Raw genomic sequence first — 109,759 nt, 5'->3', positions numbered from 1 at the left:
GGGCTTTTTATAGGCCGCAGTATTGTTCGGAGGGATTCAGTGTGCAATGGAGGGGTTTGTTCTCAATTAGCCTTTAGTCACTTATGCACAAGCATTTCATTTTTTGTATTCTTTTTGACCATCTGGGTTTGTTTGCGAAAGGGCTGTGAGGCTTTACCAGAGAGACAAACACAAACTGGCATGCAGCAGCACAGAGAATCCAGTGCATACTGTACACACGCACACATACTCGCCTGTGCGCAAACGCCTGTATATTTTCAACTCGCACATAAACATAACAAAACGTTAACTGTTAGGACACCTGTCATAACATCGGTTGTAACCATATGTTAACACCAGCACTCTTCTCTTCTCACTCTTTCTAACCTCTCCCCTTACCTCCGTCACCCTCCTTTTTTTGACGTCTGTCTCTTCGGTTTCTCACAAACACCCGCTCGCTCTCTCTCTCTCTCTCTCTCTCTCTCTCTCTTCTCCCCCCCTATCTGCAGATCTTTAACCTGATGAAGTTCGACAGCTACTCCCGGTTCCTCAAGTCCTCCCTGTACCAGGAGTGCATGCTGGCTGAGGTGGAAGGCCTTCCCCTGCCGGACCCCTACCAGATCCCCTGCAGCCCGGCGCCGTCCAAACACAGCGCCAGCTCCGACCGCTCCACCCTCTCCACGCCCAGAAAGGTCCCGCTATTAAGCATTTATGTCTACAAGTTAGTCTGTTGACGCTGCTTCGTCAGTTACAAGTCGGTAGGTTGATTTAGTTCATTCCGATTGTCCTCCAAACCCGCAGGAGGCCAGAAAGCAGAGATCAGGCAGGTCGCTTAACGAGGAGGCCAGAGATGAGAGCGCCGACAAGAAGCGAGGGATCTTCTTCTCCTGGTCGCGCAACAGGAGCTTCGGGAAGGGGCCCAAAAAGAAGGACATTGGAGACATTAACCTTGGTGAGAACTCCTGATTTGCTGATTATCTTTATTTCGCAGATCAAAACCGAGACACTCGTGGATAAGATTCAAAAGGTTCAAACCCTTGACGACAAACATCCAACCTGCTGAAGTTTCCTTGCACAAGACAGCCCTACAGTGATCAAAGTGTCACACGCATGAAAAATTGATATTTGAACACCTTGAGTAGAATATTATCGGCATCGAAGCTGTGAATACATAGCAATTTCTCATGATTCAAGCAAGTGTTCAGCGTCCTCTGTATCTTCTGAAAGGAAACGAAACATGCATTATGGTATTTTAAACACTTCTCGTTGACTAGCTCGAATGTTATTTAATGACACGCACCTGCTACTGAGTCACAAATATGCATTTGATTACAAGCACCTGTTGTCTGTTGACCACCAAGAGGATTGTGCAGCGAACATTTCTTTGACCCAGGTGGTGAGCTAATATTTCATGTGCGTGTGTGAACTCACCTTCTTCTTCTGTGGTGTTTTGTGCAGACTACTGGGGCAGTAACGGCCGCAGGGAGTCTCAAGGCTCCTTGTCCTCTGGTACCAGTCTGGAGATGGCCACTTCCTGCTCTGCTGGCAAGATCGAGGTAAGATTCCTCTGGACATGTCACCATGGCAACGCAGCTTAGTGTCTGCTGAGACCATCACAAGAGGCCATAGTTGTTGTTGTTTTAAGTTGTATTCAGGGTTCCCACAGGTCCTTGACATCCTTGGAAGTTTGTGAAATTGAGAGGGAGAGAATTAAGGCCTTGAAACTGAAAGTGCTTGAATTAATATATTTTGTGGTAGCATAGAAATTTAAGTTATTATTCGTTTTACTTGACGTGTAAGGCAGCACAGTAGAGAAATGTTCTTTTGTCAGCCTACTGATTTTTTTTTGTAGGACCACACATCAGAAAGTAAAGGCAAAAAGTCTGTAATTCAATACAACTGGATCAACTGAGGTTGTAGCCAGAAACTACTGATACAAATACCACATTATTTGTATTGATCAAAAAAAGCGACTTCATGTTAACTTCCCCTCCTGTGAACTCTCCATTAGGGTGATAATCGTCACTCTGTAGCGGTGTGGGAGCGCGTGCGCGAGTGTTCGCCCAAACACAGCAGTGTGACGCTGCCCGACGGCTCGTGCACGTCCATCAGCCTGCGGCCCGGCGCCTCCGTCAGGGAGGTCCTCCTAGACCTCTGTCATAGCATCAGCATCAACATGGCCGCCGTCGACCTCTTCCTGGTGGGAGGGGAGAAGGTGAGCGAGGCGGACACTGCCAACAAATTACTAACAAATGCTAAGAACATCTGCTGCCATTATTTTAACAGCCCAGAACACTGCTGCCAGCACCTTTTTGAAGTGAATTTAAATGATCCACATGGAATCGTTGTTAGAACTGACACTGAAAGGAGCTGAATTGAGAGCTGAACAGAATTGGGGGGGAATTAGATTAAATAGGATTAAACTAGAGATTACATTTAATTTTGAGGAAATGGTGTTGTGTTTTGGTTTTGTGAATGGGATTTGATGTGTTGTTGCGATCATGTTGTTCTTTCTGTCTTTTCCTCACAGCCTCTAGTTTTGGACCAAGACTGCATGACCCTATGCTCACGAGAGTTGAGACTGGAGAAGCGCACCTTGTTTAGGTATGATCAATGATTTTGCTTGCAGGGTTCCTACGCAGGTCTGGAAAAGTATTAAAAATGAAATTTAGAGATTTCCAGGTCTTGAGTTATTTGGGGGATTTGAAAAAAGTATGGAAAATGATGTGGTTCAGGTCGGATACACACATAATTCTAGCTTTTATGTTGTTGTAGACCCTCTTTGAGTCCACAGTTGTTAATGTAAAGAATAATGTTCAGATAGAGGAATGATCTTATACCCAGCCGCTGTCAGCATACAATATATCAAATACCCACCAAAATCACATCCAGTGAAGAACATAGGGTCTGGGAAAAATATGGAACTTTAAAAGGGAAACCGTGTAGGAACCCTTCCAATCATCTCACATATTCTGATATTTGTTGCTGTGAAGTCATACAGTAATAGGACCTTCTAATCTAAACAAATCAAGGTCTGGAAAAAGTATCGCTTTTCTTTTTTTTGGAAAATGTGTAGTAGCACCCTGGCCTGTGCTTGTATCTGTTGAATTCCTGTCATTTTCTAGTTTTCTGTGCATGCTTTTTATACCATTACCGTCATTTATTTTTGCTTTTCCCTGTATTCTTAGATTGGACCTGGTACCCATTAACCGCTCCGTGGGCCTGAAAGCCAAACCCACCAAACCAGTCACTGAGGTCCTGCGTCCTGTGGTCGCCAAATACGGCCTCCACCTCAGCGATCTCGTGGCCAAAATAGTAAGTCGTCCCCGGTGGCTTACAATGGAGTCCAAAGAGCAGCCGATCCCGTTTGTGACAGTGCTGCAGGGTGGAGTATCATGGCCGATCTAGTGTGTGACAGTGCTGCAGGGTGGAGTATCATGGTCGGGGTTAGGGAAGCGACCGCATCCTTTTCCAGCTCTACTCGTGGTTAGCACTCTCTGACTCAACCCAGCCTCTGATGATGGAGCACCAGGGCTATAATTAAGAATGACGACATTCCTCAAACATTCCCGACTCCTCGACTCCTCCCCCCCAAATCCTTGCCAGAAGATTTATTTTTGGTCCTGTGGGTTTTCCAGGCATTATAACTCTTATTATATAGCAGACGCAAAGCTGAAAGCCCTTTTATAATTTGACTGCCATGAATTACAAGGCAGATAAACACACGTGAAGAACCAACATGTCAACAGTTATGCTAATAGGCTAAGTGATGTGAAATAGCGAGCGACGTATTTAGATTTCAGCGTGTTAGCTGAAGATGCTACGGCTAATGCTTTCCCAAACGTGTCGTTTTTAGAGTGGACAAAGTGAGCCTTTGGACCTGGGCGCCCCCATATCGAGCTTGGACGGCCTGCGTGTTGTGTTGGAGCGAGCGGACCCAGCCGCGGGAAAAGGTAAGACACAAACAGCTCACTCTCACACACACACACACACACACACACACACACACTAAAACTGACAACACACCAACAAAACTGTTGACAATCAAGTTCTCATAAAGTAGATGAAATAGATTGAAGGACTCGTCTTCCCCGCTGGCACCTGTCCACCACGGTTGCTCTTTCTGCGCAGAACATCGGTTTCCAGGAATTGAACTTGCCAGTTGTAATCAGTGTCTCTTGTGTGTTCTACCTAATCACCTCTTGTTTGGGATGACATGTTGCTTCCCCAGCTGCCTCTTCTCTCTCAGTTATGTTTCTTAACTCACAATATTCTCTCTTTCTTCCAAACAGACAAGCCCAAGTCTGGCTCCTTGAAAGGCCACCCGCCAACCAGGAGTCTTTCTGCAACAGTAAGTACTATACAGATGGCATCTTTAGTCTCATGTATACTGTAAGTCCAAATATGGTGTTTTGCCCTTCTCCACTGCTATGCTGCTTCTGTAACCTTCGGTCTCCTTCGTTAATGGCACAAAATAAATGCACGCCAGTGACATGCTTTTGATTGGTGTGTACTTCCTGTTTGCTGGATTCTCTGCTCTAACCCTGCCTGTGGCTGACTCGCTGCCTGACATTTTCCTACGCTTAGACAACACAAACTTACTGCGCCATGCTTCGCAGAGGATGTTACTTGGCCTCGATGCTACTCGCAAGGTCAATTAAGACATTGAGATAGCCGAGCAACAGATGGACCAGGATCATCTTTGTATGAAGTCTCCGTAAATGGGGACCGTTTGCTCAGTAGGGTGCCTGGCGAGCACGCGCATGGCCGCATCCCCGTACCCCCCCCCCCCCCCCTCTCCCCTCCCCATCCCTCCCTCCCCCTAACAGAGTGCATTGTTATTGTTGCATCTGCAGGGGGATGAGAGGTCATCAGGAAAGGACTTTTCTGTGAGAGCAAGTGGACCAGACTCAGCGCTCCCAGGGGAAAAGAGAAAACAGAAAAAGATTAATATAGATGAAGCTGAAGGTAAATCCCCCTCTCCTTCCTCCTCTGTCTATCTTCTTTTATAACCTGTGGTGGATTTCTCGGCTTTGCTTTGCCTCGGGGACTACGCGTTATCTCTCTGGAAGCTGTAGAAGTGGGTTATTTCCTCTGATGCGGGGCTGCAGTGCTGCATGCTAAACACAACTAATCCTCCTCTTCCAGGTACTCGCCTGTTTGGGGACGTTTCAGCGCGTTAACTCCCTTTCATCCGTTTTTCTTTCCGCTCTCCAGAATTCTTTGAGCTGCTGAGCCGCGCGCAGAGCAGCCGAGCCAACGACCAGCGCGGACTCCTGAACAAAGACGACCTGGTTCTCCCCGACTTCCTGCGCCTGGGTCCTCCAACCTCCTCCTGCTCCGCCTCTTCCGACCTGGCGCGCTGCTCCACCCCCGAATCCCTAAAACAAGGCCAGGGCGCGGGCCGAGAGAACGGCGTCTCCCAGCGCGGGCCCCTCACTTCCAGCCTTCGCTCGGAGAGCCTGGACTCCTCCCTCAGCTCCAGCGCCAACGGACACTCGGGGGCCAGACGGTGCCTGATGCCCCCTCCGCGCCACGCGCCTTTCGGCACTCACCTGTCCCCGATCCCCCGGCCGGGCCTCCGGACCGTGGAGGAGGACTACCACGCCGACCTGACCCTGGTGGGGGAGGGCGACATCAGCAGCCCCAACAGCACCCTGCTGCCCCCCTCGCCGGGCCCCCCGCTGTCCTTCGAGAGCAGCCTGCCCCAGGCTGACTTCACCCCGCCACCCTCCTGCTCCAAATCTCAAGACGCAAGTGGAGAGGGACAGTCCACTCCAGGTATTTCTACAGTGTGATGATGCAGTGCCCTATGTGTGTGTGCGTGTATGTGTGTGTGTTTGTCGTCTGTCGTGTGTGTGTGTGTCGTGTGTGGCCCCCCACTCCAACGGTCTGACCGGACCTCCTCCATAACTCCCTCTACACTGACTCTGATGCACTTTATTGACGAATTGAAAATGATTCTTCCTCAGATGGCCAATCATTTAAACTCATTCTGATTTGTTTTTGAATAAACATAGCAAAGCATGTGTTTGATCTTAATTACATTCAGATCAATTTGTAAATAGCGATGTGTATATATTGTTAAGTGACTAACGTTTACTTGGATGTCATTTGGTTCACACCACAAATTGTTGGGTTGAACTCGGCCATATACCGTATATATGATTGGGATTAGTTTGTTAAAGTTGAACATTGAGAGTGACACTATTTTGTAGCTCAAGTGCATGAGTGATGTAATTGATTTCAGGACTTATCAATAGTAACATTATGCATAATGCATATGGATTATTGATCAATATTTGACAGTACTGTAGTCAATAAATGTTGTCATGAACACAGTATAATTCAGAACAAATGGGCGAGTATCTGTAGCTGACTACAGAACTGAAAGTGGTCCGATTAGCAGCTGTGTTTACTGGCATTGAGTTATGTATAATTGTAGTTATAACACATCACAGCATACCAGACTTTGGAGACCCATGACATTATTTGTGGAAGCAAATATCACCGTTCTACCTGCCTATACTCAAAAACATGCAAATCAAATGCTGTATTCCTCTCCATCCCACCATCTCTAAGTAAGTGCAATTCAACAATGTCTTTTTTCTTACATAACTGTAAATCTGTGACTCATTATGTGGCCTCCACTGGCTGCACATAGCAATTTCAACAAAAGGTGAATATCATTGTTAGTGCTCCTAGTGGCGACATTGTTGAATTGCCTGTCATTCTTTATCTGGGTCATTCACTCCCTCTCTAGATGCCTGTTGTAGATAATCATTGCCAATAAACTCTGTACCTGTGTTTGATTAGATCTGTGTTTGATTAGATCTGTGTTTGATTAGATCTAATAAATGTTAGAATTTGGAAATCACTCTCGTCTGTCTTTTTACACGTTTCGTCAGCTCAATTTCCCGCTGCCGCTTCTCCGCCTCCGCATGCCTTCTCTCCCGTCCTTCCATAGCTCCTTCTCATTGTGTCTTCTGGCGTCTCTTCGCTCATCAACTCCCACTCTCCCGTCACGTGTGCCCTTCTCTCTGGGTGCATTTGGTTTCATGGTGTGTGTCTGTGCCGGTGGGTGCTTCTGTTCAACCAGACTTCATTCAGTTTGATGTGTTTGCGCACTCCCGACTGTCAAACGCTGTCTTTCGTGCGTTGTGTGTAGCTGTGTGGTGTATGGGTTTTGTGCACAGAAGGTGGCGTGTGTCAGTGTGGCTTGTGCCTGTCAGTGTGGGGCTGTCCAGTCCGGTTGCTTTTGTGTTGTTGGGTTCTGGGTTTTCAAAGCTTGCTGTGATGTGCTGGAGTCAGAGTGTGGGTTCAAGATTATCATCATCCCCTGTGCAGATGGAATTCATGTTTCCATTTCCTCTCCTTACTTGGTTCGTTTTCACTCCTCCGCTCTGTGTGTGTGTGTGTGTGTGTGTGTGTGTGTGTGTGTGTGTGTGTGTTTGTGTGTGCGTGTGTTCCAAGGTAAAGTGTGAAATGCCGAGATTGAATAGTGTCGGTTGTGGTATGATCTAGCAAAATAAATAAATCAAACAGCATTCATTAGAATCATAAAGCACAGGGGACACGGTATTGATGTTGTCACAAATTTACCAATTTTGGCCAAAAGCTTTCTCCAACAGCTTCACTGGTGTTCAAATCTCCAGACGACATGTTTTGATGCTCAACTTGAAAGGAAATCCCACTCAAAAAATGGAGGGGAGAAGGGGGGGGGGGGGGGTTGTAATCAAAAAGACACCTCGATATGTTTCCCAACACCTGTGCTACAAAGCAAGTGCGGCGGAGGTGTGCTGCCCTTCCAACGCGCTTGAAGATCAAGGGTGGACACACAACATGTACACGTCTGACCTTTTCCCTGTTAACAGACAGGCCACATGTACGGTGGTGATATGTGCACACAAGATCAATGATGAAGAAGTAAAGCCTCGCTGCTTCTCTGCAGGCTCGCTCCTCTTTTCTGGTTGCTAAGTGCATCCGCCTGATTCTTCCCACCACCGACGGGCACCATGGTAACCTCATCCACCAGTTGCCGGCGCTACAGATAGAAACCGTCGCCATTGTTTTGAATCCTGGCTACCTATCTCTCGCTCTCGTTAAAACAGAGACGAGGACTCAAAATGTACTATTTTCTCTCCATTTTAATTTGAATCGTCTATATTGCTTTCCACCTTGCTGTGACTGTAGGCACACGTGCAGATCTGCAAACGCTGAGATGCAGCAAGTCACATTAATGAGTACTTTTGACTCGGGTGACAATTATACCAATTTTAATACCAATGACCAGGGTTGGACCAGGGTTACTTGACCCATGTTGTTTCGTCAATTCACACCAAGTCATACCCCTTCCTCACAGAGGTCCGACCAGGGTTATTTCAGGTAGATTTTCTGTCTGAAAGGGTTTACCCATGTTGACTGACTTGGTGTGAATTGACAAAAGAAGGGCTGAACATGGGTCAAGTAACCCTGGGTTGTGCATGGGTTGGGTTGTGGTGTGCATGTGACAAAAGACAAGCATGTCCTGTCCAATAAAGACGAGCATGGCCTTGTCCGGTTTGATTTCATTGGTCCAACACGGGTCGTTGGTCCGAAAGGGGTATCGGTCAACACGGGGTAATCCCTGGTCATAACAATGAATAGGACCTGGGTCACAACCCGGGAGAGATGCATAACAATTAGCGTAGCCTTTTAGCATAACTAATAGCAAACCGGGTAATGCCATTCATAATGAAATGAACAAGGTAAGCCAGCTAACCCGGCTTAACCCTTTCATACCCTAAATCAGTGGTTATCAAACTTTTTGGGCTTCAGTACCCCTTTTCCCTGATTTCTGAATCCAAGTACCCCCTTTACCCAACTACACCATTTTTCTTAGAAAACTGCAAGAGAAAACTATACATATGATGCCATAAATGAGTGATAACCCACCATTTGAAGAATATAACATTACAAAATAAGAAATGAAAGAAAGTGAAAGAATTAGTGCCTCCTGAGCAGATTAATTTTAATGTTTAATTTGTGTTAATGATTTATTCTTACATTTTTCAAGTACCCCCTGTAGTACCTCCACGTACCCCTAGGGGTCCGCGTACCCCAGTTTGGGAACCACTGCCCTAAATCAACCTGGGAATAACCCTGGGTGGATCCTTGGTGTGAAAGAGGAATTACCATAGGGTATTACGCACACTGGCTGTGTGTGTGTGTGTGTGTGTGTGTGTGTGTGTGTGTGTGTGTGTGTGTCTGAAAGATGAGCACCCATTGAATAAGGACAAGTCCAATCAGTCCAAACAAGCAGTTAAATATGCAGTTTTTGATGGCATTCCTGTGCTTTCAAAGTCTGTCTCCTTGACTCAGTCACTCAGAAACTTCACATTGCCACTTGATGAGAGTATTGCTGTCAGACTGGCGCCCTCTGCTGTTCCAGAGGAATTCAAGGAACTGCACTTGGTTGGAACAATAAATCAACTCTCAATACTAATGCTAGTTTGAAGACGCATCAATGTCACAGTACCAGAAGTTAAATTAAAATGTGAAGGAACAGGTTCAGGCTAGGCTGTTTCTTCTTAATATGAGGCATAAAATGAATGAGAAAAGATGTTTTTAGACTGCTATTGTTTACTATGAATCTTTATTCCTACTGCTAAGGAATCAAAGCACACACATTCACAAGTTCATTGGGGAAGCTGAGAAACTGATACATTTATCATCAACACAGATTCATGCAATTCAGGGTATGATTTCACTTGCACTGAAAACAAATCTACACTAATATTAATATTTGCAAAAGAAATCTTGACACATTGGTAATCAAAGACTAGTACTTATTGGTTTTCTATCCTACTTCACTTGACATCCCAGGTGTCAGTCCCTGATTGGATGGCTAGAGTGAAAACAAGTAGGGCTCTGGATCCCAAGGGCCAATGAAAATCACTGCTCTAAGATACAATGATTACAACAGCTCTTGATGTAGTCATTTCTCCCTGTCGTGACAAGTGTTGTGTAGGTTTGGCTGGTAGTGATTGGGATGTCCACTAGGGGGCGATATCACACAGCCCAAGTCTATTCACTCACATGATGCTGATTAATTGAAACACATGGGGCCTTTAGGATGAGTCAACAATAAAGCTGTCCCTCTCATTATTATTTTTAATTATGTGTTTTTGTAGTATGTCTACAGAAGTATTTGGTTAGACAATAAGCATGAAACTGAGCTTCTCGTCAGAGGAAAAGTAAAGCCCATGTGGGGAAAGCTGAAAGGGTCCCTGGAAGTAAATGGGACCTATGAGCTATGGCTGTCTCTGAAATGTGCTCTGCAAACGACTGGGCACGGCCGTGTTTCGGCAGGGCGCACCTGAGGGACCATATGGCTCGGCTTTCCTTCAGCCTCCTTTCACCGTCTTCTCCCTCCAGTCTCCGTGACAAATCGGAGCGCTTTCAGCGGCTGACCCTGGACCAGCCTTATCATCCATCTGGCGGTCAGGGTGGGGCTCGATGCAGATCTTTGGCAGGCGGCCCTCGGCGAAGAATGCTGCTGGGCGAGTTCCAGTCTGGCTATACTCTGTATCTGTCTCAGCTCCCTGGACAAGACTCTCCACAGGAGGCACCATGCCCGTGTCAATGTGCCAGGACATAATTTAACACGGTCACGGCAAGGCAGCAGGCTGCAACACTAAAGATATGCATGAGTAGGCCGCTGTGAAAACAGTCATTTATATTTCAACAGGGTGCCCACAGGCCTTGAAGAGCCAAGAGTGAAAAAAATACAACTTTGGGTTGAAAGTTTATGAAAAGAAATGGATGGCCTTGAAAGTACATAGAATCCTCAGTATGCCTCGGCTCTCTCCTATCTCTCTCTCTCTCTCTCTCTCCTTGCATCGACGCATCACAGAGAAAACCCTGGGTTGGAGATTAGAAGTTCTGTTCCAAACACACGCTCTTCCACATTGACTGTTGGCATGAGTGTTATGCACATTATGCTGGGTTAGTGTTGAAGTTAGTAGTCATCTTTAGGTTTACAAAGAACCTGATGTTTTCAGAACAGAATAATTTCCGTTTGTCAAATATTTCCTGGTGAATTTCAGGAATTTGGGAATGACGCCCTTCATTTCAGGGATGCAAACTAGTCACCTTCTGGTGACAGTCACCTTTTTCATCCCAAAATAGGATGCTTAAATGCATGATTTTTAGTGGTTTTTTGTCTGCCCTGATAGATCTGTCACCTTTTTCACTCTCCATGAGTTTGCATCTCTGCACTTACTTACTCTATTGATAGTAGAAGTATTCTGTTTTTAAAATGAATGATTTCACCATGATTCGGCTCCTTGACTTGACCTGACCATGACTCAGAAAATGACGTCTCAGTGATTTCTAATTTCTTCCAATGTCTTGTTGTCTTGACTCTCAAAACACATCCCAAAGGCAGACTTACCCCAATGTCACATCTCTGAATTTCACCAAACGAGATCTTGAGAGTCATCGAACAGTCTTATAACTTGATGTCCAGGTGATGGATGGAAGCCTGCTTCAAGTAAACCTTGGGTCACCGGAGTTGAACTCCATGACATTTTCCAAGGCCGTCGTGCTGCTGAGGGGTCTGTGTGAGATCAGCTGCGGGAACTCCCAGGCTGTGTTTACATCCGCCCGAACATCAGTGAATCACAGCCAGCGCGCATTCGGAGGCCCTGTGCGTTGGCGACGTGCCGCGGCTTGAGTCACTCTGGACCGCTGCTCTGTTTAGAGTCCAGGGGGCCGTTAGGGCCAGAAGAGAAGTGGACCGTTTATCGCTCATCATAACTGTACTGCCAGCAGCACCCCAGAAACTCTGACTTGCACAAGCGTCTGCTGTCGCTTGGTATTCAGTTTGAATTGAAATACTCTGCAGTGACATAACCATGGTTGTTGTGACAACTCCTTTCCTATAGCCTAATTAGTCAAGGCAATTCATCAAGTTTGTGTGGGGAACCAGTTATCTCATCAACCGACACAAATATAGCATTTTAAACGGATGTGTTCTTTCGAGCAATGCCGACAACTTGAGATGCATGTGTGACGGTTGACGGCATCTCCATTGCTGAGATGATTTGAACTGTAATAAAGACATCTTGGGCATCTGGCCATCATGCGCTATAATCGGCATTTAATGCTCTGTCACACATGGGTCCACATGAGTTAAGGATGCATCGAGGAAGCCATTGAATATAAATAAGATGGGATTTCTCTTGTATCTGTGCTCAGTGTTCAGTCACTGTAACTAGAAAAGACATATTCATTCATAGACACCCCCGACTCCTCGACACTGTCTCATTGTTAAATGTCTTTCCTCTCTTCCATACACAGATGGAAGAACGGACACATTATGCCCCAACGCCAAATCCCCCTCTGCAGCCGAGGCGTCCCAGGCCGGTGAGGTGATGGACGTGGAGGGAGTCCTTCTAGAGGAGGGGACGCCGGCGGGCCCGTCTCAGGGAGAGGACTCGGAGCTCAGCCTGAGCTTCCACGGCTACGTGGCCGAGCTGCGGCAGTGTCAGAGCAAGATGAGGGGCGCCCAGGTGCCCCACAGCGTCCGCAGCCCACCGGAGGGCAAGGACGCCAAGACGGACCTTTACAAGGCCACGATTGTCTGAAGGGAAACCCCACTCCTGCACTTTTTCAGCCCCGAGGCACTGTCTTTCGAAAGAGGATTGGACAAACTGAACCTGTACAAAGCTGTCGATTTCCACTCCAAAAAAAATCAATTTTATGGTGATAGATGTTGTATATTTTGAGAATTCTGCCGTCCTCTTGTTAGGTTTGTTCTGGTTGTAATTATGGGACACTGATCTGTTTTGTTGGTATTATATAGTTTAATAATTACGCACAGAGCTATGAAAACTCAAGAAGACATCATGCCCTGTACGATTGAGTTCCTATCATGAGCCATGTTGTAGCCTATTGAGGACCACCGTGAAGGAAAGGCATGAAATTCATGTTTGTTGGAGCAGATGGTGGTGTAGGACACAGTTTGTAGGATCATAAGGGAAGCAAATCACAATTTCCGTGGGTATTTCACTATCCTTTCTTGTTATCAATTCTTCTTATGTTTTACAGTGAATACATGATGGTACGTTCACTGACTGTAATTTCGGCTTCTGTGGTTTTCAGTGGCATTTTACTCGGTTGTTCAAATGTCAAATGATTAAAAAGCATTGGTGGCTGTAATGCTAACAAACTGACCCTCTTTTTCCTTAGGTAGCCTGTTTATTTGCAATGTTTTCCAATGTGTATGCATAATTTCTACTCCCAGTATTAGAACCTTGAAATACCCCTCTGTTGTAGTACTTTATGACCCAATGCCTTATGTAAGACAGACTGAACTCCTGACTGAATTCTCCCACTTTGCATATTTGGCTAAATGTGTTTGCCAAGTTAATTGGAATCGCCAATAATTAATGGTATAGTTATCATAGTTGAACATTTTCCTCTTCAGGGACCCACTAAATTCATCTGGGGCTACTTCACGCATGGAAAAGTGCTCTCATCCAGTCTCCTCTTTTAGCATCTGAGAGATTATTGCAGCATTTGTTGTAATTCCAACAAACTGACCATCTAAATTACCTTAGTTAGCATATTTATTTGCAATGTGTCCAAAGTGTATGAATAATTTCTAATAGCACCAACTGGCCAAGAAAGAAAGAAAAGCTTGAAATAACCCTCTGTTGTGCTATTTTATGACCCGACGTCTTATGTAACACAGACTGAATTCCTGACTGAATTCTCCCACTTGGCATATTTGGCCAGCTAAATGTGTTTGCCAAGTTAGTTGGAATTGTCAATAATTAACGGTATAGTTATCATATAGTTGAACAATTTCCTCTTCAGGCACCCACTAAATTCACCTGGGGCTACTTCACCCATGGAAAAGTGCTCTTTAGTGGTCCAGCCCCCTCTTTGTATTTCTTAGCACAGCATCTGGAGAGAGATTATTGCAGCTGGTGAAAATGAGGGGGTAGATTATGGGGCCGAGGAGTTTTTCTTGACACAGCATGTCACTGCTGGAATGCTGACAACACAGGGTGCATGGTGGCCCGTATTGTGTTTCTCCTTTCAAAAGTAATGCCATTATTTAATTCTCCCTGGGAAGTGGTCATTCATGTCACTACTTGTCATATATTGTTTTTGTTCCCCAAAGTTAGCAGTTAGGGCCCTCTTCAAATATTGTGATGACTCAATAACATATGGGCTACCTGTAGTATTTATACATTGTTCTTGTCATCATTTTGGTGTGCAAAGATCGATGCAAAAAAGTAGTTGGAGTGCTTCCACCCTGAGAAAGTGGTGTCCACCCGCTATGCCGACCACCCGCAATGCCGACCTTAGGTTTAGGCGTGGGGGGTGGGAGAGGTTAGGTTTTGGGTTAGGGTCTGGGGGAGGTTGGGTTTAGGTGTGGGGGGTGGGAGAGGTTAGGTTTTGGGTTAGGGTCTGGGGGAGGTTAGGTTTGGCATGGGGGCTGGGAGAGGTTAGCTGCAGCCGGTCCACCGACACGCTGCACGCCGCCTCGCTCAGCTGGTTCTGCTTGTGGGCTATCGGCATTGCGGCCTGTCGGCACTGCGGCCTGTCGGCACATAGACGCGGCACCGAGAAAGTAAACTTTTCTGCCACTTCTCATCTAGTAAGACATGTGACACGAGGGACACTTACTTTGAAGGGGGAGCAGGGGGGCTGATAACAATTGCAAGGGCACTACTTTGTTATGTTTACTTTTTTTGTGGTTGTGACCTAAGACCTTTAATTATTATAATAAAAGATCTGACTAATTCATTTTCCTCTCTTAAGAGCAACCAAATGCAGATTTCTAATGGGCTTTGTCATGATTTTGCTTCAAAATAAAATGAATAGTTCCACCCTGTGGAAGTAAACTTTTCTGCCATTTATGTGAACATTTTAGAGCTTTTATTTTGAAGGAGCAGGCTACCATGGTACGCTCGTGTTGTGCATCCGTGCATCTGCCAAAACATGAGTTAACAGATTCGTCAGGTTCCTAGGCTAGAGGACGACTTTTGGATAACTTACTTTAATCTGACATTTTGGTTGGTAACTAATAATATCACTGAATACATATGGTTTAACTTTAATTCGTTACACTAACGCTACTAATTAACGTTACATTACTTTCCGTTACACCACCAAAATTGGTATCAGGACCATGGACAACTCTCCTATAACGCTAAACCAAACTTTAATACACGGATAAGTAGCTATTATATTGTCATAGTTTAGACAAATCTATCGATAAAAACCAAAGTGGTCGCTTCTTCCACCCCGAGAAAGTATTTTTTCCATTGCCAATGTTAGTGAGTGGACTAACACTAACATTAGGCTACCTGCTAGCTATGTATGTTAGCTATTAGCAATTAGCTAATTTTGACAGGGTGCTCTGGGTGTGATAACAAACACAACGCCTTATATTTTTGCTGGTCAACTTAAACTAGCACTCATCTAGTATCACTGAATTGATATAGGCTACACTAAGCTTATGGTACACTTTAGTGTATATGCGTTACATGGTGACCAAGCCTGGAAAGGGATCCTGACCTGCCCCCATCACCCGACCATCACCTCCCTCCTCTGGAAGTTTCCTCACTCTCTCTCTCTCTCACTCTCTCTCTCTCTCTCTCTCTCTCTCTCTCTCTCTCTCTCTCTCTCTCTCTCTCTCTCTCTCTCTCTCTCTCTCTCTCTCTCTCTCGGTCAACGTGCATGTTCGTGGGCGTCTGCAGCGCCTGTGGAGGGACAGCAGCCGGTTATAGGATGTCCTGGAATATTCAAGTCTAATGACGCAACAGGTTTACTCAATACAGCCTGAAATTGTGAGGGACAGGATAATACTTGCAGGATTTCCCACGTTTCCTATGACCAAAAGCGGGCTGAGGACTCTGACACTGACAGATATAACGTGACAGAGGAGCCCCTCTGTCCGACTTGAAGAAATGAGCGCTCATGAGATGTCTCATAATAACAGGGGCCACTCAAGGCTGACTTTCGTGATGGCATACTTTGCGTTGCTTTTTCTACCTTGTGTTTTGAGTGCACGGACGGTGAGTTTTTAAAACATCTTGCTTTGATCAGTCACCATTGCAATTCTTGGACTGGGTCGGTCACAGTTTGCGTGTGTCAAGAACTATGCAGTGAACGCTTGCCGAGGAGGACACTGTGGACTAACTTTTCTTCCTTGATTCCAGCGAACAATACTCCCTGGGTATGAAACTTTTGTAAGCACTAGAGATCCAAACAGGGACAGCCGGAAAGGTACGTTTTGTTTTTTTATTAACTCACCTACCAAAAACACATTAATCCTTTGCTTAGCATAGAGTACCTGTAAAGTGGTCACCTTTAGGTGACAGTCACCTTTTTTGATCCCAAAGTAGAGCACTGAAGTGAATGATTTCTGAGTGGTTTTGTGTCTGCCCCGGTATCTGTCACCTTTTTCACTCTAAAGCTTGCAGGTCTGATTTTAGAAATGGGGAGGGAGGTGGATCCATACGAGTAATTTCATCACATATTTTTCAGATGACAACGACATTTCTGTTGTTGATGCGGCTCAAAACAATAGGAGTGATTTAGTTGCCTGAAGGAAGATTTATTGTCCTCTGCCTAAGGCCTCCTGGATAGAACAATGATCATGTCCAGGATGAGAGGCACAGACAAACTCAAAGGATTCTTTGTCTGTGAGGTATGTTGGGGGGAGAGAGAGAAAACACTCTCCATCATAACATACCTACCCCCCACCACAACTGTCAACAAATGTTTCTGAGACAGCTACTCATAATTAGTTGTGTCGAGTTTTGCATTCAGTAACATACCTGAAAGTAACATACTTCACTTTTGCTCTCTCCGCAGTTCTCACTGTCAGTGGCAAAGAATGTAAATTCCCATTTCGTCAGGCTGGACGGATTCATCATCACTGCATCACCGTCAGATCGTCAATACCTTGGTGAGTCCTTGTTAGCTGTACGTCTGTTTTGGTGGTTGGTACTTCCCCTGCACACGTGCGTACTGCTATACATGACTATCAGACAAAGTTACCACACGTATGCGTTAGGCAAACAGACAGCTTAACACTTAAGGACAATCACGGGCTGCCTAGTCATACTGTGGTTTTGTACAGACACACACAAACCACAAACTTTGCAGAACTGCACTGTACGTCACTCTCACACAGACAGAGGTATTACATCACTACATTGCCCCATCATATGACTTGACCTCAAAATAGGATGACCCTGTTCCTTTAAGGGACACAAATTCACCATCTAATTGGGATGGCTGGTTACACCGAATTACAGCTTTCAGTTGCAGGGCGGTTTATTTTTCTAATCAAGAAAGAGAATGCAATCTTTAACAAGTTAATGAGGTCATTGACTTTAGTCAATTGTTCATTGCTCAACTGCTCATATGCGTTGTAACCATTTTGCTTTTCACAACTGCAATAATGTTACCACTTGATCACATACTGTAGCTAATAGTTTATTTCGAAAGGCTACATTCATTGTTGTATTATAAACAACTGTCACAGCAAAGCCGCAATGGTGCTGTCTTATTACTTCAGATTGTGACACAGCAGCATCATCGTCTTGTTTATCTTAGATTCTTATTGTGGAAAGACAACATACTAATGGCTTTTCCAGATGGCAACGCCAAATGACAGGCATCGCTGGAAGGGTGTGTGCTAACGAGTCGGCGCAATATGGATGCAATTACATTATTATGGCAACATCTCTGGTCCTCCTCCGCACTTATCCAGAGGGTTGCTGTAACACGCCAATATGCTTGGTGTGTTTGTGCGATGTGGCATGATTTCAGTGTCAGATAGCTACCTCGGATGACTGTGCCATAATAACGTCGATCCATTGCTGAGTGCTGTACAACTGTTGTGATGTTATTTAGCGTCGCCTGAATGTGTGGATGATTAACAGAATCAGTCATCTGTGTCAATTGGTGATGGTTGAGAGGATCCCCCCCCCCCCCCAAATCAATCAAGCTGGTAGCAACTTGTGCAGCGCTCACAGAGACAGCGGGCAGAAGCTTGTTGTTACTTGCAGGTTCATTTTGATTTCATTGTAGAACTGAGTCTGTAGTCTGTCATCCAGGTGACAGGCTGGTGACTGTAATCTACTGCGTGAATGCGTAAGTGATTGTACCCGTTTCCACGGCAACAGGTGCTCTCTCACACATAATTTCGATCGGGACCTGCGCTGGGGCTACTGCGCGTCGGAAGCAACTCGGCCAGATGGTGAGTTTACCAAACAGGCCACACACAAAAGTCGTTCAGACATGTTTTTAGGGATGGGAAATAGAGTGATGATAACATGTAAATGTAATTTTGTATTGATGTGTTTCAGTTTTTGTCCACTCATCCAGAAGAATCACAGATCCGTGCCAGGCGAACCCATGCCATAACGGCGGCGTCTGCACGCTGGTCCCGCACAAGCACTCGTTTGAGTGCTCCTGTCCCGAGAGACTCACCGGGAGGCTGTGTGAGGAGAGTAGGTTCCCTTCTAGGTTACAATTATTCTTGTTGTTGTTGTTATTTCTCAATTTAACGATTTATTCTGGTGTTATTTAGGTTTGTGCCAATTGTCTAGGTCACCTCTGTCCTCGATATTATTCCTGATTGAGTTGGTGACATCAGGGCTTGTTTTCCTCCATTCAGAAGGCAATTGCTGCCAACCACTCTTCTACAGTATGATGAACAACTTCCACACACTTGACAATTGCCCAAACTTGCTAATGATTCATAGTAAACAGGAAGCCCTAATTTGGTCTTCCTGTCCCATCTGCCCGAGTTCAGTGTTTTCATATCCTTACGCACATCCCATTACGCTCTGCCTTACTGTCAATCACCTGACGCCCACACTAAGAAGTGAAAGTCTCTGTGAGGAAATAATCCTTCAAAACATGGCCTGCTGTCGCCTTACTGTCACAGCAACGTCTTTTTGTGTTTGAGACATCTTTGTTAGCAGGGACAGCAGTTAATTTAAAGCCAGCTTTGACACCGCAAAGCATTTCAAAACTGACAAAAAAATGAGTCAATGTAAAAAAAAAAAAAGTGTAATTATATATGGCATGCATTACAAAGTGGAGGACGGGGGCAGAATGCTACAAATAATTGGACAATCCAGACGTTCCAAATATGAAAATATAATAACGCTGAGGAAGAAAAGACTTTAAAAAGCCTGTAGTGGTTAAATCATTAAAACACATGAAAACAAACATGTCTTTTTTTTTTTTACGATTTAGCCACTACAGTAATAAAAGCCTTTTAAGTATTTCCTTCCTCTGTTATATTCTATTTGGAGTGCCTGAATTGTCCCTTTGTTTGCAAAACAAAAATCCTTATTTGAAAAGACCTTACAAAGCATCTCCAACACCACAAAGACTAAAACGTTGCTCTCTCGTGCTCCGTTAACTCTGCCACCTCTTCTCACATTTCAACCAATTTGTGTTGTCTTTTCAGAGAAGTGCCGTGAAAGCGTACACCTGCGTTATTATGACATCGGAGAGTCTTGGGGCAGGATTCATCTCCGTAATGTGGAACAGTGCACATGTGCGGCAGGGGAAATCAAGTGTGAGAGAGTCCGCTACACAAGTAAGACGTGCTTTCATCTATTGTTGCTCCGCTCCCACTGTGTCTTGCTATTTCTCTCTTCTCGTCTTTCGTCGGGATGAGAGCGAAACCCGATCCGGTGCCGTTACAATAACTTAAACACAAGCAGTCGAAGGGACTCAACTTTCCCTACGACCGCTTTTGAGGTATGGACAATGAGGTTTTGAGGTATGGACAATGAGCTTTTGAGGTATGGACAATGAGCTCAAATTTCAGTCAGGCACTATGCTTTTTTTTTAATGGCTTACCAGATTTCATTCACACCTTATCCATATCCACCTTATTTTTGAACGCCCCGCTGTAAAATAATTATGGGTGCAAGGTCCGGTTTAGAACGTGGCTGATTGTTGCAGCTTGCGCATTTCCTCGTTAAAACTCCGACGCTGGAAAAAAGTTGCTTGTCACAATAAATGCACTCGTTTGACGACTTATTTGAGGGAATGTAATAATTGTATCTATCACATCCGCTATTTCTGTTGCTCTTTGAACAACTTTGGACATGTATATCGACAAGATTTTGTCGCGTCCAAGCTGGACGCGCTACGGGGGGTTTAGGGTTCAAATCGCTAAACCGGAAGTCAAACTGTGGGAGATCTACGAGCTACAGTATGTTGAGTCTGTGTCAGCAACGTAACGGGGGGGGGGGGGGGCATCATGGCGTCTAGAAATAAGGTGGATACTTAACACACTCCGTCCAAAAATAACTACAGATAAATAAATAAAAAGGCATCCTATGTTTGTTTTTTTCAGGACCCCTTGGCCCACTCTACCGACACGCCCGGTTTCTGTTTGTCAAATTTTCCCATTCTGCCCTTTTGTCACTCATCACACCTTATAGAATGACTAGTATCAGGTCTCCTCCAAACGCTATGACATGTATCCGTTTGTCCATATGTGATCAGGCTTAGGCAGATCGGCCCGTATGTAACGGGTATGAAAGGCAGGCCCTACCCTTCCTTTGATCACTTCTCCATAGTCAACTTGCCATGGAAGAAAAGAGAGATTACATGACTCACTTTGACTCAGGAATGACATTTTGGACACACCCCAAAAGGTCCGCGAGGTGCTTTCATCTCAATGGGGGGATGTTCAAAATCCCTCAAATAAAAACAGCAAAAGGCACTGAGGTGGTTTCATGCTACCTGGACTGAAACTGTTGCCGGGTGTAGGGGGGCTTATCTAAAGTGGTTAAGTAAAGAAACTCCTTCTGTAGCGCAGTACAACTCAATGTGCTTTTACTGTAGGGTTTTCTACTGAGTTTGGGCCTCATTCATAAGAGCGTTTTAGCACTGAGGTCATCTTTGCCCGTTGGCTGATGCTAAAACTAAAATTATGTCAGTGGCTGCTCTGGTCCAAAACTACATGTGTTGGGAAACAGGGGTCCTCCTACTCTCTAGCTTAACCAAATACAGATACGGGTGCCACTAGTCTATATGCAGGGTTTTCTCTGTAATTCTTTTGTAGCAGTGGTGGCAGGGGATAATTTTATAATCGGATCTGCAACACTGATTTATTAGCTGTTGCAATGTATCTTAAAGAGCATGGTGCAGGTTGAATTTTTTATGAATTTACATTTTGGGCTCATGGTTACTACAAAAAGAACCCCAAGGGCATAAATATGGAGAAAAGGTGGCATTCTGAATGGGTGTTGTGACATCTTGTGACATCACTTGTTGCCAGACGTTCTGCTGGGGCTGGCTGACATCACAGGAGGCAGTTCTATTTCAGGAACAGTGCCTGCAGTTTACAAAAACGAGTCCAGATGCAGCTATGTGTGATTTAAAAAACTGCCCCCACCACAAAAAACAACGACAACAACAACAAAAACATTGCTAGATACCCCTCCCACATATTAATCCAATGTGGTCTCCACCCTGCACCATGCTCTTTAAAAGAATACTCAAACCTTTTGACAAATGAGCTCGACCAAACGTACACAGTGTGCTAAAACACTGGGAAGCACTGTAAAGAAACCAGGGACGGACTCGTCACCCACGGCTAATTGTTGGCAAAAAGCCGGTGTGTGTTGGTTTGAAGTGGAGGTTAGTGGATAATATGGTGCCGAGCTGACGTGTTGTGTTGTGCTGCGATGTGTTCAGCGTGCCGTTTGAACCCCTGTGAGAATGAGGGAACCTGCCGACTGATCACAGCCACCGGGGAGGAGGTGTGTCACTGCAGGCCGGGCTACACCGGACCCTACTGCAGCTTCAGTGAGTCCATCTCCATGCTATCAAACTATTCTCTTTAGTCCTTTATGAGTCCATCTACATGCTATCAAACTATTCTCTTTAGTCCTTTACAACTGACTGATTTGTTCTGGCACGCTCAATACTACAGCTGGAACGATTCATCGATTAGTTGATCGTCAGAAAATTCATCGCCAACAATCTTTTTATAATCAATTAATTGTTTCGACTGATTTTAAAGTAATAAATACTCTTGTTCCCGCTTCTTAAATGTGAATATTTTCTGATTTCTTTAGTCTTCTATGACAGTAAACTGATTATCTTTGGGTTGTGGACTCGACTGTTGGTCAGGGCAAAAAAAACATTTGAGGATATCATCTTGGGCTTTGGAGAAAAAGTGATCGACATTTTTCACCATTTTGTGACATTTTATACACCAAACAACTAATCGATTATTAGAAAATAATCAACAGATTAATCGATAATGTGTGTGTGTGTGCGTGTGCATGCATGTGTGTGTGTGTGTGCATGCATGTGTGTGTGTGTGTGTGTGTGTGTGTGTGTGTGTGTGTGTGTGTGTGTGTGATGTCGAGTTGATATACGGCAGCAGGTGAAGACATGAGCTGCCTATAAACCTGTACTCGCACACCCATTGTAACCGCCGTCATTAACATGCGCTGAAAGGTCTTTAAAGACTTGTTCGGACTGATTCTAACGTGAAAGAAAGACCAGTGTGATCACATAGGTATCCAGAAATGTTATGAGGGCACCCATATTGTTTACGTCCCTTGTTTAGTGGGGTACTGAAGTGGACACAGTTCAAATGTCTCTCTTTGTGTGTGTGTGTGTGTGTGTGTGTGTGCAGAGCCTGACACAGAGTGCTATAAGAACAGGGGCAGAGATTACCGCGGGGTGGTGGGCAGCACGGTGTCCGGCGCCCCCTGCCTGCCGTGGAACTCAGACCTGCTGCACGACGAGCTCCATGTGGGCACGGTGGTCGCTGCCCCCCTCAGGGGCCTGGGGGAACACGCCTACTGCAGGTGTGTGCGTGCATCCTGCTAATCAGCCGCTACTATATAGACTACTGCAGGAAGTAGCAAATCACCACCATGCTGGTTCGTAAGGGGAAAAAAGGCTATGAGATTTTAGAATGGGGGTTTCGGTTAAATGCATGAAGTAAGATCTGTGGTCAACAAAAGTTTATGGGAGTGGAAACTTGTGTTCAGCAGGATAATCTTCACAAACGAGGACCACTTTGCAGCAGTGTGCTGCAGGAATGAGTCCTAAAACCCAGAAGATAGCATCGCCTGGTTCCCTCGTCTGGTTTTTTGAATGGGATTTTGGTTAGATGCCTGAAATAAGGTGTATATGTGGTTAACAAAAGTTTATGAAGCTTGAATGTTGTGTTTAGCAAGATAATCTTCACAAAATGAACAGAATTTTTATGATTTTTGTTTTCTGGTGATCGCGATTTTTGTTCATTCGTGAAGATTATCGTGCTGAACACAAAGATCTCAGTACCATAGTTTTGTTAACCACAGACACAGACCTTATTTCAGGCATCTAACCAGAAACCAACCCATTCAAAAATCCCATTGACTTCGAGATGAGTGAACCCAGTGCTTCCCTAACTTCCGGGCTGGCCTACAAAAAGACTGTACGTCACCCCCAGTACTCTATAGGTGTCTGGTAGCATCGTGACAAATTAAAACTATCAGTATTTAGGAACTAGTATCATGAGGCAAGTCTCTTGTGAGCTGCTATAAGAACAAACTACCTGTAAATGCTTTTAAAATGCCAATGTGGTAACCAAAAATACAATCTCTGTTCTAAACGGAACTGATGGGTGCTACTTTCTGGCTTACCTGCAAAGCCAGAACTTGTTAGGATTTTTGCTTAAACTCTACTTTAGCAGCTTCTTGAGTCAGCGAAGGGGTTTGCTAGTCCCGCCCTCCTCCTCCTCCTCCTCAGCTGGTCAAGTTCACGCCCCAACATTTGTCACCATCTTGATGAGCTGTCTATGATCTCCTGAGGCTGAGGTAACCCACATCCGCAAAGCCTCCACAGGCAGTGAAGAAGTAGGTGGTGAACACAGCCAATCTGCAATACGCCTCACCTTGACAGCCACAGCCCATGTGACACGCCCACGGCAAAAGACATAGGCCCCTAACCCATCCCTAACATCGTTGAAAAGCCCATTTCAAACAGACAGGGGGGATTTAGGCATGAATGGAGGCTCTGATCATCCCATTTATTATTTTAATGTTAAAAAGAAAGTTGCATATTGCAGTTTTAATTGAGACCTCACTCCTAACCCTAACAAAAAGCAAAAACTCTATGGTTATTGATTTGTGACGTTTTTTTTTTTTTTTTACTGTGGCTTGGCCAGAGATTGAAAAGCAGCTCTCACCTCCTTTGGCCAATTTCCGTTTTTCAGTATTGCACGATAAACAGGGATGAGCCCCGCTAATCCCTGCAGTAAGGTCTAGTGAGTTCAGCTGAGTAATGGGTGGAGTTCTAAACACTGGTGCCACACCCACTCACCGTGTCCCCTGTGTTTCTCTCTCTTGTGTGCAGGAACCCAGATGGAGACAAGATGCCGTGGTGCTACACGCTAAATCACGGCGCCATCTCCTGGGAGAACTGTGATGTCCCATCCTGTGTGATGCCTCTGTGTGAGTAAAGGGGCACGGGACCGTTGTCGCCAGTAGGGTTTTTTTTTTTAGTGTCGGTGGGTTAACGATTTCTCATGACAACGTTTCGACAACGTACGTATCTTTGGTTGGTAAATTACTTAAAAGTCTCTATTACTCGTTCCTATTGTAATTCCTATCATCACCGAAAAGATGTATTGATATACTTAAACGAGAACTTTATTTTGCACATGATCTCACACATATCTGAAAACTGTAAGCCGTTTTGCAGGCATTCATTTAGTTTGACAGTTATTGAGAGTTGATTTGAGTTACGTTGTGGACCAGTGATGTAATTTGTGCATGAATGACATCACTGGTCCACAACTGAACTAAAAATCAACTCTCAATAACTGTCAAACTAAATGAATGAATGGCTGAATGAAAATGAAAGGAAAATGAATGACAAAACTGTTTACAGTTTTCAGATGTGTGTGAGATCATGTGCAAAAAAAATAATAATTGTGGAGTTTCTCTCATCACTTGCTCTTATATATATATCTATTTAAGCATTAATGAATTGCCTTGATTGACCTTCAGGGAGTTTGTGAGCAATTAACAAAGAGCTTACAAAAAGCCAGAACAGGTGAATGTTCTTTCTTCTTATGTATTTGATGGAGGACAGCATATCTATTTGGCTGTTTTTATCATGCACTCGCCTCTAGACTGCTGAATATCATTTGATCTCTTCATTTGAACTCGAAAGGGAGCCTTGATGACATTTCTGTCATCTGATAAAAATGATTCCAAACACTCAAAACCTCTTTTAAAAACTCCACTTTTAATTAGAAACCCAGAGTTGGTGATAAAGATGAGAGAATCAATCATCTTCTTCTAAGCTATTTACTCTTAAAAGTTTAAATTAGTCCCTTTCTCTTTTTATTTTGGTCGTCTGTTTTTGATACTCTGTCTATACCTCTGTCCCCAATTGTTGCAATGTTTGGAGTCCTGCCAACCGAGTCACCGCTGCCCAAATATGTTTTGGACTTTGTGGCATTTTTAACTCTACCGGTGAGGCTTATGAATTGGAATTGGACATATGCTCCCACTCGTTCTCCTTGGGTTGTGGACGGGCTGTGTTTTATACAGCTGGAGAAAATCAAGCATACCCTACTACAGCCTACAAGGCTCCCTACTCAAGTTCCATCACATTAAGTGTTGTTAATGAATGAGATATGAAAGCATCAAACATGCGTTTTAGACTTAACCGTTTTCTCTTGATCTCATTTGTTCCCTGCCCCGTTTGCGCCGCTTCGTTAAATTGCATGTACGTGACACAGGCGCTGTCTACCGGTCGATATATTGTACTCGACATTGTGATTCGGTCAATTGACCTTGACCTATCTGACCTTTGTATAGGCTACCTACGCTACAACCTCTTTTTAACAGTAATTTTACTTAATACCCCCCACCCCCGTTTTTAAATATATATATTTTCTTTTTTTAATGTATTTTCTTCTCTTGGTTTGTTGTTTCTTTATTTCTTTTTCTCTTGTAATTGTGAAGCTCCATGTGTTGCGTTGAGATGTACATGTGTTTGGTTTGTGATACGCTGTTTCATTTGTACACCTGAAAAACCTATAAATAAATCATAAAAAAAGAAATAAAAAAAGAAATTAAGCAGGTTGGCTAGTTGAGTGGCAGAGCTGAGGGCTAGATGAAGGTTGGCTAGTTGAGGCAGAGCTGAGGGCTAGATGAAGGTTGGCTAGTTGAGTGACAGAGCTGAGGGCTAGATGAAGGTTGGCTAGTTGAGTGACAGAGCTGAGGGCTAGATGAAGGTTGGCTAGTTGAGTGGCAGAGCTGAGGGCTAGATGAAGGTTGGCTAGTTGAGTGGCAGAGCTGAGGGCTAGATGAAGGTTGGCTAGTTGAGTAGCAGAGCTGAGGGGTAGATGAAGGTTGGCTAGTTGAGTGACAGAGCTGAGGGCTAGATGAAGGTTGGCTAGTTGAGTGACAGAGCTGAGGGCTAGATGAAGGTTGGCTAGTTGAGTGACAGAGCTGAGGGCTAGATGAAGGTTGGCTAGTTGAGTGACAGAGCTGAGGGCTAGATGAAGGTTGGCTAGTTGAGTGGCAGAGCTGAGGGCTAGATGAAGGTTGGCTAGTTGAGTGGCAGAGCTGAGGGCTAGATGAAGGTTGGCTAGTTGAGTGGCAGAGCTGAGGGCTAGATGAAGGTTGGCTAGTTGAGTGGCAGAGCTGAGGGCTAGATGAAGGTTGGCTAGTTGAGTGGCAGAGCTGAGGGCTAGATGAAGGTTGGTTAGTTGAGTAGCAGAGCTGAGGGCTAGATGAAGGTTGGTTAGTTGAGTGGTAGAGCTGAGGGCTGGATGAGGTAAGGGAAATAAGGAATGACTCATCCTCCTGAGTCAACGTGCCACGTCAAGCGGAGCCAAATGTTGATGTGTTGAGTGGGACCATTTGGCCCAGTTGTCTTGCTGCATGATGCCAGGGGTATGTACAGAATCCACAAGCTTCCCCCATCTGCTGTGGCTTCACATCAGCGGCCCCAGCATATGATTTGCAGCGAGAAGATGCTTGGTTTACAAGGAGTATTAACCATGTGTCCGACTATTTTCAATGGCTGTTGTGCTTCTCGCAGGGGGAAATCAGCCAGCGCTAAGATCCAAAATGATAAGAAGAGGTACCTCGAGGCTGTGACATCTGTTTAGTTTATTTGTACTTTAGCTGGTGTCGGTGGTAGTTTTTTAGAGTAATTTATAGCAGTGGTTCTCAAAGTGGGGTCTGGGGACCCCCAGGGGTCCTTGAGGGGGTTCCAGGGGGTCCCACCAAAAAGGGGATACTTTATTTTAGCTATAATTCCATCCATAGCCTATGTAACACAATTACAGAATGTATGACTATTTTGGCCACAGGGTTCATTCTGCAATAAAACATCTAAAAGCAACAATCTTATCAGATGGAGGGGCGGGGGGCTGGGACAAAATATTGTCTCAGTTTAGGGGTCCTCGACGTGAACATTTTGAGAAGCATTGATTTATAGAATATAGAAGCAGTGTCATGTCATGTTCATCATAATCCCACTAAGTTTGTTTTTTTTCTATTTGACCTTGTTTCCTCATGCAGATTCTTCTCGTAGGATAATGCCGGCCTTGAATGTCCTTCCGGGCATTACACAAACCATCTTCACCAAGCCAGCCAAAAAAAAGCCTGTGTGTGGGAAGCGGCACAAGAAGAGGGTAGATAGAGCGCGCATCATGGGCGGCAACACCGCTCTACCAGGTACTCACCCCTGGATGGCAGCACTTTACATTGGAAAGACTGACTTCTGTGCCGGCACCCTGGTCGCCTCTTGCTGGGTAGTCTCCGCTGCACACTGCTTCTTCCGCAGGTAGCTTACCTCATGGATTCACTTCACACAAAATGGATAGTGATTATGGATGGGACGATACGATTCGATACACAATATCGGGATCGATGCAATCACACTACGATGTCATAATAAATAGAAGTTCAATGACAACCAAGTCTGACTGTGCAAAATTATGCTCATCTCTGAACCACAAATCTTTCTCGCAATTAAATTGGCCTACTAGAATAAAAACTTAAAATTTAAAAATGTCATTATGAAGTGAAAACAATATAATCTCAATGGAGAGTTTGTGAAATTGTGATGGCAAACCGTCTCATTTGTGGTTACTACAGCAGAAAAAATGTAAGCATTTTTTTTAGCTAATATGATTTACTTTCCTCCTCCACGATATGTATTGTCAGAGCTTTGTATTGCAATGTGTTGAGTTTCGATACATCGTCCCATCCCTAATAGTGATATTTACATGTTGCTGCTTCAGTGCAAATATTTTTGGATGCCTTAAAAGGATTTTGTTGCTCGTAACCTCTTTGACTCAACTCAGAAAAGAAAAATATATATACATATTTTTTTCTTCAGTAAAGGTACAAGCTTTGTGAGTAAAGAGACATAACATAGAAAGTTATTTTCAGCCTGCGTATTTAAGGCAATTCATATCAAGCTCTCAATTGATCAGCGAAATAAAAATAAAAACACTTCATCCTATAGCAAGTATTCACATTTCTCAGGTGAGCATTATTTTGTCATGTGTCCAAGCTGTTGTCGCTGAACAAGAAGTCACAACTCAACTGGCACATGATCTAAAGACTTTGACCCTTTAGCATCACAGTTTTATGAACACACTATATTTAGGCAAGCACGCAGTTGGAGGAACACCTAAAAAACATCTGATCTACAGTCACACACGCAAATGCACACATTTCCTACCGAGGTCAAAAAACAGATAGCCTGCTACTGCTGCTGTGCAAGTCTGAATGGCTTTCATCCAGGAATTCAATCATTCAATCTGAAGTGAGTAGCATTGGATGAAAGAGCACAATACAATAAAAGACATGTACAACAAAAAGGGACAATAACCTCTTCAGAGGATTGCCTTTTGACAACGTTAACGACTGTTTGTATCTGGAAGGCTATTGCTCGTATTGTTGAATTGTGTTTTTTGGGGGATTGAAGGTTGCTTTGTGAAATGATCAAATAATGTTTCAGAAGAGGACAAACACAATTCAGCACCATTCCCTCAAGTATTCCGAGTGCCAGACTGTGATAGAGAATGTTGTTTTCTGTCTTCAGCCCCTTGAAGTCTCAGATTCGAGTGGTGCTCGGTCAGCAGAATTTCAACACCACCGGTCCCAACACCAGGACTTTCGGAGTGGAGAATTACATCTTTCCGAAACAATTCTCAGTGTTTAACCCGACACTACACGACATCGGTAATAATCAGATGCGCTTGCACGCACGCACGCACGCACGCATGCACGCACACACACACGCACACACTCATACCAGTGACTCACATAAACGAATGTACCCCCTCCACATACAGAGCTGCGTGCACAGCTGTGCATCACTGAACAGCTGTGTCCATGCTCCCCGCCCCCCCCCAACACACATACACAAACACACACACACACACACACACACACACACACAGTCGGGTGTGGCCATTTCTTCGCGACCCACGGAGTCTCCAAGTCTAGCACTTGCTTGATTATTTCAACGAGACTTTTGGCTGTTCCTTTGCCTGCATCATAACAGTGCTTTTCTATTTGAACCGTGACAGTTCTGATCAAACTGAAGAAGGAGAACGGGCGATGCGTGAGGAGATCCCAGTTCATACGGCCCATCTGCCTCCCAGACAAGAGCATGACGTTCCCCGATGACTATTGCTGTGCAATTAGCGGCTGGGGACACATGCATGAGAGTAAGTCATCACATCATGTTACGGTGGCAGCTAAGCTAACTGCATTCATTTACTGTTACGGTGACAGCTAAGCTAACTGCATTCATTTACTGTTACGGTGACAGCTAAGGTAGCTGCATTCATTTACTGGGTTACTAAGATTGAACATAACAGATGCCCAACCTATCAAAGTGCTGTAGATCCTTGTGTGACTGCAAAACTGCTCAAATGTTTCTGAATGGGAACTGTAACCTTAATTTGCATTGAGTGATTTCTTTGTTGATGCACTAAGAATATGCAGAGCATTTCTCTGTGTGTGTGTGTGTGTGTGTGTGTGTGTGTGTGTGTGTGTGTGTGTGTGTGTGCGTGCGTGTGTGCGTGCGTGCGTGCGTGCGCGCATGCCGGTTTCACTTTGAAAAAAAGTCTTCTCAAATTTGCAAAGTGTTTGAATCATGTTATTCTCTCCAGTCCTGAGTGTAAACAAGTGGTAAATGAGTTTATACTGTCGTGTAATGTTGCGTTCTGTCAGGTGGGACATTTGCTCTATATATAATGTATAACCTGTGTTTCACAGAGGCAAAGGAGTACTCCAACCTGCAGGAGGCGGGGGTGAGACTGGTTTCCCATGACGCTTGTACAAAACCAGACGTCTACGGCAACCATGTGAGCGCCGACATGATCTGCGCTGGCATCAACCAGAAGCACTGTGTAGTCGATGCATGCCAGGTAAGGATCATTATACACGTGAGGCAGCGAGTGATCTTTTCTTCTCCAGATTTCCCCCATTTTCTCCCCAACTGTACTTGGTCAATTCCCCCTGTTGTCCCGGTCATTGCTCCACCCCCTCTGCTGATCTGGGGAGAGTTGTAGACTAGCGCATGCTTCCTCCGACACATGTGCAGTCGCCAGCCCCTTCTTTTCACCTGCAGGATGTAGCGCATGGGAGGATCATGCTATTGCCCCCAGTTCCCCTCGCCCCCAAAAAGGCTCCCCCCGACCGACCAGAGGAGGCGCTAGTGCAGCGACCAGGACACATCAGCCACGGGCTTCCCACCCGCAGACACGACCAATTGTGCACGGATGCGCACGGGGGCTCGAACCTGCGACCCTCATGTTGGTACGCAGGGAATGTACGGCTGCACTACCCGGACGCCCACAGGGTGATCGTTAAGTCCAAGGATGCCAAGTCGATGTTTGTGTCCTTGTGTTGCCTTGGAGAGAACAACAAACCAGAGAAGCATCTTTACAGTCTGAGAAGAGTTTCTGTGTGCGTGAGGTTGAGTGTGGGTCATTGAAGACTCATGTTAATTTCCCCGGATGATTCAACCGGCTCTCCTCTACAGACTATATAGTATAGCTCTGTTTGGACATGATGCATCGCTCTCGCAATCAATCTTTGTCTGCCAAGTCATCATACAATTTATCATCTGTTGGCAAGTAAACTTCCATGATCTTTACCCGTCCTCATGTTGTTTTGATTTGGACTCGTACTTCGGCTGTTGGATATTCTGTCAAATGCGTCATAGTTGGCCCCGGCTTTTACTCTTTTACTCATTAGGCTCTCCGATCATAAAAGTATGTTTTATGGACTTAAAGGAGATGACTGACTCAGCCGACCTGATTTCCTCAGGCAGATCATTCCAGAGCCTTGGGGGCCTGGCTGCTAACGCCCTGTCCCCTTTAGTTCTCAGCCGGGACTCTGAAACACACAAAAACCTCCTGCCCAAGGATCTCAAAGTACACACCGGCACATACGGCACAGGTCAGCGATATCGCAGGGAGAGAGGCCATGAAGAGCCTTCAAAGTAATCAGTAAAATCTGAAAATCTGTTCTGAAACATACTGGGAGCCACTTTAAAGAGGCTAAAACAGGAGGGCTGTGATCACATCTTGGTTCTGGTTAAAAGCCCGGCACCTGAGTTCTGTAACAGTCTGGAGTCGATCGGTATGATTTTTGGTTCAGGCAAGTAAAAAGGCTGTTGCTGTAATCCAGGTTGAGATGGATCATATTTTTAAAATATTTCTAAGATGATTAAAAACATGATTGCACAAGCTTTGTGGTGTGCTGTACTCAAAACTTAAATACTGTCAATGATTCCTCGCAACAGGCTGGATATGGCCGAGTAAGGGGGCAGCCGAAGGCAGAATTTGTTTTGCTATGTGCTGGTACCCAATGACAAGGATCTGTGTTTTGTTTGAGTTCAGCTGAAGAAAATGTGATGACTTGATGATGCATATCACCTACGTTAAGTGGGTGCTTGCAGATCAGCCTTATTTCATAATAAATAAGATTACATTATCTGGGTATTGTTTTGTTTACTGACACGCTTTGTTCCACCATGTTGGTTTGTGAACAGGAAGTTATTAATGATATGCCTTCTGGGCAGCGTCCTCACATAACTCGCTCCCTCGGCCCTCAGAGCGCCGGCCTGCGTTCACTTGAGTTATCAGACTAATGAAACGGCACTTCAGACGGCGGCGGGGATTTCCCCCGGGGGGAAGTGAGCTATCTGCAGCGTCACACACTCAAATATTCTTAGCGCTTTCCTCTTAAATCAAATGTCACTGTTAACTATCTTTACCGTTTTGCAATGTCATGACACAAATTTGTGAGGGTCGAATGCAATTTTATGTTTGTGATGTATTGGGTTTCAAGTGTGTGACTCAGTCGTTGCTTTCATCTCGGCATGTGTGTGTGTGTGTGTGTGTGTGTGTGTTTCCCCAGGGCGACTCTGGAGGCCCTCTTGCCTGCGCTAAGCATGACATCAGCTTCCTGTATGGGATCATCAGCTGGGGCGAGGGCTGCGGCCGCAGTGGGAAACCTGGCGTCTACACTAAAGTGATTAACTATATGGACTGGATCAATTCAGTGATCAAACGCAAACCCAAGGCTTCATGAATGCACATTACCGTGACTATATGGGACAATTTGCGTGTTTTACTGTAATGACTGTGGAAGTAAATATTTTTTTTAACTGTGAAATATTTTGTGACTGAATAAACCTTTAATGACTTGATACAATGTGTCTTAGTGTCTTATGGAAGTGGGCTGTTGTTGGATTTTTTTAATTCTCCAGATTTTTTTTTAATGGAAACGTAGCCTTTGTGTCAAAATAGAACAATAAAAATCCCTGATTAATTAAACATACTGTACTTTGGCCTGTACCCTACATTAATTATAGTCTGATAAATAAGGCAAGTGAAAAGTAATCCATTTGTAGGCCACACAAAAAATACATACACATACAGAAGAATTTGTGTAGAGATAGATATTCAAGATATACAAACGTTTGGGCAAACATGTCCACAAAATATTGACTGGACAAACAAAACATATTTACTTGCACATATATTCTGCCACACAAAAAAAGTCTCAACATGTTTATATATTCTGAATGCCTATGTGGATATCAACCATTCATGCTTTAGCTTACAGTAACGTTAGCCTACAGGTAGTATGTGATTTATTTCTCCTTTTCTCCTTTTTAAAAGTATTTTGTCATATCATTATTATTAACCTATTAGTAGTAGTAAGTAGTAGTAGTAGTATAGTAGTAGTAGGCTATTAGTATTGTTTATTTATTAGCATTTTTGGCAAATGTTTGCATACTTTGAACCAACCATGCATCTAAACATAAAGTAGCCTATATTTAGATTTGTTTTCTTCGTCTTCTGTTGCTTCTATTGTGGTGAGAAAAGAAAACATTGCCAGGACTAGGCAGGCTAGAGTAGGCCTAGTGCCATTTTGCATGCCTTGCCCGGGGAGAGTGTGCGCCCCTCAACCACACAGCAGCTATTTTGAAAGTGACCCCTCATTCAGGCAGCGACTCTGCAGCTGTCAGGAACCATGACTGAAGAAGATGACGGATTCTGTTGTCGTGGAGGGATATGTCAAATTCAGAGATGGAAAAAAGGTCTTTATCACGAAAACATTTTCTAATGCGCACTGTGGAACTGCTCCAGCGCACCTTTTTAATTTGTGCTAAAAAAGTTTCTCTACTTTGTTTTGTATCTTTCCACAGTGGAAAACTAGATGGATCGTACTTCGCAAGCCGTCGCCTGTAGCAGGTAACATCAGAGACGTTTTGCTGGAAAAGCGTCGGTCACTTTTACACTTTGTTTTATAACTGTTCATTCAGTGCCGTTCAAATGTCAAGAGTTTGTGTTGTCTGACTTTTGCGCGTTGCGTAATCAATGCGCATGCAGGCAGGCTGCGCCACAGTGCGGGGAGATACAGCCTGAGTTGAATAACGTTACTGTTGCTGCCAGTGACTGCCATGAAATAATACATTATTTTCCTGATGTGTTCAAGACTGCCAGCCAGTCCAACACTTATAAAGTGAGGTCCAAGTGAAGTAAACTGCCTTTTAAAAGTTGCAGAAATTGAAGTGATTGGACAGTGCTGCTTGCTATTTTCAATAGCCTACGTCATTCAGTCACAAAAGCTATTTCTCAGCATTAGCTTAATTGCTTAATTGGTTCATTCATTCTTAATGCATTGGTTGGTTTTATGATTTTAAAACACCTCATATTGTGAATATCTAGTGAAGTGAACTCCATTTTGGTGACACATCTGCCATTTCATTCTTAGGACACTGAAGGTTGTCAGTTCCTTGAAATACAGTAGCCTATTATGTCTCTCGAGGCATTGAATTGAGAGGAATGGTTGGTTCTCCTACATTGTGTTTGATGATTACTCGACTGGGGTTGAAAGTGTTGAAGTCCATATAGATAGAGTTACACTTGGTTATACTGGATCACTGTTTGGTCTCTTTGAAGGTCTGGTGGTGGCCGACACTGTAACATGCTCCACAGGTTACACTGAAGTGTGTGCTGCTCTTCTTCAAAACTTTGATGTCGGTGTTATCACAGCTGTCTATGCTACATGCCTCAGTTATGTCTATGAGGTGTGTGTGTGTGTGTGTGTGTGTGTGTGTGTGTGTGTGTGTGTGTGTGTGTCTGTCTGTCTGTCTGTCTGTGAGGGAGGGGGAGAGAGATGCACACACACACACACACAGACAGACACACACACACACACACACACACACACACACACACACACACACACACACACACACACACACACACACACACACACACACACACACACACACCCACCCACACAGTTGTGTTTTGTCAGTTGACACTGATTGTTCGGAGGTGCCAAAAGGAGACTAATGCAGCTACTGTGTGCCAGAATAAATCTTACAAGCAGTCAGACCGTATAACTTGGGAAAGAAATATTGGAATCCTTCTATAATTTTAAGCCAAGGGAATTGTTATGACTACAAACTACACAACTGAATTCTAATGTCTTGATTGTATCAGTGTAGCGACAGATATGAAACTCAGGCAGCATAATGACATGCTGTAATTCTCTGCCAGCGTGTAAATTGATTTTCTCTTACAGTGAGAGAGTAGAATCTGTTTTGCAGTTTCCGTCTTGAAGACATTCGAGTGATTGCCCACTCTTGTTCAAAAGCTCTTAAGCTCTCATCTCTCCACTCTTATTATCAGCAGGACTTTTCATAGTTCCTCCAAAGAGAACAGACACCGACCAGTCCGTCCTTGAAGCTGCGGCGTAGCTCCGTCCTCATCTGCCACTTCACACATTCAGTTTTTATGCAAAGAAAAAATATTGAAAGCATTTGAAAGCTGTATTTTCCTGCCTCTGCTCTTCTATTCTCTCCTCTGTCTGCACCTTGACTGCCGCAGACTGCCTCGTGCTGTTGGTTTTTAAAGACAAGTCGGACAAAGCGCAGGGCCACAGGGAGAGGGCCAGCGTCATCTTGGAGGACATCTGCGGGCTGGAGACGGGACAGTGGTACGAGGGCGCGGGCTACACACTGGCCGTCCTCTGCCTGAACCACCCCACTGTGCTGGGCTTCGACAGCAAGGAGGCCCTGCTGGCGTGGGACATCCGCATTCGATACAGCCTGGGAGAAGGTGAGGAGGAGTTCACTCCTGTTAGTTTGTTTCACTGGGAGAAGGTGAGGAGGAGTTCACTCATGTTAGTTTGTTTCACTGGCACAAAGTTTCACAGTGTTTTTTTGGCCTCATTGCAGTGTTTTGGTACATGTGTTGCACCTGGACTGTTGATCATGTCAGTATTGTGGCATTTCAGCATTATTTAAAGGCCAGCCATGCTGCCCAAGCTCCACACCAACCTTTTAAAGAAACATCACAGATGGCAATTTTCACAAAATAGCAAAAGTTTACCTAAAAAAAACTCTGATTACAGCACTTTTCCAACAAGCAAATGAATATATATATATAATTATATATATTAATTTGCCCAAAAGCTATGAAAGTGTATTTTAGGCACAGCAATCCCAGAAACCGCTGGAACATAATGTGGGGGATATAATATTTTATTAATATTTAATTGAATATTTAATATTTTGTTTTATTAATTATTATTTGATGATGGTGTTATTTTGACTTGGGGGGTGTAGCTTGTTGCTGACATACTTGGAAAGTTTTCATTGGGGTTACAGATGATTCTCTGAAATGTTGTTGGCCTTGTAGGTATTTGCCGTAAACGTAACACTTTGCGCCGGCGGTGTGAGGAGTTCTGCCTTCTAGCATCCAAATGGAATACTGGGCAAAGAAAGACCCTGGGTTCCCATGTGTCCTGGAAAACCTGGAAAACACTTGATCATTTTCCCAGTCATGGAAAACACATGGAAAATTGAGATAAATAGTCAAATGTTGTGTGAAAATGACTGTTTCAACATTCTCCTATTTTCCTTTAGCTGAGAATGAACTACTAGGCTTAGTCTATCTATCAGAGCTCCCCCCAAAAAAGATAATATTGCCATCTGAAAGGGACAAGTTATGTTCAGGATCATATTAACGTTCAAATGGTTGTTTGTGGATGAGAGTATTTTGAATAGGCTCCTCTCAGTTTTGTTGTGGAAACGCTGTGAACGCACCCCAAAAGTCATGTCACATGACAGCAGCACATGGCATAGGGTTCAGACTGCAGATTCTTTTCAACTCAACCTTTCTACCAATAAAGTCGTCGACTAATGGTCACGTGGTAACCTTGCTTGCAAGATGGATAACCTCGCGAGATCAAAAGAGATTCTCTCGACTGGTTTAGTGAAACGTATGTGGAGCTATACCGTCCATCTGGCAGCGTCAGGTTAGTCACGTGGTGCAATGTCGTAAAAGGTAGTAAACAAGTCATCTTGTTTACTGAGCAGCCTTCAACGCAGGAGGAATCTAAACACAATCAATGGGTTGGGAAAACTCTGGGCAAGTAATATGAACAGAGACTAATGGCCCAATTCCACAGCAGCTAGTAGCGCGGTCCCGCTCCGCTCGACTCGACTTTTGGTCTCATCCCACCGTCAAAAACCGGCCCAGCTCGGTTAGATTTGAGGCCGAGTCGTGCTACTTTTGGTCCCTGCCTCGTCGGGGTACTTCGGGCTGGCGAGTAGGTCCCAAATGGTGACGTAAAACTCTGATGGCTACTGATTGGTCAGAGAGAATCGTGTTTACTCTGTCTACTGACTGTCAATGCAATGCTGGCGGCTGCATACCAGTTTAGTGGTCTTACCTTATCTTCTGTTATGTATATTTCCATCAGTATTTTGTGTCGCTGCCTTCACCTCCGGTGAAATAAAATCGTGGCGGGTGTTCAATTGTCTGAGAAAAAAGTCCGCTGCTCGCTCAGGGAGCTCTGTAGCTGAGTGGAGGCTGCAGCGCTCCGCTAGGCCGCAGCGGGTGTCTGGAAGCCCCGGTCTTGCCTGGTGAGAGGCTGCGGGGTAGAGGCTTCACTCTGTTGCGCCTCTCCCATCCCCGCACAGCGCAAGGCATGCCTGTGATATCATTCTCTTGGCCGATTGTCACATTTGCCCATGTACACTGTAGGTCATTTAGAGGCACCAGTATTTCATAAACAGTTTAAAAGTTCTGTGGATGGATTTAATTGTAACGTTATGTTATAGCCGAAGGACAGATATGCGGTCGCTATTTTTAGACGACCAGCTGTGGGCGGGGGTGGGTGGGGGCAGATCGAGCGCTGGTCGAAGCAAAACATCCATCGAGTAGAGACGAGTGGAGCCGAGTGGGGACGAGCTGTGCAGGGCTGTTAAGTGTGGTGGGATTGAGCCATTAATGCTAACAGAGCTATATAGTTCATGTAAATAGTCACTCTGCCCTACCTTTCATCATGCCGTCCGCTCTCACTGCAACTCCTTTCCGTGCACACCAACGGGCTAAACTCTGGATATAAACAGTGTAATATTATATATCTCCTCTTTTAGCCATCGCCTCCTCCTCCTCTGCATTCCCCATATTTCCTCCTCAGGTCTTTGAGTCTCGCACCACGGGTCACACAATGCACTGTCAAGGATAGGGGTCGTGTTCAGTCCCGACACCACGTAGCAAAATGTTTATTTCAATGGAAATGGTGGTGCATTGACGCATGGGAGGAAGGATGACCTTCACGCTGGTAACCGTTAACAAAACGGTGCACACCATTTTCATATACAGCTGATGCCTGTCATGTTAGTAAGCCGCTCGCAACAATAAAAGCACTCCGATAGAAAGAAAAACAACAAAACCCCATATAATGTAGTTATAAGCCAAATGTACTTTGATTACCACATACATTTAGAAAAAGTACGGAAAGAAATGAGTGAAAAAGACACTTGATGAGAGGAAGTCTCAAACCACTTTTCAACATTCTGGATGGCAAAAAGCAAGGCTGAGGCAGGCTTCAGAGTTCAACCACAGTAGTTTTAATGGAGAAGTTGAGAACCAGGTGTGTGGTTTTTTTTAGGTTTGAGAAGTTACAAAACAGAACAGAACAAATGATACAAAAAAGAAATAAAACAGAACTAGGCTCACACCTAAACACAGCATAGACCCAACCCATGAATAATTTGGGTCCTATCCGTCAGGCCAGCAGTCCTGGTGCATCGCCTGTGGAATAAGGCAGTGTCCTCCCACAAGCACAAATCAACAAGCACCAAAATCAATTAGCAATTAGCTTCAACATAACACCACAAAAATCAAGGTTTAATTCTACACAATATTTGTTACATTGGCATCACTGCATAACTGAAGGACCAATCTTAATATATTGATTTCCCATCAGCGTTCTAAGATGCTAAGAAGACAAACAGATATTTAGAGTGTCGTCAATTTGACCCCTTCTCTACTCAACACATCCAATGAGGAGGACTACCAGGTGCAGCAGAGAAGACAAACACAACAATTAAACATCTCAGTGGTGCTAAGAGGAAATCTATAATAAACAAATGAAAAGTTAAAGCGGGTAATAATATTAATTGGCATAGGCTATAGGTCATTCGGCCATCCTCCATGACAGACGTCCTCCGGTAGGCGTCAACACCTGATAGTTACGTTGACGCGTTGACACGTCGACGAGTTCATGCAACCCCTAACGTGGCATGCAGGTTGGATGACACATTACAACTTTACTACATTTACAACATTACTACAAGTGCCTGAATAATGTAAGTTAGGTTACCCTTCCAATGTAAACATCAGTCACTGTTGGCTGTTAACTGCGGTAAGTTTTATTAGGTTTACACAAGAACATTCTATCACCGTACATTTACATCTGCAGGTGTGTTTGCATTATTCTATGATCCATTTGTCATCATTACGAAGCATGTAAGAGATTATTTCATAGATACGTTATAGCCACAGACTGCAGGTATTTTAAATAAAACTTCCACAGAGAGGAACAAAGATTTATGTAAATACATTAATTTAAAACGACTTCCAGACTCCTGGCTCAAGCTTTGATCTCAAGTGCCTCATTATTCATCTTTTGGCTGTTCATTTCCATTCTGCATCAAGTGTGAATCCACATGTAGGTGGAAGTGAAACGTGCGCCGGCCCTCGCACAAAAATGAATAATGTCATGTACGAATATAGCTATCAATATCTTATGCTAAATTAACAAGTCAGAGTCCTTGTCTCTTTTTTATTTTTCTTATTTTTCCCCATTTTCTCCCCAATTATACTTGGCCAATTTATCCCCATGCTGCCCTATTGGCTGCCCCGGTCGTTGCTCCACCCTCTGCTGATCTGGGGAGAGCCCAAGCCTATCACCATACTAGCACCGCCCGACCAAGCCGGAGGTAACACGTGGATACGAACCTGCAACCCTCGTGTTGGTAGGCAGGGAATCTACCGCTACACTACCCGGACACCGCTCGAGTCCTCGTCTCTAACTTCTGAGTCCAAATGCATGAATACTTGAGTCCAAGTCATCAGTGGTCAAGTCCACAATCAATCGAGCCACAAGTCCTGAAAATGAGTCCGAGTCCCACCCGACTCAACTACAACACTGGAGCAGAGCAACCAATAGTCAGTGATGGACTCTTTGGACAACTGGACTTTAAATCCCTAATAACAGGGATGTCCCAGTGGCTCACCTGATAGAGTGCGTACCACAAAGGCTTAGTCCTTCTTGCGGCCGACCTGGGTTTGAATCTGACCTGTGGTCCTTTGTCGTCCCCTCTCCTCCCCATCTTTCCCTTCTGCCCACTGTCCCATCCAATAAAGGCAAAGGAATATATAGAAATAAAATGCGTAAAATAAAATCCCTAATAACACACATCCCACCCTGTACATGCGTTGTGATTTGACCCTCTGTCATGTGCTGTATCTCTTCTGTAAGTGAGTTTAATGAACTCATAGAAAGGCTGTTTGGCTGCTCAGCTGCTGGCACAAGGCCAGAGGAATTTTAAAGCGCCTACTAATCAGCTGCTGGTGTGGAGTGGGACATGGTGTGTGTGTGTGTGCGTGCGAGCGAGCTAGAGTGTGTGTGGGTGGGTGGCACTGGGCACATGCTCGCCTGGTCCAACGTCAAGAAATAGTTTTGATATCAATATTGTATCGACATTGTGATATGAGACTAGATATCGTTGGATCTTGGATATCGTAATATCGTGATATGGGGTGTGTTGTCTTTTCCTGGTTTTAAAGGCTGCATTACAAAGTGATGTCATTTTCGGAACCTCCCAAACTTTTCTAGCTGTTATTATTATTTTGCGGGGAGTTCCTATCTAGAGGAAACCCCAGGGGAGCACGGGGAGAACATGAAAACTCCACACAGAAAGGCCCTTTTGACGAGCCCACCTGGGCCATAGGCACTGAGGACATGGGGATGGGGACACACCCTCAGCGCCCACAGCGTCCCAGGCAGGAATCAAACCCAGGACCTTCTTGCTGCCACTGTGCCACCCTTTACCATATTAACCAGAATACCGTGCCCCTTTACCATATTAACCAGAATTTGGAGTTTAATATTTCTTTAACTTCAGCTAACATTGCTTTTGTTTTGTTCTTCATGATAAAACTAAATAAATACTTTTGCCAAGAAGAAAGGTAAAGAGACAAGTTACATTAGTAGGTACTGGGCTTTTTTTTTTTTTTCACCGACAGGGAGTTTGTCTAATTCTTCTCTCAGTGGAGAGCTCCATTGAAAGAACAAATTAATCTTCAGATGTGCTTAAGACGTGTCTGTTAAGTGTTTTTTCTGTTGTTTCATAATAATAAAAAGTAACATTAGAATGGCTATAACAGACCGGAAAAAAGTCTATGTGTGATTGACAGGAGAGATGATCAGAGGGGTGCCGTTTTCACCTCGACCGAAGTATGGGTAGAGTTTCTCAGTGAAGGTGCAGCCAGTAAAGGAGTAGATAAGAGCTGCAGCATCTACGTCATAAAAGGAGACCAGACCCTCCTCATAATCCACAAACACCCCCACCTTCTGAGGCTTTGATTTCAGAGAGAGGAGGACAGAAGGGACAGCAGCAGCGTGGTACCTATTTCCATCCCTCAACAATACAGTCCAGTAGCCATCCTCTGGGCGCAGTGTGATTTTTCCCTTCCTGTCGATCGACTCTCTGGCTACTCCTAAATCCCACACAGTACTCCCTTTAACCTGAACCTCATAGTAAAACCTTCCTGAAGAGAAGCTCTGCTTTCCTAAGACACAGGCACAATCAGAAAATCTCTCTGGGTTGTCTGGGAGATTCTTCTGTACACCATCAAGTTTTACTTGTTTCCCATCATCAGACAGGATGAATTTGGGATATGCTGTTTCAGGATCCAGAGTCACATCCACTGCATAATGCTGGACCCTCTTCAGCTCAACATCAGCACACAGCTTCTTTATCGCTTTCCTGAGAGTCTCCAGCTTCTCCACAGCTCTCCTCACAGTCCCATCATATGATGAGCGATGGACACTGACCTCTGTCCAGTCCTTGGTGGGTGGAGGAGTGTTCAGGGATGGGAAGCTTTGGAGGAGGTGGAGGTGGTCTTCAGTGTGTGAGAGCTGCTCCACCTCAGCGCTTCTCTTCATCAGCTCAGAGATTTCCTGTTCCAGCTCTTTGATGAAGCCTTCGGCCTGTTTCTCTGTTGTTTTCTGCTTTTCTTCAATCGTCTCAATGACATCAGCCTGGCCTCTCTCCACACACTCCATCAGAGCAGTGAATACCTGCACACTGTCTGCTATCTCTCTGTCTGTATCTTCCTTGCTGATCTTTGCTGAGTGTTTGATCTCCTGAATCTTCAGTTGTCTCTCCTGGATCATCTGCCGAATTTCAGCCTCTGTCTTCCCCAAATCAGCCTTCTTTCCTTCATATTCTTCTTTCAGAGGAACAAAGTGGTGTGACATGTGGTCTGACTCAGTGCAGAGCAGACACACACACATCTGGTCAGTCTTGCAGAACAGCTGGAGCGGTCTATCATGCTCTTTACACCTCCTGCCTTCCAGGTTCTCCACAGGATCGATCAGATTATGTGTTTTGAGGCTTTTGATTCTCTGGTGAGGCTCCAGGTGAGTCTCACAGTAGGAGACCAGACACACCAGGCAGGACTTCAGGGCCTTCAGCGTGGTCCCAGTGCAGATGTCACACAGAACTTCTCCTGGTTTGGCACATGGTTGGTCTGGGCAGCTGCTGGCTTTCATCTGAGCTGACTTTCTGAACTGAGCAGCCATCTCAGATATGAAAGTGTTGACCTGCAGCTTAGGTCTTCTGTCAAAAACCTCTTTACACATGGGACACTGGCACTGGGCATTAACATCCCAGTGCTGAGTGATACAGTTTTTGCAGAAGTTGTGTCCACATGGTGTGGAGACTGGATCAGTGAACACATCCAGACAGATGGAGCACAGAAACTGATCTTCAGATAGGAGACAGCTGGCAGCAGACATATCTAGACACGGAGACCAAAAGTGAAAGTGTGAAATAACAATACTGTAACACATCATTCTTGAATATTCATTGAAACATATCAAAGATAGATTATTGGAATATTATCAAAACTACTTTAGAGTTATGTAGTTAAATTACACTTCGCTGAAAACATAATTTTACAAGTATCATTGCCAGTAGAGCTCCTCCTACACTTTGACGTCAGAGCACTGCCTTCTCCACATCACTCCACCTTACCTGTGCCACGTATGCCTTTTATACAGGTGCGACAGCCGACGCCCAGCTATACAGCCTGACGAAGACCAACGGTTGAAACGCGTTTTTGTGTTTGCCCGTATCAAATTGAAGATGTATTCTGGTTTGTAACTCTTTGCAGTATGCAGATACAATTACTTCTCATTAAATAATATATTATTTTCAAATTCCAAGTACCGGTAGCTCCTTTTTTTGCCTTGTATTCTATTTTGCCTGCTGAACTGCTTTGGTCCACATTTTTTGTGCTTTCCTACAAGTATCATTGCAAAATGAAAACAGGAAAACATCCCATCTACTCTCTGTTTAAAACTGGAAATATTATCTGCTGTCCTCACCTGTGTATGTCTAAGACTGCTGTATTGTTGAGAAGGCCTGATGAACGTAGATTTATTTATCTTTTGAGAGAAAGAAAGAGACTTATCGACCGCAGCAGTGCTCTCACTCTGAGTTTCACTTCAGGAATATGACGTTGAAACACTCCTGTCAAAGAACTTACATTAATAAGAAGTGACAGAAGTGATGACTGATGTTCCATTGGAACATCAACACACAGCAAATCTGCCATTTTGGCCTGGATTGGCCTCTGATTGGCTCTCATGTTTCTCTGCTGTTGTCCCATTGGCCAAGGAGGTGTTGTTTCAGGCCAAAATGGCAGCAGAGCTGTTGTAAAAAAAAGGCATGATGGTGTTGACTCTTGCCTTCAATAGTCTTTGCTCCTGTCTCTCCAGTATTGCTCCGCCTCTACTGCTGTAAAAGGAAGTTAATGTTTTGTAATAAGAGACTTTGGTCTGCTGTATTTATGTCACTCTGTAGCGAATGCATGCCCCCCCCCCCCCCGAAACAAATCATACATAAACCATAAACTCAAAATTGTGAAGTTTGTTTGTGTGTGTGTGTGTGTGTGTGTGAATTGCTGTACTTTCAAGTTTCTGTAGCCATTGGCTTTGTTTCTAACAGCTGACTGCGGCCTGCGCCTCCAGAAATGTCACCTGCCGGGCCGAGGGCCACCGTGTGTAGTGCCTCTCTTGTGATCTGTAGGCTGAGGGCCACCGTGTGTAGTGCCTCTCTTGTGATCTGTGGGCTGAGGGCCACCGTGTGTAGTGCCTCTCTTGTGATCTGTGGGCTGAGGGCCACCGTGTGTATTGCGTCTCTTGTGATCTGTAGGCTGAGGGCCACCGTGTGTAGTGCCTCTCTTGTGATCTGTGGGCTGAGGGCCACCGTGTGTAGTGCCTCTCTTGTGATCTGTGGGCTGAGGGCCACCGTGTGTATTGCGTCTCTTGTGATCTGTAGGCTGAGGGCCACCGTGTGTAGTGCCTCTCTTGTGATCTGTGGGCTGAGGGCCACCGTGTGTAGTGCCTCTCTTGTGATCTGTGGGCTGAGGGCCACCGTGTGTAGTGCCTCTCTTGTGATCTGTGGGCTGAGGGCCACCGTGTGTAGTGCCTCTCTTGTGATCTGTGGGCTGAGGGCCACCGTGTGTAGTGCCTCTCTTGTGATCTGTGGGTTGAGGGCCACCGTGTGTAGTGCCTCTCTTGTGATCTGTGACACCGTATGAATCTTTCTCAAACTGAGTGATGACACCACGCCGTGGGCTGACATCTTCTCATCGTCTGCTCCATCAATCTCACCTGGCAAAGTCCCTCCCCCGATTTCCCCTCTGTTTTCTCCCCAATTGTACTTGGCCAATCCCCCCTGCTGTCCCGGTCACATGCTTCCTTCCTCCGATACATGTGCAGTCGCCAGTTTCTTCTTTTCACCTGACAGCGAGGAGTTTCACCGGCAGGACGTAGCGCGTGGGAGGATAGGCTCTCCTCTTCTGCTGCTTATTAGTAAAAATACTGACTCAATTTCACAGATGTTTATGACAGGCGTTGATTGATTGCTTCGGGCTTTAGATCTGAGGTCGTTACGTTCACTCACTGATCTCATTCTCTGTGTGCAGCTGTTTGTTTTGTTTTTACTGCTAAAATAAATCAAATCCACATTGAAGTAATCATCTCATGATTAAATATTGGTTTTGAATCCCTTTAAAAAAAATAACTGGCCATTTTCTTTCTTTCTTTATTATTATATTTTCTGATTTCCCCCCCATTTTCTCCCCAATTGTACTTGGCCAATTTCCCCCTGCTGCTCCACCCCCTCTGCCGATCTGGGGAGAGCCGTAGACTAGCACCATGCTTCCTCCGACACATGCACAGTTGCCAGCCGTTTCTTTTCACCTGACAGCGGGGAGCTTCACCGGCAGGAGGTAGCACATGGGAGGATACTCTGGCCATTTTTTACATTTACCCTGTTTTCCAATCTTTTTCTATCATACCGATCAATTCTGACCAAAACTATTATTTCACTACAGAGCTACTCGTGTGTTGCTTTCCTGGGTGCATGTGTGTTCAACAAAGTACTAATGGACACTTGAAAAATCATCCACAAAAGCACCCAAAGCATGCCATTTTCAACACATTCATTTCCCACTCTATAATGAGAGAAAAAAAGAGCCTGGTCTTCTACCTGCTCTATTTTGTAAAGTGCCTTGGGATAACTTTGGTTATGATTTGGTGGTATATAAATATAAAATGTATTGATTAAATTGATTGATTGATTGAGTAAAAAGTTAAAGGTACAGTTTGGCTGCTGCCGTGGGCATTCCTTGTTGCTTCTAAAGCTTCATAGAGATGGTGGCTCCGTGGTAAGCGCTGTCGCCTCACACCTAGAAGGTCCTGGGTTCGATTCCCACCTGGGACGCTGTGAGCACTGAAGGAGTGCGTGCCCGTCCGCATGTCCTCGAGTGCCCACCACCCGGGTGGGGTCGTCAAAAGGGCCTTTCTGTGTGGAGGTTGCATGTTCTCCCCGTGCCCCCTGGGGGTTTTCTTCATATAGGAACCCCTCATGGGGGGGTTGATTTACCGTCATTTCCATGAAGTCAGTGATGTAAGTTGCTTTTTGCTGCCTTTCTTCAGTGTTTTTTTCCCTATTTGTTTCCCCCCTCAGTTCACAGATTTAGCGTTGGAGTCTTACCAGGGACCAAGCTGGAGAGTGGACCTGCAACTCTTCATCTGTGCAACAACTTGCTGGCTCTAGCCAGGGACGTCCCCCCTGTTATTATCGGCCATTGGAACCTTCCGGACCTGCGCAGATATGGGCCTGTCCCAAATGGATTTGTGTTCGAGGGGGGAACGCGATGTGGTTACTGTAAGTTATAGCTGCTTCTATCATCATTTTTATGCTAAATACAGATGCTTAGTGATGGTAAAGATAGTAATTTAGCTGTCGTGTGGCTCCGTAAAATGTAATTTTATGCTTAGCAGGTGGTTCCACTGAACATAAAGTTGATTGGTTGTGCAACTGAATAATCACTCGCATAAACGTGAACACTTGCTATTTGTGAAGCATGAAGGAAACCATAAAAATCAATCTCTTATCTCTAAGTGCTCTAAAATTAAGAAGTATTTGACATATAGGCAATTCTGCTTTATTGATGTAGTACTTTAAAAACACCAGTGTGTACCACAATGCTTTAGAGAACAGGTGTAAAAGGAGGCAGCACATGGAAAAGCAACAGCAAAACAAAGACATAAGGGCAATAAGAATGTGGTTAATGTGGTTAAAAGCATGAAATAAGACAAATAGAGCACAAAACAAAACAAGTCAGACAAAAGGTAACAAATAAAAATAGGTTTTGAAAAAGAAGGTAGACTGATTTGGCTGATCCAATGCTTTGGGTTCAGTCTCGTGGAAGCCACAGCAGACAGACTATCACCCACATAGTTTCTAACCACAAATATGCTATCTCAAAAACTTTATTTGGTCGTCTCGGACATTATTTGTGGACACTAGGTAAACAGGGGTCATTTTTTTGAGTGTTGGTTTGGAGTTGTGCAGCAACAGCTGGTGGGGATGTTCTGATATACAGTAGGCGCAGTATTGATTCACTTTGATTACATAATAAGACCATGAAACATCGCTGGAGATCAGGTCTTGTAAACAGATCATAAACATCAAAGGGAGCTGCAGGATTTAACCTCTTGAATTGCCAAAGATTGGTGTCACATGTAGTCTAATTTCTGTAGGCGATGTGGAGTCACTTAAACCCCAGAACTTCTAGTGCAGTGTGATGTTTAGGCCAGCGGTGCTGTTCTGAACAGAACTTCTAGTGCAGTGTGATGTTTAGGCCAGCGGTGCTGTTCTGAACGAGCTCTAGTCTCTCATAGCTCATCACATGTAGAATGCGTCTCAAGTCAATTTGGGTCACACTAATCATGGCTAATAGCTCATTAAATCATACGAGACTATATGAGCCATGCTTTCCTTCTGTCTTTCTCTAACGCAGGGGTTCTCAACCTTTTTCATGTCAAGGACCCCTAAACTGACACAGTTTCACAGACCCCCATTTGGTAACATTTTGTTCCAGGGCCACCATTTCATAAGATTTCTGCTTTTAATTGGTTTATTACAGAAAGTCCTATGAAACCCATGATCAAAATATTCATACATTGTCATTTTGTTACTTATGGATGGAATTATAGTGAAAATACATGATCACCCTTTTTGCTGGGGACCCCTGGGGGTTCCCGGACCCCACTTTGAGAACCACTGCTAACAGACCAACAGTGTGAAAAGCGAACGTGAAAGAGAGGCTCCTTCCCAATACCTCATTAACCAGTACAGTAACATAATGTGCAACTTTCAACTTAATCACTTAATCTTAAACTAATTAGAAGCTATAATCAGTCAGTGCTAATTACCGTATGTTTGTTGTTGGATCAATACAAAACCAGCAGATGGATGCTCCTCCGTTGGCAGCGGCTCAAGTCGTATTATTAGTGTGATTAGGGAGATTTAAAGATATTGAAGTAGTATTTTATGTTTGTATAAATCTAGCCAAACAGACCAAGTTGGAGTTTTTATTGTACTAGGATACCTTAAACTCCCCTATATGGGGTCAGAATCAGAAACAACGAAATAAGATAGACTGGACCTGACCCTCTTTCTAGTTGAAGCAATGACAGGACTATGAAAACAGTCTGCATAAATAATGTTGGTCAATCTGCCTGGAGAACTTGAGAATTTGGTGCAAATCAGCCACAATTCATCGTCCTTCGGGCGGGGTTGGATGATCGACTCATCCATTTTCCATATCATCATATTGTTCTACAATGTCCATATTAGGTGAATGAATAATTGATCATGTATTGACAAGTGAATGTGATTTATAGAAAGACTTAAGCAAGAATACATAAAAAAAACATTCAGCAGTCTGCTTTGATAATTCAGCCATTAAGTACAATAAATATGCTTTCTTCCTTATGATTCATTTGTGGATTTTCTCATGAATACGTGAGGGTGAGTTTGGCGTTTGGTAGATTTAAATCACTATGGATAGACGGATGCACCATCATGGATATATTTTAGTCTTCTCTCGAGCTGATTCCTGTGTGTGAAGCTCCCAGTGCCAACTGGCATCTGAGTACAGAGAACATTAGCGTCAACATTACTGTAGGTTTAAAGGGTTGGCCTGGGTCACTGGATGTCTCCTCTCGTACATCTGCTCTCCCTCAGGCAGACGCATTAAGAAAAGGCTCGACTGAGTTTTATGAAACAATTAATGAGCCTTCAGATGTGTCTGTTTTTTTATCCTTGCCAGAAGTGCGAGCATGAGATGTCCCTAAAGAGACTAGGATCTTCAATGGGTCCTTGTTGAACTGCTTATCTCTGGAAAGCCTGTGGTGGTAACAGACTTTTATATGGCAACTGATGGCCTTAAGTCGCTGCTCCTAGATTGCTTTTCCCCCCACTTCACACACACTAGTCTACAAATAAAATAGTATATGGAAGTGTTTTGGTAGCTAGTAGAAGATGAGTTTTGATTTCCCTTGTTTCCTGATAAGGGTTAGGGTTAGGGTTAGGGTCATGCGTGTAGATTTCAACATTACCGTGTTTTGTTTCAAGTTTCTCATCTTGTTCGTTGCACTTCTCTTTTGTATGTGTGCATAATCCTTTCCTGTGTGGATGTAACAATACATAGTGGATGTAACAGTACATAGTGGTGGATGTAACAGTACATAGTGGATGTAACAGTACATAGTGGATGTAACAATACATAGTGGATGTAACAGTACATAGTGGTGGATGTAACAGTACATAGTGGATGTAACAGTACATAGTGGATGTAACAATACATAGTGGATGTAACAGTACATAGTGGATGTAACAATACATAGTGGATGTAACAGTACATAGTGGTGGATGTAACAGTACATAGTGGATGTAACAGTACATAGTGGATGTAACAGTACATAGTGGATGTAACAGTACATAGTGGATGTAACGATACATAGTGGATGTAACAGTACATATTGGATGTAACAGTACATAGTGGATGTAACAGTACATAGTGGATGTAACGATACATAGTGGATGTAACAGTACATAGTGGATGTAACAGTGCATAGTGGATGTAACAGTACATAGTGGATGTAACAGTACATAGTGGATGTAACAATACATAGTGGATGTAACAGTACATAGTGGATGTAACAGTACATAGTGGATGTAACAGTACATATTGGATGTAACAGTACATAGTGGATGTAACAGTACATAGTGGATGTAACGATACATAGTGGATGTAACAGTACATAGTGGATGTAACAGTACATAGTGGATGTAACGATACATAGTGGATGTAACAGTACATAGTGGATGTAACAGTACATAGTGGATGTAACAATACATAGTGGATGTAACAGTACATAGTGGATGTAACAGTACATAGTGGATGTAACAGTACATAGTGGATGTAACAGTACATAGTGGATGTAACAGTACATAGTGGATGTAACGATACATAGTGGATGTAACAGTACATATTGGATGTAACAGTACATAGTGGATCAAACAGTACATAGTGGATGTAACAGTACATAGTGGATGTAACAGTACATAGTGGATGTAACAGTACATAGTGGATGTAACAGTACATAGTGGATGTAACAATACATAGTGGATGTAACGATACATAGTGGATGTAACAGTACATATTGGATGTAACAGTACATAGTGGATCAAACAGTACATAGTGGATGTAACAGTACATAGTGGATGTAACGATACATAGTGGATGTAACAGTACATAGTGGATGTAACAGTACATAGTGGATGTAACAGTACATAGTGGATGTAACAGTACATAGTGGATGTAACGATACATAGTGGATGTAACAGTACATATTGGATGTAACAGTACATAGTGGATGTAACAGTACATAGTGGATCAAACAGTACATAGTGGATGTAACAGTACATAGTGGATGTAATAATACATAGTGGATGTAACAGTACATAGTGGATGTAACAGTACATAGTGGATGTAACAGTACATAGTGGTGGATGTAACAGTACATAGTGGTGGATGTAACAGTACATAGTGGATGTAACAGTACATAGTGGATGTAACAATACATAGTGGATGTAACAGTACATAGTGGTGGATGTAACAGTACATAGTGGATGTAACAGTACATAGTGGATGTAACAATACATAGTGGATGTAACAGTACATAGTGGATGTAACAATACATAGTGGATGTAACAGTACATAGTGGTGGATGTAACAGTACATAGTGGATGTAACAGTACATAGTGGATGTAACAGTACATAGTGGATGTAACAGTACATAGTGGATGTAACGATACATAGTGGATGTAACAGTACATATTGGATGTAACAGTACATAGTGGATGTAACAGTACATAGTGGATGTAACGATACATAGTGGATGTAACAGTACATAGTGGATGTAACAGTACATAGTGGATGTAACGATACATAGTGGATGTAACAGTACATAGTGGATGTAACAGTACATAGTGGATGTAACAATACATAGTGGATGTAACAGTACATAGTGGATGTAACAGTACATAGTGGATGTAACAGTACATAGTGGATGTAACAGTACATAGTGGATGTAACAGTACATAGTGGATGTAACGATACATAGTGGATGTAACAGTACATATTGGATGTAACAGTACATAGTGGATCAAACAGTACATAGTGGATGTAACAGTACATAGTGGATGTAACAGTACATAGTGGATGTAACAGTACATAGTGGATGTAACAGTACATAGTGGATGTAACAATACATAGTGGATGTAACGATACATAGTGGATGTAACAGTACATATTGGATGTAACAGTACATAGTGGATCAAACAGTACATAGTGGATGTAACAGTACATAGTGGATGTAACGATACATAGTGGATGTAACAGTACATAGTGGATGTAACAGTACATAGTGGATGTAACAATACATAGTGGATGTAACAGTACATAGTGGATGTAACAGTACATAGTGGATGTAACGATACATAGTGGATGTAACAGTACATATTGGATGTAACAGTACATAGTGGATGTAACAGTACATAGTGGATCAAACAGTACATAGTGGATGTAACAGTACATAGTGGATGTAATAATACATAGTGGATGTAACAGTACATAGTGGATGTAACAGTACATAGTGGATGTAACAGTACATAGTGGTGGATGTAACAGTACATAGTGGATGTAACAGTACATAGTGGATGTAACAGTACATAGTGGATGTAACAGTACATAGTGGATGTAACAGTACATAGTGGATGTAACGATACATAGTCAGCCTTACGACAGTTGTAACGTTGGTTGTTAAATTGTGGTATTGAGCAGTTATCAGTGATTGGATTTGTTTTGCCAAGACGCTTACAAATGGCAAGCATGGAACTAGCCCCAAGCTACTTCTCACTTGTTCTCACTGTCTCACTCCCCCCCCCCCCACACACACACATAACAAACACGACAACATTATGACAACAACACAATACATCGTTACACAAACAAAACAAAAGAAAGAAAAGAGAAAATCTGGAAATAAAATGAACAACACACAAAAATCAAATGGAGATACAATGATGAAACACAGTTCAATTCGGTAGGATCCCCTCAACAGCTATCAATGTTTGTCCCCCTGCTCAGTGGAGGAGACCCTCTCCCACTTCTTGTCCTGCTGCACCCCACAACCGCCTGCAGACACAATCCCCTCCAAACCAAATTGGCCTCTCACTACGTTAAAAAGGGAACTAGCTTTAAAAATGAAAAATTTCCCCAGTAAAATAATTGTGTTTACTATCTGGACTGGAGGGTGTTTTCGTCCAGAACGGCCGGCAAAATATTTAAGGGTGTAAAGTCAAAATAAATCCCAACAAATCACTTGTTAATGTTTATAGCGTTTTGTCCTCTCAAGCTTGGCAGATTGGGCCTGTGAACGCATCTGCTTCATGACCGCACCAAAAAAACACCCTATTGGAGCAAATCACTCCCTCTGTGGAGGACTGGGCTCACCACAATTCAACATGATGTGCTACTCCGTGACGTTGTTTTGGAGAGACACTTGAGAGACACACACAGTTAGGACCGTGTGTCTGCCTGCGATAAGGTATATTGAGGTTTACGTTCTTGGAATAGACATGAAACCGTTGAAGGCGAGACGAGTGTGTGTTAACACCTGGAAGGAATTGGAACAGAGTCGGGACAGAGACAGGCACGAGAGGAACGCCGGATAGTCGACGACATCAGAGCATAACGGACACATGAGGACCCCGCTGGAAACACGAGACTTAAGCATGCGACGTGTGATTTATTTAGCTCAATTAAATCTTCAGCAAGAGAGAGCGAGAGAGGTAGACATGATATCAAGACGGGCACATATCACTTTCATTTTCATTATGTAAACAAGTAATGGAAAAGAAAACTCTGAGAGGAATGTGTGTGTAGGTGATATCTATACACGGAGGCACATCTGAATGTTTGTGTGTGTGTTGAAGGGTGTGCATTCCTGGGATACGTAGTCTCATCACAGTTTATCCGCAGCAGATGGAGAACTGAACGTCTCTACTTCTGGCTAATGCAGCTGTAATACAGGCTTTGTTGACTCTTTTTGTCCCTAGCTTTTTGTATGCTTTTAGTTTTTCAATTAGCACAAATAGCTTCCATTGGAAAACCGCTAAAAATGCACAGCATTGAATACAGCAGTGATTCCTAAAAGTTTGGGCTGAGGCCCCCTGGTGGGCCGTGCAGGTACTGCAGGTGGGCTGCGAGGATGGGTGTTAGTCAGCTATGAGGTCACAGCTGTGTCTGATGGTGATGATTATTTCCTATGGCACGGTGCCGTCCGTGTTTGATGAGTTCTCACGAGTGCAATTGTTAAGCCAGAGCGGAGCCTCTGCTATTAGCGGAAACTAGACATCCATATGAATATGGAGGGCCCAGCCATCTTACCCTCGGTTCACACCAGGCGCTATTCAGAAGCAGCGCTTAACAGAAGCTGAGTGCCACGCTAAACCGGTCACACCAGAAGCACTCTCTCTTCCTCAGCGCCTCGCTCGGCACTGCCCTTTCCCCCGCTCACAACTTGCATTGACTTCATGCCTGGCAGCTTGGGTGCAGCGCGCTGCACGCATGAAAAATAGAACAGAAGCTGAAACTATCGCTGCAGCGTGGCGTGCAGTTGGTGTGAACGGTCTCGCTTGTTAACAAGGACGCCGGAATGAAACTGCCATAGCGCTGCGTAGCTTCAGCGTGGGATTGGCGTATGATGTGAATGAGGGCTTATGCTAACTAGCTGGGAAGCAGGCGTAATATAGCTCCAAGGTTGGCAAAGTTTTTGATGAAGGAAAAGTTTTTGACCCACACAAAAGGGAGATAATCCTACAGTGTGTTATTGGTTAGTGCTAATGCTGGTGATTATGTGATAGCTCTTTTTTATTCTGTTTCTGAACTTTGAGATGTGTCTGGGTCAGAGACCAAAGATAAATTTTTTAAATTAAAAGTGAAACAATAATCATTGCTATTATCCTGGATTATTAATTTGCACTACATTGCCCGTATGCCCACCTTCTGTTTATGAAATAAAAATATATAGCTAAATACTTTATCTTAATCTTGTGTGTTGATCAGATTTGTGATGGGGGTTGGGTTTGAGTTGTGTTTCAGTGTTCAAATTGGGCAACGTTATTGTTAAGTTTGGGAATGTCTGGATTACAGTATTTTAAGGAGGAACTATGATCAGACAGTAACCAAGGTGTGATGCAGAAGAGAGAAAATGTCTCGGGGCGTTCTGGAGCATCTAGTTGCGGGAATGTACGTATGATGTATGTTCAAATAACACACTTTGATCTTCCATGATGTAACGATATATCGTCACTCAGTACATCAAACAGGAAGAATTCACAGAGAAATGCACACCGACCTTTTCAGTTGTGATTGTGAATAAAGAAGACGAGGACCAGTCAGAGCGACTTCTGAGCACGCAGCACTTTCAAGTGTTGGTGTCACTTAATGGCTGCTTCAGATGCTACCGATACTGGGTCAAAATGAAAAAGGTCAACCTTGACTGACGTTGCCTCGCCGCAAATCTTCGAGTTAATTTACAGTCCCCACTTAGTGAATCACAAGGTAAAGCTCTGTTACTTTGTATGGGGGTTGTTGTTTTGATTACTGCACTCAGCAGGACAAACCACAGGGGAGCACTTGGGTTGTTTTGTTTCTACATAGCATCTTTATTGTGTCATAAACTGGACTGGAGTGAGCTCTCCCACCTGTTATTTTGACTCTTTTTTTGTATCCTCAAACTTCAGGGCTGATTCTCTCACTATCCAAATCTTGAGATGAGTAAATGTGCTTTGTCATAAGGACAACTGCCAAAGCGAAAAATGTGTGAAAATTCTCATTGAGACTCAAACTCAAATAATGTTTGTGCAGGAGGAGAGGATGATCATGAGATGAGATGAGATGCTTCTTTAGAAGAGGCGAATCATGAGATTGCGAAGTGGGACATATACATCCTCCGACTCGGTTGGTGCGGACGTCCGAGTGGCCTTAGCCGGTGACCTTTGACCCCGCTCACGGCCAGGGGAGCATTTGGAATGTGATTGAGGTCAGCCATGACATGGGTGGTCTTCAGGAACAACACTTCCTTGGTGACACCCTGCTCGGCTTCCCAGTGATGGACAGCAGGTTGGGTGGTTGGAGCGAGGTCAAGAGGCCACTAGGGGGCATGGCCATTGACCCTAGCACCTTTATATCAGCATTTGATGACAGTCTGAAATGAAATGAAATGCGAAAGGGGAGTCGTAAATTATGAATGAGATTTTTGGTTGTAAATATTCAATTGACTCACAATGTGTTAGTCAGGGTTATCCTGAATACAACCATATCAATCATTGTCAGAACTTATGGCAATGTGTTTTTACAACACCCCATAAAGGAAGCCATTTCAAGATACAAATGTGAGACTTTGAAATGCTCTAAAATTATATGGTAAAAATGCTTCATTTTGAGTTAATAAGCAGTCAGGGTTGTCCTAAACTCAAATATATCAGTCATTGTCAGGATTTCTTTTTCTTGCCACCCACAATCAAATAATTAAGTAATGTCCCTCACAATGGCATTAATGGGATGTTTTAATCTATAATTAAATTTATAATAAAGATACGTAGTATTTGTAGTAGTAGTAGTAGTAAATGTAGTATTTATTTTTATTTTATTTATTTCTTGGAGGGGGGGGGGCGCCCAAAAATTCATCTATGCAGCAAATAGCCTGCTCTAGTAATAGGGTCACTATAGTATGTATCTTTCAAATTGTCATTTGAATGCTGGAGAGAATAACCAGTGCGGAGGAGAAGGGACACTCTAATAAAACTCTGTTTCCTACAGGGGCCGGTGTATTTTTCCTCACGTCGACAGAGAGCGAGCAGATCAGCTTTCTATGTGACTGCATCGTTCGAGGCATCTCCCCCACCAGAGGCCCTTTTGGACTGCGGCCAGTTCTGCCGGGTCAGTACCAGAGGTGTTTAATGCTGCTTAGCTAGGAGGGACTGGAAAATCAACTGACCCCCGAGGAGTCTATACAGACCAGGGCGGGAAGGGGGGGGGGGGGGGGGGGGGGGGGGATTAGCTGTAAGGTACAGTGTTGTAGTCAAGTCACTATATCTCGAGTCCAAGTCGAGTCTCGACTCCACAGTGTTAGAGTCCAAGTCAACAAAGAAGAGTCAGAGTCAACTTTCCATTACCTGAGTCTGAGTCCGGAGTTACTGGACATGAGCGCAAATCCACGTGTAGGTGGAACTCGCGTGTCTGCCCCTTGCACCAAATGTAATAATGTCATGGTATTAATATAGTTATCATCAATATCTATGCCAAATTTTTAGGGCCTATTACAAAAAAGAAAAAGAAAAAAAGCTCTTTATCAATTAACAAGTCCGAGTCCTCATCTCCAACTTCCGAGTTTGAATGCAGGAATGCTCGAATCCAAGTCTGAGTCATCAGTGCTCAAGTCCCAAGTCGAGTCACAAGTCTGGAAAATGAGTCCAGGACTCTGGACTCGAGTCGAGACACTGGTCAGGCATACTATGATAAAGGAGGAAAATGGGATGTCCATGTTATCTCCTGGAGTTAATCTGGCTTATTTGGCCTGATTATTAGCTGCACTATTGCCTGATGGCACTTAGCTGAGCACTTGCTCTTAATTGAAGCAAATGTTGCGGTAGTCCCATGCTACCAGGGGATCTCTCATGCTACCAGGGGATCTCTCAAGCTACCAGGGGATCTCTCATGCTACCAGGGGATCTCTCATGCTACCAGGGGATCTCTCATGCTACCAGATCTCTCAAGCTACCAGGGGATCTCTCATGCTACCAGGGGATCTCTCATGCTACCAGGGGATCTCTCATGCTACCAGAGGATCTCTCATGCTACCAGGGGATCTCTGATGCTACCAGAGGATCTCTCATGCTACCAGGGGATCTCTCATGCTACCAGGGGATCTCTCATGCTACCAGGGGATCCATGCTACCAGGGGATCTCTCATGCTACCAGGGGATCTCTCATGCTACAGGGATCTCTCATGCTACCAGGGGATCTCTCATGCTACCAGGGGATCTCTCATGCTACCAGGGGATCTCTCATGCTACCAGAGGATCTCTCATGCTACCAGGGGATCTCTCATGCTACCAGGGGATCTCTCATGGCTGTTAGTCTCATGCTACCAGGGGATCTCTCATGCTACCAGGGGATCTCTCATGCTACCAGGGGATCTCTCATGCTACCAGAGGATCTCTCATGCTACCAGGGGATCTCTCATGCTACCAGGGGATCTCTCATGGCTGTTAGTCTCATGCTACCAGGGGATCTCTCATGCTACCAGGGGTCTCTCATGGCTGTTAGGTGCCTGCCTTCCTGGAATCCAACCATTTTGGGGCGTGATGCAGAATGAGCCAGAGGATTCAGGCATGGGATGGATGTGCTTTGATGCTAATTTGAATGATGACTGACAGCTGTTTTATTTGTAATTGAATTATCCTCTGAAACAAACTTTAATTTGAGTTGATGAAACTTGCCGGCCCCTGACGTAAGTGTGCTATGGTGAATGTGTATGTTAGGGTCACCTTAAACATCATGTAAGAGGATAACCACCACACTAACTTTGATTATAGCAGTAAATCCAATTATCTTCTATGTATAGTCTAGAGCAGTGATACTCAACTTGCGGCCCACGGGCCACATGCGGCCCGCGGGCGCCCCCTTTGTCGCCCGCGATGGAATTGCAAAAAAAAAATGACAGTGCATCTGAACGCAACATGCAAGATACCCGCTGGAGAATAAGCGTCCAAATGTTCATGTCATTCTGGCCAATACTCCACTTCTGTTATAGCATTTCAGTCTGGAATATGGAATACCGGTATCTTTCAATATTTAGCTGCTAAATTGTCCAATACTGCCGTCTGCTCGCTACCCAGGCACTTATGTATGTACTTAACCTAGCTAACTTAACCTAACTATCTATCTATCCAGTGTGCACAACATTGTCAGACTAAACTCCGGCTGACCAAAAACAATCTGCTACAGAAAAATGTATATTGTTTGTTTATTAACTGGACCCTGGCCTTCTATAATTTCACAAAAGTGGCCCCTGGGCAAAGCAAGTTGAGTATCCCTGGTCTAGAGGAGAACACTACTGGTGATAGATGAGCCAGAGTCCCAGCCAAGATTTTTTTTTCCTTTTCTTTTTCTTTTTCTTTTGAAGGTTGTCTGGTAAGCTTGGTTCTACTTGTCATAGAAATTCAGATTTGCAGCCAAAAATGCATGCACACAAAAAAGATTGACTAATGTAAACAACGTAATTACAGTAAAGTTTGGTACTTCTTTTTTTTTTTTACATAAGCATGATAGAAGATGCTTGGAAAGATTCTTAAAATATAATAAAATGATACAGTGTAATATTGCAATATTTTGTGACAGAGAGGTGTGCTTTTACCTTCAGCGACAAGTCCAGCCAGCTATTCCACCACCTCCCATATTGCAAACCTGAAAGTATCTAATTAGTGCATAGTTTGTTTCAGTGATATAAAATTAAATTACATGTCTTTATTTTTAAATTGAAAGTTAAAAGTGCCTTCATCAACTAGAAAAGCACACACAACACTGAAAATGGAATAAGCTGCGACTTATTTGACACATGTAACAATATAACATGCAACAGTCTGTCCTATAGAAACTTACAGGAGAATATGTCCTGGTGACTCATGCTAAAGCGCATACCATGTACTCACGATATTGTCAGTTTGAATCTGGCTCACTCCCTAATTACCTCTTATTTCCCCATCTTCCCTGTCAGTCTCTGCTATATACACTGCCTATTGAAGCAGGAATAATCTAAAAATAATGGGGGGGGGGGGGGGCATACAGGCCTATCTAGCTATGCTGCTTCTTCTATTCCTGCTTTTCTGCCATTTTTGTGTGGCCTTTCTGGATGCAAGGGACCCGGTCAAAACATTAATTTGTTTTTCTGCCGTCCACTTTAGCGCCATCTATTTTCCAGACTTTCAGTATTTCACTTTTTAATCGCCCGGTCGTCGGTCGAGCTAAGAGGAGATGCGGAGCGGGCAGCTGCGGGGCTTGTGGGTGGATATTCTCGTTTTCACACATCTCCCTCTACCCAATCGCAGGTTGAGCTCATCCTCCTATTATTGTTGCTGCTGCGCGTGGTAGAATAAATAGCAGGGAGGATGTGAGGGGGAGAGCGGAGGAGGGGGTCAAAGTCACAGTTCACACAAGCAGAGCGGCCAAGCCCCCCTAATCACTCTGGTCATGTGTGTAACCTCATCCACAGGATTCCACCCGCCTCTTAAGCCCCTCCCCCGCCCGCCCAGCGCTCCCCTCGCCTCTCTCTCATTTCCCCCTCTCTATCTCTCTGTGTCGTCTGCTCTTCTCTTTGACCTTCTCTCTCTCTCTCTCTGTCCTACACTGTGTTCCTGACTCTCTCTCTCTCTCTCTCTCTCTCTCTCTCTGTCCTACACTGTGTTCCTGACTCTCTCTCTCTCTCTCTCTGTCCTACACTGTGTTCCTGACTCTCTCTCTCTCTCTCTCTCTCTCTCTCTGTCCTACACTGTGTTCCTGACTCTCTCTCTCTCTCTCTCTCTCTCTCTCTCTGTCCTACACTGTGTTCCTGACTCTCTCTCTCTCTGTCCTACACTGTGTTCCTGACTCTCTCTCTCTCTCTCTCTCTCTCTCTCTCTCTCTCTCTCTCTCTGTCCTACACTGTGTTCCTGACTCTCTCTCTCTCTCTCTCTCTCTCTCTCTCTGTCCTACACTGTGTTCCTGACTCTCTCTCTCTCTCTCTCTCTCTCTCTCTCTCTCTCTCTCTCTCTCTCTGTCCTACACTGTGTTCCTGACTCTCTCTCTCTCTCTCTCTGTCCTACACTGTGTTCCTGACTCTCTCTCTCTCTCTCTCTCTCTCTCTCTCTCTCTGTCCTACACTGTGTTCCTGACTCTATCTCTCTCTCTCTCTCTCTCTCTCTCTCTCTGTCCTACACTGTGTTCCTGACTCTCTCTCTCTCTCTCTCTCTGTCCTACACTGTGTTCCTGACTCTCTCTCTCTCTCTCTCTCTCTCTGTCCTACACTGTGTTCCTGACTCTCTCTCTCTCTCTCTCTCTCTCTCTCTCTCTGTCCTACACTGTGTTCCTGACTCTCTCTCTCTCTCTCACTCTCTCTCTCTCTCTCTCTCTCTCTCTGTCCTACACTGTGTTCCTGACTCGATCTCTCCATCGCTCTATCTGTCTGTGTTGTGATTAATTGCTTGGCTCCTATGCTCTCTGGCTCACTTATCTGTTTGTCACCCTTGCTTGTTGTGCTGTCACCTCGCTCTCTCTCTCCCTCTCTCTCCCCCCCCCTTCCCCCACTCTTATCTGTTGTCTCTCTCTCTCACACTCTGCCTCTTTCTCAAGTCTCACAGTCTCACATATACCAACTTTATGCTGGATGCTTGAAGCTTAACTGCGTCACTGTAGACTTGCGTGGTTTGGTTCTTAGCGCAACGAGATCTGGTAAACATCTGTAAACATGAATATTTTTAATAATGCACCAGGTTCGAGGGTTCCTTCCTTGTACAGTTTGCAGCATTAGTTCTTTGAGAATCGCTTTCATATCCAAGCAAAATTGGCATTGTAACTGAAATATCGATATCGAATCGGAAATCGAATCGCATCGGGACCTTGTGTATCGGAATTGTATCGCGAATCAGGAAATCAGTGGTGATACCCAGACTTAACAACGATGAATTACTTCCTACTGAACTACCTAGGCTTAGTAGCTACATTGGGCCAACATTATCTTAAATTGTGAAGCTAACCCTGTTAAAATCCATTCCGAGCCATTAGACCAACAGTTAACAAATATAGTTAGCAATCTTGGGAACAACTTCAACGACTGCTTGGAAGTTAGCTAGCTTACTTGCTAATTAGCTAAGATAGGCTAGCAACCTAGGCTCTATTCCAGCAGCAGCTACATTGTTCCAAAATGAAAGAGATCTATTAACAACATAACCGACACTCTGCATTGCGTGCAAGGGGACATTGAGACGTGAGACTCCAAGCAGTCCTCAGATGGTTTGTCCTAATTGATGACTTTAGTCTTTATATTTGAGGAAGCTATTTACCGTAGGTCAATAAGTGTAGGAAGCGATCTTAGTCGTTTGGGACATTTGGCACATTACTTTTGGAGGCCTGGACAGATCAAATATCAATGCAATGTTACAGTTGACCTTGGTGGTCCAAGGTACAGTACATTAGATCCTCACACAGTACCAACAGTCTTTAGCCACCAGCAGCAGTGTGCGTACCACTGTGCCCATGTGGCAGCACTATTAATAACCGCTGTAGTGTTTCACAAACACTGCAAGGTGTTCCCCCTGTGTGACCCCTTCCTCCGCCTCCACCCCCCTCCCCCGCGCGAGGCCTGCGACACACTCCCTCACAACATACCAGCACACACCTCTCCACACGGCCTCAGGATTCGTTGTTTTCTTAATGATCTTTTTCACCTCCGTGTCCATCTGTCTCACGCGGGGGTTGCGCGCCGTTAAGTAGTTTTGCGTGCCACAAAAAAAAAGAGGCGACCCTTGCGGGTTACAGTGTCCCTTCATGTACTGTATCTCTGGCGTAGCTGCATGTGTTTTCACAGCTGCGCCTCGTGTCACCGCAGTACAAAATGCTCAGCTGCCTGCGTCACATTTGATCCCGCGTCTCAGCGACGATAGCGAAGACGCACCAATGCTAACCCGCTCACTAATTAGCTCTATGATTTACCGCCGTGGACCAATAGATTCAAACAGAATGTCAATAGCAGCTGGAAGTGTTGCCAAAGAAGTGTCAGGGGGAGCGTCTAATATAGCTGCCAGTTATGAATCAACGCTGGCTGTTTCTCCATTGATGTTTGAAGTGCCTACAAATTACTGCATCTTCTTGATGTTCACTGCCATTGTGGGTGTGGTTGTGTTATGAATGTTCTATCTGACAGACCCCAATGGCAGCCAGGCGTCTTCAGAGGAGAGGCTGAACCATGACGCCCAGGAGCTGGAGAAGCGACTGAGCATGCTGTCTCACCGGAGCAGCACAGGTATTCAAAGTAGCCCAAGCCCAAGTCTTTACAATGTGGAAAAACTAAAAGTAACTCAAACTAAACTACTATGTGTGTGCATTTCAGAAATCTTCCTGATTCACACACATCCGACTGTATATTGCAGTGGTTCTCAACTGGTCTAAGCCTCGCAACCCACATTTCAGATTTGGACCGCTATGAAAATGGCCATGCCATTTAAAATAAATAATTGTTTTGACCGTGCCAACATTTAGCCAAATTCCCCTTCCTGACAAGCTAGCATGAAATGGTTTGTTATCAATAGATGCCTATAGGTCTTCTAGTTTCATATACCAGAGTCGTCAGTCTAGCTGCAATTTAGCCCGCTACTACAGCCTCTGACAGACAGTAATGTCGGCCGTGGACGCCGGCATCCTCAAGGATTAGAAGAACTTTTTTTTTCCATGCACACATCCGTGACCCACTTTTGGGTCATGACCCGCCAGTTGAGAAACACTGCGTATATAGAGAGCCAAAGTGAAATGTCACTTCCTGCTTCAGCACTGTACCAGAGATTTTCATCCGCTATTTATTTTCCCATAGACATTTTGTAAAATGCTTATAAAAAATAGTTTTACTTGTTCAAACCAAACGGTTCAGATATCTTTAGAAACAGGAGAGATCGCATAACATTTCACTCTGACCAAAACGTAAAGAACGGCGAATTTAAAGAAAATATTTTTTTATGTTGTTGTTTTTAGTTTTGGTCATTTTGAAATGTTCTATGGTCTCTCCCGATTCTAAATATATCTGAACCGTTTGGTTTGAACAAGTAAAACTATTTTTATAGGCATTTTACGAAATGTCTATGGGAAAATAAATGGTGGATGAACATCTCTGGTACAGTGCTGAAGCAGGAAGTAGGCGGTCACTTTGCCTCTCTATTGGATTTGCAAACTCTTAATAAACCTAACCCTTAATAAACCCACAGCACCCATTGGAGCATGTACTGTAGTGATCCTTCTTCCCTCAAATGACTGTTAAAATGATACAGAGCCTTTTAATAATGCTGCAGTTCCATTTAAATTACAGTAAGTTTGCAAAGTTGACATTATGCTGGTGATTGATTGTGCTTAGTCTGTGATGAACTCAGAAACAACAGGCGTAATGATGTTATAGTGCTTTGATATATGCTTTATTGACGAAAGACATGTTTTCATTAAAGTTGTAAGAAATTTGATAAACCCCAAAAAGTTGATTAAATTCATCACAGTTTTATTAACCGTGCCCTCTGCAGCCTCGTCCACCTACTGCCCGTCCGCGGGGGGCGATGACCGCAGCATTTCGGGGTCTTCCGACACCTCCGACACCAGCCAATCAGACTGCAGTATCGGCAGCCGGCTGGCCATTTGGACTGAGCCGGCCATTAGCTCCACCCCCTCTGAGAGCATTGGCCAGTCGGGGGCGAAAGTGTCTCCACAGAGCATAGAGAAGCTCTCAGTCAGCCGCCCCGCTGCCAAGGCCCCTCGGCAGCTCCAGGAGATCGGGCGCCAGAGCTCGTCGGACAGCGGCATCGCCACCGCCAGCCATTCCTCCTATTCTGGAAGTTTCTCCTCCTACACGGGCAGCCTGGACATCGCCCCCGCAGAGGAGTTTGGGTCTGTATTCAGCTTGCCTCCCCACTTGGCTCTAGACCTCAGCCCGTGTACCTGCCCCCCTGTTCCGGGACACGAGTACCAGGTGCCCACCTCGCTTAGGTACCTCTATGACTCTCCCAGGAGCCTAATACAGGTAGGAAGTGGGGCTGCCAAAGACAGTGACCCCTCTGCCCCAACCAAGGACGCGGCCGCCCCTCCGTGCCTCACGGCAGAACCATCAGAGCGCGATGAAAGCAGTGCCACGGTGTGTGGGGGTCACTCGGACACTGCTGAAAGACAGCCACCTGCCGAACACTCGCAAGGCCCCTCAGAGGACAGTAAGAATGTCAAGGTGGCAGGCTCGACTGACAGTCACCATCCAGACTCCTGTCAGATCTGCAGCTCTCCCTCATCTGTATCCAAAACCATCGTGACCATCTGTTCAGCCTGCGGTGGATTTAAGGTACAGGGTAATCGCTTATTAGGGTAGTAGCACTATGCGCCCCCGTCTGGCAGCGGCAGGTTACCACTATGTACCCAACTACATTTCCCAGAGACCACTTCCACTGCCCCCCCCCCATAAAATAGGATTTGCTGATTTAACCATGCAATAGCATCAGAAAGGCTAAATAGTAACATAAGGACACACACGCACACACACACACACATAGTCAGGGAATATTATCAGATATTTGGCCAATCTGGGAATAAATTCCTTACCAAGAAATTTCTTCACCATTGTGTTTGTAAAGGTGTCTAATAACACATATTAAAAGATTTAAATTCAACTCCCGGAGGAAAATCCGTGACAGCTGCTGAAAGTTGGGGTACCCGGAACCTTATCTGTGAAAAATTGAAAATGTTTACTTCTGTCTTAAGTAGCTTGTGAGGGGTCAAATAATGGGTTTTTGATGATTCTGAATTGATTGCATGCATTTGTTTTGCACCAAAACCACTCCTTGGTGGAAAAATGGCTACGCCCACTTTTTATGACATATTGCTGGGTGCATCTAAATAAAAAAAAGTAGCTATATTAGTTTATTTATTTGCCATGGTGACTGCTTATTATTTACTGGTAACTGTTGTTGGTGAGTTTGGAGTGGCAGGTGCCAGATATGCTCAAGCCATTTGCAACCTTCTCCTGTGTGGAGATATTCACCACTCAGCAAAATACTGCAAGATTTTTCATCTGATATGTAAGTATTGTCTTTTACAACTGGACATATTTCATGTCACTACATATGCATATATAAATAATATTTAAGAAGTGTACTATCATAAAATTAGCTTTCTTGCTAGATAGCTAGCTAACATTAGGTAACCTGGTTACCTAGCTAACTCCCACTTGTATATACAGTAACACACCCCTAGTGCATCTGATGACCATTTTACTGTACATCAGTGCTATCTGACTGCCTCACGCTAACGTTAGCTAGCTAGCATACAGTTGTTTGTCTTGGTTTCTAGAGGTTTTTTTGCAGTTACTGTATCTGACCCCCTATTTGTATCCCAAAATACAACAGATATTATGTTTTTGAGTATAACTCATTTTCGACCAAAAATGAAGTTCCTGCCCTTTTCCTTTGTATGGCATTACAGTCTAGCAGTATGGACCCAGATGTTAATCCTGCACCTCTGCTCACTTGCTTCATCTGTGATGGTCCAGAAACGCTAGCTCAGAAGCTTGCACAGGCAACTACTAAAGGCTACCGTACTCTGTTGGCATATGCAGAAGCAGTTGAAAATCCTACAATTTTGGAGCGTATGAAGGAGGCACAGAATGTCAGAAGACTGATATACCACAAAGAGTGTAAACGTCTGTCCAGGTCACCATGAAATCAACTCGTGCAGCAGAGGCAGAGAAAGAGTCACCACAGATGAAGAGACAACGCAGTTGCTCTGGGTTCAGTCTATCTACTGCGTGCACATCTACGAGTTCACATTCAGTTCAGCTTCTGTACAAGAATGTATGCATTCTTTGCAACCAAAAAAGCCAGAGACTGCTAGAAAGAAATACAGAGTTCCGGACAACTTAACTGCGGATGGACTGAAGACCAGCTTGCTGAAGACATGGTCGCAAGGAGGATTGGGGCACTGAAGTCATTGGCCGTCTGGATCGGGATCAACGACTTGGTAGCGGAGGAAACCCTGTATCATTTGCGCAGCAAAGTTATTTTTGAGACGGGTGGTCATTACTCCAAGACATGTAGGAAGGAAAACGGATGAGGAGTGAGAGGCTGTTTTCTATGAGCTCTGTGAATGGTTAGACTGGGAACTCGAGCATGGGTGATGATGACACTTGACCAGGTCCACGAAAAGATGCAGCAGTTTGATCAGTCACCAGATAAGAGCCTCTCATATTCAAAGAAGTGGCTAAAGAAGAAGCTCCTAGAAAAGTACCATGACACTCTGTATTTCACATCACAGAACAGAAGGGCAGATGTGCTCAGTTTTAAAGATAAGACCAGCAAAATCCTTAGAGAGCATCATGCTAATGTTGAGTTTGGAGATGAGAAGACTCAGATGATCAAGACTGCACTAAAGTTGATTTGCAATGACATCGCCACTATTGATCTAGATCCAAAGTCATGCCCCACTGCACACAGTATGACTGATATCTCTAGTCAGCTGGCACTTGTTCCTGAGAGCATTCAGGTGTTCTTGAGACCAATAGTGAAGACAAATGAAAGAGTAGCCATTTGGGGGCAGAACTTTATAAAGGCCTATCGGCCTTGGTCAGGGGTATTGCCATAACAGATGGGGCTTGCCATACAACTGGATCATAGATTTGGGTCAAAGTGGATGCTCAACAAGTTACACAGGTTGGGGTACACCGAGTCTTACGCAGAGACACAAAGTTACAAATATTGCTTCCTCAATGACTGGAATGGAGTTGGCATCTCTGATGCTTCTGGCGCTCTTGGTACCATTGTTGAAGAAACTGACGATCAGATAGATGATGAGGCTGAGGTTGACATTGAACTTGAGGATCTCTCAGTTACGATAGCTGGTGAAAGAGAAATGCAGAGTGATGATCAGGTTGTCTCCATGGAGGTTGGGGATACAAGCTCAGTCTGTGCAGTCACTCAGTTTGTTGGAGACAATATAGATTTAAACATTGTTTCTATTTACGGGAACACTCCCTTTCATGCAATGGGTTTGATTAAAGTCACCTCTCTGGTGCCACCTTTGGCAGATGATCAGAACAGGTGTCAACAGGGTGAAGTTGAAAGCACTCGACAAGGCTAAGATCCTGAAAGCAGCTGAAGTGAAGATTCTTCCATTCACCAACAGGAAACTGACAGGGATTAACACCATCACGTTTCTTCCCATCGCTGAGCTCTCTTCCTCCGTGACACAAGACAAACCAGAAACCTCCGGGAGACACACTCTGGACAGCAGGGTGGCTGATCAAAGCCCAAGATCCAGAATTCCAGCACTCCAACTGGAATGACTGGATGAAGAGAATCCATGCAGATGATGCCAAGCGGAGCACACAGGTTGACTTCCTCCCAGTCATCAAGGTGACCCTAATGACCTCGGGATTCTCTTCACCACTCTCAAAGAGTGCATGCGGCTCTCCAGGGACACAGTCACCATAGTGACCTTCGTTATCCCCATCTGGCTCAAGGCAGTATTTTTCTAACAAGCATTTGAGCGAGATATTGAAATAAATAAAGGTACTTTTTAATTTACATGTAAAAGTGGGCGTGGCCATTTTTCCACCAAGGAGTGGTTTTGGTGCAAAACAAATGCTTGCAATTGATTCAGAATCATGAAAAACCCCTAGTTTGACCCCTCACAAGCTACTTAAGGCAGAATTAAACATTTTACATTTTTCACGTATAAGGTTCCGGGTACCCCAACTTTCAGCAGCTGTCACAGGTTTTCCTCCGGGAGTTGAATTTAAATCTTTTTATATGTGTTATTAGACACCTTTACAAAGACATTGGTGAAGAAATTTCTTGGTAAGGAATTTATTCCCAGATTTTCACAATATTACCTGACTAACACACACGCACACAAAAGAGAACCCCCTTGAAAAAGTTTTTTCCCCTCTCCAAAATTTTGCCTAAATTTGGAGCGTTATTTAGCCACCTTCCTGACAAGCTAGCATGACATGGTTGATATGCCTTAGGTCTTGTAGTTTCATATGATAGCAGAGACTTCACTCTGGCTTTAAAAATCAGTCCGCTACAACCTCTGAAAGTAAATTGTCAAAATCGTGATATTTCCTGAATATCGCAATATTTTCGAAAAAATCGACCCAAGCCTACTCCTCAGGGTTAATGTGTATGTAAAAACTGTTGTCTGGATTTTTATTTTTTTTGCAATGCTCTGGCGGACCACCAGGCGAGTGGTCCGCGGACGACAGTTTGGGAACCACTGGTCTAAGTGTTCATTGTTTTCAGGCTGTTGCTTAGGCTGACTGAATTCTGAGTGGTTTTCTGTTTTCTTTCAACAAACCCTGTTAGCAGAAACTGTTTCGCTGTGAGAAATGAGAGGAATGAACACAGTACTTTTCACAACGTCGGTTCCATTATTGCCGGCTTTCTCTCTGCCACTTAAATCCGTTTAAAAAAGGAAGGACGTCCGTCTCTTTGAACAGCGCTCTGTGCTGAAGTGCTCTTGTAGAACTCGTTGGTCATACTGTCTGTAGCAGCTTGTGTGAGCAGAGGCCTTATCGTCAGTGTGTCATTCTGTTCTTCCTGTGCGCTGCCAAGATGACCTTTGTGGTATCGTGCAGGCGATCTCGATGGCGCGCCGCGTTTTGTGTCCGAACATCGAACAATCCCACAACCCATCTGTCCAGCCAGTTGGACATTCAGCAGCCAATTGAGGTCACTGTCATTTCACCCAGAGAAAGTAGACCTTGAGAAAGTAGACCTTGAGAAAGTAGACCTTGAGAGTTGTGACTTGCAGCTTTTCTCTCCTTTTTATTACACCTCCACCTTTTGTTTATTGCGGTGTTGTTCTTGAATATCCACTGGCTTACAAGCATGTAGCTTCCTTTTGATGAGAAATACTCAAACACAACAAGGCATCTAGTTCTGGCACAACACAAATAATGTTGATTTATTGTCGTGTAAAGCTCACAGTGCAGGCCATCCAAGTGTACAGGTATTATAAACTGTAATGTAATGTAATGTAATGTAATGTATTGCTATTATAAACACAACATATTTTTTTCTTTTTTCTTTCTTGTAAAAAAAATGTACTCGTTAAAAAAATGGACATAAAAAATGACATAAAAACATAAAATGAGATTAGCGAGGTAAAAATTCCTCTTCTAGTACCAGTTTCTCCATCTGAGCTCCTAGTATGTAGTACTGTAGCTGTCTTGGTTTTTCTGAAACGTTGGTGCTTCTCTCCTTTTGCTGGTGATCATGGAGTCTTAATGCATGGATGGATGTTAAATGTCTTCTTTGTTCAGACTTTGATTGTTATTGTCTGGCATGTTGCCACAGCTCAAGAGAGGCTTGTTTGATTTTGGAATGCATCGATTTCAGCTGTTTGATTTTGAGATCAATCCAATTTGGCGGCGATATGCAGCATTTGATCAGTCTCACACTGACACATTTTGCCTGAGATCTTCATGTAATTTATGATGACTTCGATCAAAGTAGCCTACACTGTTTGAATACTTTTCTTGTGATTTAAGTCACAAGAAGTCTCTGAAAATGCCGGGCTTGATCTATAATTTCTATAAAAGTTGGAGAAAGTTGGAGAATCTCATTATTTCAACATTCAGATGAAAAGTTTATTGGAGCTCTTTGTCAGTCACTTCAATGAATATTCTAAACATAGAGCTCCACCTACTGGCAGTGCATTTATGAATGAACGAATGAATGCAAGTTTAATTAATGCAAGTGTATTGCTCTTAGATACAATATTTATTCTCTGTCTCACTCCTCTTCTTAGAATATTAAATATGAGTATTATTATTGGCCAGAACAGAAGCTGGTGGAGCAGGCATGAAGCGTATAGCATGGCAGTTAGCCTCAACAGCAGAATGATTATTGTTCACATTTAAGGGTGACTTCAGTCAAAAACATGATGTCCTTTGGAATCTCTTAATGTTATATATAAATACATAAAATACGGTATGTGTTTTTATCATAGATTACCCCATAAATGCAGTATGTGGCAGTGACGTCATCGGTCCCAAACGGTCTAGCTGGTTTGACACAGGGTGTGTAACATATGTTATGGGGGATAAATCTATGTGAAAAAGCAAAGTGGAACAGAGCGATATCTCTTGTGTGATGCAAGCAAGCTCCCAGTCAATTTGACCTCACACCATTAAAAAATAAATTAAGGAAATTTGAAAATGTATAAAGAAACTTACCGTAATTGAGAATGAAGTGTGGGGAGAGTTTAAAGAGTCTGGCCTTGAGGCTGTTTATTTACTGTTATTTATAGTTCAAATCATCCAATTAAGTCTGTTTGCCTAAATAATCTAATTGTTGCATTTGTTTTGTTTATCACCCCACAGGGAGCGCCATACAGCCCTGCTAGCTGCCCAGTGATACCTGCCATACCAGGTAAGTGTGATCAACAGAAATGTGGATTATGCACACTGCACACATTTATTGTTGCAAGACGATTCGCTACAGCAGACACATTTTGCAGATTTGATAGTGTGTAATATCCCAGAGAGAGATGTGCAGTTAGACCGTCGGCCAGAAACCAACGTATGATTGAGAGTTTTGCCTCCAGAACATCACATTTTCAATCCAGCAGATCAAAGTGTTGCAAAATCGCCATGCAGACCCATCACCGCCAGTGAACACAATAAGATGTTTGCAGTGGAGAAAAGTCTGGAGAGAGATGCCTCTCCTGGCCCGGAAAACAGCCATAGCTCAGAGAAGCTGCCGGTGAAGAAGAACGAGGAGACGCCCCTGCCGAAGAAAGGACGAGAAAAATTAGCCAGCCTCTTAGCCGATCTCTTAGGCTATTCCAGCGCAGGTAGGGCGGCGAAGGCAAACCGACTGAACCTGTACGAGTCGATGAGCTCCGCATTCGGACGCGAACTCAGATCCGCACCGGCTGGTACGTGCGCTCCGTCACGCGATCCAAACCCACGGCGGGACGACGGTTCTGTCCTATACGAAAACTGTTTGAAGTGCAGGGGCGAGCGCTGCCACCCGCCCCCGCGGGTCACGCCCGCACAAACCCACCGCAGCACAAGAGGAGTAGAAGAAGAAGAAGAAGAAGCAGCAGCTGCTAAGGAGGAGACGCCACACTGTCAAGTTCACGGGGCGCGGGCTGCGGAGGAGGAGGAGTGTGACTACGAAGACATGAACGGTCACATGGTGGCCGCCGGTGAAGGTAAGAGGCCTCTTCGCCAAAACATCCTCTTCAACCGAACTCACTGACAGCAAAGCAAGCCTCTGCATGGCCTTTTGGTGTTTCCCTCTGATCTCAACTCTGCACCTTTGAAATGGATCATCTCTCTCTTTCTGTTCTCTTTGACTTCCATCAAAAAGGACATACAGTACCTACTTAATGGAGTCTTGAGCTATCTTTTCCATTTTTCACTATTTCACCATTTTCCCCTCTGCAATCTTGATGTTTCCTCTTTGTTTCCCTGTTTCTTGTATTGTTTGTGCAATTGAGCTTTTTAGGGTTGGGAAGAGTACAGGGACTTGTTAAAATCTACTGCAGAATATAAATGATATCCACTACAATATTTAACTGTATCAGTGAAACAGAGAAACACATACCCCCCCACACACCAACCAACCCACCCCCCCCCCCCCCCCCCCCCACACACACACACACACACACACATTTTGTGTGTCTAGATTGGCTTTTGCACCTACACCGAAACATGACATGATGGCTACTAAACTTTCTGCTGTGTCTTCTATTTTTTCACCAAAACACAATGAGTGCTGTAACAACTCCCTGTAGCAGTATCTGTGATTAATACAGCAGCTTATCCACACCAAGCACCAGACAGCAAAGTCACACTATTTCCAATTCGCTAATATCTTGTGGTGTTGGGATGAATGTGTCCCCGGCCCGTCATTTACACCAGGCCACTCGGTTGTTCCCGTCCTTGGATCTGCAGTGAATCATGTGTTTATACGGAGGGACACTTTGACTGCGTTGCTTCACAGAATGGATTAAAATACTGTCACAGAGATAAGACGAGATTTACTTCCTGTATCTAAAGCACACCATATTCTGCTTTACCACCAGACAAAAGGCCAAACAGTAAAGAGGAAAGACACAAAGTTGATCCTGCTTATGCGATCATGGACAGCCGGGCAGCGGAGAAGAACTCTGAGGTAGGCAAAAAAATAAAAACATCTAATCCGCTTTACACTATCAAGTGCTCACACATTTCGGCTGTACAACACATTTTGATCTGTACAACACTGTCACTTTGGGGTCTCGGTTGAGCTGAAACAATTATGGGAAACCTGTCAAGCTTGGGAATGATCTATTATGAAGTCATAATAATAACAGCTCATGTAGTTTTTGCAAACAGCTCACATGTAACAACAGCGTAATGTCTGTATTGGAACAATGTAAAATAAGTTGTTCGCCAAGCATTTCTTACTTCTGATAAGTTCTTGTTCAGTGACTCGAGCGGATTTGGAATAAGCAGTTGTGAATGTCAATGTCATCGTGTGGGTGTGATGTTCACATGCGATCAGAGACTAATTCTGCTCCCAGGCAGCCGGTCACAGTGTACTGTGTAACAGCTTATATTTTCCAATCACATGGAAAGGGGATAAAAAATAGATAAGACAATTTGTCAGTTCAGTTGATATTCATTCGTTGCAGATATCTGATTTTGTGCTGTGTTCATAGTTCTGGTTCACGGTTCTGGTCCCATGTTGTAGAGGAATCCCCCTGTTTGACATGCATACCAATGCACACATCTTATGTAATGAACTTCTGCATTGGGTACGGTCACTCGCTGCTGATTGTAATCAACAGTACTTACTGTATATCTTGGCAGACAGAAGAGAGAGGCAAGTGCGAGCTAATGGGCAGCTGTGGTCACCAGAGGCTCCTCCATGAGACCGAAGGTGAGTGAAGTGCATTCACACACAGAGTTTGAAGGGAGCCGAGCAATCGAGGCGTGCGTCCACGCAGAAAGTCGGCCTCTAGGTCAACTTGAACTATTTGATATTTCGTTGATATTTTGTCGAGTGCTTTGAACAACTTACAACAGCCAGGATCCACGCTCTCTGGAAAGTGAATTATTTTTGATGAGTCAGAAGCATCAATTATTGTTTCAACTTTTACATTGGCATATGACTCCTCGCGTTTGTTACTTCCTTGAGGCTGTGTTGGAACGTATGAGGGGAGTCATACGCCAAAGTAAAAGTTGAAACAATTTATGAACTAAAACGATGGGAAAATAACATAATATAATAATAAACATAATAATATAATAAACACAAAACTACATTTAACAAACGAACAAAACAAAAGGCACGGTGAGGAAGGGAGAGAGATTGAATGGTCTGCATGTCTTCTTACGCCCCGAACGCACTGAAAGCGTCTGATGATTGTGTTTTGAAGTCCACCTGTTGTTTTCAAATGACCGAATGCGCACTAGAAGTGTTATGAGGCGCGTCAAACTGCCTTGACGCCCCCGACTCCGAACTTGTTTCGATTTTGGAGCGTCAAATGAGGAGCCTCTCTCTCTGCGTGTGTCCCTCGCTGTACAGCCACTTTCATCCCCGCCTGTCTCTCACACTCAAATGTCAAGTCAAGTCAAGTCAAGTCAAGTTTATTTGTATAGTCCTAATTCACAAGCATGTCCCAGAGGGCTTTACAGAAAATATGTCTAGCTAATTCTAGCTGACACAACAGTGGCAAATTACAGAATAATGATAACACATTGAACAATTGACAGAGAAATATAGAAAATATAGAAATTTAGGATAGAGCAGAGGAGAGAGCAGGAGAAGGGAGGAGAGCAGGGGGAATGTGAGAGAGTGATGGTCTCCCCAAACAAATCTCACAGTAGTTTAAAATATAGCAAGCATGTAAAATATCATGCAACACTCTGCTACGTGCTAATGTATATGGGCATATACTGACACGCGTCAAATGAGGTGCGTCGATTAACGCTTTCGGTGCGTTCAGAGCTTTAGATATTTTATTACAGAAACTGTATGAAACCCATGACCAAAATAGTCATACATATTGTCATTGTGTTAATTCTAGGAAATCTTGGAATTTTGGAATTCTAGTGAAAATAAATTATTCCTCGTTTTGCTGGGGGGACCCCCTGGAACCCCCTCAAGGACCCCACTTTGAGAACCACTGATATATAGGTCTTAGGTCATGGAGCAAGGGATCCACTCTTGCAGCAGCTTACTTGTACACACTTTTCAAACACGCATTTCTCAAATCTCAACCAATTGCCCTGCGGAGCGCGTCATCATTCAGAAACCACGGCCAAAACGGGGGGAAACAACCCCCCCCCCCAATCCTGGCGTTCTCCTATGTCGCGTGCATGGTCGCGTATGGAAGATGAACAATCCAACTTACTTCCTTGACAGCTAGATCTGCATTTTTCTTCTCTCCAATTCTCAATGGCTTCCTTGTTTTGCTCGGGAGTACAAAACAACTTTAATTGCCGATTTTTTACATTTGTTGTCTGCACAGCCCACCACACAACAGCTTTTAGCTATGTTTAATTCAAGGAAAATGACGCTGGTGTATGGGAGTGAATGGATCGCTTTCCCCCGTGATGGGCGTGACCTATTTCATGCAGTGTCTCTATTAGATGTGTTTCACTCCAGCACAGTGATTGCTCCCTCGGGGCTCAATCTGACATGTTTTCACCTCCATATTACAGCTTCATGTCGGTCTACTGAAATAATAACTGGGAGGTAGAAATCCGACTTGAACACGGCGTTCCCGGGAGACGCCGCTGCCTTCGGACTTGTGTTTTCCTGCCAAACCAGTCGACATTCCCGAGTTCAGGTCACCTCAAACATCTCCCCTTGAGGTCCCCCCCACCCACCCAGCCAGCCAGGCTCACAGCTAACATCTAGATTATCTCTTGTCAGTCGTTTGCATGCCGTGGGGGTAAATAAGAAGAAGAGGGGGTAAAAAGCTTTGTAGTTACTACAAAGCTATGATTCCTTTCATACTGAGTTTGACTCTGTCTCCATCTCACTGATGAGGAGGTTTCAGCACAGGCATCGATAGCTACATCGACGTTGTCACCCCTAGTCTATTTAACATTATATAGCCGAGTAGTAAGCAAACACACAATCAAATGACTGGCACAAACACCTTTCCCATACGAGCTTTCCGTTGTTGTCTTCCCTTATCTTTTTTAAGACAGCAGCAGAGGAACAAATCGGACATCCAACTTTTTGTATTTATTAGTGAAACCAACGACACAGCAACTCTTCGGCATATATCGATATTCATTTAAACCCTTTTTAAAATAGTTTGTTTAAAGTGTTTACGGCTGCTTGTACAGTCTCTTACTATTGACGTATTGATGTATAGCGAGGACTACTGTAAAACGCTCGGCGGGCCTCTAGAGATGCGGGCAGACGCACTGCTACAATAGCAGCCATTATACAAAACACCACAGTACTGCAAGGCCTGGTTGGTGTCTGATGATCAATGAGGTATGGAGCCTCTCAGACGCTGCCAGAGGCTGTGCCCGCTGAGTCTGCCGGAGTCTAATGGCTTCTCAGTGATCGTTTGAGCCTCCCTTGGGCTTGTCCTTCTGAGCAGCGGGTAATGGCTACTGGTGCCATTTAGGAAGAATGAGTCAATACCAGGCGAAAATATTTTGTCCCCAAATGTTATGTATCTCCCATGTTCTACAACATATTATTTACATTGGATATTGTAACATATCTGTAGCAATATGGAGATATATGAAACCATGCCAGGGTTTAGAAATGCATAGTTATTCAAAAATGTCACTATGAAATCCCATAGTCGTGCCCTCTTCCGAGTTCAGCATTTTCCATAGTTTCGTTTTACTTGCTCAAACCAAGCGAGTCAGCTGCTGTGTATTCGGAATCGGACCAAAACTACAAAAGAAAAAGGTGAAAGACGAAAACGTTTCAAACTTTTAGTCAAATGTGTTGTTGTTGGTCAGAGTGAAATGTGTTTGTTTCTAGTTGAGGCAGCCCTCAGCTGTGCAGAGTGAAATGTGTTTGTTTCTAGTTGAGGCAGCCCTCAGCTGTGCAGAGTGAAATGTGTTTGTTTCTAGTTGAGGCAGCCCTCAGCTGTGTGAATGTGTTGTTGTTGGTCAGGGTGAAATGTGTTTGTTTCTAGTTGAGGCAGCCCTCAGCTGTGTGAATGTGTTGTTGTTGGTCAGAGTGAAATGTGTTTGTTTCTAGTTGAGGCAGCCCTCAGCTGTGTGAATGTGTTGTTGTTGGTCAGAGTGAAATGTGTTTGTTTCTAGTTGAGGCAGCCCTCAGCTGTGTGAATGTGTTGTTGTTGGTCAGAGTGAAATGTGTTTGTTTCTAGTTGAGGCAGCCCTCAGCTGTGTGAGTGATGTGTTTGTTTCTAGTTGAGGCAGCCCTCAGCTGTGTGCGATAAGCTGACCTCGAAAGATGAGCGGCGTATGGAAACGCTTCTTGTTGTCTTTATTTTTTTTACTCCCCCTCGGCAAAGTCTGAAGCATGACAGCTGATCCAGGTTTAAAATCGAGATATTCTGTTTAATCTTCAAACAGCAGTTGTTAAAGCAGATATTGACAGACACAAAATACATCATGTTATTTTGGTGTTGTTCGTTTGTTGGTTTGTTTTCCGCTTTTTGCAAGGTGCTGTGCTTAGGGGAATTTCACCATGTGCCCTTTAACCTTCAGTAAAAACAGCACCAGAACACAATTTTTTACAGTGCAAACACTAAGGGGTTATTAAACCAAGCACCAAATTCCAGTCAAATCTGGATAAATCAATAAGGGTCACCCGCCATGCTGCAGGCAACTTTTATTAAGCAAATTGCTCAGACATCCAAAGTGTATTTTGCCTCTGTGTTTTTTGAAGGTCTTAGCTATCTTTGCTGCCATTGCAGATAAAGGTTTTAAAAGAAACAGTTGAAGGTTACATATCATGCCGCTGAGATATGCGCATATTTTATGCAGGTTTTGCCACACTGTATAAATAAGACATGGGGGTCAATGGCACTCACGCAGGTAGCAATGAGTTTGACTCTGCGTCTTTACCCACAGTAGCTTTTAGGTTTATGACAGGTAAAGCTCTCTGGGGCCTTCCTGGTGTCACTGGACACCATCTATGGACGAGGATAAATCACCTGGTCAAAGCACTTTAGGCGTCATTTGCGTGTTTGACAGGAAAGGCTGTTCTGATAAAAACGGCTTGAGCTGATGTTTCTTTCTAGTTTCAGTTCACAGCCATTCTCCGCTGTCTGCACCAGTTGATCAGTTGCCTAGTACGTTTTGTATTGTGCCTGATGTAATACCTCCCACCATCTGTCCTTACACAAATGTATATATATATATATATATATATATTTATATATATATATATACAGTATATATGTATATACTGTATATATGTATATGTATATATATATATATATATATATATATATATATATATATATATATATATATATATATACGGTACATATACGCTGAATTGTCCTATATGACTGTACATGGCTAAATTGTCTTAAAATCTGAATGTCAACATAAATTTGAAATAAAAACAATTGAACGATTCATCTGTCAACGATTCGATTCGATTCCACATCCCGCTGCATCGAGATGCATCTTAAAAATGATTGTGACACCCCTAATTTTGTTGCAATCTTTGTTGCAAATGTTGAAAAAAATGCATCAGCTTATTTGGCATTTGTTTGCTAGGTCTTTCCTGATTTTTCATTTCAACATTTTGTTTCAGTGAATCAGATTTACAGTAAAACCAGGTCGAAACCTGGCATAGCCCCGGTGCATGGTATCGTCACGCATTTTTTCCAAAGGTGGGTTGTATCATTTTAGATAGTTATTGTCATGCTAATGCCTGTGCAAGTGGTCATTTTTCTGATCAGTTTGTTTTTAAGTACTTATTTGACATATAAAAAGGGATGATTGACAGCTGTGGCAGCCAGTCTCAAGCCGTCATCTACAGGCTACAGGCTCTTCACCTTATAGATCTGTTTTAGATAGAGAAGACACTGCTTGGTAAAACAAAAGGAAGACACTGTTGATCTGTCTACCAGACTGTATATCGATGGACCGCAATAAAAAGGACATTGTTTTGAGAAAGCTGCGCGAAGTGGGTTGGGGACTTAAGTAAGTTCAGAAAATAATGTGTTTTATTAGTTACTCCAGCTACGTTATCGTTTATTTTAATACACAATGGTTTTAATGGAAGCAGACTAGCATTAACCGCTTGTCTGTTTTGCCGGTTTTTTGTCGGCTTCATATTACTCTAACCTAACAACCGATAACGATAGCTGGAATAACACAATAATAGACACATATTTTCAGAACTTCCCAGGTTTTCCAACTACCTGCATATGCCAGGAAATGTGTTTTATAATGTTAACTCCCGGGTCTAACCATAACATGGGGCCTACACAAGTGTACACAACAACCAGCCAATAGCTAATCGCTAACGCGTTAGCGTTAGCTTACAGACACTGGAGGTTTTATTTTTGGTATTAAAGCAATAAACGTTTTTATATAGATATCTCAGGGAAGTGCTTTGACTGTGGGGATGTTCGTTCAATCTTCACAAGCTCCTCTCTTAGCTGTTGTAAGGATATACAGAGAAGAGACCAGGCAGGCTGGCTAACATTGTGTAAAACAGAAGGAACACACTGCTTTATCTGTCTACCAGACTGTATATCGATGGACCGCGTTAGCTAGCTAATTAGCCATGTTAGCTGCCTCAGTAGGTAACGTTAGCCTATAGAGAGTATTTATCTGACGTTTATGTTAGCTACTCCTCAAGGAAAATGGAAATGGTTTATGCGATGCGATGTATGTTGAAGCAAGACAACGTTTTAATGTACCTTGAATTTGACAAATTACGGCGGGTCGTGCTCATGCAGATCTAAGCCCTGGCCATCCTAGGCTCAACGCGAGACTCATCAGTCATTCGGATGAGTCTTGCGTTGAGGCTATGGCCATCTGTATTTTTACAAACGCCGAAATATTCCCATACAGCCGACGTTTTTAGATGGGGGAAAGTTCAGGGGGGTCCTTGCGTTCTCCTGCTTTATCACACACATGGTTGTAAACACACAGGGACAGCTCCTCACAGCTCCTCTCTACTGTGCGTCTGGCATGCAGCAAGGGGGAGGGGCCGCGTAAGCTGCATTCTGCAAAGCGACCTGGGCACGTTGTTTTGGGGAAACAGCTGATACCGTGAGGAAGGTATGACGGCAAATCTTAGTGGGGCAGCGGCGCCCTCTAGTGGCCGGCCGCCATTTAATCGCCTAAAACGGTGCATAATTTGTCTTGGCGACATGCGGGAATGTAAGGCCCCTGGTGCATTACCAGCACCGGGGCCAAAAAGTGAGGCACTGGATCCATACATTGAACTCTGCACACAGTTTATAGGCGCAATATAAGATTTTTACTGCCCCATAGTGCAAAATACCCATAAAATATCTGCAGGGGTTGATAGTGTTGTATATCAATGCCAGTGACTCAATAATTACTTAACGACCCTTTACAAGGTATTCTATCCATCTTATGAAAGAAACATCGCTACTCAAACTTATGATGGCCAGCATCAACTGTGCCCTGAGCTTCATTAACATGGCGTTCCTGCTGCCTTGGCAGGGCACGTGTTCCTGTTCCCACCAGAGGTGCCACTTCCTGAGCGGCCCCGGGGGGAAGGGGGCGGGGCCACCTACGTGAATATCCCCGTCAGCCCCACGTCCAAGAAGCAGCTCAACTACATGGAGCTGGAGCTGCAGGAACCGGGCTCGGCCCTCCGAGGGACCGGCACACATCTCCCAGCACAGAGTAAGGACACATCCCAGCCCCATCTGTGGAGAGCATCTCTGAAATAAGAAGTGCTGATAGGGGACCCGTTTTCCATCATGATTATTACCAGTGTTGGGTAGTAACTCAGTAATATAACTTATTACTTATAGGATTTCAGTAATATTATACCAGTTACTTTGTCAAGTAACTCAAGCTACAAATTGAATTTTTTTTTTTTTAAATCAAAGCACATATTTTAAAAAGATACAGTCATTTCCTAATCAAACTGTGTGTTTTTATGCAAATAACCGATGTCATTCTGCTGCTGCTGCTGTTTTGGAAACAATGTTGTCTTTGAAAACTAAACAGCCAAACTATATATGACAATCACTATATCAATCACTATCCTTTATTTAACCAGGTAAAAGTCTGATTGAGATTTAAAAAATCTCTTTTCCAAGAGCAACCTGGCCAAGAGAGCGGCACAAAACCTTGTTACCACAAGAAACACAAACAATACAAAGAGAGAAATACAAACTGGTGTGTAGGTCTGCCTCAAGTGCAATTCAAGAGTTTTAATGAGAAAAGTGATCTTTATTTATCCCCGTGGGGAAATGCATCCTCTGCATTTGACCCATCCTCTACTGGGAACCTTCCTAGAGCTATAGGAGCAGTGGGCAGCCGCAGTGCAGCGCCCGGGGACCAACTCCAGTTCTTTTGCCAGTGCCTTGGTCAGGGGCACTGACAGGAGTATTAACCCTAACATAAATGGTGGGAGGAAGAGAGAGAGAGAGAGAGAGAGAGAGAGAGAGAGAGAGAGACTGATCTGAAATCAAGTAGGGTGTCAATATCAAGCCAGGATGAAAAGAGGCTGGAGATACCTGATTGCTCTGTAATTCTATTTCACTTAGTCAGTTAGGGTAATTGTTCCTCACTTAAAGACAGCTGAGGCCTTGTCATCAGAGACACAGCGGTGGGGTGTAATTGCCAGTGAAGTTGGCTATTAGCGTTATTACCTTCAGGAATATGAGGACCGCTCTGGCTTCGACATGAGAGTGGTTAATAACTAATGTCGGCGAATTTAGTTCACATCCCGGCATGCGCCATCATGAATCTGTCACCTGGGAGGAGGGGTGTCCCGTCTCTGTGGCTGACCGGGAGTCACAGGGGCGTTGACATCACAGCTGTGAATTCACCCGCTGTAATGGGATCATCCTCCTGGGTGTGTGTGTGTGCGTGCGTTGTGAGGAGGCGGCGGCGGCGATGTTGCTTTTCCTACACTTTGCGAGACCGGAGAATCCATAAGTCAAGTCTCGCCACGTCTTCACAGTTCAGACGGTAATGCAGCCGTGTGCATTTCAGTGTCGCACAAGTGAGGTCATTCTCCTGCCGCGACTAAACCTCGACATCTCCTTTCAATTGCTTTTAACACTGGGCAGGATGAGAAACGGTAATGTTAGCAGTGTGCACAACTGATGGACGACTATTCAGTGCGTGCTGAAAATGACAAAGCCTAAAGCACATTATGGGGAAAAGGGATCCGTAATAACTGTCGGGCATCTGCTTTATTTCACACTTATTGTAAATATGCAGATGATACAGCATATGGTAGGGTTTTTAAAACCCCAGAATTCGTCTGTGGAGGGTTTTGAGAGGAAGATACAAGGTTTCGTGAAACGGTGCTCTGATCATTTTCTTGAGGTCAACGTTACGAAAACGAAAGAGACGCGGTCATAGATTTGAGCAAGAAAAAGATAATATTTCCCCCCTCCAAGATTAACGGCCAATCAATTGAACACGTCTCTACTCATAAATATCTCTGTGTTGAAAATCGATGACTGTCTAAAGTTCATTGAATGTGCACGGAACAAATCCAAGAAAGTACAACAGAGGTTATAAAGCCGTTTTTGCAGAGGTTTCTGTCCTTCGGCCTTATCTGCACCTTTGGTAACAATGCGTGTCCAAGATCATGCCAAACTGCAGTGCATGATCAAGACAGCAAGAAGGATCATTGGGCTCGATCAAGTGTCTGCAGCACAGCTGTACGATGACTTTGATCTTGACTGTGTATCTACTGTACAGTAGATTGTTGTGTAGATTGACTAATTTAGATTATGATGTATATTTTATATTGTTGGCACTACTCTATCTTCATCGGGGCATCTGGGTAGTGTAGGTAAAAGCACTCTACCACCACAGAGACCCGGGTTCAATTCCCGGCAGCGGTACTTCCAGCTTGGTCAGGCTCAGCTCCTACAGACACAAGTGGCCGTGTCTGCGGGTGGGAAGCTGGTGGGTCACTGCACTAGCGTCTCCTCTGGTTGGTCGGGGCAGCTGTTCGCGGGGGGGAGGGAACTGGGGTGAAAGTGTGATCCTCCCACGCGCTACGTCCTGCTGGGGAAACCCCTCGCTGTCAGGTGAAAAGAAGCGGCTGGCGACTGCACAAGTATCGGAGGAAGCATGTGCTAGTCTAGTCTCTCATCAGATTAGCAATGGGGGTGGAGCAACGACCAGGACAGCAGGGGGAATTGGCCAAGTACAATTGGCTCCACATACCTTACACAAGGCATTCTTGACATTTGCCCACGTTGGGCTTTTGATTTGAGTGGCTTTGAGAATTACATAATCATAAAAGTCATAAGTCATAAACTCACTAAGTTTGAGCCGTCAATTATTTTTACAACGTCTCTCAAGATTTAGAAAAAATGTTAATCGCCAAATTGACCCGGTTAATGGAGTTTATAACAGGTAGTTCCGACCAAGCAAGGTCAACTAGACCTTTAGAACGTGCTTCAAACCAGCATTGATGACACCTACTGTATGAGTCATAGCCATGCTCAAATGGGGAAAAAAGCCTCATCCTATCCTATAATAAAAATGTCTAGGTGGATGGGCGGACCGGAGGCCGATACCACACCATCCCCCAACTCCACAGACAGAGACCACCCCACACAGACACACATAGCGCCACCTACTGGCAAACACAAAAAGTAGTTTATCTCGACAACCGTTTATCCAATCGACTTCAAACTTGGGGAGTGCACTTAGAGGGACCTGATGGAGTGCAGTGCCGAATTTTTCGGCGTAGCGTCACCTACTGGCGAACACAAAAATTGGTTTATCTCGAGAACCATTCGTCGGGTCGACTTCAAACTCAGGGAGTGCGCTTAGGGGGACCTGACAGAGTTCATTGCCGAATTGCATGCAATTCGGTATAGCGCGACCTACTGGCAAAACAAAAAGTGGTTTATTTGAAGAACCGTTCCTCCGATTGACTTCAAACTTGGGGAGTGTGTTCCTGGGAACCCAAAAGAGTGTAATGCTGAATTTCCTGCAATTCAGCATAGCGCCACCTGCTGGCAACACAAAAAACGGTTTATCTCGAGAACCATTCGTCCAATCGACTTCAAACTGGGGGAGTGTGCTGCTGGGAACCGCCCAGAACACACACAGACCTTACGGACAACACAATACTGGGCCGGAGTGCTAGCAAACTAAATTTGAAGGCCGTGTAGCCATTTCCACAAAATGAATAATTCTGTTGTTAATTGTCCCTGTTAATCAAGGATCTGTGTTTTTATCTTGACAGGGAGGAGCTCCACCAAGTACGCCCAGATTGACATCACGGCCACAGAGACAGCCCACAAAGTGGGCACGCAGCACGCGCTGGGTCGGGAGGAGCGCCTGCACACTCTGGAGCTGCGGAGGAAGGGGGTGCCACAGTAACGTCTATTCATCCCAGCAGGACCGCCCCTGGCCCACAGCAGACCACCACACAAACTGAAGAATCCGCCCACAGCAGACCACCACACAAACTGAAGAATCTGACCACAGCAGACCACCACACAATCTGAAGAATCCGCCCACAGCAGACCACCACACAAACTGAACAATCCGCCCACAGCAGACCACCACACAAACTGAACAATCCGCCCACAGCAGACCACCACACAAACTGATCAATCTGCTAACAGCTGCCACTGCTCCTGAAAAGTCCCCTGAGACCGCTTGTGGGAGTTGACTTCTGTAAATCAATTGTTCCAACGTGGGTCTTTGTGGAAATTACACAGTCAGTTGCCAGAAAATGTCATCTGCCCCCGTGTTGAATTTTCACAGAGTGAGACAAAGTGGCATGAAAATGAGCCCTCGTAAAAAAGAAAGAAAAGAGTTTGGCGCAGGATCAGGAGGAGCGTTTTTAACACTGTGTGGAGTCACAGGCGTCTCATTAAATGGTGTTATGTCAGAAGATGTGTCAGTCCTGAGACCCCCCACAAAGCCCCCGAGCAGAGGCATGTCACAGCTGCCCGGGGAATCCCTAATAAACACTTTTCTTTTAAGAATGAAGAGGGGGTGATGATGGAGGAGAGGGGATAGAGGTGAGTTTTTCACCCTTGTTTATTCCTTAGTGCAGGGGTTCTCAAAGTGCGCCCCCGGGGTCCAATTGCGGCCCTCGGGAACGTTTCTGGTGGCCCGCAATGAGTTAGGTGGCGCAATGCCAGAGTGAAGATACTGGTATCATATGAAACTAGATGGCCTAAGGTATCCAGTGGTTAAATGTTTTTTTCTTTTTCACAGCCAAATGTTGGCAGGCATTGTATGTATGTGTGTGTGTGTGTGTGTGTGTGTGTGTGTGTGTGTGTATGTGTGTGTGTGTGTGTGTGTGTGTGTTAAAACATCTACAAATGGACAAATGGGATTTTCTTGTAGAAAACACAAAATATGTTTCTCACATGATTCACAATTTGTATCACTTTTAGGGCTCTATCCCTAATTGCGTGTCGGGCCGCTGCGCAAACCTCCATATAGGCGTGTTTATGCCCAAAACAGTATTCACACGTGTGAGCGCATGTCCAGTCCACTCCCCTTAAAAGCCACAGTCACGTCTGTGACAGCAGCTTCTTTCTTGCTGCGTGCCGTGCAAGCAGAGGGACAGAGTGAGAGAGAGAGAAAAGAGAGGGGGGGGGGGGAGAGGGAGAGAATTGGAGGATGAACCTGTATGGTCGGGAATTATGTAGCCTAATGAAACCATGACAAACAAATTCTCATTTTTAAATCAAGGTGTGTTAGTTGAAAATCAACGTGGCATTCTGAGGAGTGAGGAGAGGTGTGTGCGTGCGCGAGGTGTTGGAGAGAGTGTCATCCATGCCGTGCGTAATGTATCCAAGCGAGTATTTCCTGCACTGCGCGTAGAATACTGTGTGCGCCCCATAGCGCTCTGGCGTAGTGGGTTTTGTTATCTTATCGCAATAAGACCTGCTATTATGTGGCATTAAAATTGAGAGCACCAAAGGCCCTTTTTTCTAACACATTGCGCTGGAACACCTATTTGGCACGGGCAACGCCCAAACCTGTGTTTACGCTCGGAACATGGCGATGGTATCTTCGCCAGAGCGCAAAATGACACTTGCGGGAGGCAGATGATAGGCTAAGAGGCGCACGGACACGCCTGGGCCACGCCTATACCTGTGTCTGCTCTTAGATTCCAGCGCAAAACTGGATGGTGGAGGCAGAGGATAGCTTAAGACGCAGGGAAGATAGCATAAGAGGTGCGCAAACGATCGCGCCGTACGACGATAGGGCCCTAGTCTAGAATCCTATTCTATTCGAGAAAATATTTGTTTTGGAATGATTGTTATTAGTGTTCAGTTTTTTTATAGGGCTCCCTAAATTGGCCCTCAGTCATCAAAACTTTGTGAACCCCTGCCTTTGTGAGAGAACCCCCTGCCTTAGCCATCGTTCGTACCATACGCCGAAGCCACGCTGCGGCCATAGTTTCAGCTTCTGTTCTATTTTTCAAGCGTGCGGCGCGCTGCACCCGAGCTGCCAGGCACGAAGTCAATGCAAGTTGTGAGCGGGGGGGAGAGCAGCGCAGAGCGAGGTGTTAATAGCGCCTGGTGTGAACCGAGGCAGTGATGACCATATCACAGTAATTCCACATGCGAGAGTTTGGAGGAGTTTGAGTTTGGAGGAAGAACAACTTTCCCTCCAGTCTTTACTCACAATGTTGTAGCTTTAGTGAAACACCACAAGCTTTTGATGGCAGATTTGAGTGTGCTGCTTCTACGATACAACTGTGAGAGGAAGATTAATGGCTGTGATGCCTGAGTGCGTAATTTGTCCACATTGTGCATGCTGCCTGGGTGTACCTAATGGATTAGTGTGGGCCGCACGAACAGAATTTCAATGCTCTTGTCTCTCTGCTTTACAGTTGATATGGAATCATTGTGGGATTTGCCCGTGGGAAACTCCTCATAAATAATGCGAAGCACAGAAGAAAATTCGCTGTCTTTTTTAATTTCCCAGTAATGACAAATATGTCTGGCATGTTTGGCCCTTCATTTTTCTAAATTGTGTTTAGAGCAGTGTTTCCCAAACTATGGGTCGGGACCCTATTTGGGTCGCGGACCTGTGGGGGGTGGGTCGCCAACTGGTTGTCATGGCAACGCATTACCGTATGTTTTTCGTGAGTTTGGGTCCCAGGGAGACACAAAATGAATGTTTTGGGTCCACAAGATGAAAAGGTTTGGTAACCCCTGGTTTAGAGGAGTGAAGATTCACAAATTCTCTTTTTTATGAAGCCATTGGGGTGGCTGAAGTAACACCTATTTTATTCTTCTTCCTTTAACCCTTTAAGACCTGATGCAACGTCTGCGTCGTTAAACATATGGATTTTTTTTTTACTTGTACCGTTAAAAAATAATGTGATGCCACTCTCATCTTAGTGTAGTAGTATATTGTTTTCCTCATACTCTGAAACACAGTATAATAACCTCATGCTAACACCTTTATGTTTGGATTAATTTTTATATATATATATATATATATTATCTGTAAATATGTTTCTTTCGATTTAGATGTTGTGGGTTGTTATGAAATATACATGTGAAGACAATGTATGTGTACAGATCTGTGAAAAGAGTTCAAGGACAATGCCTATTTTCCTTGAAATATTATTTATAATGGCTAACGGCTACTGCTTTGATGTGCGTGTTCAGTTTTGCCCGCGGTACATCACATAACTTTTCTCCATGCACAGTGGTATGCATGTAAACAGTTGGGTGCCATACTGTATAAAGCAAGCAGGCTTACAATTAATGATGCGTTTGTTTTCATTGAACATACATGATAGACCATTTTAATATAGATTGATCTATGATTTGAATTCCAATTCGTCACTTGTTATCAAAACATAGGGGACAGTTAACCTTATAGGTTATTGAGCGCTTTCAAGTGATGTAATGCGTGCCCTCTGGTGGCCATAGAGGTCCTCAATTTCAAAAGTTACAACTTGGCTCAACAGTGTGGAACAGACATGGTTAATTTCTCTGCTGTTTTTTAACTGGGAACAACCTGAAATTTGAACAGTAATGCCTTACTTTATTACAGAAAAAAGTCATATTTAAGTTTATTAGGACCACCATTAGCTACAGTATTGCAGCAGCTGTTCTTCCTAGATGTTAGGAGTAGTAGTAAGCATAGCATGTCTTTGATGGTGGAAGGAAACCGGAGCACCCGCTGCTTGAAAGTACAAGCGTAAATGTCCCCAAGACACATTGAGGACGGATTGCCATCTGATTGGCCAAACCACCTCCAGAGGTGGTCAGGGACACATTGTGAGACATTATGCATTCTGTATTTTATTGTATTCTTTAATTTAACACCCCCCCCCCACCCCCAATATTTAATCATTGAAATACTTTGCTCTGTCAGGCAGCTGCTTCACATACCAATGAGGCTTCCTTTACATTTTGCTCACACACAATAGCTAGAAACATGTACCTTAAACATGTCATGCGTCACATCATCAATATATCTATATACATCTATCTATATCTATCGATCTATCTATCTATATATATATATATATATCTCAATAATCATATACTTTTAAATTTTTCTGATCAAACAAAACCAATGGAGATTAGTCTGTCAGGTTGACAAACGGCAGCAGATCACCTGCAGTCTGGACCAATTAGGACTCAACCTGGGTGTGTCTGTAGACCAATAAGGAGCCAGGCTGGGTGTTGCTACAATGCTTTAAGGTTGATTTTTACATTAATAATTCAATAAACAAAAAATAAATATATCACATAATAAATAAGGCCCATTATCCTGATCAGCCCCGAAGGCAGCATGAAGCCAACACCAGATGATCTATGAGTGTGTTCACATCATTCGTTCACATGCACTTTAACATTCTGTTTATATTCAGAATATTCAAATATTGTCATTCATTCATTCATTCATTATATTCTGTCCCCAGTGTGTGTCTGTACACAAATCAACTGATAGCTAACGGGTTTCAAGAGAAAGTAGGAGGCTGGAGTCAAGTTGAATGCTCTTTACTGTTGTCATCCTCATTAAAGGATTTTTGTCAAACTGAAATGATACAGAAAGATAGCACCAATTACTGAATGCTATTTAAATGACATCAGATAAATGGCAGCTACTAAGTCATAACATGCAAATACCACATTCAAATGATATGTAAATAGCTGCACATAACTTGTGAATACAGTACGGTACATAAGGTTCACTAGCTTAAAACACTAATAGAAACAACATACTTGCAGCAGCAGGAAAGCTATCAAGCTATTGCAATAGGAAATACCATAGGCTACTTGTAGCTAGTTAACACTGGCAGTATTCACGTGTATATAAACTAAATATTTAAATGTAACCTACCAGAATACATTATTGTATTATTATAACTATTGCAGCTGAGTGTATGAGCCGCTATGTTCAAATCCACTTTTACCAGCCGGGGTTGAAATAGCAACGATTGTACAGAGTGTAAGAAAATCAAGTTCTGCTCATTGTACTTGTTTAATATCTGAAATCTCATTCTCCGCCTCTGGGAAAATTACATTCTACTGAATAAGTAATCAGTGCTTGCAAATTAAACTCTCAGCTCCGCTTCGTCCATCTTATTGTGCTTGTCAGAAAACAAATTCAAACAACTCAATCTGTTTAATTATTCATTTGAGCTCATTTTTTTGGTGGTTCATCATTGATCTTGCTGCTCCTTTCAAACGACTTAGAAGAAATAACGGCTACATTCCATTAATTATTCAGGAACAGAGAGAACGGCTTATCTGCACCTTTTCAGGCAACAGCATTGGGAGGCCAGACAGGATATTTCGACCACACTTTAATAATTCTTAAAGAAGAAAATTACAGGTATACTATGCGACTTTTTTAGGGGCCTTCAAATGTAAACCACTTTTTTCTGTCATTTTTACATTTTAATATATCTTTTAGCTCTGACAGAGCTCTTGATACAAGGAATATCAGTTTGTAAGAGCTAAAAATGAGTTTTAGATGTACTTGAAACTAAAGCCATAAACGGTTTCTTTACATTTGTATTGTTTGTAAACATCATCATCATAAAAGGGAGCTAGGACTCTGTTTGTCTGTCCACTGATGACATCATCAGTGATGTCATAAATTCACTCTCTCTCTCACACACACACACACACACACGCACACGCACACACACACGCACGCACGCACACACACACACACACACACACACACACACACACACACACACACAAGAGACAGACACGCACACACATGCACACATACACAAGAGAGAGAGAGAGGGAGAGGAGGAGAGGGAGAGAGACTGAGGGAGAGAGAGAGGGAGACATTGTGCGCGCGCCAATAGAGCAGGCAAGGCAGCCGAGCTGCAAATGCGACCTGCAGGGCGACCCCGCCTAAACCCAACCTAGATGTTTTACTTGCCTAAACCCAACCTAGATGTTTTACTTGCCTAAACCCAACCTAGAAGTTTTACTTGCCTAAACTCATTGTTTTAATAGACTAAACCCAACCATTGTTTTACTTGCCTAAACTCATTGTTTTACTTGCCTAAACTCATTGTTTTAATAGACTAAACCCAACCATTGTTTTACTTGCCTAAACTCATTGTTTTAATAGACTAAACCCAACCATTGTTTTACTTGCCTAAACTCATTGTTTTAATAGACTAAACCCAACCATTGTTTTACTTGCCTAAACCCATTGTTTTAATAGACTAAATGTTAGGGTTGCTGTGAGACATGTGGATTTAGGTGCGGATACGTTAACTAGGAACGCTGTAGCACTTGATAGCTGAGTCTGCAAGGTTCGGAGATGGGGAACTGTTGCAGAAGGTTGCCGTGAGATTAGTCTATGAACCCCTCCAGAGGACTTGCAGAGGTCTCGACTATGACATCACATTGCGTAGTGACATCATCAGTAAGGCCATCAGAGACATGATTTAAGACACTTATGAATCATGACATCATCACCGTCTGCGACATCATCAGTGATCTATGACATCATAGTAGGAATGATGACATCATCCTAACAGTACCCTCCCCTCTACGGACGCCACCTGGCATCCAATGAGACCATCAAAGATGACATCTTGAGAACAGAAATGCTGCAGACTCTGGTGGAGGCTCTAGAGTCGGGTACACAGCATACGCTCCAAACTTGGAAGACGGAGCCAAAGGGGGTGTCGCAAGCTCAGAGAGCGGAGCACCAGAAGGCTCCGCATAATCTAAAGGCTGACCTTCAACCGATGTTTTACTTGCCTAAACCCAACCTAGATGTTTTACTTGCCTAAACCCAACCTAGATGTTGTACATGCCTAAACCCATTGTTTTACTTGCCTAAACCCAACCTAGAAGTTTTACTTGCCTAAACCCATTGTTTTAATAGACTAAACCCAACCATTGTTTTACTTGCCTAAACCCAACCTAGATGTTTTACTTGCCTAAACCCAACCTAGATGTTTTACTTGCCTAAACCCAACCTAGATGTTTTACTTGCCTAAACCCAACCTAGATGTTTTACTTGCCTAAACCCAACCTAGATGTTTTACTTGCCTAAACCCAACCTACAGTAGATGTTGTACTTGCCTAAACCCATTGTTTTACTTGCCTAAACCCAACCTAGATGTTTTACTTGCCCAAACCCAACCTAGATGTTTTACTTGCCTAAACCCAACCTATATGTTGTACTTGCCTAAACCCATACTTTTACTAAACTAAACCCAACCATTGTTTTACTTGCCTAAACCCAACCTATGTTTTACTTGCCTAACCCATTGTTTTACTAGATTACATTACATTACGTTACATTACATTACGTCATTTGGCAGACGCTTTTATCCAAAGCGACTTACAATAACACATTTTTGTCAGCAATAGAGCAATCAACTATGGAGCACAGTCTATGACAACTACAAATTCTGAAAGAACAGTGGTACAAGTTTAGTTTAGGTTAGTAGTTTTTTTTTTAGAGAGAGAAAGAAGTTAGATCAAGAAGGGCCCAGATGGAGCCTGAAAAGGTGTGTCTTTTCCGAAAGATCGGCAGTGATTCAGCTGTCCTGACCGAAGGTGGAAGCTCGTTCCACCATTGAGGTGCCAGGGACGAGAAGAGTTGAGATCGGGATGAGCGACTTTTGAGCCCCCGTAGCGAAGGAGGGGCGAGGCGACCTGCACTGGTGGAGGAGCGAAGGGAGCGCCGAGAGGTTTGGAACCTGACCATAGATTGCAGGTACAGGGGAGCTGACTGGTGTACTGCCCTGTAGGTACTGCAGTACCAGTGTCTTGAATTTGATGCGAGCCGAGATGGGAAGCCAGCCCTGGAAGAGGGGAGTAAACCCAACTTACTAGACTAAACCCAACCATTGTTTTACTTGCCTAAACCCAACCTAGATGTTTTACTTGCATAAAACCCTAGATGTTTTACTTGCCTAAACGCAGCCTAGATGCTGTTTTACTTGCCTAAACCCAATCATTGATTTTGACCTGCATTAATCATCAACACTGTTAAAATCCCATATACATTAATTTTCAGTGGAAAAAGATGGGAAAAGTGTTTAGTATCTCTTTACCTTTAACATGTAACTAACGTGCATCTAACATGTATTACAGAACTATTGACTTTGCTGCTCTACAAACGACAGTACTTCCCACTGATTCTTGATATTGATATTCACGTCACTCTTTTCCTCTTGCTTCAAGCATTTCTTATTCTATTTAGAAATAGATTGGATTATGGCAGTTTGTTACTTCAAGAGGTATCTGGACGAGCAATAAAGGACACTGATAGTAGTCAGGTGAAATGTAGCGGTAAATGAAAGTCTCGCTGCAGTTAGTGAAAGGGACACAAATGTCAATTCATAGTGCACTGGATGCTACAGTACATTAATCTTGAATTTGGCATAAAGGAAAGCCTGTGTCCCTGTGCTTAATAATAAAGCCTCGAAATTGTAATTTCATTTTGAAACGGCTCTTAGTCTCAGAAGCATGTCATCATGTCAGTGTTGCGATTGGCTTCACTAAACCCACGCGCTGGCACTTCACCCTACAACCTCAAGGGGGCTAAGAAAATGTTATGCCTTCCACAAATAGCTGCTGATTGGCCTATCTGTCACAGGTGCCTCCAGGGTTCCGTAGCATTTGCAAACGGCAAACCCAATCAACTCTGGCCACTGACCTTTCTGCTCTGGTCATTGGGTCCTGGTCATTGGCCTTGTTCAGCACAACTCAATTATGAGCCTAATGTCCCACACAAAGAGGCTCCTGCTGCAGCCGGTGCCCACAAGGCATCTCAACGAGTGACGCCTTAATCTTGTTTGTTTTCTACGTAGGCTGCTAGCATTCTATTGGCTGATGCCCTCACATTTCATCTGTTTGTTTTGGTTGGTTGTTTTTAAATGCCCCATTTGAATTCCCTAAATCGCATTAAAGTTTAAATAAGATTCAGATAGGCTCAACGTGCTTTAAGGACATCATTTAAGGATACAAACAAACAGCATCATTTCCACCACATGATTGCCTATTACTGCAGAGATTGAAGGCGCGCGCGCGCACGCACGCACGCACGCACGCACGCACGCACGCACGCACGCACGCACACACACGCACGCACGCACACACACACACACACACACACACACCAATCAGACCATCAGTGGGTCCATCATTTCAGTGATGATGGTACAGTAGCTCCCTGATGAGTGCCTGGAAGTGATGAGCCCTTCAATATTCAAAGATGCTGCTGAGGAGAGAGTGAAACGTTTTTCTTTTCGTTTCTTTTGCTGATCGGCTTTTTTAGTCTGCCTATAGTCAATCAATGTCTGAGCCTTTGATTAAAACTTTTCACAGGCTGAGGAGAACTTTACACCACTGAACAGCAACTGCAACTGCTGGTCTAAATTGGGTGGCTTTTCAACCCAATACTCTGGCCACACTGACTTTTTTGCTCTGGTCATTGGGTCCTGGCCATTGGCCTTGTTGAGCACAACTCAATTATGACCCCTAACTTGAGAAGCACCTAGTGAGAGATACAATTAAGTAGAAATCATTGAAAAAGGTGTTAGTGGGAGATTTTTCCGGCTCACGGGGGGCAAGGGGGGGGGCAATGTTTCTGTATTGCCAGCACCACCATAATCATAAAGCACATGTATGGATGATCAGTCATCCCAGTAAATATTGCATGGGCCAATGAGTTCAATCTCTCATTTATTATCCATGGAGCTGCAGGCGGTACCTTTGTGTATGACATCACAAATTAAAAGTATTGGTTGGCTGGTTTTTTAGCTTTAGGGGAGACAGTTCATGTAGAGAAATATTGATTGGACCGTTTCGGCCCATGAGAGCAACATATTGGAAGTGTTAAAATGGCTTGTGTGGAGGGCTATTTTGGTACAGCCTGTCTCCTCTTTGAACTCATTTCTGTCGGAGGATTCAAAAAACGAGGCCAGGGCGAACCGAAAGCTTTCTGTTACTGTCTCTGTGACACACGGAGCAAAGCCGTATTGCTGTATAGCGAGCTGTGTTTGGATGTGCGTCACGTAACGAGTCAAATGGGAACTGTCCTCCTCGATCTGTTGGCAGTGATCGGCGACGGCCGCCCGTCCCGCCGAAGATTAACACTCACTGATAATTCAACGCTCATCCGCTGATTAACACTGTGAACAAGAAACTTTCAATTGACTCAGGGAATGTGATGTAACAGATTTAATTATGAAAGCAATCATTATGTGAAAGCACATCATTGATTTGTTTTGCGTTGCACCTTCGTCTGTCTTGTCTCTCCCACGCAAAGGCCTCATGGCCAAATGTGATGTCAGTGGACCATGTGTTGTCAGTGGACCATTTTATGTCAGTGGATCATTTGATGTCGAATAAATGAATGAATATTTTATTTTCGTGTCAGGACAATTACATGACCCATCCCACATGGGATTATCAGACACATCAACATTCAATATTTAACAAAACATAACATTCCCGTATGTTACCCAACCAGAAGCTTTCAGTGCAGCCCAAATTAGAGAGTATATATACATGCAGACATAATATGCCCATACATATACATACATATACATTCATACATACCTGCACATAGAATACGAAAATAAAACAAAAATAAATAAAAAATAAACTCTAATTTATCAGTTATACGTCAACCTTCTCCTCCCTCCTGTCCCACGCTTTAGAAAGAAATTCAGAGAATGCAAAAATATTGTAGCGAATCAGTAGTACACATACAGGGGTGAGCATTGGTAGTGTCTCAACTACAGATAGGAACTGATGTGTGGGAGTGTTGTATTGGGGAACACTATGCTGTGGGGATACTTCCGGGGAAGACTGAGCATGCGCGTCAGTCTCCACACACTGGTAGAGGGGAAGGCTGCTAGCTATGAGCGTGACAACCGCTGAGAGTTGTAATATAACTAACTGAGAATAAAGAACCTTGTACCAACAAGAAGCCTCTGCCTCATGAGTTACCAGGAACGTTACAATATTATCAAAAAGAAATTTGAGTATTACTCCGTTCTCACTATCTATCATATTTAGCTCAGGAGTATGGACTCTTTTAAACATTGTTTCTCTCAAGTCATGATACAAAGGACAATATAAAATGAAATGAATTTCATTCTCCACCTCATTCAACTCACAATATTCACATATTCTATCCTCCTCAGCTACCCCTCTGTATCTTCCTGTTTCAATATGTAATGGTAGAATGCCACATCTTATCTGTGCACAGAGCGATCTCTGACTTTTGGACAAGTTATACAAAACATATTTTTCACATTTATAATCTTGGATCAGTGGATCTGACCTTAAATATCTTACTCTGTCCTGTGGCTTTGCCTTCTGTGTCAATGATTTTTTTCTGTGTGCTTTTTTTGTTGCGGTTGTTTCTACGTACCAACATTATAGAGTAACTTAAGAAGCACCTACTGAAAGATAAGGCAGCGGCCACACTGATCCGTCAGAAAATGGGCAGAATTATAAACGTTATTTAACCTCGCGTCACCAGGCTCTCTCTCGGTCCACATTACTACAAGCAGGAAGACCGCCCGTCTTCCGGTGGTCCTTCTGCTTTGTGTGCCACAGTGTTTTCGTTCCCCCATTTTACAGTTTTGATCGGTGTGTCAGGCGGCGATGCCATTATTTGGTTTTATTTTTATTTTTATTTTTTTTTAGCTTTTTGGGTAGCTAGATACTCGAGTCGCCCATGTTTTCTGAACAGAACGCAAGGCTTGAGCGGAATATTTTCCTGGAGTACAGCACTTTTGGTTCCCGGCGGATGTCGTGGGTGTCTTCTTAGTTGGGTTGTTTTTGTCGGAATGCCTCCTCAATTATGATAATTTGGCTAAACGGACGATGACGAATCTGTCCATCCAGAAAAAGTGCGACCTCCTTGAACTTCTGTCCATCAAAACATAGTCTCACGTGGTCAGCATGCTTCCAGCGACGGAGGGTCTGAATCACAAATCAGCATTCCCGGGAAATCCCCTGGCTCCAATAGTATCATGGCGGAAGTCCGGCTCTCTGCGTGCATTGGTGCATCATTAAAAATGTACCGCCCACTTGTTGCGTCAAACAATTAAGGAGGTCTGTTGTTGGTCGATTCATATACCTGCCATGGACTTTGTTTTTGATTTTTAACCACTTTTCAAGAGTTGTGCATCAGACGTACTGGAGATATCTATCTATGGCTGCCTACTGCGAGACTAATCACAACAGATGTAAATCTGCTGGAGACGTAGGCCTACCGTATGTGTCATCAGTCCTGCACACACAACTGACAGCTGTCGTTGAAAATGAATTGAAGTGAACAGAGAAATGAATGGAGACGTACAGACACCATGGATCACAGGTTAACAGTCCACACTAAAACCCAGTCAAATATTACATAAGCAAGACATTTTTGTGGGAAAGTGTTTCAGACAGCCTTTTAAACTATTTTGTTGCTGTTGCACAATTCCTGACCAACAAAACAAATCAAGACCCCCCCCCGTACCAATAATTAAATTATGTAGCAATAGCTTTGCCCAGTTAATATCAAGACAATTCAGCAAAAATGAATGCAGTAAAGATGATTTTTTTTGTCTATTGTGCACCACTACCTTTTCTCCTTTTGTCTTTTGCAGTCTGGACACTTCCAGTAGTTTGTTGTTCAGGACTGCATCCAGACATCCAGACATTACAAAATCTGTTGCATATCAGAAAACTGTTGGAGTGGACCAGTGATGTCATTCATGCACCAATGACATCACTGGTCCACAACTTGACTCAAATCAACTTTCAATAACTGTCAAACTAAACGAATGACTTCAAAACAGTTTACAGTTGTCTGATATACAGCTGATTTTGTAATGCTACAAAGCTGGTGTGAAAATCGGCGGAGTGTTCCTTTAATGTCAAGGTGGGGGCTTTGTATTTCAATGATTATATTACCAATGTGTTATAGTATAGTGGGCCTTAATACAGCCATTTGCTTTATAAGAGCTTATTCTTAGCACTTTAATCTTTTGCTTTCACAGCACTTTGTAACTTTGTAGCCCTAGTATTTCATTGATGCTTTCAAGACTGCAGGGAGTTAAATGTTGAGGCAAAACTAATCGAGCAACGCACAACACCGCCTCCCTGCTGGGATCATCTGTGTGCAGCAGAAGGCTTTTGATTAGTGTTTGAAGGCATTTGATGGAACGAAGTGGAACACTCAGTCAGCACATGATTTGACATTTTCGGGATGAGTAATATGGTCGAGGATTTCAGTGGTGCAATGTAGGTGTAGGTTGTAGGAGAGCAAGTGCTCGGCAAAATGTCAGGTGAAAACCTTGTATCACCCAAACTTTTACAGGAACTAAGGAAAACAGTTTTGTGATTTACCCTGATACATTTGGGAGTTTATCCAATAGGTTTTGGAGAGGATTTCAAAGATTTCATCCCATCCCTATAGAAGATTGTGTAATCCGTGTAATCCGAGTGTAAACTGCCAACATTCTGTAATGCCGACTGTGTTGAACATCCTGAACATCGTGCTGCACTGCTGTCTGTTTAAAGCCTGAGAAAGTGCTGCACTGCTGTCTGTTTAAAGCCTGAGAAAGTTGCCACACTGCTGTCTGTTTAAAGCCTGAGAAAGTTGCCACACTGCTGTCTGTTTAAAGCCTGAGAAAGTGCTGCACTGCTGTCTGTTTAAAGCATGAGAAAGTGCTGCACTGCTGTCTGTTTAAAGCATGAGAAAGTGCTGCACTGCTGTCTGTTTAAAGCCTGAGAAAGTGCTGCACTGCTGTCTGTTTAAAGCATGAGAAAGTGCTGCACTGCTGTCTGTTTAAAGCCTGAGAAAGTGCTGCACTGCTGTCTGTTTAAAGCCTGAGAAAGTGCTGCACTGCTGTCTGTTTAAAGCCTGAGAAAGTGCTGCACTGCTGTCTGTTTAAAGCCTGAGAAAGTGCTGCACTGCTGTCTGTTTAAAGCCTGAGAAAGTGCTGCACTGCTGTATGTTTAAAGCATGAGAAAGTGCTGCACTGCTGTCTGTTTAAAGCCTGAGAAAGTGCTGCACTGCTGTCTGTTTAAAGCCTGAGAAAGTGCTGCACTGCTGTCTGTTTAAAGCCTGAGAAAGTGCTGCACTGCTGTCTGTTTAAAGCATGAGAAAGTGCTGCACTGCTGTCTGTTTAAAGCATGAGAAAGTGCTGCACTGCTGTCTGTTTAAAGCATGAGAAAGTGCTGCACTGCTGTCTGTTTAAAGCCTGAGAAAGTTGGTGCACTGCTGTCTGTTTAAAGCCTGAGAAAGTGCTGCACTGCTGTCTGTTTAAAGCCTGAGAAAGTTGGTGCACTGCTGTCTGCTTAAAGCATGAGAAAGTGCTGCACTGCTGTCTGTTTAAAGCATGAGAAAGTGCTGCACTGCTGTCTGTTTAAAGCATGAGAAAGTTGGTGCACTGCTGTCTGTTTAAAGCATGAGAAAGTGCTGCACTGCTGTCTGTTTAAAGCATGAGAAAGTGCTGCACTGCTGTCTGTTTAAAGCATGAGAAAGTGCTGCACTGCTGTCTGTTTAAAGCATGAGAAAGTGCTGCACTGCTGTCTGTTTAAAGCCTGAGAAAGTTGGTGCACTGCTGTCTGTTTAAAGCCTGAGAAAGTGCTGCACTGCTGTCTGTTTAAAGCATGAGAAAGTGCTGCACTGCTGTCTGTTTAAAGCATGAGAAAGTTGGTGCACTGCTGTCTGTTTAAAGCCTGCGAAAGTGCTCAACTGCTGTCTGTTTAAAGCATGAGAAAGTGCTGCACTGCTGTCTGTTTAAAGCCTGAGAAAGTTGGTGCACTGCTGTCTGTTTAAAGCCTGAGAAAGTGCTGCACTGCTGTCTGTTTAAAGCCTGAGAAAGTGCTGCACTGCTGTCTGTTTAAAGCATGAGAAAGTTGCCGCACTGCTGTCTGTTTAAAGCATGAGAAAGTGCTGCACTGCTGTCTGTTTAAAGCCTGAGAAAGTTGGTGCACTGCTGTCTGTTTAAAGCATGAGAAAGTGCTGCACTGCTGTCTGTTTAAAGCCTGAGAAAGTGCTGCACTGCTGTCTTTTGTGTTTACACCTCCATGCCAGACTGTCTCTTCTACATAAGGTGAATAGAGCCGCACAATTCAGTATCACTCCGTGTCGCTGAGGTCAGCAGCGTTGCAGACCTCAAGTTCCTCGTTGTGGCTTCACGTCACAACGATTTCTCGAAACGTCACTGAGGACTGAAACACACTAGCTGACAAACATGTACAGTTCACGCTGATTTCACTGGTGAAATCCATTTCCTGCTCAGTTGCGGAGAAAATTGCATTTTTTCAATTACCAAATTTGCTAGCTAACCCATAACAATAACAACTGTAACAATAAGGCTAGTCTGTGTTGCTAGAGTGTGTAACTTACATTGCATAGCATCCACCTATGTGCAGCCAGCCAGGAGGGCCTATTTTATTTTGAACATTATTATTTATTAATACAAACTATTTCATTTGGAGTGTGTCCAGAGGTAATTTGGCCAGATTACCCAGATCTGCGTTGTTCAGCACGATGCGAATGCCCCATGGGCTGTGAAATAATAACCATATACCATGGCCTGTCAGATGAGCTATTGCTTAATTATAGATAATGTAGGCTACTCATCATCAAACCTTCCAGCTTGCAGCCCAACGTCCTTGCAAACCACTAAGGCCACTCCTGTAGCTAATTCATTCATTTGAAGCCAATGTACTAGTAAATAAATAATTAACTATGCTGTGAACCACTGAATAAGGCCAAATGTACAAAAGTTGAGCGAAACAGTCATCTTGACCTCTTATGGAGAACTTTATTTTTTCTAATTTAAAAAATGACATGACATCACGTATCCAGCCAGGATTTAGACGATGGGGGTAAAGAGGACTTCCGCAACAAGAGAATCCTTCTGCATGCAATTAGGGAGGTAATGGCAATTACATTAGTTTGAATATTCCTCATAGTGTTATCTTCTGATGTTCTTCCAAAGATGGCTATTAGAGTAGATGGTGTAGAGTGAAGTTTCTGATATCATATGAAACGAAAAGACCTAAGGCATCGATTAGTACCAACCATGCCATGCTAACGTGTCAGGAAGGTGGCTAAATAACACTCAAAATTTTGGCAAAATTTTGGCTTTTTCACAGCCTAATGGTATGGTGTGTGTGTGTGTGTGTGTGTGTGTGTGTGTGTGTGTGTGTGTGTGTGTGTGTGTGTGTGTGTGCGTGCGTGTGCGTGTGCGCGCGCGCGCGCAGTATAGTATTAGTTTGTTTTTAAACAGTAGCCTCATGTGTTTGTTTTTTAGCCTTTCTGATGCTATTAAGCGACCCCCCTCTTTGATCCAAGGACAAAACGTGAAGATCATTCATAAAATCACAAGTGACATTTTTTGAATGAGCTTTGCGCCTCACAAGACGTTGATTGAGGATCAATCCATTCTGTATTTGTGACTTTTATACAGGAGAGGATAGTGGCTTTCACAGGCTGTGTAAAGGGGGCCACTGTCTCTGTACTGGTTTGTTCTCTACAGGACTTGTCTTCTTCAACAGAAAACCTCATGGAGATGCGGGGCCTCATACATGCGAAGCATGCGCTCTACCACTGAGCTACACCCCCTGCTGGCCACATGAGTCCCACTTTAGATACACTTGGTGATGAATAGGGAAGTGTTACGTCATACAATCAAAATGTTTTGCCGAAACATAATTTCATTCCCTGATGCCAGCTGCATTAACCAGTCTGACAGAAACAGCAGCAGGTAAACAGAACTGTCATAGTTCATTCACTAAATCCAAGGAAACTTCTCTGAAACCTCTGCTCTTCCCCTCCACTATCACCTCATGTCTCTTCCTCCAACACCTCCTTTCCTTTCCTAAGTGGAACTTGCCGCCATGTTGGAGAACGAAAGACTGTCTCGTCTTCCTGCCTGTCTGATCTGTCTCACCTTTCACATTTGGCACATTTGGATGATCACATAACTATCAAAGCAGCGGAACAATAAGATTAGGTCAAACAAAAGAATGACCTTTCCTCCAGCTGAACAGACAGGCTTGTCTGGGTGAGAACAGGAGGTGTGAAGTGGACAATCACCATTGAGAACTGGCACTGTGTTATTACTCAGGCCTAGTTTACACGACAATGCTCCCTGCATAAAACGTCAAACTTTTGTTGCGTTTTGGCATGCTGTTTACATGACAATTGCGTTATTGGGGCCTGAAAATGCAAAAAATGTAAACCAGGTCCCAGAATTTCCCAGTGAAATTCTCTGATAACACTACCGTTGCCATGTAAAGTGGCAATACACAATTCTTCTGATAACTGTGACGACACGGCCACACTTCTCGCATGGAAGACATTCTCTGAGCATTCAACTTTAGCCCATCAATATAGCCTAAATGGTACAGAGTGAATCAAATTGGCAGTTGCAGTCCACCCTGCTGTATTTACATTATATTGAGCTTGTGCATAAACTGTTATTGAAATGTGACCAAGAGGTTTCAGATTTGTCAGGTAAAATACATAATTTAGTGGACTAACTGTCTCCCTCCGCTCAGAGGCATGGCTCACATTCGGTCAGTGCAGTCCCTCATCCCAGACACGCCCACTTTCCAACGGTCAAATCAAATTCCTCCACACGCTAATGTCCCGCCTCTCTACCCTGTTTCACTCGGAATACGTCACGCTAAGGAATCCCATATGCTGGAAATGTCATTTCAGCTCGACTTTAAACAGCCCAGTGTTGTCAAAAGGATTGTACATAACCTATGAGGAGAGACAGTAGATCCAGATGTGCAGATAGTTTGGATGCAAATGCAGAACAGCAAAGGAGACAGGCTGGAAAATTAACAAAGGCGTTACAGGTAGTCTCAGCAGGCAAATAATAATACATCAAATAGGTCTCTAGACTAACAAACAACAGAGAAAGGGGCTGAGAACTTAAATACTGGACTAGCAAAGTAACTCAAAAGAGACAGCTGAACAGCATTTGGGGAACACTGGGGCTCCATCTTCTGAAAAAGTCAAGGTCCTGCGATGGCCGGGAATCGAACCCGGGTCAACTGCTTGGAAGGCAGCTATGCTCACCACTATACCACCATCGCTTACAGAAGAGCAATCCTGCTGCACAGTCAGCAGTTTCTCTCAGGAATTCAACTGGAAGAGGAGGAGGAAGGGAAAGGTGGGAGGGGGAAGGAGGGCGGGAGAGAGGAGCAGGGGGAGGTACAACAGGCAGCAAGCAAACAGAGAAGAGTACTGGAGAACTGTAACTGCAGTTTCACTCTGAAACAACCGTATCAGCACATGAATGAGAATTACAAAACTTGTTTTTACTTAATGTAATAAAAAAAGGCTTATACAGAGTTTGGTAAGGGTGTTTCAGTTCTCAGCCACTACAGCCTCATACCTGCAGACTGCAGACAGCAGACAGTCAAGCCAGTATACAGCTTGGCAGGCCACATGTTGCCACCAATGTTTTAGCCTGAGATACTATACCAGCCAAACTTTCACGAAAACGTGGTTGTCTGTTGCTGGTCACAGGCCCAACATTGTTCAACGGAGAGCCTCATGGAGATGCCGGGGATTGAACCCGGGGCCTCATACATGCAAAGCATGCGCTCTACCACTGAGCTACATCCCCCTGCTGTTCCAGGTTCACATTAGCTGCTTTTAGCTAATGTATTTCTATACAAGAGATCAGAGCAGCTGATTAATTAGTCACAGAGCTAAGATCACAATCAAATATCAAACAGAGTATTAATTTGGTCGATATGTCACTATGTCACTAATCTCATTATCGGGCTGTATATATAGTACATTCTCATGACTCTCCTAGTCTTTTTTCCAGACATAACATCAGAATGTGCTACCTTGTTGTCACCTCCAACATAGCAGCATTTAGTCAGAACTTAGCAGTTGTCACCACTGCAAATAATATGTCCACGTTGTCGGCAGGATTCGAACCTGCGCGGGGAAACCCCAATGGATTTCTAGTCCATCGCCTTAACCACTCGGCCACGACAACTCTCTCTTCATCTGTGTCTGTGTCTGTGTCTGTGTGTGTGTGTGTGTGTGTGTGTGTGTGTGTGTGTGTGTGTGTGTGTGTGTGTGTGTGTGTGTGTGTGTGTGTGTGGCGTGTTTGTGCGTGTGTGTGTGTGTGTGTGTGCGTGTGCGTGCGTGCGTGTGCGTGCGTGCGTGCGTGTGTGTGTGTGCGCGCGTGTTAAAACATCTACAAATGGACAAATGCTATTTGTTTTGGAATTGTTTTATAGTCCGTTTCTTTGTTGGGTTGGCCCTCAGTCCAATGTTGGGTCCCTAATGTTTTTGTGAGTGCTCTTAAAACCTCTTGCATGGCACCGTAACCCCGGCGTTACGTTTCTGATTTTTTGCTGTTCATCTGTCATTTATGTGATTAATTAGGTAGTTAATTCTGAACAATGCTGTGCATGCTACATACCAAATTAACCGACTGAATCTTGCGCATCGAACCATGTCTTCCTTTTTCAGATCAGATCAACACAGCAGAAGTTATAGCTGTCTTTGTACAAAGACAAAGACAACATTTCAGATTATTTGGCTTTTTCAAATGGCTTTTTCAAATGGCTTTTTGGAAATCCGCCTAGGTATCTCCCTACAAAAACCACTGCCAAATACTCATGTTTTGGTATTTTTTAATCTTCTTTGAGTTGGGATGTGGTAAGGCCTGTGGCTATGTCTCCATTGGGTTTCTAGCCATAAATACAACAACCACAGGTAACTGTTTACACTCTAAAAGTGTTTTTTATTCTAGGCGAGAATCAACCACTGTGTTTGAGCTGGTGTTACTCAGGGTCAGTAACACAGAAGCCGTTTTCCCACATGCGCTTTTTACCGCTAAATGACCGGAACGTGGTCTAATGCCTTCATGTGTGAAAGTTGTTTTCTGGTATAAGCGCGACCCCGTCATCGCGGACATTTCACCAGTTTCGAGCCAGTCAGAAGAGCGGTATGCGCGTTCAGGGACACAAGTGTGAAACGTGTCAAGTAATTTGCCGCGACACCGGTCCTTCTCTCATGGGCGAGGTGTACCACCGTTGCTTAATGTTCCAGCGGGCATAATCTAATCATTCGCGCACATTAAAGCAAACTGGCGAAATGATCTTGTGATAATAAGAGCGGTATGTCAGCTTCATGTGTGGGCGTGCTGATTTCCCCCTCTCCCCTCTCTGCTGCCTGCTCGCTCTCTGGCCAGTCCTTCAGTCACAGCCCGACACAGATGAAGCAAATGCTTCAGATTGCAAATACAGCATTTGGGGAACACTGGGGCTCCATCTTCTGAAAAAGTGAAGGTCCTGCGATGGCCGGGAATCGAACCCGGGTCAACTGCTTGGAAGGCAGCTATGCTCACCACTATACCACCATCGCTTATAGAAAAGAACAGTCCTGCTGCACAGTCAGCAGTTTATCTCAGGAATTCAACTGGAAGAGGAGGAGGAAGGGAAAGGAGGAGGGGAGGTGGGAGGGGGAAGGAGGGCGGGAGAGAGGAGCAGGGGGAGGTACAACAGGCAGCAAGCAAACAGAGAAGAGTACTGGAGAACTGTAACTGCAGTTTCACTCTGAAACAACCGTATCAGCACATGAATGAGAATTACAAAACTTGTTTTTACTTAATGTAATAAAAAAAAGGCTTATACAGAGTTTGGTAAGGGTGTTTCAGTTCTCAGCCACTACAGCCTCATACCTGCAGACTGCAGACAGCAGACAGTCAAGCCAGTATACAGCTTGGCAGGCCACATGTTGCCACCAATATTTTACCCTGAGATACTATGTAGAAGAGGTGATCTCTGCACAAACCGTGTCCGTCAGGTGCGTCGGAGCATCAGATGAGTTGAGAGAGGAAAATCCCGCACACTGACTTCACTTCAGACTTTTTATTGGCAACGTTTCGGTCACAACAAGACCTTCATCTGGCAAAAGTAATTTCTGAATGCAGACAACAGTAATATATAGGCACAATGGGGTGTCGCAGCAACCAATCACAGTCAGGCAATCAGGCGGGGACACCTCGTCATTCCGAAATGTCGGCACTCCGAAATACCGGCATTCCGACAAAATTGAGATCTGTCTCGCCATTGCGAAAGAACCCTCCCCCAGACCCTAACCCTAAACCTAACCTCTCCCACCCCCCCACGCCTAAGCCTAACCTCCCCCAGAACCTAACCTCTCGGCGAAACATTTTTTGGAGATAAAAAGGGCCGCCTCTCCGAAAGCATAGAAGTCAATGATCGGAATGCCGACACTTCGGAATGGCGAGCTGACCCCCAATCAGGCTGCCAACGGTGCCTAATAGACACTGCAGGTGTCAGTCAATCATAATAAATACATAGAGCAATCAGAATACACGAGGATCAGCCTTCACACACCTATACATTTCCCAGTAATAAAAATAAAGGGAAAATGAATAAAAAGTTCCCAGTAATAAAAGGAAACTTGAAACTGCTATTCCCAGTAATAAATAAATAAAGGGAAGAAGATTAAAATACACAGTAAGAATTTTTATATCAAATAAGCTATTGATTAAAAAGTTCCCAGTAAAAGGTATAAAGGGAAACTTAAAATCAAAAAGGCCATTGTTCCCAGTAAGATATAAATAAAGGGAGACTAATAAACAAATACCCAGTAATAAAAATAAGTATAAAGAGAGAATAGAAAAATAGCAAATGCCAACTATAAATACAATATCAATCAACAATGGAATGCAATAAATATCGATTAAAATTCAGAGCATAATGTTGAGTTGTAGTTTGTCATTTAAACCTTTTGGTGTTAAAGTTTGGAGGTAAAAAATCCAAAAGGCCTCTCTTTTTTTTGAGGAGCAGGTCATGGTTGCCACCTCTAGGTGGCAGGGGAACCTGCTCAATGCCACAAAAACGTAATGAGGCAATATCATGGTTGTGATCATTAAAATGGACAGCAATAGGGTAAAGACGATCGTTTCGTCTAATAGAGCTCTTATGTTCGCTAATTCTCTGTTTTAGTTTGCGAGTCGTCTTCCCCACATAGGCTAGTCCACAACAACAAGTAATGAGGTACACAACATGAGTAGAGGCACAAGTAATAATACTCTTAATAGGGATTTGTTTACCAGTGTGTGGATGGTGAAAAGAGGTGGTCTTGAAGGTGTTGTGGCATTGGGCGCAGTTGCCACAGCGGTAATTCCCATTGGCTATAGGAGCAAGGAGAGTCTGTCTCGGTTGTGGGTGATTGTTAAACGAGGCATGTACCAGACGGTCCCTTATGTTTTTGGCACGTTTATAAACAAAGAGGGGTGGATGCTTAAAAGTATCTGATAGTTCAGTGTCAGATCTTAAAAGATGCCAATGTTTCAAAAAAGTAGCTTTTATGAGGTGAGAATGGGCGGAATAAACCGTAGAACAAGTGATAGAAAAGTCCTTCTCACGTTTCTCACTTGTTTTCAGAAGATCGAGACGGGGTTTGTTTAATGCTGCAGTAGGCCGCATCGACCCAATCAACAGGGTAGCCCCGTGAACAGAATTTAGACTTCATGCATGTCTGCAGATTTGTCAATATAGTCCTGTGTGGTGGCACAGATCCGTCTCAATCTATAGAATTGGCTTTTTGGTAGGCCTCGTTTGAGAGGGGTAGGGTGTGCGCTAGTGGCCAACAACAAAGTATTTCTGTCTGTCTCCTTACAATACAGAGTAGTAGACAAACCTCCATTTTTCACCATGACCCACATGTCTAAAAAATGCACCTTTTCATCACTAGATTCACAGGTAAAGTGCAGATTAGTTTTAAAGCTGTTGAGTACACTCACAAAATCATTAAGGTCCTGGGGGGTGCCTTGAAAAACACAGAAAATATCATCAATATAGCGGTAATATTTAAGAAGTCTCGGTGCAAAAATATTTTTACTGTGGTTGAAGACAAAATTGTGCTAAAAAAATCCCATATATAGATTAGCATATATGTCACTATGTCACTATGGGGCTGTATATATAGTACATTCTCATTACTCTCCTACTTTCCTAGTCTTTTTTCCAGACATAACATCAGAATGTGCTACCTTGTTGTCACCTCCAACATAGCAGCACTTCCATAGGTCAGAACTAAGCAGTTGTCTATGGGGGTAAAATGGTGTCAGATCAGCTGTAAATGGACAGCTTATGATTCACAAATAGATAGTACAATCTGTAAACACATAACACGATCCACAAATGTGAAACCCAACTCACAAATATATTTAAAATCCACAAACACACACACCATGATCCACAAATGTGAAACACAACTCACAAATATATTTAAAATTCACAAACACACACATCATGATCCACAAATAGAATTCAGTGACTTGTATTTCAAAACCAGAATTTCTGTTTGTAGATTGTTTCGCATTTGTTTTCAGAGTTTTGACACTATTGTACCGCTGTTTTATGCTGTAATTTTCTACAAATGCACTCTTCACAATTTGCAAACAAACACAGTCTAACTTGTATTTTCAAACCACTGTTTCCAGACACACATACAAATCATGTGCAATGCACAGTGTTCAAGTCTCAAATCTGTTTGCACATCAGTGTGTGTGTGTGTGGATCGCTATGCTAGGTCTTCAAGTGTTGAATTAGTGTTTGCACATCACAGCCTGTGTGTGGAATGCATTGCATTTGTCTACAAATCGTTTTGACACTCTTGTTGCGCAGATAAAATCCACAAATGTAATCAGCCAATGAGGGGGATCGCTTGCAATGGGATGTCCTGCCTCCTCGATAACCCCTCCAAAATAAAAGCACCGGGCTTGTGCCTGTCTGTCTGGCCGGCCGGCCGCTCCCTCATGCAGGAGATGAAGTGGAGAGAAACATGGAGAGAGGCCTGGCCCAATTAGTGGCAGCGGCAGCTGCCTCGGCAGTTTACCGACCTGCCGCGGCAGGTCAGTTGCTGCCACTGACCTGTAGGGGCGCTGTTTCCCGACCTGCCGCGGCAGGTTTGTAGTTACAACATCAGATGCTTATAACTCCTAGGAAAATGCCTTAAACTGCATGAAACTTTGTGCGTGAAGACATCTCTCGATGTTTTTTTTTTACGTTTTTTGGGCATATCTCGGGAACGGAAGCAGCTACAGACACGGGACTGACGCCGTAGGAAAGCTCGTCGGATTTTACATCTAGTAGAAGGTGCGTTGAAGTTACGAAATCAACGATGGGGGCGCTGAGCAATGTACCCTTTTTTACATTAAATAGTTACAACATCAGATGCTCATAACTCCTAGGAAAATGCCTTAAACTGCATGAAACTTTGTGCGTGAAGACATCTCCCGACATATATACTTCGGTTTAAAATTGGGAGAGGGGGTTGTAGCCATTTCAGTGGTCTGTACAGACCATTGGTCTGTACCACTAGGGGGCGCTAAAGCAAATGGTCCGGACCAGTTGGTGTGGTCCGTCACTGTACCACGGACCACTGGTGTGTGGTCGGTCAGGTGGTCAGTGTGGTCTGTCACGTGGTCCGTCAGTGTTCCTTCTCATTTTAATGCATGGTCAGTCAGCACAGACGCTCTGACCATGGTCCGGACCACTTAGTGTGTGGTCGGTCAGGTGGTCAGTGTGGTCTGTCACGTGGTCCCTCAGTGTTCCTTCTCCTCTTAATGCATCAGTCAGCGTACAGACGCTCTGACCATGGTCCGGACCACTTAGTGTGTGGTCGGTCAGCTGGTCAGTGTGGTCTGTCACGTGGTCCGTCAGTGTTCCTTCTCGTCAAAATGCATCACTCAGTGTACAGATGCTCTGACCATGGTCCGGACCACTTAGTGTGTGGTCAGTCAGGTGGTCAGTGTGGTCCGTCAGTGTTCATTCTCCTCGCATCGTCAGTCAGCGTACACTACAGACGCTCTGACCATGGTCCGGACCATTTAGTGTGTGGTCGGTCAGGTGGTCAGTCACGTAGGCTACGTGGTCCGTCAGTGTTCCTTCTCCTCTTAATGCATCGCAGTCAGCGTACAGACGCACTGACCATGGTCACGACCACTTCAGTGTGTGGTTGGTCATGTGGTCTGTCACATACGTGGTCCGTCAGTGTTCCTCCTCGTCTTATGATCAGTGCTTGTGTTGTCCTCGGCTGCACCATGGGAAAATGATGCACATAAAGGAGACATGGGAAAATTCCAGTGAAGAGAATAAAAGACTTAACAGGAATAAGTCTGTGTGATTACATGGATGCAAGAATTCCCCTGTGCCGCAACAAAGCCAACAAAATACCATGTAAGTTAATCTAGGGCACCCTGAACGAACGACAGGAGGAAAGAGCTAGAACTTAGACACATTCATTTTTAGATATGCATGGGAGATAAATAAATTTGAATAGAGTTTTTTAAATTGATTTAACACATTTCCTCAGTCAGCTCAGCCATGAAGACAAACTCATTCTGCCAGGCCGCTCAGCTCAGTTGGAAAATAATGCCATGACAGCTTTGTAGAAACCTCGCATCGCAGTCAGCGTACAGACGCACTGACCATGGTCACGACCACGTCAGTGTGTGGTCGGTCATGTGGTCTGTCACATAACGTGGTCCGTCAGTGTTCCTCCTCGTCTTATGATCAGTGTACAGACGCACCGACCATGGTCCGGACCCCGTGTGTGGTCGGTCAGGTGGTCAGGACCCACGGCAGCTCAGAACAGCCCCCATCCCCCTGAACACTAAATCACAACTAGACAATACTGGCCTACACCTAGTTTTAACATAATACCCAATCATTTATATTTATTGCTGTCATCAATAATTACTGCGATCATGCCTTTTCATCGCTGGAGCCTTGCTTGTCGAATCAGCTCCCAGGAACAATTAGGGCCTCGCACCCTCACAGGTGAGGGAGGGTATGCCACACCAAATGGTTCATTAAAGTGTTCCAAAGTATAGGATGTTGTAGACAGACTGTTCTTCACAAGATACAACACACCTCTAAACAGTCGGTGTCAAGTAGCTCTGAGATGCTAACTCCTCTTGCACACCTAGAAAGTGATGTGTTTTGTTCCCAGCTGTTTCACAGCAGTTTCTTTGGAGAAGAAGAATTGCGTAGCCTAGAACTGAGTAACCTAGTTGGCATGAGCAGCGATAGCCACCATGGAAGAACAGACAAAGGAAATATTAACAAAAGAAAATGAAACGTCATCGACAGAAAAAAAACATGGAAAAGATGCAGAGCAAAATCATCACAGCAATGGCTGAGCACCAAAGGTGCAACCAAATTGAG

The 109,759-nt window shown here is 44.0% G+C and overlaps 4 protein-coding genes across 4 annotated transcripts in view; 3 read left to right on the top strand and 1 right to left on the bottom strand.

Moving 5' to 3' along the window:
* The window catches only part of LOC310779561 (regulator of G-protein signaling 12-like), a gene marked incomplete at its 5' end in the record, with an annotated part of 45,524 nt that extends 32,317 nt beyond the window's left edge, over positions 1 to 13,207 (top strand). Inside the window, 11 exons of the mRNA XM_083640087.1 lie at positions 489 to 671; positions 781 to 931; positions 1,438 to 1,535; positions 1,991 to 2,194; positions 2,510 to 2,583; positions 3,168 to 3,294; positions 3,836 to 3,932; positions 4,272 to 4,330; positions 4,836 to 4,947; positions 5,197 to 5,760; positions 12,322 to 13,207. Coding sequence (XP_083496213.1) covers positions 489 to 671; positions 781 to 931; positions 1,438 to 1,535; positions 1,991 to 2,194; positions 2,510 to 2,583; positions 3,168 to 3,294; positions 3,836 to 3,932; positions 4,272 to 4,330; positions 4,836 to 4,947; positions 5,197 to 5,760; positions 12,322 to 12,608 — 1,956 coding nt within the window. The 3' untranslated portion in view covers positions 12,609 to 13,207. The remainder of the gene's footprint in view (positions 1 to 488; positions 672 to 780; positions 932 to 1,437; positions 1,536 to 1,990; positions 2,195 to 2,509; positions 2,584 to 3,167; positions 3,295 to 3,835; positions 3,933 to 4,271; positions 4,331 to 4,835; positions 4,948 to 5,196; positions 5,761 to 12,321) is intronic.
* Positions 13,208 to 15,776: 2,569 nt separating this feature from the next.
* On the top strand, positions 15,777 to 32,695 carry hgfac (HGF activator). Its single transcript, XM_083639781.1, has 14 exons — positions 15,777 to 16,055; positions 16,200 to 16,266; positions 16,858 to 16,951; positions 18,177 to 18,250; positions 18,360 to 18,503; positions 19,475 to 19,606; positions 21,724 to 21,834; positions 22,676 to 22,850; positions 24,388 to 24,485; positions 27,579 to 27,843; positions 29,113 to 29,252; positions 29,603 to 29,743; positions 30,297 to 30,448; positions 32,448 to 32,695. The coding sequence occupies exons 1-14, from the start codon at positions 15,948 to 15,950 to the stop codon at positions 32,619 to 32,621; spliced, it is 1,875 nt and encodes a 624-aa protein (XP_083495907.1). The 5' UTR covers positions 15,777 to 15,947; the 3' UTR covers positions 32,622 to 32,695.
* Positions 32,696 to 33,582: 887 nt separating this feature from the next.
* Positions 33,583 to 83,432, top strand: dok7a (docking protein 7a; the record flags this gene model as incomplete). Its single annotated transcript, XM_083640086.1, has 14 exons — positions 33,583 to 33,636; positions 33,745 to 33,790; positions 35,438 to 35,668; positions 46,174 to 46,374; positions 55,949 to 56,068; positions 62,088 to 62,186; positions 63,445 to 64,247; positions 66,981 to 67,187; positions 70,281 to 70,329; positions 70,529 to 71,116; positions 71,993 to 72,081; positions 72,762 to 72,831; positions 79,560 to 79,745; positions 83,296 to 83,432. 14 exons carry the CDS (start codon positions 33,583 to 33,585, stop codon positions 83,430 to 83,432), a joined length of 2,880 nt encoding a protein of 959 aa, XP_083496212.1.
* Positions 41,310 to 42,932, bottom strand: LOC310779903 (E3 ubiquitin-protein ligase TRIM21-like; the record flags this gene model as incomplete). Its single annotated transcript, XM_083640413.1, has 1 exon — positions 41,310 to 42,932. One exon carries the CDS (start codon positions 42,930 to 42,932, stop codon positions 41,310 to 41,312), a length of 1,623 nt encoding a protein of 540 aa, XP_083496539.1.
* Positions 83,433 to 109,759: the final 26,327 nt, after the last annotated feature.

Source organism: Poromitra crassiceps, assembly GCF_964638095.1.
Source record: "Poromitra crassiceps genome assembly, chromosome: 7".
NCBI classification, from domain to species: Eukaryota; Metazoa; Chordata; class Actinopteri; order Beryciformes; family Melamphaidae; genus Poromitra; species Poromitra crassiceps.
This window is presented reverse-complemented; position numbering and strand designations above follow the sequence as displayed.

Bases quoted from the DNA above. Each gene is read 5' to 3' on its own strand.
- hgfac (XM_083639781.1), top strand. From the start codon at position 15,948: ATGAGCGCTCATGAGATGTCTCATAATAACAGGGGCCACTCAAGGCTG. The intron at 16,267-16,857 runs GTACGTTTTGTT...CTCTCTCCGCAG, and splicing joins AAACAGGGACAGCCGGAAAG to TTCTCACTGTCAGTGGCAAA. The intron at 27,844-29,112 runs GTAGCTTACCTC...TTCTGTCTTCAG, and splicing joins GCACACTGCTTCTTCCGCAG to CCCCTTGAAGTCTCAGATTC.